This window comes from Heterodontus francisci, chromosome 43, assembly GCF_036365525.1.
Source record: "Heterodontus francisci isolate sHetFra1 chromosome 43, sHetFra1.hap1, whole genome shotgun sequence".
Taxonomy (NCBI): domain Eukaryota; kingdom Metazoa; phylum Chordata; class Chondrichthyes; order Heterodontiformes; family Heterodontidae; genus Heterodontus; species Heterodontus francisci.
In genome coordinates this window covers 8,957,677-9,101,855 of record NC_090413.1, presented here as the reverse complement: position 1 = coordinate 9,101,855, position 144,179 = coordinate 8,957,677, and the positions used below count along the sequence as shown (strand labels likewise).

General features: G+C 46.4%; 1 protein-coding gene across 1 annotated transcript; it reads right to left on the bottom strand.

Annotated features, from left to right (window-relative positions):
- Positions 1-60,887: 60,887 nt before the first annotated feature.
- On the bottom strand, positions 60,888-112,192 carry LOC137355538 (CD209 antigen-like protein C). Its single transcript, XM_068020782.1, has 9 exons — positions 112,048-112,192; positions 111,209-111,328; positions 107,600-107,674; positions 98,033-98,104; positions 92,211-92,285; positions 87,807-87,878; positions 71,966-72,117; positions 67,265-67,374; positions 60,888-62,049 (listed from the first exon to the last, which is right to left on the bottom strand). The coding sequence occupies exons 1-9, from the start codon at positions 112,136-112,138 to the stop codon at positions 61,920-61,922; spliced, it is 897 nt and encodes a 298-aa protein (XP_067876883.1). The 5' UTR covers positions 112,139-112,192; the 3' UTR covers positions 60,888-61,919.
- Between the last annotated feature and the right edge of the window lie 31,987 nt (positions 112,193-144,179).

Sequence of the window (144,179 nt, the reverse complement as noted above, 5' to 3'; positions counted from 1 at the left end):
TATCAAGGTTTGCATAAATTTCTCAACTTCTCCATTAGTTCTTGGCCAAAGGGGTGTGATTTTCCCATGAGTGAACCCGAGTCAGTTGACGAATTTACTGAACTCATGGCTGTTGAATGGGGACTTACTCTCTATGGACTGAAACATGACCTGCTGTACAAATCATTCTGGGATTGTAGGACTCAGGGTAAACTTTGGTGTGGCACAATGGCACAGTGGTTCGCACCGCAGCCTCACAGCTCCAGCGACCCGGGTTCAATTCTGGGTACTGCCTGTGTGGAGTTTGCAAGTTCTCCCTGTGTCCGCGTGGGTTTCGTCCGGGTGTACCGGTTTCCTCCCACATGCCAAAGACTTGCAGGTTGATAGGTTAATTGGCCATTATAAATTGCCCCTAGTATAGATAGGTGGTAGGGAAATATAGGGACAGGTGGAGATGTGGCAGGAATGTAGGATTAGTATAAATGGGTGGTTGATGGTCGGCACACTCTCGTTGGGCCGAAGGGCCTGTTTCAGTGCTGTATCTCTAAACTAAACTAAACTGAACAATGAACCCCTTGTACCAATCTGATGGACTACCGTGGCTACAAGAGGAGGTCAGAGGCTCGGAATCCTGCAGCCAGTAACTCACCTCCTGACTCCCCAAAGCCTGTCCGCCATCAACAAGGCACAAGTCAGGAGTGTGATGGAATACTCTCCACTCGCCTGCATGTGTGCAGCTCCAACAACACACAAGAACTTCAACACCATCCAGAACAAAGCAGCCCACTTGATTGGCACCCCAATCACATACATTTACTCCCTTCACCACCGACACACAGTGGCAGCTGTGTGTACCATCTGCAAGATGCACTGGAGCAACTCACCAAGGCTACTCTGCCAGCACCTTCCAAACTCACAACCTCTCCCACCTAGAAGGACAAGGCCAGCAGATACATGGGAACACCACCAACTGCACGTTCCCCTCCAAGCCACACAACATCCTGACTTGGAACTATTTCGCCGTTCCTTCACTGTCGCTGGGTCAAAATCCAGGAACTACCTTCCTAACCGCACTGTGGGTGTACCTACCCCACATGGACTGCAGTGGTTCAAGAAGGCAGCTTGAAAACAAATCCAGCTTCCTCATTAATGTTCAGTGTCCCTGATATTGTCCAGAATGTGCAACTGAAAAGAGAACTCACTTTACAGAGGAAGTATAATCTGTTCCATCCACCCAGCACCAGTCACCTTCAGAGATCGAATCACTGAGGCCAATCCAGGAACGTTTTGCAATCAATGTTCCAATAAATGCCTGTCATGTAAATAAAGTGTCACGACTGTATATGGAGCAATATAGATTTTCACAATATGAGTGACAAACCCTCCAGTTGACAATCTTCTGTCTGAGGCCTTTACCCATTTATTTCAAACCAGCTTCCCACCTAAATGAATATTGGACAGAGGAATGTGTGATGATTGCAGTTTCAGCTTGGCTCAGTTGCACTTTTGACTGAGTCAGAAGATCAAGAGTTCAAACCCCCGCCAGGACTTTAGTGCATGTTCTAAGATGAGACTTCAATTCGACAGTGAGAATGTGCTGCCTTTTGGATGAGACATTATTGTAGTTGTTACTGTATTCGTAATCCAGAGATTTTGAGATCAAATCCCACTATAGTAGTTTGAGAATTGGAATTCAGTTTAAAAGATCTTGAAATAAAACATTACCATCAGTAAAAGTGACTATGAAATTGTCGGATGTTATAGGTTTAGGGTTAGTTATCACATCCTTTAGCATAGATTTTCCCTACTATGATGTCAAATTAACAGTTCTGTAGTTGCCTGCTTTCTCTCTCCCTCCTTTCTTAAATGCTGGGGTTACATTTGCCACTTTCCAGTCAACAGAGATCATTCCAGAATCAATAGAATTTTGAAAGATAACCACCAATTTATCTGTTAATTGGTTATTTGAAAAAGACCATAGCAGAGAAGTATCAGAAAGTATCTAACTCATAAATTTATATAAAGTAATAAAGTAATTAACAAAGTAGTGATGGCTGGGCAGGTGATGTGCTGCAGCTGTATGATGTGGGAGCTGGCTGACCCCATTGTGAACGGCAGGGACCACATCTGCAGCAAGTGTTGGTTGCTGGAAGAACTCCGGCTCAGAGTTGATGATCTGGAATCTGAGCTTCAAACACTGCGGCACATCCGGGAGGGGGAGAGTTATCTGGACATTTTGTTTCAGGAGGCAGTCACACCTGGTAGATTAAGTAATTCAAATTCAGTTAGTGATCAGGGACAACATGGTGTGATTGCAAGTGAGGGAGGTAGGGGGATCCTGAGTTCAGGTGTGGAGGAGCCTCAGCCTTTGACCTCATCCAACAGGTACGAGATACTTGCTCCCTGTGTGGATGAGGAAAAGGGCTGCGGGGAGGATGAGCCAACTAACCATGGCACCATGGTGCAGAAGGCCATTCAAGAGGGGGGAGCAAAAAGACAAGAGGTAGTTATAGGAGATTCTATAATTAGGGGGATAGATAGTATCCTTTGCAAGCCGGATCGGGAGTCCCGCATGGTGTGTTGCCTGCCCAGTGCCAGGGTGCAGGACATCTCTGACCGGCTTGAAAGGATATTGTAGCGGGAGGGGGAAGGATCCAGTTGTTGTGGTCCACGCTGGGACTAACAACATAGGCAAGGCTAGGATGGAGGACCTGTTTGGGGATTATAAAGCACTAGGAGCGAAATTAAGGAACAGGTCCTCGAGGGTCATAATCTCTGGATTACTGCCCGAGCCACGTGCAAATTGGCTTAGGGATAAGAATATTAGGGAATATTAGGCTAAGGGAGTGGTGTGGGAAAGAGGGGTTCCATTTCATGGGGCATTGGCATCAGTTTTGGAACCGGGGGGATCTGTACCGATGGGACGGTCTCCACCTGAACCGATCTGGAACCAGTGTTCTAGCGAAACGGATAAATAGGGTGGTCTCTAGGACTTTAAACTAGTGACTCGGGGGGGAGGGAAAGGGAAAACGACAGGGAGTATGATGATAAATAAAAAGGTAAGCAGCAGGCTAACATGTGTGCAGGAGGGTTTAAGTTCAAGGCAGACTCTGAAAGAAGCAGAAAGGAAGGTTAACTCAGGAGTTATTATTCGAGATGTTGGGAATCATGAGGGTAAGAAAGCTAGCATAAAGGCACTTTACCTGAATGCTCGTAGCATTCGTAACAAGGTTGATGAGTTAACGGCACAAATCATCGCGAATAAATATGATTTGGTAGCCATTACGGAGACATGGTTACAGGTTGGTCACGACTGGGAGCTAAATATCCAGGGGTACCAGACTATTCGGAAGGACAGACAGGAAGGTACGGGAGGTGGTGTAGCTCTGATACTCAAGGACGACATCAGGGCGGTGCTGAAAGATGATATAGGTTCTATGGAGAATGAGGTTGAATCCATTTGGGTGGAAATTAGAAACTCTAAGAAGAAAAAGTCATTGATAGGCGTAGTCTATAGGCCACCAAATAATATCACATTGGGGCGGGCCATAAACAAAGAAATAACTAATGCCTGTAAAAATGGTACGGCAATTATCATGGGGGATTTTAATCTACATGTAGATTGGTCGAACCAGCTCAGTCAGGGTAGCCTTGAGGAGGAAATCGTTGAGTGTATTCGTGATAGTTTTCTTGAACAGTATGTAATGGAACCGACGAGGGAGCAAGCTATCCTAGATCTAGTCCTGTGTAATGAGACAGGAATAATTAATGACCTCATAGTTAGGGATCCTCTTGGAAGGAGTGATCACAGTATGGTTGAATTTAGAATACAGATGGAGAGTGTGAAGATAAAATCCAATACCAGGGTCCTGTGCTTGAACAAGGGGGACTACAATAGAATGAGGGAGGACTTGGCTAAAGTGGACTGGAAACAAGATTTTACGGTGGGACAGTTGACGAGCAGTGGAGGACTTTCAAAGCAATTTTTCAAAGTGCTCAGCAAAAGTATATTCCAGTGAAAAGGAAGGACTGGAAGAAAAGGGGTAATCTGCCATGGTGTCTAAGGAAATAAGGGAGGCTATCAAATTGAAAGAGAAGGCATACAAAGTGGCCAAAAGCAGCATGAAACTAGAAGATTGGGAAAACTTTAAAGGTCAACAGAAAGCTACAAAAAGAGCTATAAAGAAAAGTAAGATAGAACATGAGAAAAAACTAGCACAGAATAGAGAGACAGATAGCAAAAGTTTCTATAAATATATAAAACGAGAAAGAGTGGCTAAAGTAAACGTTGGTCCTTTAGAGGATGAGAAGGGGAAATTAGTTATGGGATATGATGAAATGGCCGAGGCATTGAACAGGTATTTTGTCTCGGTCTTCACAGTGGAGGACATTAATAACATGCCAGTAATTGACAAAGAGACGAACGTCGGTGAGGACCTGGGAACAATCATTATTACGGAAGAGGTAGTGTTGGGCAAGCTAATGGAGCTAAGGATTGATAAGTCTCCTGGCCCTGATGGATTGCATCCCAGGGTACTAAAAGAGATGGCGGGAGAAATAGCAGGTGCACTGACGGTAATTTTCCAAAATTCGCTGGACTCTGGGGTATTCCCAGCTGATTGGAAAACAGCAGATGTGACGCCACTGTTTAAAAAGGGAGGTAGGCAAAAGATGGGGAATTATAGACCGGTTAGCTTAACCTCTGTAGTGGGGAAGATGCTTGAGTCTATTATCAAGGAAGAAATAGCAGGGCATCTCGATAGAAATTGTCCCGTTGGGCAGATGCAGCATGGGCTCATGAAGGGCAGGTCGTGCTTGACAAATCTTTTGGAATTCTATGATGACATTACGAGCAAGGTGGGCAATGGAGACCCAGTGGATGTGGTGTACCTAGATTTGCAAAAGGCCTTCGACAAGGTGCCGCACAAGAGGCTGCTGCATAAGATAAGGATGCATGGCGTTAGGGGTAAAGTATTAGCAGGGATAGAGGATTGGTTGACTAACTGGAAGCAGAAAGTGGGGATAAATGAGTGCTATTCTGGGTGGCAATCAGTCACTAGTGGTGTGCCTCAGGGATCGGTGTTGGGACCGCAATTATTTACAATTTGTATAGATGATTTGGAGTTGGGGATCACATGTAGGGTGTCAAAATTTGCAGATGACACTAAGATGAGTGGCAGAGCAAAGTGTGCAGATGACTGTGAAACTTTGCAGAGGAACATAGATACATTGAGTGAGTGGGCAAAGGCCTGGCAGATGGAATACAATGTGAATAAATGTGAAGTCATTCATTTCGGTAGGAGTAACAGGAAAAAGGATTATTACTTGAATGGTAAAAAGTTGCAGCATGCTGCTATGCAGAGGGACCTAGGTGTCCTTGTGCATGAATCGCAGAAGGTTGGTCTGCAGGTACAGCAAGTAATTAGGAAGGCAAATGGAATTTTGTCCTTCATTGCTAAAGGGATTGAGTTTAAAAGCATAGAGGTTATGTTGCAGCTCTATAAGGTACTGGTGAGGCCGCACCTGGAGTACTGTGTGCAGTTTTGGTCTCCTTACTTGAGAAAGGATATACTGGCACTGGAGAGGGTGCAGAGGAGGTTCACTAGGTTGATGAGGGGGTTGGCTTATGAGGAGAGACTGAGTAGATTGGGATTATTTTCATTGGAGTTCAGAAGAATGAGGGGGGATCTTATAGAAACATATAAAATCATGAAGGGAATAGATAAGATACAAGTAGAGAGGTTGTTTCCACTGGCAGGTGAAGCGAGGACAAGAGGGCATAGCCTCAAGATTAGAGGGAGCAGATTTAGGACTGAATTACGAAGGAACTTCTTCACCCAGAGGGTTGTTAATCTATGGAATTTCTTGCCCAGTGAAGTAGTTGACGCTTCTTCAGTAAACGTCTTTAAAGCTAAGGTAGATATATTTTTGAACAATAAAGGAATTAAGGGATACGGTGGGAGCGCGCGTAAGTGGATCTGAGACCACGAAAAGATCAGCCATGATCTTATTGAATGGCGGAGCAGGCTTGAGGGGCCGGACGGCCTACTCCTGCTTCTAGTTCTTCTGAGCAACGCATCCACTATCTCTATAGCCACCTCTTTCAACACTCTAGGATGCAGCTCATCTGGTCCAGGGCATTTGTCAACCTTCAACCCAGTTAACTTTTCGAGTACTACCTCTTTATTAATACTAATTTCGTTCAGTTCCTCATTTTCACGAGTTCCTTGGTTCACTCGTATTTCTGGGACATTTTCTGTATCTTCCTCCGTAAAGAGAGACACAAAGTAATTTTTAGTTTCTCTGCCATTTCCCTGTTCTCCATTATAAATTCTCCTGTCTCCGCCAGTAATGGAGCCATATTTGTCCTTGCTAATCTTTTCTTTTTCACATACCTAAAGAAGCTTTTACCGTCCGCCTTTATGTTTCTTGCTAGCTTGCATTCATATTCTCTTTTCCCTTTATTCGTTTCTTCATTATCTGTTGCTGGATTCTAAATTGCTCCCAATCCTCGGACTTACTACTTTTCCTGACAATCATGTAACCCACTTCCTTTGATCAAATGCAATGTTTAACTACTTTAGCCATGGTTGATTCATATTGGGTTTTTCTGTCTTACAGGAATGCATATTTGTTGCAGACCATGTAATATTTCTTTAAATACTAGCCATTGCCTGTCTACTGTCAAATCTTTTCGTGTATTTTCCAAATCCACCATAGCCAACTTGCCCCTCGTACCTTTATAGTTTCCTTTCTTCAGATTTAAGACACTAGTTTCAGAATGAACGATATCATTTTCAAACTTAATGTAAAATACTATCATATTATGGTCACTATTTCCCAAAGGCTCCTTGACAGAAAGGTTATTAATTAGCCTTTTCTCATTACATAATACTAAATCAAAAATAGCCCGATTCCTAGTGGGTTCTTAAATGTACTGCGCCCGAAACCTATCTCGTCCGCATTCCAGGAATTCATCCTCCACGCACATTACTGCTGATTAGATTTACCCAGTCTATAGATAAATTTAAGTTACCCATTATTACTGTATTACCCATGTTAAATGCACCTCTAATTTCCTGATTTATACCATTTGGTGGTCTATAAACAACTCCCACCAATGTTTGCTGCCCATTGCAGTTTCTTAGCTCCACCCAAATTGATTGTACATCTTGATCCTTTGATCTAAGATCCTCTCTCACTAATGAACTGATCTTGTCCCTTATTAAGAGTGCTAACCCACCTCCTTTTCCTTTTTGATGATCATTCCTAAATGATGAATATCATTGAATATTCAGTCCCAGTCTTGGTCACCCTGCAACCACATCTCTGTAATGGCAGTTCAATCATCCCCATTTATCTCTATTTATGCCTTCAAATCAACTACCTTCTTGCAAATGCTTTTTAACATCATTCCTTATTCTGGTCCAGCACGGTGCAGGTGAAGACCATCCCAACGGTACAGCTCCCATTTTCCCCAGTGCTGGTACCAGTGCCCCATGAAACCCATTTCTCCCACATCAATCTTTGAGGCATGCATTTAACTGTCTAATCTTATTTACCCTATGTCAATTTGCTCGTGGCTCAGGTAATAATCCAGAGATTCTACTTTTTAATTTAGCCTCCAGCTGCTCATATGCAGAACCTCTTTCCTAGTCCTATCTATGTCGGGGATCAGAGGGGATCGAGCAGCTGAGTGTCTGCTGTCAGGGAAATAGAACATAGAGCATAGAACAGTACAGCACAGTACAGGCCCTTCAGCCCACAATGTTGTGCCGACCCTTTAACCTACTCTAAGATCAAACTACCTCCATACCCTTCATTCTACTATCATCCATGTGCCTATCCAAGAGTCGCTTAAATGTCCCTAATGTATCTGCTTCTGCTACCACCGCTGGCAGTGCATTCCACGCACCCACCACTCTCTGTGTAAAGAACCTACCTCTGACATCTCCCCGAAACCTTCCTCCAATCACCTTAAAATTATGCCCCCTGGTGATAGCCCTTTCCGCCCTGGGAAAAAGTCTCTGGCTACCCACCCTATCTATGCCTCTCATCATCTTGTACCCCTCTATCAAGTCACCTCTCATGCTTCTTCGCTCCAATGAGAAAAGCCCTAGCTCCCTCAACCTTTCTTCATAAGACATGCCCTCCAGTCCAGGCATTAACCTGGTAAATCTCCTCTGCACCCTCTCTAAAGCTTCCACATCCTTCCTATAATGAGGCGACCAGAACTGAACACAATATTCCAAGTGTGGTCTAACCAGGGCTCTACAGAGCTGCAGCATAACCTCGCGGCTCTTAAACTCAATCCCCCTGTTAATGAAAGCAAACACACAGGGCGGCACAGTGGCGCAGTGGTTAGCACTGCAGCCTCACAGCTCCAGGGACCCGGGTTCGATTCTGGGCACTGCCTGTGTGGAGTTTGCAAGTTCTCCCTGTGTCTGCGTGGGTTTTCTCCGGGTGCTCCGGTTTCCTCCCACAAGCCAAAAGACTTGCAGGTTGGTAGGTAAATTGGCCATTATAAATTGTCACTAGTATAGGTAGGTGGTAGGGAAATATAGGGACAGATGGGGATGTTTGGTAGGAATATGGGATTAGTGTAGGATTAGTATAAATGGGTCGTTGCTGGTCGGCACAGACTCGGTGGGCCGAAGGGCCTGTTTCAGTGCTGTATCTCTAATCTAATCTAATCTACACCATACGCCTTCTTAACAACCCTATCAACTTGGGTGGCAACTTTGAGGGATCTATGGACGTGGACCCCAAGATCCCTCTGTTCCTCCACACTGCCAAGAATCCTGTCTTTAAGCCTGTATTCTGCATTCAAATTCGACCTTCCAAAATGAATCACTTCACACTTTTCCAGGTTGAACTCCATCTGCCACTTCTCAGCCCGGCTCTGCATCCTGTCAATGTCCCGTTGCAACCTACAACAGCCCTCCACACTATCCACAACTCCAGCAAGCTTTGTGTCATCGGCAAACTTACTAACCCAGCCTTCCACTTCCTCATCCAAGTCATTTATAAAAATCACAAAGAGCAGAAGTCCCAGAACAGATCCCTGCGGAACACCACCGGTCACCGAGCTCCAGGCTAGATACTTTCCATCTACTACAACCCTCTGTCTTCTATGAGCCAGCCAATTCTGTACCCAGGCAACCAAATTTCCCTGTATCCCATGCCTCCTTACTTTCTGAATGAGCCTACCATGGGGAACCTTATCAAATGCCTTGCTAAAATCCATATACACCACATCCAATGTTTTCATTCTAATGCAGTAGATTCATGGTTTGGAACCCCAGAGATATTGTGTGTTCAGAGATCATAACAACAATTAAAAAGCAATTAGAAAAATATTTGAACAGGAATAGAAAAGCATTTGATGAAAGGGCAATGTATTTGTTTGGAGTAGATCGAGTTGAAGGGCTAGTATCAGCACAGGACCGAGAGCTGAATGGCCTTTGTCTCTGTCCTTCAGCTTTTATATCACCACTGAACATGCTGACAAATGATCAGCCATTGGTGAATTTGAAATTGGAATAATCTCCTACCTGTTCCACAGCACTGTTGATGACAACAAGATTGGTGTCCATTGATGCACAAGATTTCTGGGCATTTGCCCAGTCGTTTTTGTTTGGTGAAAAGTAATAACAGTTTTGCCGGAACCATATCCATTGGGCAGGACACTGGAAATTAAACAGATCTGTGAAGGCATTTGAATAAATGTTAGAGGCAGCTGGGACACTCACAAACTTCCTTATTCACCAAGTTTTTATCCAGCATTGTAAAGCTTTTGGTTATAGATCATCATGTGTCTGACCCCAGGAGTGATCCAACTCAGAATATCACACTCCAGGGTCTAGTAATTGGATCTGGCCTGAACCAGACATAATTCCAATGGGCGGCACAGTGGTGAGCACTGCAGCCTCACAGCTCCAGTAGCCCAGGTTCGGTTCCAGCTACTGCCTGTGCGGAGTGTGCAAGTTCTCCCTGTGACTACATGGGTTTCCTCCCACAGTCAAAGACTTGCAGGTTGAAAGGTAAAATTGGCCATTGTAAATTGCCCCTAGTGTAGGTAGGTGGTAGGAGAATGGTAGGGAATTTGGGATTACTGTAGGATGGTTGTTCGTCTGCACAGACTCAGTGGACCAAAGGGCCTGTTTCAGTGCTGTATCACTATGACTACTAGAATTCTTCAAGTCTGTAACTAGTAGAGTTGATGAGGGGGAGCCAGTGGATGTGGTTTATTTCGACTTTCAGAAGGCTTTCGACAAAGTCCCACTCCTTTCTGGAGATCTGGGTTCTGGTCATTAACAAGGCCCTGAACCTAACACAGGCCTGGCCCCAGGCAGCAGTGGGGACGCAGCAGTGGAGTCAGAGAGCTGATGGTGGCAAACAGCACAGTTCTGTATCTGGCTGTGAGGCCTTGTGTCCACTGTCCAAAAATCTATCTCAGCCTGAAGCATTCTCAAAGGTGGAGCTTCCACAACCCTCTGGGATAGGCAATACCAAAGATTCACAACTCTTTGTGAAGAAATTTCTCCTCATCTCAGTCCTAAAAGATCAGCCCCTTATCCTGAGACTGTGCCCCCATGTTCAAGATTCCCCAGCCAGGGGAAACAAACTCTGACAGTCTGCCCTTCCATGCCCTTTCAGAAACTTGTATGTTTTAATGAGATGATATCACATTCTTCTAAACTCCAGAGATTATAGGTCCAATTTACTCAGCCTATCATCATGGGACAACCTCTCATCCCAGGAACCAATCAAGTAAACCTGATCTGCACTACCTCCAATGCATGGAACTTATTTGTTGATGCACTATTTTGACGGAACTGATTTTTTTCTCTGTTGTTTAAAACTGTATGCCTTTAAGACACTGTTTAAAAACAGTGTGCCTTTAAGGATGAGCACAGTGTGCCAGCAGCTGCACCTGTTTCCTAAGCCACAGCAGGAGAAAGGTCACATGGTGTACTGTAACTTTTATTTGTGTGGAAAAAAAGGCTAAACCGGTTTGAACTGGAAGATCGGCGAAGTGTGCTTGCCTGGAACGAAGAGAATTCTCACAGCAGAAATTCTACAATGAGCTACAGTCTGTGTAGCTTGCCCAAGGAGAAAAAAAAACCCTTGGAAGAGAGGATTTGTATTGTTGGAGGGAGCAAAATTCCTTTTCTTTACTTCCAATTCAAGAAGTCTTTGCTTCAAGATTGACCCTCTCTCGACTCATTGTGTTTTCTGGAATTTACAGTAAAGCTAAAAGACTACCAATTTTAAAATCCAAATATAGACCTGTCATTATACTCCATGTTGAAAGAACTGTGTGACACCTGCTTCAACCGAAGTGCTTTGAATGCCTATCCGGTACAGACTGTCAAATTCACCTGGAGACTTAGAGTGGCATTTGATTGTTCTAATCTGGGATACCTCATCAACCAGGAACATAACTTACCAGGACTTAAAACCCAGCTACTTATTTTATTTCTAAGGAACACTTTTTTAAAAACCGGTTAACCATTGTAAGTTTTTGAATGTATGTATGTGTGTGAATGGGGAGGCTTAGGTTAAATAAGTTATAAGATCTTTAGACATAGCTTTATCTTAATAGTGTTTAAGATTTAGTTTATAAATAAATAGGGGAGGTGGTGGAGTAGTGGTATTAGGGCGGCACAGTGGCGCAGTGGTAAGCACCGCAGCCTCACAGCTCCAGCGACCCGGGTTCAATTCTGGGTACTGCCTGTGTGGAGTTTGCAAGTTCTCCCTGTGTGAGCGTCGGTTTCCTCCGGGTGCACCAGTTTCCTCCCACATGCCAAATGACTTGCAGGTTGATAGGCAAGTTGGCCATTATAAATTGTCCCTAGTATAGGTAGGTGGTAGGGAAATATAGGGACAGGTGGGGATGTGGTAGGAAAATGGGATTAGTGTAGGATTAGTATAAATGGGTGGTTGATGGTCGGCACAGAGTCGGTGGGCCGAAGGGCCTGTTTCAGTGCTGTATCTCTAACTAACTAAGTAAATATCACTGGACTAATAACTCAGAGACCCAGGGTATTTCTCTGGAGACATGTGTTCGAATCACACCACAGCAGAAGGTGGAATTTGAATTTAATTACTAAATCTGGAATTTAAAAAAAAGCTAGTCTAATGATGGCCATGAAACCATTGTCGATTGTTGTAAAAACCCATTTGGTTCACTAATGTCCTTTAGGGAAGGAAATCTGCTGTCCTTACCTGGTCTGGCCTACATGTGACTCCAGACCCACAGCAATGTGGTTAACTCTTACATGCCTTCTGAAATGGCCCAGCAAGCCACTCAGTTGTACCTAACAGCTACAAAGTCAATAAAAAGGAATGAAACCGGACGGACCACCCGGCATCGACCTAGGCACCGGAAACAACAATGGCAAACCCAGCCCTGTTGACCCTGCAAAGTCCTCCTTACTAACATCTGGGGGCTTGTGCCAAAGTTGGGAGAGTTGTCCCACAGACGAGTCAAGCAACAGCCTGACATAGTCATACTCACGGAATCATACCTTACAGACAATGTCCCAGACACTGCAATCACGATCCCTGCAGAGGTGGTGGGACAGTGGTCTACAGTAGGGAAGGAGTCCTCAACATCGACTTCGGACCCCATGAAGTCTCATGGCATCAGGTCAAACATAGGCAAGGTAACCTCCTACTGATTACCACCTACCGCCCTCCCTCAGCTGATGACTCAGTACTCCTCCATGTTGAACACCACTTGGAGGAAGCACTGAGGGTGGCAAGGGCACAAAATGTACTCTGGGGGTGGACTTCAATGTACATCACCAAGAGTGGTTCGGTAGCACCACTACTGACCGAACTGGCCGAGTCCTAAATGACAGAGCTGCTAGAGTGGGTCTGCGACAGGTGGTGGGAGAATCAACACGAGGGAAAAACATACTTGACCTCGACCTCACCAATCTGCCTGTTGCAGCGGCTTCTGTCCATGACTGTATTGGTAGGAGTGACCACCGCACAGTCGTTGTAGAGATGAAGTCCTGCCTTCACATTGAGGATACCGTCCATCTTGTTGTGTGGCACTATCACCGTGCTAAATGGGATAGATTTCAAACAGATCTAGCATTACAAAACTGGGCATCCCTGAGTCGCTGTGGGCCATCAGCAGCAGCAGAATTGTACTCAACCACAATCTGTAACCTCATGGCCTGGCATAGTCCCCACTCTACCATTACCATCAAGCCAGGAGACCAACCCTGGTTCAATGAAGAGTGCAGGAGGGCATGCCAGGAGCAGCACCAGGCATACCTCAAAATGAGGTGTCAACCTGGTGAAGCTACAACCCAGGACTACTTACATGCCAAACTGCAGAAGTAGCATGCAATAGACAGAGCTAAGTGATCCCATAACCAACGCATCAGATCTAAGCTCTGCAGTCCTGCCAATCCAGATGTGAATGGTGGTGGACAATTAAACAACTAACTGGAGGAGGTGGCTCCACAAATATCCCCATCCTCAATGATGGGGGAGCCCAGCACATCAGTGCAAAAGATAAGGCTGAAGCATTTGCAAAAATCTGCTGCCTGAAGTACCGAGTTGATGGTCCGTCTTGGCTCCCTCCTGAAGTCCCCAGCATCACAGATGCCAGACTTCAGCCAATTCGATTCAGTCCCCGTGATATCAAGAAACGACTGAAGGCACTGGATACTGCAAAAGCTATGAGTCCTGACAATATTCTGGCAATAGTACTGAAAACCTGTGCTCCAGAACTTGCCGCACCCCTAGCCAAGCTGTTCCAGTACAGCTACAACACTGGCATCTACCCTGCAATGTGGAAAATTGCCCAGGTATGTCCTGTACACAAAAAGCAGGACAAGTCCAACCCGAACAATTACCACCCCATCAGCCTACTTGCAATCATCAGTAAAGTGATGGAAGGTTTCATCAACAATTAAGCAGCACTTGCTTAGCAATAACCTGCTCAGTGAAGCTCAGTTTGCATTCCGCCAGGGCCACTCAGCTCCTGACCTCATTACAGCCTTGGTTCAAACATGGACAAAAGAGCTGAACTCAAGAGGTCAGATGAGAGTGACTGCCCTTGACATCAAGGCAGCATTTGACCGAGTATGGCATCAAGGAGCCCTCGCAAAACTGGAGTCAATGGGAATCATAGCGGTGCAGTGGCGCAGTGGTTAGCAACGCAGCCTCACAGCTCCAGGAACCTGGGTTCGATTCCGGGTACTGCCTGTGAGCAGTTTGCAAGTTCTCCCTGTGTCTGCGTGGGTTTTCTCCGGGTGCTCCAGTTTCCTCCCACAAGCCAAAAGACTTGCAGGTTGATAGGTAAATTGGCCATTATAAATTGTCACTAGTATAGGTAGGTGGTAGGGAAATATAGGGAAAGGTGGGGATGTTTGGTAGGAATATGGGATTAGTGTAGGATTGGTATAAATGGGTGGTTGATGTTCGGCACAGACTCAGTGGGCCGAAGGGCCTGTTTCAGTGCTGTATCTCTAATCTAATCTAATAACTCTCTGCTGGTTGGAGTCATACTTCACACAAAGGAAGATGGCTGTAGTTGTTGGAGGTCAATCATCTGAGCTCCAGGACATCACTGCAGGAGTTCCTCAGGGTAGTGTCCTAGGCCCACCCATCTTCAGCTGCTTCATCAATGGCCTTCCTTCAATCATAAGGTCAGAAGTGGGGATGTTCGCTGATGATGGCACAATGTTCAGCCCCATTCGTGACTCCTCAAATACTGAAGCAGTCCGGATAGAAATGCAGCAAGAACTGGACAATATCCAGGCTTGGGCGGATAAGTGGCAAGTAACATTCCCGCCACACAAGTGCCAGGCAATGACCATCTCCAACAAGAGAAAATCTAACCATCGCCCCTTGACATTCAACAGCATTACCATCGCTGAGTCCCCCACTATCAGCATCCTAGGGGCTACCATTGACCAGAAACTGAACTGGAGTAGTCATATAAATACCGTGGGTACAAGAGCAGGTCAGAGGTTAGGAATCCTGAGGCGAGTAACTCACCTCCTGACTCCCCAAAGCCTGTCCACCATCTACAAGGCAGGAGTGTGATGGAACACTCTCCACTTGCCTGGATGGATGCAGCTCCAACATCACTCAAGAAGCTCGACACCATCCAGAACAAAGCAGCCCGCTTGATTGGCACCGAATACACAAACATTCACTCCCTCCAGCACCGATGCACAGTGGCAGGAGTGTGCACCATCTACAATATGCACTGCAGCAATGCACCAAGGCTCCTGAGATAGCACCTTCCAAACCCGCGACCTCTACCACCTCGAAGGGCAAGAGCAGCAGATTCATGGGAACACCGCCACCTGCAAGTTCCCGTCCAAGTCACACACCACCCTGACTTGGAACAATATCGCCGTTCCTTCACTGTCGCTGGGTCAAAATCCTGCAACTCCCTTCCGAACAGCACTGTGGGTGTACCTACCTCACATGGACTGCAGTGGTTCAAGAAGGCATCTCACCACCACCTTCTCAAGGACAATTAGGGATGGGCAATAGATGCTGGCCTCCCATGAATGAATTTTAAAAAATAGTTAATTTGTTGTTGTCTAAAGATACTTGGTTTGGTGTATTTTATTCTGGGAGTTAATAACTTGTTTAATTTGATTGTTTTCTGGTTAGATCGGAAAACTTTAATAATATGCTGTGACCTGTGGAGTGATGGGACATGAATTGACAGTGCATTACTCCCACCTGGGTCGTAACACAATTACCATGAAACTTTCTGAACCTTCCTTTCCCATTCCGATTGTCTTTACCCAAATCACTGCACTGCTCTGTTGCCTCGACTTTTCTCTTAGATTCTAAATCTCCCTTCACCTGATCCCTCACCCCCTTTTAGTTTATTGACATGGTTAGGAAATTGGTCAGATGGTAGAACACAAAGAATAAAGATAGTGGGCATGTACTCAAATTGGAAGGAAGATACTTTTGGGGGGACTTTGATCTTGGTGGTGGGAATCTCGGCGTCCAGGAAGAATGACGCCATGATCCGCACGTTCCCATTTCTCCAAAAGGCTAACGAAATCTGGTGCTAATCAGGCACTTAAGTAGACAGCAGTGGGCCTTCCACGGGATCAAGGACCTCATCAGCAGAAATCTCACCCTTGGAGAGCTGCCAGCCAATCAGAGGTCGGCAGCAGTAGTGCCATCATGGAGGCGGTGGTTGCTGTTGGAGAAGCACTGACCAGAGGCCGAGGAGCATCACTGGAACCAGGTCTCACGTAGGTCTGGGCGAGAGGGGTCTCACGGGGTGGGGGTCAGGGAAGGGGTGGGGTCGGCAGCAAGGGAAGGAGATTGGCTCTCAGTGGGATCCATTCGTACTCATTAATGAATTAGACAGAAAGCCATATATGCAAATCTGGTTATGGCACAAAAACTGGTGGCATTGTCCGTATTGTCGGCAGCAGCAGAAATTTAAAAGGAAACATTGATAGATTAAAACTGTGGCAGATGGATTTCAATGCAGGTCAGCTTAAGATCAACCATTTTGGACAAAAAAGGATAGATTTGAGTATTTTCTAAATGGTGAAAAGGTCGGAACAGTGGAATTCCAATGTGATTTAGGGGTCCACTTACACAGATCACCAATAAATAATAGTCAGGGACAAAAATTAATCAAAGGGCAGGGGAGTGGAATGGAACATTAGCCTTTATAGCTAGAGGGCTAGAATATAAAGGGCAGAAAGTTCTCCTGCAGCAATACAAAGCATTGGCAAGACCACACGTGCAATACTGTGCATGGTTCTGAGCATCACACCTTAATTACCTTTGGAAGGAGTGCAGTGCAGATTCATCACAATGTAACCAGGGCTTCAATAATGAAGAGAGATGATAAACATCAACCCATCCCCCACCAGTGCCCCGTGGCTGCTGTCTGCATTATCTAGAAGATGCACTGCAGCAATTCACCAAGTCTTCTTCGGGTTTACCTCCCATATCCACAAGCTCCACCAATCAAACAAGGTCAAGGACAAGGGCTGCAGGTACATGGGAACATCATCACCTTGAAATTCCTCTCCAAGTTACACATCATCCCAACTTGGACATATATCACCATTCCTTCATTGTTGCTAAATTTAAATCATGGGAATCGCTACCTAACAGCACTGTGGGAGCACCTTCACCACACACCACAGCAGTTTAAGAATATGGCCATCACCACCTTCTCAAGACCTTCTAGGGATGGACAATACATGAGAGCGATGCTCACATTCTGAGAATGAATTTGTAAAAATCTGGTTGCTTATGGAAACACCTGGGGCTCCTTTTTGATCTCTCTCAATATCTACGCTATTTAAAGGAAGAGGAACTGGATGAACAGAACGGCCTCTTGGATGCAATGGCAGTGAGGCATCACCAAAGGTGTCGGGTATCTTTATTCCGTAACCCTATTGTCAGAATATATAAGTTATGATAATGTTTTTTACACCTTACAGAGGAGCTGTCTGTTCACAGGCTTTGGTTCAGCAGGAAGATAGCCCAGATCTTTGTGATGTCTAACTGCACTGTCGAACTGATATAGTGCTACCAGTGTCAGCAAAGCTCACCATATCTTGAATTTTTATTCCTCAAGGATCCACAATCAACACAGACAGTCAGCAATATGTCATAAATTAAAATTAATTTAATTATAATTGAATTTGATATGAGGTTTGAAAGGGAGAGTCACAAACCTGCGTTTGAAATGTAAGTGAAGCAAATTTCAAAGGGATGAGAATTGAATTCGCCACAGTAAATTGGCCTGAACAGTTAATGTTAAAACCTACAGACAGCCAATAGGAAACACAGCTCTAAAAGACAGATTCCACTCGGGTATTAAAGCAACTGTTGTCAATTAATTGAGATAAGGGACAGTATTGAGCTAAATGAAATCATTTATACAAATGGAAAGAAAAATGGAAATCCAGCAGACTGGGAGAACTAGAAAGAGCAAGAAGTGAATACAAAGAAAGTAATAAGAAGTGCAAAAAGAAAATATGAAATAAGATCTTGAAAACAATATCAGAGCAAGCAGGGAAAGGTTTCACTGCCCTACGATTTGTTGACAAATTTCAAGATAGGGACCTTCAACATGGTCCAGCCTTTAATTTCCATATTTAATATGTACACCACTCAGGTCACAATACAGAACCTCCCCAATTCCCAATCTCCCGATCTCCCCAATCCCAAATCCCCATCTCCCACCCAGCCTCACCCTGGAATCCCAGTCTGCCATCTAGACTCTCTGTTCACCCTTTCCCAGTCCAATCCATTCCAATCCCGCAAATCCCGCACTCCATCTTTCTCTCACAGACTCCAGCTGTTCCCATTTCCTCCGACACCTTGAGCCGCATTCGTCTCCCTGTGACGGCAGGAGTGTGACATCATGCAGCCAGGATTGTGATGTCATATTGCGGGGATGTGATGTCAACAATGACAACAACTTGTATTTCTGTATCGCCTTTAATGTGGTAAAATGTCTCAAGGCACATCACAGGAACGTTATCAAACAAGAGGCCGGGATTGGAAGGTTGTCGGCCGGACGAGATTACAGGCATAATAAAGGGCGGGGCTGTAGAGGAATTTGAAAATAAAGATTAGAATTATTAAATCGAGGCATTGCTTAACCGAGGGAGGATGTGCGGGAGTGATGTCATACAGTGGGGGATGTCTCCTCACGTTCAGGGAGGGCGGCACTATCTCTCAAAGATGAACTGGTGGAGACATTAACCTCATGTACTGGGAGTGGTTACAATCTCCTCATGCAGAGGGAGTGGAGACAATCTCCCCCTGTTCTCGGAGTGGTGACCATCCCATCATATTCAGGAAATGGTGACAGTGCCTCATGTACAGAGACTGGAGACAATCTCCTCATGGTCAGTGAGTGGAGACAATCTCCTCATGGTCAGTGAGTGGAGACAATCTCCTCATCTACAGCGAATGGAGACAATCTCCTCATGTACAGGGAGTGGAGAAAATCTCCTCATGGACAGGGAGTGGAGACAATCTCCTCATGTTCAGGGAGTGGAGACAATCTCTTCATGTACAGTGAGTGGAGACAAGCTCCTCATGCGCATAGAGTGGAGAAAATCTCCTCATGTTCAGGGAGTGGAGACAATCTCCTCATGTACAGGGAGTGGAGACAATCTCCTCATGTTCAGAGAGTGGAGACAATCTCTTCATGTACAGTGAGTGGAGACAATCTCCTCATGTACAGGGAATGGAGACAATCCCTTCATGTCCAGGGAGTGGAGACAATCTCTTCATGAACAGTGAGTGGAGACAATCTCCTCATGTCCAGAAAGTGGAGACAACACCTCAGGTCCAGAGAGTGGAGACCATCACCTCATGTCCACAGAGTGGAGACCATCTCCTCATGTCCACAGAGTGGAGACAATCTCCTCATGTCCAGGGAGTTGAGACAATCTCCTCACATACAGGGAGTGGATACAATCTCCTCACGTCCAGGCAGTGGGGATAATCCCCTCCTGTACAGGGAGTGGAGACAATGTCCTCATGTACAGGGATTGGAGACAATCTCCTCTCGTCCAGGCAGTGGAGAAAATCTCCTCCTGTATAGGGAGTGGAGACAATCTCCTCATGTCCAGAGAGTGGAGACAGTATCCTCATGTCCTGAAAGTGGAGACAGTATCCTCACGTCCAGAGAGTGGAGACAGTCTCCTCATGTCCAGAGAGTGGAGACAACCTCCTGCTTTCCAGAGAGTGGAGACAATCTCCTCATGTCCAGAAAGTGGAGAAAATCTCCTCCTGTATAGGGAGTGGAGACAATCTCCTCATGTCCAGAGATTGGAGACAATCTCCGAATGTCCAGGGGGTGGAGACAATCTCGTCATGTCCTGAGAGTGGTGACAATCTCCTCCTGGACAGGGAGTGGAGACAATCTCCTCATGTCCAGAAAGTGGAGACAGTCTCTTCATGTCCAGAGAGTGGAGACAATCTCCGAATTTCCAGGGGATGGAGACAATCTCCTCATGTCCAGAGAGTATTGACAATCTCCTCCTGTACAGTTAGTGGAGACAATCTCCTCATCTCCAGAGAGTGGAGACAATCTCCTCTTGTCCAGAGAGTGGAGACAATCTCCTCATGTCTAGAGATTGGAGACAATCTCCTCATGTCCAGAGAGTGGAGACACTCTCCTCCTGTTCAGGCAGTGGAGACAACCTCCTCCTTCCCAGAGAGTGGAGACAATCTCCTCATGTCCAGAAAGTGGAGACAGTCCACTCATGTCCAGAGAGTGGAGACAATCTCCTAATGTCCAGGGGGTGGAGACAATCTCATCATGTCCAGAGAGTGGTGACAATCTCCTCCTGTACAGGGAGTGGAGACAATTTCCTCATGTCCAGAGAGTGGAGACAATCTCCTCATGTCCAGAGATTGGAGTCAATCTCCTCATGTCCAGAGATTGGAGTCAATCTCCTCATGTCCAGAGATTGGAGTCAATCTCCTCCTGTCCACAGAGTGGAGACAACCTCCTCCTGTCCAGGCAGTGGAGACTATCTCATCACGTCGAGGGAGCGGAGACAAACCCCTCATGTACAGGGAGTGGAGACAATCTCCTAACGTCCAGGCATTGGAGACAATCTCCTCCTGTGCAGGGAGTGGAGACAATCTCCTCATGTACAGAGAGTGGAGACAATCTCCTACTGTACAGGGTGTGGAGACAATCTCCTCATGGACAGAGAGTTGTGACAATCTCCTCCAGTGTACGTAGTTGAGACAATCTCCTCCTGTACAGGGAGTGGAGACAATCTCCTCACGTAAAGGGAGTGGAGACAGTCTCCTCATGTCCAGAGAGAGGAGACAATCTCCTCCTGTTCAGGCAGTGGAGACAATTTCCTCATATCGAGGGAGTGGACACAATCTCCTCATGTCCAGAGAGTAGAGGCAATCTCCTCCTGTTCAGGCAGTGGAGACAATCTCCTCATGTCCAGAGAGTGGAGACAATCTCCTCCTGTTCAGGGAGTGGAGACAATCTCCTCACATACAGGGAGAGGATACAAGCTCCTCATGTACAGCGAGTGGAGACAATCTCCGCATGTCCAGGGAGTTGAGACAATCTCCTCATGTCCAGAGAGTGGAGACAATCTCCTCATGTCCAGAGAGTGGAGACAATCTCCTCACGTCCCGAAAGTGGAGACAATCTCCTCATGTACAGGGAGTGGAGACAATCTCCTCCTCTACAGGGAGTGGAGACCATCACCTCATGTCCACAGAGTGGAGACCATCTCCTCGTGTCCACAGAGTGGAGACAATCTCCTCATGTCCAGGGAGTTGAGACAATCTCCTCCTGTACAGGGAGTGGAGACAATCTCCACATGTCCAGAGATTTGAGCCAACCACCTCATGTTAAGGGAGTGGAGACAATCACCTCATGTCCAGAGAATTGAGACAATCTCCTCCTGTACGGGGAGGGGAGACAATCTCCACATGCCCAGAGATTTGAGCCAACCTCATGTCCAGGGAGTCGAGAGAATCTCCTCCTGTTCAGGCAGTGGAGACAACCACCTCCTGTCCAGGGAGTGGAGACAATCTCCTCCTGTCCAGGGAGTGGAGACAATCTCCTCACGTCCAGGCAGTGGGGATAATCCCCTCCTGTGCAGGGAGTGGAGACAATCTCCTCATGTACAGAGAGTGGAGACAATCTCCTTCTGTACAGGGTGTGGAGACAATCTCCTCATGGACAGAGAGTGGTGACAATCTCCTTCTGTACAGCGAGTGGAGACAATCACCTCCTGTGCAGGGAGTGGAGACAATCTACTTCTGCACAGGGTGTGGAGACAATCACGTCCTGTACAGGAAGTGGAGACAATCTCCTTCTGTGCAGGGAGTTGTGACAATCTCCTCCAGTGTACGTAGTGGATACAATCTCCTCATGTCCAGGGAGAGGAGACAATCGCCACATGTCCAGGTAGTTGAGACAATCTCCTCCTGTACAGGGAGTGGAGACAATCTCCTCACGTAAAGGGAGTGGAGACAGTCTCCTCATGTCCAGAGAGTGGAGACAATCTCCTCATGTCCAGGGAGTTGAGACAATCTCCTCCTGTACAGGGAGTGGAGACAATTTCCTCATGTCGAGGGAGTGGAGACAATCTCCTCATGTCCAGAGAGTAGAGGCAATCTCCTCCTGTTCAGGCAGTGGAGACAATTTCCTCATGTCGAGGGAGTGGAGACAATCTCCTCATGTCCAGAGAGTAGAGGCAATCTCCTCCTGTTCAGGCAGTGAAGACAATCTCCTCATGTCCAGAGAGTGGAGACAATCTCCTCCTGTTCAGGGAGTGGAGACAATCTCCTCACATACAGGGAGTGGATACAATCTCCTCATGTACAGCGAGTGGAGACAATCTCCGCATGTCCAGGGAGTTGAGACAATGTCCTCATGTCCAGAGAGTGGAGACAATCTCCTCATGTCCAGAGAGTGGAGACAATCTCCTCACGTCCCGAAAGTGGAGACAATCTCCTCATGTACAGGGAGTGGAGACAATCTCCTCCTCTACAGGGAGTGGAGACCATCACCTCATGTCCACAGAGTGGAGACCATCTCCTCATGTCCACAGAGTGGAGACAATCTCCTCATGTCCAGGGAGTTGAGACAATCTCCTCCTGTACAGGGAGTGGAGACAATCTCCACATGTCCAGAGATTTGAGCCAACCTCCTCATGTTAAGGGAGTGGAGACAATCACCTCACGTCCAGAGAATTGAGACAATCTCCTCCTGTACGGGGAGGGGAGACAATCTCCACATGCCCAGAGATTTGAGCCAACCTCCTCATGTCCAGGGAGTCGAGAGAATCTCCTGCTGTTCAGGCAGTGGAGACAACCTCCTCCTGTCCAGGGAGTGGAGACAATCTCCTCCTGTCCAGGGAGTGGAGACAATCTCCTCACGTCCAGGCAGTGGGGATAATCCCCTCCTGTACAGGGAGTGGAGACAATGTCCTCATGTACAGGGATTGGAGACAATCTCCTCACGTCCAGGCAGTGGAGAAAATCTCCTCCTGTATAGGGAGTGGAGACAATCTCCTCATGTCCAGAATGTGGAGTCACTCTCCTCATGTCCAGAGAGTGGAGACAATCTCCTCATGTCCAGAGAGTGGAGACAATCTCCTCCTGTTCAGGCAGTGGAGACAACCTCCTCCATTCCAGAGAGTGGAGATAATCTCCTCATGTCCAGAAAGTGGAGACAGTATCCTCATGTCCAGAGAGTGGAGACAATCTCATAATGTCCAGGGGGTAGAGACAATCTCCTCCTTTACAGGGAGTGGAGACAATCTCCTCATGTCCAGAGAGTGGAGAGAATCTCCAGATGTCCAGAGAGTGGAGACAATCTCCTCATGTCCAGAGATTGGAGACAATCGCCTGCTGTTCAGGGAGTGGAGACAATCTCCTCATGTCCACAGAGTGGAGACAACCTCCTCCTGTCCAGGGAGTGGAGACTATCTCATCACGTCAAGGGAGTGGAGACAAACCCCTCATGTACAGGGAGTGGAGCCAATCTCCTAACGTCCAGGCAGTGGAGACAATCTCCTCCTGTACAGGGAGTGCAGACAATCTCCACACGTCCAGAGAGTGCTACCAATCACCTCATGTCCAGAGAGTGAGACAATCTCCTCATGTCCAGAGAGCGACTGCAATTTCCTTATGTCCTTGGAGTGGAGACAATCTCCTCATGTCCAGAGAGTTGAGACAATCTCCTCCTGTATAGGGAGTGGAGACAATCTCCTCATGTCCAGAGATTGGAGACATTCTCCTCCTCCACAGGGAGTGGAGACAATCTCATGTCCAGCAAGTGGATACAATCTCCTCCTGTGCAGAGAGTGGAGACAATCCCATGTCCAGGGAGGGGAGACAATCTCCTCATGTACAGAGTGGAGACCATCACCTCCTGTATAGGGAGTGGAGAAAATCTCATCCTGTGCAGTGAGTGGAGACAATCTCCTCATGTGCAGATAGTGGAGACAATCTCCTCATGTTCAGAAAGTGGAGACAATCTGCTCATGTACAGGGAGTGGAGACAAACTCCTCATCTTCAGGGATTGGAGCCAATCTCCATCTGTTCAGAGAGTGGAGACAATCTCCTCATGTACAGAGATTGGAGACAATCACCTCCTGTACAGGGAGTGGAGACAATCACTTCCTGTGCAGGGAGTGGAGACAATCCCCTCATGGACAGACAGTGGAGACAATCTCCTTCTGTACAGGATGTGGAGACAATCACCTCCTGTACAGGGAGTGGAGACAATCTACTTCTGCACAGGGTGTGGAGACAATCACCTCCTGTACAGGGAGTGGAGACAATCACCTTTGCACAGGGAGTTGAGACAATCTCCACCTATGCAGGGAGTGGAGACAATCTCCTCATGTCCAGCGAGTGTAGACAATCTCCTCATGTCCAGAGAGTTGAGACAATCTCCTCATGTCCAGGGATTTGAAACAATCTCCTCATGTCCAGGGAGTGGAGACAATCCCCTCATGTTCAGGGAGTTGAGCCAATCTCCTCATGTGCAGAGAGTGGAGACAATCTCCTCATGTCCAGAGAGTGGAGACAATCTCCTCATGTCCAGAGAGTTGAGCCAATCGCCTCATGTCCAGAGAGTTGAGACAAGCTCCTCCTGTACAGGGAGTGGAGACAATCTCCTCATGTCCAGAGAGTTGAGCCAATCTCCTCATGTCCAGAGAGTTGAGACAATCTCCTCATGTCCAGAGAGTTGAGACAATCTCCTCCTGTACAGGGAGTGGAGACAATCTCCTCATGTCCAGAGAGTTGAGCCAATCTCCTCATGTCCAGAGAGTTGAGAAAATCTCCTCATGTCCAGAGAGTTGAGACAATCTCCTCCTGTACAGGGAGTGGAGACAATCTCCTCATGTCCAGAGAGTTGAGCCAATCTCCTCATGTCCAGAGAGTTGAGCCAATCTCCTCATGTCCAGAGAGTTTGAGACAATCTCCTGATGTTCAGAGAGTGGTGACAATCTCCTCCTGTCCAGGGAGTGGAGACAATCTCATGTCCAGGGACTGGAGACAATCTCCTCATGTTCAGAGAGTGGTGACAATCTCCCCCTGTACAGGGAGTTGAGACAATCTCCTCATGTGCAGAGAGTTGAGACAATCTCCTCCTGTTCAGGGAGTGGAGACAATCTCCTCCTGTTCAGGGAGTGGAGACAATCTCCTCATGTCCAGAGAGTTGAGCCAATCTCCTCATGTCCAGAGAGTTGAGACAATCTCCTCATGTTCAGAAAGTGGAGACAATCTGCTCATGTACAGGAAGTGGAGACAATCTCCTCATCTTCAGGGATTGGAGCCAATCTCCATCTGTTCAGAGAGTGGAGACAATCTCCTCATGTACAGACAGTGGAGACAATCTCCTTCTGTACAGGATGTCGAGATAATCACCTCCTGCACAGGGAGTGGAGACAATCTACTTCTGCACAGGGTGTGGAGACTATCACCTCCTGTACAGGGAGTGGGGACAATCACCTTTGCACAGGGAGTTGAGACAATCTCCTCCTGTGCAGGAAGTGGAGACAATCTCCTCATGTCCAGGGAGTGTAGACAATCTCCTCATGTCCAGAGAGTTGAGACAATCTCCTCCAGTTCAGGCAGTGGAGACAATCTCTTCATGTCCACAGAGTGGAGACAATCCCCTCATGTCCAGGGATTTGAAACAATCTCCTCATGTCCAGGGAGTGGAGACAATCCCCTCATGTTCAGAGAGATGAGCCAATCTCCTCATGTGCAGAGAGTGGAGACAATCTCCTCATGTCCAGAGAGTGGAGACAATCTCCTCATGTCCACAGAGTGGAGACAATCGCCTCATGTCCAGGGATTTGAAACAATCTCCTCATGTCCAGCGAGTGGAGACAATCCCCTCATGTTCAGAGAGTTGAGCCAATCTCCTCATGTGCAGAGAGTGGAGACAATCTCCTCATGTCCAGGGAGTGGAGACAATCTCCTCATGTCCACAGAGTGGAGACAATCCCCTCATGTCCAGGGATTTGAAAGAATCTCCTCATGTCCAGGGAGTGGAGACAATCCCCTCATGTTCAGAGAGTTGAGCCAATCTCCTCATGTGCAGAGAGTGGAGACAATCTCCTCATGTCCAGAGAGTGGAGACAATCTCCTCATGTCCAGAGAGTTGAGACAATCTCCTCCTGTACAGGGAGTGGAGACAACCTCCTCATGTCCAGAGAGTTGGGCCAATCTCCTCATGTCTAGAGAGTTGAGACAACCTCCTCATGTGCAGAGAGTTGAACCAATCGCCTCATGTCCAGAGAGTTGAGACAATCTCCTCCTGTACAGGGAGTGGAGACAATCTCCTCATGTCCAGAGAGTTGAGCCAATCTCCTCATGTCCAGAGAGTTGAGAAAATCTCCTCATGTCCAGAGAGTTGAGACAATCTCCTTCAGTACAGGATGTGGAGACAATCACCTTCTGTGCAGGGGGTGGAGACAGTCTCTTCCTGTCCGGAGAGTGGAGACATTCTCATGGACAGGGAGTGGAGACAATCTCCTCCTGGACAGGGAGTGGAGACAATCACCTGCTGTACAGCGAGTGGAGACAATCTCCTCATGTACTGAGAGTGGAGACAGTCTCCTCATGTACCGAGAGTGGAGACAATCTCCTCTGGTACCGAGAGTGGAGACAATCTCTTCATGTACCGAGAGTGGAGACAATCTCCTCATGTCCAGAGAGCGACGGCAATTGCCTTATGTCCTTGGAGTGGAGACAATCTCCTCATGTCCAGAGAGTTGAGACAATCTCCTCCTGTATAGGGAGTGGAGACAATCTCCTCACGTGCAGGGAGTGGATACAATCTCCTCATGTACAGGGAGTGAAGACAATCTCCTCACGTCCAGGGAGTGGAGACAATCTCCTCATGTCCAGAGATTGGAGGCAATCTCCTCCTCCACAGGGAGTGGAGACAATCTCATGTCCAGGGAGTGGAGACAATCTCCTCCTGTACAGAGAGTGGAGACAATCCCATGTCCAGGGAGGGGAGACAATCTCCTCCTGTACAGAGAGTGGAGACAATCACCTGCTGTACAGGGAGTGGAGACAATCACCTCCTGTGCAGGGAGTGGAGACTATCTCCTCATGTTCAGAGAGTGGAGACAATCTCCTCATGTACAGAGATTGGAGACAATCACCTCCTGTACAGGGAGTGGAGACAATCTACCTCTGCACAGGGTGTGGAGACAATCATCTCCTGTACAGGGAGTGGAGACAATCACCATCTGTACAGGGAGTTGAGACAATCTCCTCCTGTGCAGGGAGTGGAGACAATCTCCTCATGTCCAGGGAGTGGAGACAATCTCCTCATGTCCAGCGAGTGGAGACAATCTCCTCATGTCCAGAGAATTGAGACAATCTCCTCCTGTTCAGGCAGTGGAGACAATCTCCTCATGTCCAGGGAGTGGAGACAATCTCCTCATGTCCAGAGAGTGGAGACAAAATCCTCATGTTCAGAGAGTGGTTGCAATCTCCTCCTGTGCAGGGAGTGGAGACAATCTCCTCCTGCACAGGGAGTGGAGACAATCTCCTCATGTTCAGAGAGTCGTGACAATCTCCTTCTGTACAGGGAGTGGAGACAATCTCCTCATGTCCAGAGAGTTGAGCCAATCACCTCATGTCCAGGGAGTGGTGACAATCTCCTCCTGTCCAGAGAGTTGAGACAATCTCCTCCTGAACAGGGAGTGGAGACAATCTCCTCATGTACCGTGAGTGGAGGCAATCTCCTCATGTACCGAGACTGGAGACAATCTCCTCATGTCCAGAGAGTGGAGACATTCTCATGGACAGGGAGTTGAGACAATCAGCTCCTGCACAGGGAGTGGAGACAATCACCTCCTGTGCAGGGAGTGGAGACAGTCTCCTCCTGTCCAGAGAGTGGAGACATTCTCATGGACATGGAGTGGAGACAATCTCCTCCTATACAGGGAGTGGAGACAATCACCTCCTGTGCAGGGAGTGGAGACAGTCTCCTTCTGTACAGGGTATGGAGACAATCTCCTCCAGTGCAGGGAGTGGAGACAATCTCCTCATGTCCAGAGAGTGGAGACAATCTCCTCATGTCCAGAGAGTTGAGCCAATCGCCTCATGTCCAGAGAGTTGAGACAATCTCCTCCTGTACAGGGAGTGGAGACAATCTCCTCATGTCCAGAGAGTGGAGACAATCTCCTCATGTCCAGAGAGTTGAGCCAATCGCCTCATGTCCAGAGAGTTGAGACAATCTCCTCCTGTACAGGGAGTGGAGACAATCTCCTCATGTCCAGAGAGTTGAGCCAATCTCCTCATGTCCAGAGAGTTGAGACAATCTCCTCATGTCCAGAGAGTTGAGACAATCTCCTCCTGTACAGGGAGTGGAGACAACCTCCTCATGTGCAGAGAGTTGCCCCAATCGCCTCATGTCCAGAGAGTTGAGACAATCTCCTGATGTACAGGGAGTGGAAACAATCTCCTCATGTCCAGAGAGTTGAGCCAATCTCCTCATGTCCAGAGAGTTGAGAAAATCTCCTCATGTCCAGAGAGTTGAGACAATCTCCTCCTGTACAGGGAGTGGAGACAATCTCCTCATGTCCAGAGAGTTGAGCCAATCTCCTCATGTCCAGAGAGTTGAGCCAATCTCCTCATGTCCAGAGAGTTTGAGACAATCTCCTGATGTTCAGAGAGTGGTGACAATCTCCTCCTGTCCAGGGAGTGGAGACAATCTCATGTCCAGGGACTGGAGACAATCTCCTCATGTTCAGAGAGTGGTGACAATCTCCCCCTGTACAGGGAGTTGAGACAATCTCCTCATGTGCAGAGAGTTGAGACAATCTCTTCCTGTTCAGGGAGTGGAGACAATCTCCTCCTGTTCAGGGAGTGGAGACAATCTCCTCATGTCTTGAGAGTTGAGCCAATCTCCTCATGTCCAGAGAGTTGAGACAATCTCCTCATGTTCAGAAAGTGGAGACAATCTGCTCATGTACAGGGAGTGGAGACAATCTCCTCATCTTCAGGGATTGGAGCCAATCTCCATCTGTTCAGAGAGTGGAGACAATCTCCTCATGTACAGACAGTGGAGACAATCTCCTTCTGTACAGGATGTCGAGATAATCACCTCCTGCACAGGGAGTGGAGACAATCTACTTCTGCACAGGGTGTGGAGACAATCACCTCCTGTACAGGGAGTGGAGACAATCACCTTTGCACAGGGAGTTGAGACAATCTCCTCCTGTGCAGGAAGTGGAGACAATCTCCTCATGTCCAGGGAGTGTAGACAATCTCCTCATGTCCAGAGAGTTGAGACAATCTCCTCCAGTTCAGGCAGTGGAGACAATCTCTTCATGTCCACAGAGTGGAGACAATCCCCTCATGTCCAGGGATTTGAAACAATCTCCTCATGTCCAGGGAGTGGAGACAATCCCCTCATGTTCAGAGAGATGAGCCAATCTCCTCATGTGCAGAGAGTGGAGACAATCTCCTCATGTCCAGAGAGTGGAGACAATCTCCTCATGTCCACAGAGTGGAGACAATCCCCTCATGTCCAGGGATTTGAAACAATCTCCTCATGTCCAGGGAGTGGAGACAATCCCCTCATGTTCAGAGAGTTGAGCCAATCTCCTCATATGCAGAGAGTGGAGACAATCTCCTCATGTCCAGAGAGTGGAGACAATCTCCTCATGTCCAGAGAGTTGAGACAATCTCCTCCTGTACAGGGAGTGGAGACAACCTCCTCATGTCCAGAGAGTTGGGCCAATCTCCTCATGTCCAGAGAGTTGAGACAACCTCCTCATGTGCAGAGAGTTGAGCCAATCGCCTCATGTCCAGAGAGTTGAGAAAATCTCCTCATGTCCAGAGAGTTGAGACAATCTCCTTCAGTACAGGATGTGGAGACAATCACCTCCTGTGCAGGAAGTGGAGACAATCTCCTCATGTCCAGGGAGTGTAGACAATCTCCTCATGTCCAGAGAGTTGAGACAATCTCCTCCAGTTCAGGCAGTGGAGACAATCTCTTCATGTCCACAGAGTGGAGACAATCCCCTCATGTCCAGGGATTTGAAACAATCTCCTCATGTCCAGGGAGTGGAGACAATCCCCTCATGTTCAGAGAGATGAGCCAATCTCCTCATGTGCAGAGAGTGGAGACAATCTCCTCATGTCCAGAGAGTGGAGACAATCTCCTCATGTCCACAGAGTGGAGACAATCCCCTCATGTCCAGGGATTTGAAACAATCTCCTCATGTCCAGCGAGTGGAGACAATCCCCTCATGTTCAGAGAGTTGAGCCAATCTCCTCATGTGCAGAGAGTGGAGACAATCTCCTCATGTCCAGGGAGTGGAGACAATCACCTCATGTCCACAGAGTGGAGACAATCCCCTCATGTCCAGGGATTTGAAACAATCTCCTCATGTCCAGGGAGTGGAGACAATCCCCTCATGTTCAGAGAGTTGAGCCAATCTCCTCATGTGCAGAGAGTGGAGACAATCTCCTCATGTCCAGAGAGTGGAGACAATCTCCTCATGTCCAGAGAGTTGAGACAATCTCCTCCTGTACAGGGAGTGGAGACAACCTCCTCATGTCCAGAGAGTTGGGCCAATCTCCTCATGTCCAGAGAGTTGAGACAATCTCCTCCTGTACAGGGAGTGGAGACAATCTCCTCATGTCCAGAGAGTTGAGCCAATCTCCTCATGTCCAGAGAGTTGAGAAAATCTCCTCATGTCCAGAGAGTTGAGACAATCTCCTTCAGTACAGGATGTGGAGACAATCACCTTCTGTGCAGGGAGTGGAGACAGTCTCTTCCTGTCCGGAGAGTGGAGACATTCTCATGGACAGGGAGTGGAGACAATCTCCTCCTGGACAGGGAGTGGAGACAATCACCTGCTGTACAGCGAGTGGAGACAATCTCCTCATGTACTGAGAGTGGAGACAGTCTCCTCATGTACCGAGAGTGGAGACAATCTCCTCTGGTACCGAGAGTGGAGACAATCTCTTCATGTACCGAGAGTGGAGACAATCTCCTCATGTCCAGAGAGCGACGGCAATTGCCTTATGTCCTTGGAGTGGAGACAATCTCCTCATGTCCAGAGAGTTGAGACAATCTCCTCCTGTATAGGGAGTGGAGACAATCTCCTCACGTGCAGGGAGTGGATACAATGTCCTCATGTACAGGGAGTGAAGACAATCTCCTCACGTCCAGGGAGTGGAGACAATCTCCTCATGTCCAGAGATTGGAGGCAATCTCCTCCTCCACAGGGAGTGGAGACAATCTCATGTCCAGGGAGTGGAGACAATCTCCTCCTGTACAGAGAGTGGAGACAACCCCATGTCCAGGGAGGGGAGACAATCTCCTCCTATACAGAGAGTGGAGACCAGCACCTCCTTTACAGGGAGTGGAGACAATCTGCTCATGTACAGTGATTGGAGACAATCACCTGCTGTACAGGGAGTGGAGACAATCACCTCCTGTGCAGGGAGTGGAGACTATCTCCTCATGTTCAGAGAGTGGAGACAATCTCCTCATGTACAGAGATTGGAGACAATCACCTCCTGCACAGGGAGTGGAGACAATCTACCTCTGCACAGGGTGTGGAGACAATCATCTCCTGTACAGGGAGTGGAGACAATCACCATCTGTACAGGGAGTTGAGACAAGCTCCTCCTGTGCAGGGAGTGGAGACAATCTCCTCATGTCCAGCGAGTGGAGAAAATCTCCTCATGTCCAGAGAGTTGAGACAATCTCCTCCTGTTCAGGCAGTGGAGACAATCTCCTCATGTCCAGGGAGTGGAGACAATCTCCTCATGTCCAGAGAGTGGAGACAATCTCCTCATGTTCAGAGAGTGGTGGCAATCTCCTCCTGTGCAGGGAGTGGAGACAATCTCCTCCTGCACAGGGAGTGGAGACAATCTCCTCATGTTCAGAGAGTCGTGACAATCTCCTTCTGTACAGGGAGTGGAGACAATCTCCTCATGTCCAGAGAGTTGAGCCAATCACCTCATGTCCAGGGAGTGGGGACAATCTCCTCCTGTCCAGAGAGTTGAGACAATCTCCTCCTGAACAGGGAGTGGAGACAATCTCCTCATGTACCGTGAGTGGAGGCAATCTCCTCATGTACCGAGACTGGAGACAATCTCCTCATGTCCAGAGAGTGGAGACATTCTCATGGACAGGGAGTTGAGACAATCAGCTCCTGCACAGGGAGTGGAGACAATCACCTCCTGTGCAGGGAGTGGAGACAGTCTCCTCCTGTCCAGAGAGTGGAGACATTCTCATGGACAGGGAGTGGAGACAATCTCCTCCTGTACAGGGAGTGGAGACAATCACCTCCTGTGCAGGGAGTGGAGACAGTCTCCTTCTGTACAGGGTATGGAGACAATCTCCTCCAGTGCAGGGAGTGGAGGTAATCTCCTCATGTACAGGGTGTGGATTCAATCTCCTCACATACAGGGAGTGGAGACAATCAACTCATGTCCAGAGACTGGAGGCAATTTCCTTATGTCCTTTGAGTGGAGACAATCTCCTCATGTCCACAGAGTTGAGAGAACCTCCTCCTGTACAGGGAGTGGAGACAATTTCCTCATGTCCAGAGAGTCTATACAATCTCCTCACGTGCAGGGAGTGGAGACAATCTCCTCATTTACAGGGTGTGGATACAATCACCTCCAGTCCAGGGAGTGGGGACAATCTCCTCATGTACAGAGAGCGGAGACAATCTCCTCCTGTGCAGGGAGTGGAGACAATCTCCTCATGTACAGGGAGTGAAGACAATCTCCTCACCTCCAGGGAGTGGAAACAGTCTCCTCATGTCCAGAGATTGGAGACAATCTCCTCCTCTGCAGGGAGTGGAGACAATCTCCTTATGTCCAGGGAGTGTTGATAATCTCCTCATGTCCAGGGAGTGGAGACAATCCTCTCCTGTACAGAGAGTGGAGACAATCTCCTCCTGTACAGGGAGTGGAGACAATCTCCTCATGTCCAGGGAGTGGAGACAATCTCCTCATGGACAGAGAGTGGAGACAATCTCCTCCTGTTCAGGGCGTGGAGACAATCTCCTCATGTCCAGGGAGTGGAGACAATCTCCATATGTCCAGGGAGTGGAGACAATCTCCTCATGGACAGAGAGTGGAGACAATCTTCTCCTGTACAGGAAGTGGATACAATGTCCTCATGTCCAGGGAGTGGAGACAATCTCCTCATGTCCACAGAGTGGAGACAATCCCCTCATCTCCAGGGATTTGAAACAATCTCCTCACGTCCAGGGAGTGGAGACAATCCCCTCATGTTCAGAGAGTTGAGCCAATCTCCTCATGTGCAGAGAGTGGAGACAATCTCCTCATGTCCAGAGAGTTGAGACAATCTCCTCCTGTACAGGGAGTGGAGACAACCTCCTCATGTCCAGAGAGTTGAGCCAATCTCCTCATGTCCAGAGAGTTGAAACAATCTCCTCCTGTACAGGGAGTGGAGACAATCTCCTCATGGCCAGAGAGTTGAACCAATCCCCTCATGTCCAGAGAGTTGAGACAATCTCCTCATGTCCAGAGAGTTGAGACAATCTCCTCCTGTACAGGGAGTGGAGACAATCTCCTCATGTCCAGAGCGTTGAGCCAATCTCCTCATGTCCAGAGAGTTGAGACAATCTCCTGATGTTCAGAGAGTGGTGACAATCTGCTCCTGTCCAGGGAGTGGAGACAATCTCATGTCCAGGGACTGGAGACAATCTCCTCATGTCCAGAGAGTTGAGCCAGTCTCCTCATGTCCAGAGAGTTGATACAATCTCCTGATGTTCAGAGAGTGGTGACAATCTCCTCCTGTCCAGGGAGTGGAGACAATCTCATGTCCAGGGACTGGAGACAATCTCCTCATGTTCAGAGAGTGGGGACAATCTCCCCCTGTACAGGGAGTTGAGACAATCTCCTCATGTGCTGAGAGTTGGGACAATCTCCTCCTGTTCAGGGAGTGGAGACAATCTCCTCATGTCCAGAGAGTTGAGCCAATCTCCTCATGTCCACAGAGTGGAGACAATCCCCTCATCTCCAGGGATTTGAAACAATCTCCTCACGTCCAGGGAGTGGAGACAATCCCCTCATGTTCAGAGAGTTGAGCCAATCTCCTCATGTGCAGAGAGTGGAGACAATCTCCTCATGTCCAGAGAGTTGAGACAATCTCCTCCTGTACAGGGAGTGGAGACAACCTCCTCATGTCCAGAGAGTTGAGCCAATCTCCTCATGTCCAGAGAGTTGAAACAATCTCCTCCTGTACAGGGAGTGGAGACAATCTCCTCATGTCCAGAGAGTTGAACCAATCCCCTCATGTCCAGAGAGTTGAGACAATCTCCTCATGTCCAGAGAGTTGAGACAATCTCCTCCTGTACAGGGAGTGGAGACAATCTCCTCATGTCCAGAGCGTTGAGCCAATCTCCTCATGTCCAGAGAGTTGAGACAATCTCCTGATGTTCAGAGAGTGGTGACAATCTCCTCCTGTCCAGGGAGTGGAGACAATCTCATGTCCAGGGACTGGAGACAATCTCCTCATGTCCAGAGAGTTGAGCCAATCTCCTCATGTCCAGAGAGTTGAGACAATCTCCTGATGTTCAGAGAGTGGTGACAATCTCCTCCTGTCCAGGGAGTGGAGACAATCTCATGTCCAGGGACTGGAGACAATCTCCTCATGTTCAGAGAGTGGTGACAATCTCCCCCTGTACAGGGAGTTGAGACAATCTCCTCATGTGCTGAGAGTTGGGACAATCTCCTCCTGTTCAGGGAGTGGAGACAATCTCCTCATGTCCAGAGAGTTGAGCCAATCTCCTCATGTCCAGAGAGTTGAGACAATCTCCTCCTGTCCAGGGAGTGGAGACAATCTCATGTCCACGGACTGGAGACAATCTCCTCATGTTCTGAGAGTGGTGACAATCTCTCCCTGCACAGGGAGTTGAGACAATCTCCTCATGTGCAGAGAGATGAGACAATCTCCTCCTGTTCAGGCAGTGGAGACAATCTCCTCATGTCCAGGGATTGAGACAAACTCCTCATGTCCACAGAGTGGAGACAATCCCCTCATGTCCTGGGAGTTGAAACAATCTCCTCATTTCCAGGGAGTGGAGACAATCTCCTCAGGTCCACAGCGTGGAGACAATCCCACATGTTCAGAGAGTGGTGACAATCTCCTTCAGTACAGGATGTGGAGACAATCACCTTCTGTGCAGGGAGTGGAGACAGTCTCCTCCTGTCCGGAGAGTGGAGACATTCTCATGGACAGGGAGTGGAGACAATCTCCTCCTGGACAGGGAGTGGAGACAATCATCTGCTGTACAGCGAGTGGAGACAATCTCCTCATGTACTGAGAGTGGAGACAGTCTCCTCTGGTACCGAGAGTGGAGACAATCTCCTTTGGTACCGAGAGTGGAGACAATCTCTTCATGTACCGAGAGTGGAGACAATCTCCTCATGTCCACATAACGACGGCAATTGCCTTATGTCCTTGGAGTGGAGACAATCTCCTCATGTCCAGAGAGTTGAGACAATCTCCTCCTGTATAGGGAGTGGAGACAATATTCTCACGTCCAGGGAGTGGAGACAATCTCCTCATGTCCAGAGATTGGAGACAATCTCCTCCTCCACAGGGAGTGGAGACAATCTCATGTCCAGGGAGTGGAGGCAATCTCCTCCTGTACAGAGAGTGGAGACAATCCCATGTCCAGGGAGGGGAGACAATCTCCTTGTGTACAGAGAGTGGAGACCATCACCTCCTGTACAGTGATTGGAGACAATCACCTTCTGTACAGGGAGTGGAGACAATCACCTCCTTTGCAGGGAGTGCAGACTATCTCCTCATGTTCAGAGAGTGGAGACAATCTCCTCATGTACAGATATTGGAGACAATCACCTCCTGTACAGGGAGTGGAGACAATCTACCTCTGCACAGGGAGTGGAGACAATCACCATCTGTACAGGGATTTGAGACAATCTCCTCCTGTGCAGGGAGTGGAGACAATCTCCTCATGTCCAGGGAGTGGAGACAATCTCCTCATGTCCAGCGAGTGGAGACAATCTCCTCAGGTCCAGAGAGTTGAGACAATCTCCTCCTGTTCAGGCAGTGGAGACAATCTCCTTATGTCCAGGGAGTGGAGACAATCTCCTCATGTCCAGAGAGTGGAGACAATGTCCTCATGTTCAGAGAGTGGTGGCAATCTCCTCCTTTACAGGGAGTGGAGACAATCTCCTCCTGCACAGGGAGTGGAGACAATCTCCTCATGTTCAGAGTGGTGACAATCTCCTTCTGTACAGGGAGTGGAGACAATCTCCTCATGTCCAGAGAGTTGAGCCAATCTCCTCATGTCCAGGGAGTGGGGTCAATCTCCTCCTGTCCAGAGAGTTGAGACAATCTCCTCCTGAACAGGGAGTGGAGACAATCTCCTCATGTACCGTGAGTGGAGGCAATCTCCTCATGTACCGAGACTGGAGACAATCTCCTCATGTCCAGAGAGTGGAGACATTCTCATGGACAGGGAGTGGAGACAATCAGCTCCTGTACAGGGAGTGGAGACAATCACCTCCTGTGCAGGGAGTGGAGACAGTCTCCTCCTGTCCAGAGAGTGGAGACATTCTCATGGACAGGGTATGGAGACAATCTCCTCCAGTGCAGGGAAAGGAGACAATCTCCTCATGGACAGGGTGTGGATTCAATCTCCTCACATACAGGGAGTGGAGACAATCAACTCATGTCCAGAGACTGGAGGTAATTTCCTTATGTCCTTTGAGTGGAGACAATCTCCTCATGTCCACAGAGTTGAGAGAACCTCCTCCTGTACAGGGAGTGGAGACAATTTCCTCATGTCCAGAGAGTCTATACAATCTCCTCACGTACAGGGAGTGGAGACAATTTCCTCATGTACAGGGTGTGGATACAATCACCTCCAGTCCAGGGAGTGAGGACAATCTCCTCATGTACAGAGAGCAGAGACAATCTCCTCCTGTGCAGGGAGTGGAGACAATCTCCTTATGTCCAGGGAGTGTTGATAATCTCCTCATGTCCAGGGAGTGGAGACAATCCTCTCCTGTACAGAGAGTGGAGACAATCTCCTCCTGTACAGGGAGTGAAGACAATCTCCTCACGTATAGGGAGTGAAGACAATCTCCTCACGTCCAGGGAGTGGAGACAATCTCCTCATGTCCAGAGATTGGATACAATCTCCTCCTCTGCAGGGAGTGGAGACAATCTCCTTATGTCCAGGGAGTGTTGATAATCTCCTCATGTCCAGAGAGTGGAGACAATCCTCTCCTGTACAGAGAGTGGAGACAATCTCCTCCTGTACAGGGAGTGGAGACAATCTCCTCATGTCCAGGGAGTGGAGACAATCTCCTCCTGTTCAGGGAGTGGAGACAATCTCCTTCTGTTCAGGGAGTGGAGACAATCACCTCATGTCCAGGGAGTGGAGACAATCTCCATATGTCCAGGCAGTGGAGACAATCTCCTCATGGACAGAGAGTGGAGACAATCTCCTCATGTACAGGGAGTGGATACAATGTCCTCATGTCCAGGGAGTGGAGACAATCTCCTCATGTCCACAGAGTGGAGACAATTCCCTCATCTCCAGGGATTTGAAACAATCTCCTCATGTCCAGGGAGTGGAGACAATCCCCTCATGTTCAGAGAGTTGAGCCAATCTCCTCATGTGCAGAGAGTGGAGACAATCTCCTCATGTCCAGAGAGTGGAGACAATCTCCTCATGTCCAGAGAGTTGAGACAATCTCCTCCTGTACAGGGAGTGGAGACAACCTCCTCATGTCCAGAGAGTTGAGCCAATCTCCTCATGTCCAGAGAGTTGAGACAATCTCCTCCTGTACAGGGAGTGGAGACAATCTCCTCATGTCCAGAGAGTTGAGCCAATCTCCTCATGTCCAGAGATTTGAGACAATCTCCTCCTGTACAGGGAGTGGAGACAATCTCCTCATGTCCAGAGAGTTGAGCCAATCTCCTCATGTTCAGAGAGTTGAGACAATCTCCTGATGTTCAGAGAGTGGTGACAATCTCCTCCTGTCCAGGGAGTGGAGACAATCTCATGTCCAGGGACTGGAGACAATCTCCTCATGTCCAGAGAGTTGAGCCAATCTCCTCATGTCCAGAGAGTTGAGACAATCTCCTGATGTTCAGAGAGTGGTGACAATCTCCTCCTGTCCAGGGAGTGGAGACAAGCTCATGTCCTGGGACTGGAGACAATCTCCTCATGTTCAGAGAGTGGTGACAATCTCCCCCTGTAAAGGGAGTTGAGACAATCTCCTCATGTCCAGGGAGTGGAGACAATCTCCATTTGTCCAGGCAGTGGAGACAATCTCCTCATGGACAGAGAGTGGAGACAATCTCCTCCTGTACAGGGAGTGGATACAATGTCCTCATGTCCAGGGAGTGGAGACAATCTCCTCATGTCCACAGAGTTGAGAGAACCTCCTCCTGTACAGGGAGTGGAGACAATTTCCTCATGTCCAGAGAGTCTATACAATCTCCTCACGTACAGGGAGTGGAGACAATCTCCTCATGTACAGGGTGTGGATACAATCACCTCCAGTCCAGGGAGTGAGGACAATCTCCTCATGTACAGAGAGCAGAGACAATCTCTTCCTGTGCAGGGAGTGGAGACAATCTCCTTATGTCCAGGGAGTGTTGATAATCTCCTCATGTCCAGGGAGTGGAGACAATCCTCTCCTGTACAGAGAGTGGAGACAATCTCCTCCTGTACAGGGAGTGAAGACAATCTCCTCACGTACAGGGAGTGAAGACAATCTCCTCACGTCCAGGGAGTGGAGACAATCTCCTCATGTCCAGAGATTGGATACAATCTCCTCCTCTGCAGGGAGTGGAGACAATCTCCTTATGTCCAGGGAGTGTTGATAATCTCCTCATGTCCAGAGAGTGGAGACAATCCTCTCCTGTACAGAGAGTGGAGACAATCTCCTCCTGTACAGGGAGTGGAGAAAATCTCCTCATGTCCAGGGAGTGGAGACAATCTCCTCCTGTTCAGGGAGTGGAGACAATCTCCTTCTGTTCAGGGAGTGGAGACAATCTCCTCATGTCCAGGGAGTGGAGACAATCTCCATATGTCCAGGCAGTGGAGACAATCTCCTCATGGACAGAGAGTGGAGACAATCTCCTCATGTCCAGAGAGTTGAGACAATCTCCTCCTGTACAGGGAGTGGAGACAACCTCCTCATGTCCAGAGAGTTGAGCCAATCTCCTCATGTCCAGAGAGTTGAGACAATCTCCTCCTGTACAGGGAGTGGAGACAATCTCCTCATGACCAGAGAGTTGAGCCAATCTCCTCATGTCCAGAGAGTGGAGACAATCTCCTCATGTCCAGAGAGTTGAGACAATCTCCTCCTGTACAGGGAGTGGAGACAACCTCCTCATGTCCAGAGAGTTGAGCCAATCTCCTCATGTCCAGAGAGTTGAGACAATCTCCTCCTGTACAGGGAGTGGAGACAATCTCCTCATGACCAGAGAGTTGAGCCAATCTCCTCATGTCCAGAGAGTTGAGACAATCTCCTCCTGTACAGGGAGTGGAGACAATCTCCTCATGTCCAGAGAGTTGAGCCAATCTCCTCATGTTCAGAGAGTTGAGAAAATCTCCTGATGTTCAGAGAGTGGTGACAATCTCCTCCTGTCCAGGGAGTGGAGACAATCTCATGTCCAGGGACTGGAGACAAGCTCCTCATGTCCAGAGAGTTGAGCCAATCTCCTCATGTCCAGAGAGTTGAGACAATCTCCTGATGTTCAGAGAGTGGTGACAATCTCCTCCTGTCCAGGGAGTGGAGACAAGCTCATGTCCTGGGACTGGAGACAATCTCCTCATGTTCAGAGAGTGGTGACAATCTCCCCCTGTACAGGGAGTTGAGACAATCTCCTCATGTCCAGGGAGTGGAGACAATCTCCATTTGTCCAGGCAGTGGAGACAATCTCCTCATGGACAGAGAGTGGAGACAATCTCCTCCTGTACAGGGAGTGGATACAATGTCCTCATGTCCAGGGAGTGGAGACAATCTCCTCATGTCCACAGAGTGGAGACAATCCCCTCATCTCCAAGGATTTGAAACAATCTCCTCATGTCCAGGGAGTGGAGACAATCTCCTCATGTCCAGAGAGTGGAGACAATCTCCTCATGTCCAGAGAGTGGAGACATTCTCCTCATGTCCAGAGAGTTGAGACAATCTCCTCCTGTACAGGGAGTGGAGACAACCTCCTCATGTCCAGGGAGTTGAGCCAATTTCCTCATGTCCAGGGAGTTGAGACAATCTCCTCCTGTACAGGGAGTGGAGACAATCTCCTCATGTCCAGAGAGTTGAGCCAATCTCCTCATGTCCAGAGAGTTGAGACAATCTCCTCCTGTACAGGGAGTGGAGACAATCTCCTCATGTCCAGAGAGTTGAGCCAATCTCCTCATGTTCAGAGAGTTGAGACAATCTCCTGATGTTCAGAGAGTGGTGACAATCTCCTCCTGTCCAGGGAGTGGAGACAATCTCATGTCCAGGGACTGGAGACAATCTCCTCATGTCCAGAGAGTTGAGCCAATCTCCTCATGTCCAGAGAGTTGAGACAATCTCCTGATGTTCAGAGAGTGGTGACAATCTCCTCCTGTCCAGGGAGTGGAGACAATCTCATGTCCAGGGACTGGAGACAATCTCCTCATGTTCAGAGAGTGGTGACAATCTCCCCCTGTACAGGGAGTTGAGACAATCTCCTCATGTGCTGAGAGTTGGGACAATCTCCTCCTGTTCAGGGAGTGGAGACAATCTCCTCATGTCCAGAGAGTTGAGCCAATCTCCTCATGTCCAGAGAGTTGAGACAATCTCCTCATGTCCAGAGAGTTGAGACAATCTCCTCCTGTACAGGGAGTGGAGACAATCTCCTCATGTCCAGTGAGTTGAGCCAATCTCCTCATGTCCAGGGATTTGAGACAATCTCCTGATGTTCGGAGAGTGGTGACAATCTCCCCCTGTAAAGGGAGTTGAGACAATCTCCTCATGTGCAGCGAGTTGAGACAATCTCCTCCTGTTCAGGCACTGGAGACAATCTCCTCATGTCCAGGGATTGAGACAAACTCCTCATGTCCACAGAGTGGTGACAATCCCCTCATGTCCTGGGAGTTGAAACAATCTCCTCATGTCCAGGGAGTGGAGACAATCTCCTCAGGTCCACAGAGTGGAGACAATCCCACATGTTCAGAGAGTGGTGACAATCTCCTTCAGTACAGGATGTGGAGACAATCACCTTCTGTGCAGGGAGTGGAGACAGTCTCCTCCTATCCGGAGAGTGGAGACAATCTCATGGACAGGGAGTGGAGACAATCACCTGCTGTACAGCGAGTGGAGACAATCTCCTCATGTACTGAGAGTGGAGACAGTCTCCTCATGTACCGAGAGTGGAGACAATCTCCTCATGTACCGAGTGGAGACAATCTCCTCTGGTACCGAGAGTGGAGACAATCTCTTCATGTACCGAGAGTGGAGACAATCTCCTCATGTCCAGAGAGCGACGGCAATTTCCTTATGTCCTTGGAGTGGAGACAATCTCCTCATGTCCAGAGAGTTGAGACAATCTCCTCCTGTATAGGGAGTGGAGACAATCTCCTCACGTCCAGAGATTGGAGAAAATCTCCTCCTCTGCAGGGAGTGGAGACAATCTCCTTATGTCCAGGGAGTGTTGATAATCTCCTCATGTCCAGGGAGTGGAGACAATCCTCTCCTGTACAGAGAGTGGAGACAATCTCCTCCTGTACAGGGAGTGGAGACAATCTCCTCATGGACAGTGAGTGGAGACAATCTCCTCCTGTTCAGGGAGTGGAGACAATCTCCTCATGTCCAGAGAGTGGAGACAATCTCCTCATGTCCAGAGAGTTGAGACAATCTCCTCCTGTACAGGGTGTGGAGACAACCTCCTCATGTCCAGAGAGTTGAGCCAATCTCCTCATGTCCAGTGAGTTGAGACAATCTCCTCCTGGACAGGGGGTGGAGACAATCTCCTCATGTCCAGAGAGTTGAGCCAATCTCCTCATGTCCAGAGAGTTGAGACAATCTCCTCCTGTACAGGGAGTGGAGACAATCTCCTCATGTCCAGAGAGTTGAGCCAATCTCCTCATGTCCAGAGAGTTGAGACAATCTCCTGATGTTCAGAGAGTGGTGACAATCTCCTCCTGTCCAGGGAGTGGAGACAATCTCATGTCCAGGGACTGGAGACAATCTCCTCATGTCCAGAGAGTTGAGCCAATCTCCTCATGTCCAGAGAGTTGAGACAATCTCCTGATGTTCAGAGAGTGGTGACAATCTCTCTCCTGTCCAGGGAGTGGAGACAATCTCATGTCCAGGGACTGGAGACAATCTCCTCATGTTCAGAGAGTGGTGACAATCTCCCCCTGTGCAAGGAGTTGAGACAATCTCCTCATGTGCTGAGAGTTGGGACAATCTCCTCCTGTTCAGGGAGTGGAGACAATCTCCTCATGTCCAGAGAGTTGAGCCAATCTCCTCATGTCCAGAGAGTTGAGACAATCTCCTCATGTCCAGAGAGTTGAGACAATCTCCTCCTGTACAGGGAGTGGAGACAATCTCATGTCCAGGGACTGGAGACAATCTCCTCATGTTCAGAGAGTGGTGACAAACTCCCCCTGTACATGGAGTTGAGACAATCTCCTCATGTGCTGAGAGTTGGGACAATCTCCTCCTGTTCAGGGAGTGGAGACAATCTCCTCATGTCCAGAGAGTTGAGCCAATCTCCTCATGTCCAGAGAGTTGAGCCAATCTCCTCATGTCCAGAGATTTGAGACAATCTCCTGATGTTTGGAGAGTGGTGACAATCTCCCCCTGTAAAGGGAGTTGAGACAATCTCCTCATGTGCAGCGAGTTGAGACAATCTCCTCCTGTTCAGGCAGTGGAGACAATCTCCTCATGTCCAGGGATTGAGACAAACTGCTCATGTCCACAGAGTGGAGACAATCCCCTCATGTCCTGCGAGTTGAAACAATCTCCTCATGTCCAGGGAGTGGAGACAATCTCCTCAGGTCCACAGAGTGGAGACAATCCCACATGTTCAGAGAGTGGTGACAATCTCCTTCAGTACAGGATGTGGAGACAATCACCTTCTGTGCAGGGAGTGGAGACAGTCTCCTCCTGTCCGGAGAGTGGAGACATTCTCATGGAAAGGGAGTGGAGACAATCACCTGCTGTACAGCGGGTGGAGACAATCTCCTCATGTACTGAGAGTGGAGACAGTCTCCTCATGTACCGAGAGTGGAGACAATCTCCTCATGTACCGAGTGGAGACAATCTCCTCTGGTACCGAGAGTGGAGACAATCTCTTCATGTACCTGGAGTGGAGACAATCTCCTCATGTCCAGAGAGCGATAGCAATTTCCTTATGTCCTTGGAGTGGAGACAATCTCCTCATGTCCAGAGAGTTGAGACAATCTCCTCCTGTATAGGGAGTGGAGACAATCTCCTCACGTCCAGAGATTGGAGACAATCTCCTCCTCTGCAGGGAGTGGAGACATTCTCCTTATGTCCAGGGAGTGTTGATAATCTCCTCATGTCCAGGGAGTGGAGACAATCCTCTCCTGTACAGAGAGTGGAGACAATCTCCTCCTGTACAGGGAGTGGAGACAATCTCCTCATGTCCAGGGAGTGGAGACAATCTCCTCATGGACAGAGAGTGGAGACAATCTCCTCCTGTTCAGGGCTTGGAGACAATCTCCTCATGTCCAGGGAGTGGAGACAATCTCCATATGTCCAGGGAGTGGAGACAATCTCCTCATGGACAGAGAGTGGAGACAATCTCCTCCTGTACAGAGAGTGGATACAATGTCCTCATGTCCAGGGAGTGGAGACAATCTCTTCATGTCCACAGAGTGGAGACAATCTCCTCATGTGCAGAGAGTGGAGACAATCTCCTCATGTCCATAGAGTGGAGACAATCTCCTCATGTCCAGAGAGTTGAGACAATCTTCTCCTGTACGGGGAGTGGAGACAACCTCCTCATGTCCAGAGAGTTGAGACAATCACCTCCTGTACAGGGAGTGGAGACAACCTCCTCATGTCCAGAGAGTTGAGCCAATCTCCTCATGTCCAGAGAGTTGAGACAATCACCTCCTGTACAGGGAGTGGAGACAATCTCCTCATGTCCAGAGAGCTGAGCCAATCTCCTCATGTCCAGAGTGTTGAGACAATCTCATGATGTTCAGAGAGTGGTGACAATCTCCTTATGTCCAGGGAGTGTTGATAATCTCCTCATGTCCAGGGAGTGGAGACAATCCTCTCCTGTACAGAGAGTGGAGACAATCTCCTCCTGTACAGGGAGTGGAGACAATCTCCTCATGTCCAGGGAGTGGAGACAATCTCCTCATGGACAGAGAGTGGAGACAATCTCCTCCTGTTCAGGGCTTGGAGACAATCTCCTCATGTCCAGGGAGTGGAGACAATCTCCATATGTCCAGGGAGTGGAGACAATCTCCTCATGGACAGAGAGTGGAGACAATCTCCTCCTGTACAGAGAGTGGATACAATGTCCTCATGTCCAGGGAGTGGAGACAATCTCTTCATGTCCACAGAGTGGAGACAATCTCCTCATGTGCAGAGAGTGGAGACAATCTCCTCATGTCCATAGAGTGGAGACAATCTCCTCATGTCCAGAGAGTTGAGACAATCTTCTCCTGTACGGGGAGTGGAGACAACCTCCTCATGTCCAGAGAGTTGAGACAATCACCTCCTGTACAGGGAGTGGAGACAACCTCCTCATGTCCAGAGAGTTGAGCCAATCTCCTCATGTCCAGAGAGTTGAGACAATCACCTCCTGTACAGGGAGTGGAGACAATCTCCTCATGTCCAGAGAGCTGAGCCAATCTCCTCATGTCCAGAGTGTTGAGACAATCTCATGATGTTCAGAGAGTGGTGACAATCTCCTCCTGTCTAGGGAGTGGAGCCAATCTCATGTCCAGGGACTGGAGACAATCTCCTCATGTTCAGAGAGTGGTGACAATCTCCCACTGTACAGGGAGTTGAGACAATCTCCTCATGTGCTGAGAGTTGGGACAATCTCCTCCTGTTCAGGGAGTGGAGACAATCTCCTCATGTCCAGAGAGTTGAGCCAATCTCCTCATGTCCAGAGAGTTGAGACAATCTCCACATGTGCAGAGAGTTGAGACAATCTCCTCCTGTACAGGGAGTGGAGACAATCTCCTCATGTCCAGAGAGTTGAGCCAATCGCCTCATGTCCAGAGATTTGAGACAATCTCCTGATGTTCATAGAGTGGTGACAATCCCCCCCTGTAAAGGGAGTTGAGATAATCTCCTCCTGTTCAGGCACTGGAGACAATCTCCTCATGTCCAGGGATTGAGACAAACTCCTCATGTCCACAGAGTGGTGACAATCCCCTCATGTCCTGGGAGTTGAAACAATCTCCTCATGTCCAGGGAGTGGAGACAATCTCCTCAGGTCCACAGAGTGGAGACAATCCCACATGTTCAGAGAGTGGTGGCAATCTCCTTCAGTACAGGATGTGGAGACAATCACCTTCTGTGCAGGGAGTGGAGACAGTCTCCTCCTGTCCGGAGAGTGGAGACATTCTCATGGACAGGGAGTGGAGACAATCACCTGCAGAACAGCGAGTGGAGACAATCTCCTCATGTACTGAGAGTGGAGACAGTCTCCTCATGTACCGAGAGTGGAGACAATCTCCTCATGTACCGAGTGGAGACAATGTCCTCTGGTACCGAGAGTGGAGACAATCTCTTCATGTACCGAGAGTGGAGACAATCTCCTCATGTCCAGAGAGCGACGGCAATTTCCTTATGTCCTTGGAGTGGAGACAATCTCCTCATGTCCAGAGAGTTGAGACAATCTCCTCCTGTATAGGGAGTGGAGACAATCTCCTCACGTCCAGAGATTGGAGACAATCTCCTCTTCTGCAGGGAGTGGAGACAATCTCCTTATGTCCAGGGAGTGTTGATAATCTCCTCATGTCCAGGGAGTGGAGACAATCCTCTCCTGTACAGAGAGTGGAGACAATCTCCTCATGGACAGAGAGTGGAGACAATCTCCTCCTGTTCAGGGAGTGGAGACAATCTCCTCATGTCCAGAGAGTGGAGACAATCTCCTCATGTCCAGAGAGTTGAGACAATCTCCTCCTGTACAGGGAGTGGAGACAATCTCCTCATGTCCAGAGAGTTGAGCCAATCTCCTCATGTCCAGAGAGTTGAGACAATCTCCTGATGTTCAGAGAGTGCTGACAATCTCCTCCTGTCCAGGGAGTGGAGACAATCTCATGTCCAGGGACTGGAGACAATCTCCTCATGTCCAGAGAGTTGAGACAATCTCCTCATGTCCAGAGAGTTGAGACAATCTCCTGATGTTCAGAGAGTGGTGACAATCTCCTCCTGTCCAGGGAGTGGAGACAATCTCATGTCCAGGGACTGGAGACAATCTCCTCATTTTCAGAGAGTGGTGACTATCTCCCCCTGTACAGGGTGTTGAGACAATCTCCTCATGTGCTGAGAGTTGGGACAATCTCCTCCTATTCAGGGAGTGGAGACAATCTCCTCATGTCCAGAGAGTGGAGACAATCTCCTCATGTGCAGTGAGTTGAGACAATCTCCTCCTGTTCAGGCAGTGGAGACAATCTCCTCATGTCCAGGGATTGAGACAAACTCCTCATGTCCACAGAGTGGAGACAATCCCCTCATGTCCTGGGAGTTGAAACAATCTCCTCATGTCCAGGGAGTGGAGACAATCTCCTCAGGTCCACAGAGTGGAGACAATCCCACATGTTCAGAGAGTGGTGACAATCTCCTTCAGTACAGGATGTGGAGACAATCACCTTCTGTGCAGGGAGTGGAGACAGTCTCCTCCTGTCCGGAGAGTGGAGACATTCTCATGGACAGGGAGTGGAGACAATCACCTGCTGTACAGCGAGTGGAGACAATCTCCTCATGTACTGAGAGTGGAGACAGTCTCCTCATGTACCGAGAGTGGAGACAATCTCCTCATGTCCAGAGAGTTGAGACAATCTCCTCCTGTACAGGGAGTGGAGACAACCTCATGTCCAGAGAGTTGAGCCAATCTCCTCATGTCCAGAGAGTTGAGACAATCACCTCCTGTACAGGGAGTGGAGACAATCTCCTCATGTCCAGAGAGTTGAGCCAATCTCCTCATGTCCAGAGAGTTGAGACAATCTCCTGATGTTCAGAGAGTGGTGACAATCTCCTCCTGTCCAGGGAGTGGAGCCAATCTCATGTCCAGGGACTGGAGACAATCTCCTCATGTTCAGAGAGTGGTGACAATCTCCCACTGTACAGGGAGTTGAGACAATCTCCTCATGTGCTGAGATTTGGAACAATCTCCTCCTGTTCAGGGAGTGGAGACAATCTCCTCATGTCCAGAGAGATGAGCCAATCTCCTCATGTCCAGAGAGTTGAGCCAATCTCCTCATGTCCAGAGATTTGAGACAATCTCCTGACGTTCGGAGAGTGGTGACAATCTCCCCCTGTACAGGGAGTTGAGACAATCTCCTCATGTGCAGCGAGTTGAGACAATCTCCTCCTGTTCAGGCAGTGGAGACAATCTCCTCATGTCCAGGGATTGAGACAAACTCCTCATGTCCACAGAGTGGAGACAATCCCCTCATGTCCTGCGAGTTGAAACAATCTCCTCATGTCCAGGGAGTGGAGACAATCTGCTCAGGTCCACAGAGTGGAGACAATCCCACATGTTCAGAGAGTGGTGACAATCTCCTTCAGTACAGGATGTGGAGACAATCACCTTCTGTGCAGGGAGTGGAGACAGTCTCCTCCTGTCCGGAGAGTGGAGACATTCTCATGGACAGGGAGTGGAGACAATCACCTGCTGTACAGCGAGTGGAGACAATCTCCTCATGTACCGAGAGTGGAGACAATCTCCTCATGTACCGAGTGGAGACAATCTCCTCTGGTACCGAGAGTGGAGACAATCTCTTCATGTACCTAGAGTGGAGACAATCTCCTCATGTCCAGAGAGCGACGGCAATTTCCTTATGTCCTTGGAGTGGAGACAATCTCCTCATGTCCAGAGAGTTGAGACAATCTCCTCCTGTATAGGGAGTGGAGACAATCTCCTCACGTCCAGAGATTGGAGACAATCTCCTGCTCTGCAGGGAGTGGAGACATTCTCCTTATGTCCAGGGAGTGTTGATAATCTCCTCATGTCCAGGGAGTGGAGACAATCCTCTCCTGTACAGAGAGTGGAGACAATCTCCTCCTGTTCAGGCAGTGGAGACAATCTCCTCATGTCCAGGGAGTGGAGACAATCTCCTCATGGACAGAGAGTGGAGACAATCTCCTCCTGTTCAGGGAGTGGAGACAATCTCCTCATGTCCAGGGAGTGGAGACAATCTCCATATGTCCAGGGAGTGGAGACAATCTCCTCATGGACAGAGAGTGGAGACAATCTCCTCCTGTACAGGGAGTGGATACAATGTCCTCATGTCCAGGGAGTGGAGACAATCTCCTCATGTCCATAGAGTGGAGACAATCTCCTCATGTCCAGAGAGTTGAGACAATCTCCTCCTGTACGGGGAGTGGAGACAACCTCCTCATGTCCAGAGAGTTGAGCCAATCTCCTCATGTCCAGAGAGTTGAGACAATCTCCTCCTGTACAGGGAGTGTAGACAACCTCCTCATGTCCAGAGAGTTGAGCCAATCTCCTCATGTCCAGAGAGTTGAGACAATCACCTCCTGTACAGGGAGTGGAGACAATCTCCTCATGTCCAGAGAGTTGAGCCAATCTCCTCATGTCCAGAGAGTTGAGACAATCTCCTCCTGTATAGGGAGTGGAGACAATCTCCTCACGTCCAGAGATTGGAGACAATCTCCTGCTCTGCAGGGAGTGGAGACATTCTCCTTATGTCCAGGAAGTGTTGATAATCTCCTCATGTCCAGGGAGTGGAGACAATCCTCTCCTGTACAGAGAGTGGAGACAATCTCCTCCTGCACAGGGAGTGGAGACAATCTCCTCATGTCCAGGGAGTAGAGACAATCTCCTCATGGACAGAGAGTGGAGACAATCTCCTCCTGTTCAGGGAGTGGAGACAATCTCCTCATGTCCAGGGAGTGGAGACAATCTCCATATGTCCAGGGAGTGGAGACAATCTCCTCATGGACAGAGAGTGGAGACAATCTCCTCCTGTACAGGGAGTGGATACAATGTCCTCATGTCCAGGGAGTGGAGACAATCTCCTCATGTCCATAGAGTGGAGACAATCTCCTCATGTCCAGAGAGTTGAGACAATCACCTCCTGTAAAGGGAGTGGAGACAATCTCCTCATGTCCAGAGAGTTGAGCCAATCTCCTCATGTCCAGAGAGTTGAGACAATCTCCTCCTGTATAGGGAGTGGAGACAATCTCCTCACGTCCAGAGATTGGAGACAATCAACTGCTCTGCAGGGAGTGGAGACATTCTCCTTATGTCCAGGGAGTGTTGATAATCTCCTCATGTCCAGGGAGTGGAGACAATCCTCTCCTGTACAGAGAGTGGGAAACAATCTCCACCTGTACAGGGAGTGGAGACAATCTCCTCATGTCCAGGGAGTGGAGACAATCTCCTCATGGACAGAGAGTGGAGACAATCTCCTCCTGTTCAGGGAGTGGAGACAATCTCCTCATGTCCAGGGAGTGGAGACAATCTCCATATGTCCAGGGAGTGGAGACAATCTCCTCATGGACAGAGAGTGGAGACAATCTCCTCCTGTACAGGGAGTGGATACAATGTCCTCATGTCCAGGGAGTGGAGACAATCTCCTCATGTCCATAGAGTGGAGACAATCTCCTCATGTCCAGAGAGTTGAGACAATCTCCTCCTGTACGGGGAGTGGAGACAACCTCCTCATGTCCAGAGAGTTGAGCCAATCTCCTCATGTCCAGAGAGTTGAGACAATCTCCTCCTGTACAGGGAGTGGAGACAACCTCCTCATGTCCAGAGAGTTGAGCCAATCTCCTCATGTCCAGAGAGTTGAGACAATCACCTCCTGTACAGGGAGTGGAGACAATCTCCTCATGTCCAGAGAGTTGAGCCAATCTCCTCATGTCCAGAGAGTTGAGACAATCTCCTGATGTTCAGAGAGTGGTGACAATCTCCTCCTGTCCAGGGAGTGGAGCCAATCTCATGTCCTGGGACTGGAGACAATCTCCTCATGTTCAGAGAGTGGTGACAATCTCCCACTGTACAGGGAGTTGAGACAATCTCCTCATGTGCTGAGAGTTGGGACAATCTCCTCCTGTTCAGGGAGTGGAGACAATCTCCTCATGTCCAGAGAGTTGAGCCAATCTCCTCATGTCCAGAGAGTTGAGACAATCTCCACATGTGCAGAGAGTTGAGACAATCTCCTCCTGTACAGGGAGTGGAGACAATCTCCTCATGTCCAGAGAGTTGAGCCAATCGCCTCATGTCCAGAGATTTGAGACAATCTCCTGATGTTCAGAGAGTGGTGACAATCTCCCCCTGTAAAGGGAGTTGAGACAATCTCCTCATGTGCAGCGAGTTGAGACAATCTCCTCCAGCTCAGGCACTGGAGACAATCTCCTCATGTCCAGGGATTGAGACAAACTCCTCATGTCCACAGAGTGGTGACAATCCCCTCATGTCCTGGGAGTTGAAACAATCTCCTCATGTCCAGGGAGTGGAGACAATCTCCTCAGGTCCACAGAGTGGAGACAATCCCACATGTTCAGAGAGTGGTGACAATCTCCTTCAGTACAGGATGTGGAGACAATCACCTTCTGTGCAGGGAGTGGAGACAGTCTCCTCCTGTCCGGAGAGTGGAGACATTCTCATGGACAGGGAGTGGAGACAATCACCTGCTGTACAGCGAGTGGAGACAATCTCCTCATGTACTGAGAGTGGAGACAGTCTCCTCATGTACCGAGAGTGGAGACAATCTCCTCATGTCCAGAGAGTTGAGCCAATCTCCTCATGTCCGGAGAGTTGAGACAATCTCCTGATGTTCAGAGAGTGGTGACAATCTCCTCCTGTCCAGGGAGTGGAGCCAATCTCATGTCCTGGGACTGGAGACAATCTCCTCATGTTCAGAGAGTGGTGACAATCTCCCACTGTACAGGGAGTGGAGACAATCTCCTCATGTCCAGAGAGTTCAGCCAATCTCCTCATGTCCAGAGAGTTGAGACAATCTCCACATGTGCGGAGAGTTGAGACAATCTCCTCCTGTACAGGGAGTGGAGACAATCTCCTCATGTCCAGAGAGTTGAGCCAATCGCCTCATGTCCAGAGATTTGAGACAATCTCCTGATGTTCAGAGAGTGGTGACAATCTCCCCCTGTAAAGGGAGTTGAGACAATCTCCTCATGTGCAGCGAGTTGAGACAATCTCCTCCTGCTCAGGCACTGGAGACAATCTCCTCATGTCCAGGGATTGAGACAAACTCCTCATGTCCACAGAGTGGTGACAATCCCCTCATGTCCTGGGAGTTGAAACAATCTCCTCATGTCCAGGGAGTGGAGACAATCTCCTCAGGTCCACAGAGTGGAGACAATCCCACATGTTCAGAGAGTGGTGACAATCTCCTTCAGTACAGGATGTGGAGACAATCACCTTCTGTGCAGGGAGTGGAGACAGTCTCCTCCTGTCCGGAGAGTGGAGACATTCTCATGGACAGGGAGTGGAGACAATCACCTGCTGTACAGCGAGTGGAGACAACCTCCTCATGTACTGAGAGTGGAGACAGTCTCCTCATGTACCGAGAGTGGAGACAATCTCCTCATGTACCGAGTGGAGACAATCTCCTCTGGTACCGAGAGTGGAGACAATCTCTTCATGTACCGAGAGTGGAGACAATCTCCTCATGTCCAGAGAGCGACGGCAATTTCCTTATGTCCTTGGAGTGGAGACAATCTCCTCATGTCCAGAGAGTTGAGCCAATATCCTCATGTCCGGAGAGTTGAGACAATCTCCTGATGTTCAGAGAGTGGTGACAATCTCCTCCTGTCCAGGGAGTGGAGCCAATCTCATGTCCTGGGACTGGAGACAATCTCCTCATGTTCAGAGAGTGGTGACAATCTCCCACTGTACAGGGAGTTGAGGCAATCTCCTCATGTGCTGAGAGTTGGGACAATCTCCTCCTGTTCAGGGAGTGGAGACAATCTCCTCATGTCCAGAGAGTTGAGCCAATCTCCTCATGTCCAGAGAGTTGAGACAATCTCCACATGTGCAGAGAGTTGAGACAATCTCCTCCTGTACAGGGAGTGGAGACAATCTCCTCATGTCCAGAGAGTTGAGCCAATCGCCTCATGTCCAGAGATTTGAGACAATCTCCTGATGTTCAGAGAGTGGTGACAATCTCCCCCTGTAAAGGGAGTTGAGACAATCTCCTCATGTGCAGCGAGTTGAGACAATCTCCTCCTGTTCAGGCACTGGAGACAATCTCCTCATGTCCAGGGATTGAGACAAACTCCTCATGTCCACAGAGTGGTGACAATCCCCTCATGTCCTGGGAGTTGAAACAATCTCCTCATGTCCAGGGAGTGGAGACAATCTCCTCAGGTCCACAGAGTGGAGACAATCCCACATGTTCAGAGAGTGGTGACAATCTCCTTCAGTACAGGATGTGGAGACAATCACCTTCTGTGCAGGGAGTGGAGACAGTCTCCTCCTGTCCGGAGAGTGGAGACATTCTCATGGACAGGGAGTGGAGACAATCACCTGCTGTACAGCGAGTGGAGACAATCTCCTCATGTACTGAGAGTGGAGACAGTCTCCTCATGTACCGAGAGTGGAGACAATCTCCTCATGTACCGAGTGGAGACAATCTCCTCTGGTACCGAGAGTGGAGACAATCTCTTCATGTACCGAGAGTGGAGACAATCTCCTCATGTCCAGAGAGCGACGGCAATTTCCTTATGTCCTTGGAGTGGAGACAATCTCCTCATGTCCAGAGAGTTGAGCCAATCTCCTCATGTCCGGAGAGTTGAGACAATCTCCTGATGTTCAGAGAGTGGTGACAATCTCCTCCTGTCCAGGGAGTGGAGCCAATCTCATGTCCTGGGACTGGAGACAATCTCCTCATGTTCAGAGAGTGGTGACAATCTCCCACTGTACAGGGAGTTGAGACAATCTCCTCATGTGCTGAGAGTTGGGACAATCTCCTCCTGTTCAGGGAGTGGAGACAATCTCCTCATGTCCAGAGAGTTGAGCCAATCTCCTCATGTCCAGAGAGTTGAGACAATCTCCTCATGTGCAGAGAGTTGAGACAATCTCCTCCTGTACAGGGAGTGGAGACAATCTCCTCATGTCCAGAGAGTTGAGCCAATCGCCTCATGTCCAGAGATTTGAGACAATCTCCTAATGTTCAGAGAGTGGTGACAATCTCCCCCTGTAAAGGGAGTTGAGACAATCTCCTCATGTGCAGCGAGTTGAGACAATCTCCTCCTGTTCAGGCACTGGAGACAATCTCCTCATGTCCAGGGATTGAGACAAACTCCTCATGTCCACAGAGTGGTGACAATCCCCTCATGTCCTGGGAGTTGAAACAATCTCCTCATGTCCAGGGAGTGGAGACAATCTCCTCAGGTCCACAGAGTGGAGACAATCCCACATGTTCAGAGAGTGGTGACAATCTCCTTCAGTACAGGATGTGGAGACAATCACCTTCTGTGCAGGGAGTGGAGACAGTCTCCTCCTGTCCGGAGAGTGGAGACATTCTCATGGACAGGGAGTGGAGACAATCACCTGCTGTACAGCGAGTGGAGACAATCTCCTCATGTACTGAGAGTGGAGACAGTCTCCTCATGTACCGAGAGTGGAGACAATCTCCTCATGTTCCGAGTGGAGACAATCTCCTCTGGTACCGAGAGTGGAGACAATCTCTTCATGTACCGAGAGTGGAGACAATCTCCTCATGTCCAGAGAGCGACGGCAATTTCCTTATGTCCTTGGAGTGGAGACAATCTCCTCATGTCCAGAGAGTTGAGACAATCTCCTCCTGTATAGGGAGTGGAGACAATCTCCTCACGTCCAGAGATTGGAGACAATCTCCTCCTCTGCAGGGAGTGGAGACAATCTCCTTATGTCCAGGGAGTGTTGATAATCTCCTCATGTCCAGGGAGTGGAGACAATCCTCTCCTGTACAGAGAGTGGAGACAATCTCCTCCTGTACAGGGAGTGGAGACAATCTCCTCATGGACAGAGAGTGGTGACAATCTCCTCCTGTTCAGGGAGTGGAGACAATCTCCTCATGTCCAGAGAGTGGAGACAATCTCCTCATGTCCAGAGAGTTGAGACAATCTCCTCCTGTACAGGGTGTGGAGACAACCTCCTCATGTCCAGAGAGTTGAGCCAATCTCCTCATGTCCAGAGAGTTGAGACAATCTCCTCCTGTACAGGGAGTGGAGACAATCTCCTCATGTCCAGAGAGTTGAGCCAATCTCCTCATGTCCAGAGAGTTGAGACAATCTCCTCCTGTACAGGGAGTGGAGACAATCTCCTCATGTCCAGACGGTTGAGCCAATCTCCTCATGTCCAGAGAGTTGAGACAATCTCCTGATGTTCAGAGAGTGCTGACAATCTCCTCCTGTCCAGGGAGTGGAGACAATCTCATGTCCAGGGACTGGAGACAATCTCCTCATGTTCAGAGAGTGGTAACAATCTCCCCCTGTACAGGGAGTTGAGACAATCTCCTCATGTGCTGAGAGTTGGGACAATCTCCTCCTGTTCAGGGAGTGGAGACAATCTCCTCATGTCCAGAGACTTGAGACAATCTCCTCATGTCCAGAGAGTTGAGACAATCTCCTCCTGTCCAGGGAGTGGAGACAATCTCATGTCCAGGGACTGGAGATAATCTCCTCATGTTCAGAGAGTGGTGACAATCTCCCCCTGTACATGGAGTTGAGACAATCTCCTCATGTGCTGAGAGTTGGGACAATCTCCTCCTGTTCAGGGAGTGGAGACAATCTCCTCATGTCCAGAGAGTTGAGCCAATCTCCTCATGTCCAGAGAGTTGAGCCAATCTCCTCATGTCCAGAGATTTGAGACAATCTCCTGATGTTCGGAGAGTGGTGACAATCTCCCCCTGTACAGGGAGTTGAGACAATCTCCTCATGTGCAGCGAGTTGAGACAATCTCCTCCTGTTCAGGCAGTGGAGACAATCTCCTCATGTCCAGGGATTGAGACAAACTCCTCATGTCCACAGAGTGGAGACAATCCCCTCATGTCCTGGGAGTTGAAACAATCTCCTCATGTCCAGGGAGTGGAGACAATCTCCTCAGGTCCACAGAGTGGAGACAATCCCACATGTTCAGAGAGTGGTGACAATCTCCTTCAGTACAGGATGTGGAGACAATCACCTTCTGTGCAGGGAGTGGAGACAGTCTCCTCCTGTCCGGAGAGTGGAGACATTCTCATGGACAGGGAGTGGAGACAATCTCCTCCTGTACAGGGAGTGGAGACAATCACCTGCTGTACAGCGAGTGGAGACAATCTCCTCATGTACTGAGAGTGGATACAGTCTCCTCATGTACCGAGAGTGGAGACAATCTCCTCATGTACCGAGTGGAGACGCACTCCTCTGGTACTGAGAGTGGAGACAGTCTCTTCATGTACCGAGAGTGGAGACAATCTCCTCATGTCCAGAGAGCGACGGAAATTTCCTTATGTCCTTGGAGTGGAGACAATCTCCTCATGTCCAGAGAGTTGAGACAATCTCCTCCTGTATAGGGAGTGAAGACAATCTCCTCATGTCCAGGGAGTGGAGACAATCTCCTCATGTCCATAGAGTGGAGACAATCTCCTCATGTCCAGAGAGTTGAGACAATCTCCTCCTGTACGGGGAGTGGAGACAACCTCCTCATGTCCAGAGAGTTGAGCCAATCTCCTCATGTCCAGAGAGTTGAGACAATCTCCTCCTGTACAGGGAGTGGAGACAACCTCCTCATGTCCAGAGAGTTGAGCCAATCTCCTCATGTCCAGAGAGTTGAGACAATCACCTCCTGTACAGGGAGTGGAGACAATCTCCTCATGTCCAGGGATTGAGACAAACTCCTCATGTCCACAGAGTGGTGACAATCCCCTCATGTCCTGGGAGTTGAAACAATCTCCTCATGTCCAGGGAGTGGAGACAATCTCCTCAGGTCCACAGAGTGGAGACAATCCCACATGTTCAGAGAGTGGTGACAATCTCCTTCAGTACAGGATGTGGAGACAATCACCTTCTGTGCAGGGAGTGGAGACAGTCTCCTCCTGTCCGGAGAGTGGAGACATTCTCATGGACAGGGAGTGGAGACAATCACCTGCTGTACAGCGAGTGGAGACAATCTCCTCATGTACTGAGAGTGGAGACAGTCTCCTCATGTACCGAGAGTGGAGACAATCTCCTCATGTTCCGAGTGGAGACAATCTCCTCTGGTACCGAGAGTGGAGACAATCTCTTCATGTACCGAGAGTGGAGACAATCTCCTCATGTCCAGAGAGCGACGGCAATTTCCTTATGTCCTTGGAGTGGAGACAATCTCCTCATGTCCAGAGAGTTGAGACAATCTCCTCCTGTATAGGGAGTGGAGACAATCTCCTCACGTCCAGAGATTGGAGACAATCTCCTCCTCTGCAGGGAGTGGAGACAATCTCCTTATGTCCAGGGAGTGTTGATAATCTCCTCATGTCCAGGGAGTGGAGACAATCCTCTCCTGTACAGAGAGTGGAGACAATCTCCTCCTGTACAGGGAGTGGAGACAATCTCCTCATGGACAGAGAGTGGTGACAATCTCCTCCTGTTCAGGGAGTGGAGACAATCTCCTCATGTCCAGAGAGTGGAGACAATCTCCTCATGTACAGGGAGTGGTGACAATGTCCTCATGTGCAGAGAGTGGAGACAATCTCCTCCTGTACAGGGTGTGGAGACAACCTCCTCATGTCCAGAGAGTTGAGCCAATCTCCTCATGTCCAGAGAGTTGAGACAATCTCCTCCTGTACAGGGAGTGGAGACAATCTCCTCATGTCCAGAGAGTTGAGCCAATCTCCTCATGTCCAGAGAGTTGAGACAATCTCCTCCTGTACAGGGAGTGGAGACAATCTCCTCATGTCCAGAGGGTTGAGCCAATCTCCTCATGTCCAGAGAGTTGAGACAATCTCCTGATGTTCAGAGAGTGCTGACAATCTCCTCCTGTCCAGGGAGTGGAGACAATCTCATGTCCAGGGACTGGAGACAATCTCCTCATGTTCAGAGAGTGGTAACAATCTCCCCCTGTACAGGGAGTTGAGACAATCTCCTCATGTGCTGAGAGTTGGGACAATCTCCTCCTGTTCAGGGAGTGGAGACAATCTCCTCATGTCCATAGACTTGAGACAATCTCCTCATGTCCAGAGAGTTGAGACAATCTCCTCCTGTCCAGGGAGTGGAGACAATCTCATGTCCAGGGACTGGAGATAATCTCCTCATGTTCAGAGAGTGGTGACAATCTCCCCCTGTACATGGAGTTGAGACAATCTCCTCATGTGCTGAGAGTTGGGACAATCTCCTCCTGTTCAGGGAGTGGAGACAATCTCCTCATGTCCATAGAGTTGAGCCAATCTCCTCATGTCCAGAGAGTTGAGCCAATCTCCTCATGTCCAGAGATTTGAGACAATCTCCTGATGTTCGGAGAGTGGTGACAATCTCCCCCTGTACAGGGAGTTGAGACAATCTCCTCATGTGCAGCGAGTTGAGACAATCTCCTCCTGTTCAGGCAGTGGAGACAATCTCCTCATGTCCAGGGATTGAGACAAACTCCTCATGTCCACAGAGTGGAGACAATCCCCTCATGTCCTGGGAGTTGAAACAATCTCCTCATGTCCAGGGAGTGGAGACAATCTCCTCAGGTCCACAGAGTGGAGACAATCCCACATGTTCAGAGAGTGGTGACAATCTCCTTCAGTACAGGATGTGGAGACAATCACCTTCTGTGCAGGGAGTGGAGACAGTCTCCTCCTGTCCGGAGAGTGGAGACATTCTCATGGACAGGGAGTGGAGACAATCTCCTCCTGTACAGGGAGTGGAGACAATCACCTGCTGTACAGCGAGTGGAGACAATCTCCTCATGTACTGAGAGTGGATACAGTCTCCTCATGTACCGAGAGTGGAGACAATCTCCTCATGTACCGAGTGGAGACGCACTCCTCTGGTACTGAGAGTGGAGACAGTCTCTTCATGTACCGAGAGTGGAGACAATCTCCTCATGTCCAGAGAGCGACGGAAATTTCCTTATGTCCTTGGAGTGGAGACAATCTCCTCATGTCCAGAGAGTTGAGACAATCTCCTCCTGTATAGGGAGTGAAGACAATCTCCTCATGTCCAGGGAGTGGAGACAATCTCCTCATGTCCAGAGAGTGGAGACAATCTCCTCATGTTCAGAGAGTGGTGGCAATCTCCTCCTGTACAGGGAGTGGAGACAATCTCCTCCTGCACAGGGAGTGGAGACAATCTCCTCATGTTCAGAGAGTGGTGACAATCTCCTCCTGTACAGGGAGTGGAGACAATCACCATCTGTACAGGGAGTTGAGACAATCTCCTCCTGTGCAGGGAGTGGAGACAATCTCCTCATGTCCAGGGAGTGGAGACAATCTCCTCATGTCCACAGAGTTGAGAGAATCTCCTCCTGCACAGGGAGTGGAGACAATTTCCTCATGTCCAGAGAGTCAAAACAATCTCCTCATGTACAGGGTGTGGAGACAATCACCTCCAGTCCAGGGAGTGGGGACAATCTTCTCATGTACAGAGAGCGGAGACAATCTCCTCCTGTACAGGGAGTGGAGACAATCTCCTCACGTACAGGGAGTGAAGACAATCTCCTCACGTCCAGGGAGTGGAGACAATCTCCTCATGTCCAGAGATTGGAGACAATCTCCTCCTCTGCAGGGAGTGGAGACAATCTCCTTATGTCCAGGGAGTGTTGATAATCTCCTCATGTCCAGGGAGTGGAGACAATCCTCTCCTGTACAGGGAGTGGAGACAATCTCCTCATGGACAGAGAGTGGAGACAATCTCCTCCTGTTCAGGGAGTGGAGACAATCTCCATATGTCCAGGAAGTGGAGACAATCTCCTCATGGACAGAGAGTGGAGACAATCTCCTCCTGTCCAGGGAGTGGATACAATGTCCTCACGTCCAGGGAGTGGAGACAATCTCCTCACGTGCAGGGAGTGAAGACAATCTCCTCACGTCCAGGGAGTGGAGACAATCCCCTCCTCTGCAGAGAGTGGACACAATCTCCTCCTGTTCAGAGATTGGAGACAATCTACTCATGTCCAGAGAGTGGTGACAATCTCCTCCTGTACAGGGAGTGGAGACAATCTCATGTCCAGGGATTGGAGACAATCTCCTCATGTCCAGAGAGTAGAGAGAATCTCCTCCTGTACAGGGAGTGGAGACAATCTCCTCATGTACAGGGTGTGGAGACAATCACCTCCTGTACAGGGAGTGGAGACTGTCTCCTCCTGTGCAGGGAGAGGAGACAATCTCCTCATGTACAGGGTGTGGAGACAATCACCTCCTGTACAGGGAGTGGAGACTGTCTCCTCCTGTGCAGGGAGAGGAGACAATCTCCTCCTGTCCAGAGAGTGGAGATAATCTCATAGACAGGGTGTGGAGAGAATCTCCTCACGTCCAGGGAGTGGAGACAATCACCACCTGTACAGTGAGTGGAGACAATCTCCTCCAGTGCAGGAAGTGGAGACAATCTCCTCATGTACAAGGAGTGGAGACAATCTCCTCACATACGGGGAGTGGAGACAAACACCTCATGTCCAGAGAGTTGAGACAATCTCCTCCTCGACAGGGATTGGAGACATTCTCATGTTCAGGGAGTGGAGACAATCTCCTCATGCATGGCAAATAAGTGGGAAACAGACTTAGGTGTCCACATACATAGATCATTAAACTGTCATGGATGTGCAAAATATTACCGAAAGGGTGACTGGAATGCTGGTCTTGATGTCTCAGGATGAGAATACAAGGGTTTAGATGGCAGACTATGGCTCTGCAAAGCCCTGGTTAGACCACACCTGAAGCACTGTATTCAGTTCTGGGCACCACACATTAGAAAGAATATATTGACCTTGGAGGGAGGACAGTTTAGATTTACTAGAATGATATCTGGACTTCAAGGGTTAATTTGTGAGGTGAGATTAAACAAACTAGCATTGTATTCACTGAAATAAAGAAGATTGAGGGTTGATTTGTCCAAAACTTTCACGATATTAAGGGGAACTAATAGAGTAGATAGAGAGAAACTACTTTCACTGATTGAGGAATCTCAGAGTGGGGGCCATTGTCTGAAAATTAAAGCCAGACCAGTCAGGACTGAGGTTACGAACCAGTTCTTTATGCGAAGGGTGGCAGAAGATTGGAATTCTCTTCTACAAATGGCCGTTGGTGCTAGATCAGTTGTTAATGTTAAATCTGAGATCGATAAATGTTTATTAACCAAAGTTTACAAGGGATATGGGGCAAAGGTGAGTGTATGGCGTTCGGACACAGATCAGCCACGATCTCACTGAATGGTTTAACAGACTCAAGTGGCTGAATGGCCTCATCCTGTTCTTATTTTCCTACTTTCAGAATTCCCTTGATGCACCTTAAAAGAAACATGATCTCAAACGTCTACAGGAAGTGATTTCTGTTCTGAATCAATCATGCTCCAGATAATTTCTCATACCCATTTCAAAATCTATTCTCATAGTGAGTGCTTACCCCCTGTGGACTGAGACATGACCTGCTGTACAAATTATTCTGGGATTGCAGGACACAGGGTAAACAATGAACCCCTTGTACCATTCAGATGGACTTTAGAAATAGCAAAAATCACACTATACCCTCCCAATATCTCGAACTGCTGATAAACAACACACTAACAGACCATGAGAAATCAGAAATTCATACCATCTTTATTAAGAAATATGTTCACAAGAAACAAGATTAAAGCAAACAGCAGATTTCACTAGATTAGAATATTTAAAGTTCTGGAAAATAATCTTGGAGTTTTGGAGTTACAGACCCAGCAATCTAATTACATGGTCCAGGTACCAGAAAGCAGGAGGGCAGGAGAGGTGGGGCAAGGGGGAGGTGGGCAGGAGAGGTGGGGCAAGGAGGATGTGGGGCAAGGGGGAGGTGGGAGGCAGGTGGAGAGGTGGGTGGTGGAGGCCTGGGGGGAATGAAGAGTATTTGGGGGCAGAAAGTGGGGGGGAAGGGTGGTCATGGAGGGGGGGGTGGTGGGTGGGGCTGGGGCAGAGGGCCTGGTGAGAGGTGGAGAATGATGGGAGTGGATGGGATAGGCGTGAGGTGGAGGATGAGGTGGGGGAGGGAGGTGGACAGGGCAGGTTGGTGGGCAACAGGTGGATGGAAACGGGAATGAGGATGAGCCTGGACTCCAGCTGGGATAAGATTGAGTGAATCCAAGGCCATAGGCCTTTCTGTCTACACTCAGTGCTGAAGGGAGCAGGAATTGTTGAAAGCCCATTACATCCCTCGAAAGAAGAGGACACGTGTCACTGTTTCCAAACAGCAATACCAGTTCGAAATTCCCAAAGCAGCTTTGTTCCAATGGGCTTGGGCTGGAGGGATATGAGGAAGCAGGACATGCTGGTGTACAAACACTGCACTGACACTTCAACATTCTGGAAAATTGGATCTGGTTCAATACAGTAAAGGACAATAGGGATATTCTACCTTGCGGGTCTTCACATTACTGGCTAACATAAAATGGCAGAACAAAGTGTGTTGAGTTGGCTTTCAGACAGTTGCAGACAGGAGAGAGAGGGTGGGAGGGAGAGCCCCAGCCACACACCCACCATACCAATATCAGCTCAGGGCTGATTGCCCAGTGTACATGGACTGAATGTTGAAAAATAGTTTCACTTTCTACTTTGCACTGACTGTAACATTCAGGAAAATAATCATTGTGCTGACATTTCACAGATCCAGTGTCGCTGATCACCACACGGTACATCATTCCACTTTCCAAAAATATACATCTCTACACAGTCATCATTGTTGGAATTATTGGGCTCCCCCTGATTCCAAAACCTAAACACAAAAACATGATGAAAATAAAATTCTTTATAAGAATTCCAACTTCAAGTTGAAACTCAACAATTAACCATGTCATGATATCCCAGTGAGAGTCAGGTGGAGCTGTTTAACTGCAGTGTAGTAATGTAACCAGAGATCATTCAGCATCTGTTTGAGAGAAACCTGTTAGAATTGACAGATCCATGGTCGTTCAGTAAACTTGTATTTTTCTCGAGAATAAAGGGTTCATTTTACAATTGCACGTTTTGCTGGCAGTGTTTGCTGGAAGCTGAGCACATCAGAAAATGGGCACAGAGTCTGTAATGTCCCATTAATGTGCTGATAAGCAGCACTGATAACAAAGAATCTCAGCAATAACATGCTCCTGTAAACTGCTCCTTAAATCCTACTCCACTGTTAAATATCAAGCAGTGGTTCTTAATTTGAAATATTGCTTTGCTCGATGTGTAGAAGCTGAAGAATTGACTGACAGAGGGTGAGTTCTTTTCTTCCACATGCAACATGCTGGAATGGGACAGACTGGCACTGATTCAGGGGCAAGACATTAGATTGGCCTCTGATTGAGACATTTTGTGACTTTGTCAGCTTGACGGAGTGTCCCATGTGACCAACCACAGACTCAGCCGACAGAAAAAGACACAGCCTACCCAGGGCAGCATTATGCTTTCCCAGAACTGGTACAATACATGGAATAGTCACCACACTCTGTGAGGGGGAGGGAAGGTGATGGTGGAGGAGAGTGTGAGAGTGGGAGGGGGCAATGGAGAAGGGGAAATTGAGGAGCAGCAGTAATGGGAGAAGTGGTGATGGAGAGGGAGGGGCGATGGAGCAGGAGGAGATGATGGAGAAGAGAAGGCGATGAAATGGGAGGGGCAATGGAGAGGGAAAAGGATGATGAAGAGTGAGGGGCGATGGAGAAGCAGGGGCCAAAATAGATTAAGCGGGATGGAGAGGGAAGAGGTGATCACAAGGGAGGACTGACCGAGAGGTAGCAATATGAAGCGGGTGACGGAGAAGGACAGTTGATTGAGAGGGAGGTGCAAGCGACAGCAAGGTGGAGCAATGGTGAGGGAGGGAGAACGTGTCTCAATATTGAGTCTCCTTAGAGGTGGGTGTGATTGAACAGTGAAGGGGAGCTTACAACTCACATGATATTTCTTTACAGCAACTGTGGCATCAATTTGACACACGTAAACTGCCAGCATCATTAAACTTTGTCAGTTATACTGACATCACCCTTTGAATTCACAATATTTTGAGATTTTCGGTCATTTGAAAGAGTTTATGGGGAGACAGCAGGATGTGCAGAAGGTTTTAGTTTAGACAGGCATCATGATCGGCACAGGCTTGGAGGGCCGAATGGCCTGTTCCTGTGCTGTACTGTTCTTTGTTCTTTTGTTCTTTTGACAGTGGAATTGCTCGAACACAGCTGACACGAGCATAATGGTGATAGTGCAAAATGGACAATCGTGCAAATGGGTGTGAGCAAATCTGGAGCCCAATTTACGCCCTGTCTGATTGTCTTCACCACTGAAGGCAGTGAGAGAGAAAGTCAGGTGGCCTGTAAAAGGGAATCTGATTTTTGTGTTTGATCTGAGTTTTTACCTGAAATCAGTTTCACTCCCAATATGGGAGTGGCCCTTTTCTATTCTGTAAACTTCGAAACTTTATTTTTCTTTGAAGACGACTCATTGTAATTTCAATTTTTTCAAATTTTGGGAAGCTATGTGACCCACCCATGCTTGCTTTTGGATTACTGATCATATTAGAGGTCGTCCTTAGCCTATATCTGTATTTGTGAACAATCTCTGTCTGTTGAGGCAATAACTGTTTGCTTAGATCTATATTTAGTCACAGGGTAGTTGATAGTGATTGGGAGTTGAAAGGTTTCAGTCATTTAGCTCACTGGCGATGGGTTGACATATGAATATCTATTGAGGGGAATTAGGTCAACAAAGCTGGTGGAATTACATTTACCGCAGGTTATACAAGATTCACGATATTGGGTTTTATTGAAGTCACTGGAACTGAACATCAGGCTGGTGTATAATGGAAAACTGATACGATTTCACCTGTTTCACCCTTAGGGAATCCTGGAAACCCTGTTTATTCAGCGACACACACCAACATTGAAAAACATCAAATGTTAAATGGTGGATTGCTCCTCTACTCAACATCAACGTCTTAGGACAATAACAATAGCCCTCTGAAGGCAAAAAGGAAACTTCAGAGCGTTCTGGAGTGAATTTGTTACCTGCATAAACAGATAATGGCTAATGTTATTGAACAATCAGAAATATCTCACAGACTTTCCAAATCACAATTCTTCAAGTTTGAGTTTTCCAGTTTGATATTTCAGAATATATTAAACTTTGCCTAGTTTACTGCAGCTCCACCATTGTGCTGTATCTTCCTCATTGTGCAGGACATGCTCTAGGGGTGAAATTGGTTAGCCTCTGAAAATGGGTGTGGGGATTGTGATGCATGATTAAGCCATGCCCATTGAGTAGAATGCAGGCAACATCTCAACTTCATGCTGCCTGCTAATTATAATGGTTAGTGAGTACAGCCAGTGCTAACCAGGCTGTCTGTTGGCTGCACATATCCACAGCAGGCCCATAAACATTTGTAACTTATACTACATAAAGCTAAACTTTATCTTTTAAATGGAAGGTTCACTGTGGCTGGAGCAGGTGCTGGGAGTCATTCTACAAGTGAATCTAACTTGGGAAAGAGTAAGGAATGGCTGACCATGGGAGACAGTTTTTTGTGATGTTGCACTGGAGGTCATAGTGGAGGAGGTGGAAAGGAGGAGAGACGTTCTGTATCTTCAGCAGGAGTACAGGAAACCCCCCAGACACAGGATGAGAAGGCAGTAGGAAAAGATAGCTGTGGAGGTCAATGCCAGGAGGACCGCCCCAAAAAACCTGGACGCAGTGCCACAAAAAGTTTCATGATATTGCACAAGTGGTCAAGGTCAATGATTGTATCCAAATGCCATAGCCGACTAACTGCATCACTGCCCTCAGCTATTGTTTAATTATTCACACCTCCATCACTCACCTACCAACAATTTCTATCAATCAGGACCCACGCCCAATGTTCATATGCTTCACCTCACCCTCACACACTGAGCACTGTTGCAAAGCTCACACCCATGTCTTACAACTTGCACACATTGCCTGCTATTCAACCATGACTGTCGGATCACCAGTAACATGACACTGACACATTTTACTCTCTCATAGGAGAAGGTTGCGAACAACCAGAGGCAAAAGGAATTAACAAAGGAGCAGAGGGACGCCTGCATGTTCGAACCCCCAGGGAGGAGGCGGTGATGGCTATTATGGGAAAGGCCATCACTGAGGCTGTGGCCAGTGGTGGGTTTGAAGCCATTGAAGATGAAGATATCTACAAATCTAATCCTCCTTCTCATATCACATCGTCTCTTCTGATTGTAAAGTTGCTGATGGTGTAAGCATCCACTTCTTACTTTCTCCTCTCCCCTCACCACAGCCCTACCCTTGTCCCTTTTCATTTCATTTCAGATACACAAGAACTGCAACTGCCCAGGCAGTAGTGGAAAAGCAGGAAGCCAGTGAAAATGAAGATACACCCATCACTCATTGGGTGGTGCAGTGGTTAGCACTGCAGCCTCACAGCTCCAGCGACCCGGGTTCAATTCTGGGTACTGCCTGTGTGGAGTTTGCAAGTTCTCCCTGTGACCGCGTGGGTTTCTGCCGGGTGCTCCGGTTTCCTCCCACAGCCAAAGACTTGTAGATTGATGCGTGGAATGCACTGCCAGCGGTGGTAGTGGAAGCAGATACATTAGGGACATTTAAGCGACTCTTGGATAGGTACATGGATGATAGTAGAATGAAGGGTATGTAGGTAGTTTGATCTTAGAGTAGGTTAAAGGGTCGGCACAACATCGTGGGCCGAAGGGCCTGTACTGTGCTGTACTGTTCTATGTTCTATGGTGAGGAACCAGGCAAAAGTCCAGACCAGTCCGGTCAGGGAGAATGAGAGCACAGGTGCCAGCTCACCAGAGGGTGAGGTCACACACTAGTTCTGTTGAAGACTTTGATGAGCCAAGCCACAGAAGAAGACTGATGAGTATACACACTAAAATTCCTGGTGCATTTGGAAGCCTGTGAGAGTGTCTGTGTTCAATGTCAAGGAACATTGAGGAATCCAGCATCAACTTGGCACAGGGCTTTGTGCAGAGACTGATGCGCATTTGTTCCATCAAGGAAAGGGTGACCACTTCCTCCAACACACCTGTGGTGCCCACAATGATGCAGCCTCTGATGCCAATATCTCAGCTTCCATTTCATTTCACAAGACCCACCATCTGAGTGCTGCAGTGGAACTCAGTCTACTGTCATCATGGTTCTGAATATCAGTGTACAATGGGGCTTCCAGGGTGTTGCAGGGCACCTAAAACCATTTTGGCAACAGATCTGCTCCCTAAAGGTCCTCTGGGAGCCCTCTTCCTGCCCCTCCTCCTCTTCCAGCAGCTTGTCCTGCTCTGTGTTGCCTCTGCTCATTCTCCCAGACATGCTCAATACTCAGAGGAAGCTCTACTAGGCCACCCATGTTTGAAAGCAATTGGTTTATGCAGAAGCTTTTAAATCACAAAAAATGTACTTGAGCACCAGCCAGACCAATCCCTGCAGACTAAACATTTAATAAGTATGGAAAAGCACTCACAATGCATAGAATTGCAGCAACATCCAGAATAAATAATTCATGAACCAACCTGTAAATAGTGTTTTATAGCTCTCGTAAAGGGTCCTTTATACCACTGAATGTGTGTTCAGCTCTGGAAGGTTAAGAGAGGGTGTAGGCTGGAGTGTGAAGCTGCAAACTGGCAGCACTGGCATCAAATCAGCATTGAACACGGATTGATGTACTGATCTGCCAGCTCTGCATGCTTCCGGCAGACATTAAGTGTGTGCGCTTGAAACCCTTTACCAATATGGCGTTCGTCAGACTTCACATCAGAAATGTGCGCGCACCATAAACACCATTTTGCCACCTGAAGGGGTCACGTTGAGCCAATATTACAGTCACTGCTGACCCCAGATTCACCCCCTCTGTCTCTAAATTGCTTCTCAAGTTGAAGTTTGAAAACAAATCCAGCTTCCTCATTAATGTTCAGTGTCCCTGATATTGTCCAGAATGTGCAACTGAAAAGAGAACTCACTTTACAGAGGAAGTATAATCTGTTCCATCCACCCAGCGCCAGTCACCTTCAGAGATCGAATCACTGAGGCCAATCCAGTAATCATTTGCAATCAATGTTTCAATAAATGCCTGTCATGTAAATAAAGTGTCACGACTGTATATGGAGCAATATAGATTTTCACAATATTAGTGACAAACCCTCCAGTTGACAATCTTCTGTCTGAGGCCTTTACCCATTTATTTTAAACCAGCTTCCCTCCCAAATGAATATGGGACAGAGGAATGTGTGATGATTGCAGTTTCAGCTTGACTCAGTTGCACTTTTGACTGAGTCAGAAGATCAAGAGTTCAAACCCCCGCCAGGACTTTAGTGCATGTTCTAAGATGAGACTTCAATTCGACAGTGAGAACGTGCTGCCTTTTGGATGAGACATTATTGTCGTTGTTCCTGTATTCGTAATCCAGAGATTTTGAGTTCAAATCCCTCGATAGTAGTTTGAGAATATTAATTCAATTTAAAAGGTCTGGAAATAAAATTTCAGCATCAGCAAGGGTGACCCTGAAGCTGTTGGATGTTATAAAAACTCATAACTGCTTCAATATTTTAGGGGATGAATAAATATGGTGATCAGAGAAGCTTGTTACAAAAGCAGAGTGGTTCTATAGGGACACTTTAATTTTCACCTAGACTGGGAGAAGCAAAGCAGCTCGACTCCCAAATGCCACAAACTTCTTTAGTGTTTGTGAGACAGTTTTCTAGAATCATATGTTCTTGAACCAACAAGAGGGCAATTTAATAATGAGTAATGAGCCAGAATTAGTCAACAATCTAATGGTAAAGGAACATTGAGCTATCAATAGCCACAATTTAATGTCTCAGGAAGCTGGTCAGATTCTGTCTCTCATTGGAGGTGTTCATGCTTGGCACTTATGCCCTTTCGACCATCTACAAGACCCAGGAGTGTGATGGAACACTCAAGAAGCTCAAATATCCAGGACAAAGCAGCCCGCTTGATTGGTACCCCATCCACTACCATAAACATTCACTCCCTCCACCACTGGTTGCTTTGTGTGCCATCTACAAGATGCATTGTAGCAACTCACTAAGGCTTCTTTGACAGTTCTTCCCAAATCCATAACCCCTACCACTCATCAGCCCAAGCCTGCATGTTGTCCAGGCCTTGCTGTATGTGGGCGTGGGTTGCTTCAGTATTGAGGAATTATAATTGGAACTGAACATTGTGCAATCATCAGTGAACATCTCCACTTCTGACATTACGATGGAGGGAGGTCATTGATGAAGCAGCTGAAGATGGTTGGGCCGAGGACACTGCTCTGCAGTGATGTCCTGGGGCTGAGATCATTAGTCTCCAACAATCACAAGCATCTTTCTTTGTGCTAGGCATGACTCCAACCTCTGGAGAGTTTTTCTGTTCTGTTCCATTGACCTCAATTTTACTATGGCTCCTTGGTGCTGCACTTGGTCAAATGCTGCCTTGATGTAAAAGGCAGTCACTCTACCTCGCTGGAACACAGTGTTAATTGTGTGATTGTATGTGTTAATTGTGTGATTGTATGCAGATGAAGGGAGTTAATTGGGGTTTTAGTTGAGCACATAAAAGTATACACTCACTGGGACTGGGAGGGGGATTTGTGTGAAGAGCTACATGTTTGTAATCCTTTAACCATGCACAATAAATGTGAAACTGAGTAAATATAGGCTCCAGCCTTATCCTTCTACAATAAACTTTCTGGAATTTAACATGGTAGCAGAGGACGGTTGCCTAAAGCTGAAGGTTGGAAAATAGGAATTTATTTTTTTGGATAGAAAACCAAAGTGTCAAGGGCTATTGTGAAAAATATGGCAGGAAGCAAATGCAACCTGTCAGGGTATGATTACCCTCTGGTGTTCTCGGAGTCTGAACCATATGCCCAATGGAAGAACGAAGTGGGTACGTGGACTCAGGTTACATTTCGACCAAAAAGGAAACAAGGTATGGCCTTGGCGTTGTCACTTCCTATTGAAAGTAAAATCAGAAGTAAAGTGTTTTCTGAACTGGATGCTCGCCAGCTGAATACTGATGAAGGGTTGGATATTCCGTTAGAATTCTTGGATGAAATTTACAAGAAAGATGACCTATTGAATGTGTATGAGGCTTGGTCAGACTTTGATAGAATTTGGAAAACAGATGGTTATTCAATGGAGGAATATATCATGGACATTAACAGACTGTATAGAAGATTAAGGAAATTCAATTTGGAGATCCCTGGTTCAGTGCTAGCTTTTAAATTGTTAGATTGTGCGAGGGTGTCTCATATGGGCAGGCTCCTTGTTCTAACTGGGGTTTAGTCCTTGAACAAAGATTCCCTGTTGGACCAAATGTCTGTTGCCTTAAAATAATTCCTGGGGAAACAGTCATTTCTCGCAGTCCTGGTAGAACAAGCGGGACACTCTGCAGTGACACAAAGAATGGAGGACTCAATGTTTACTAGATTTAGAAATAATCCAGGTACTGGAAGCAGGCCTAAGTACAATGGAGGAGTTAAAGACAGGAGGAATGAGGATGAAAGCACCTTTAGCAGGTCTAAATATTACAGTGAAAGACAGGGCTGGAACAGCAATCAAAGACGAATGAATCCCGGGAATGCCCAAGGAACAGTTAATAGTGCTTCAGATGTGACTCAAAGTATCATTATGCTCTGAACTACCCTAAGCGGAGGGGCAAAGACTTTGAAATAACACATGACGCAGAGAATTCTGAGGCAGAGGAGGAAGATACTGATGGATCTGAAGAAATTGCAACAGTTGTATAAAGTTCTGGTTAGACCCCATCCGGAATGCAGCGTACAATTCTGGGCATCACGTCTCAGGAAAGATATGTTCGCTTTGGAGGGGATGCAGTGCAGATTTACCAGAATGATACTGGATTAAAAGGATTAAATTATGAGAAAAGGTTGCATAGACTAGGCTAAAATTTCCTTGGGTGTAAAAAGTTAAAGGATGATTTAACTGAGGGATTTAAGATTGATTTTTGTTAGGCATGGGGATTAACGTTTACGAAACCAAGGAGGTGAATGGAGTTAAGATACTGATCAGCCATGATCTAATTGAATAACGGAACAGGCTTGAGGGGCTGAATGGCCTATTCCTGCTCCTATGTTTCTAATGTTCTTTAGGGGAGGAAACTTGCCTTCCTTACCCAATCTGACCGATATGTGACTCCAGTCCCATGCCAATCTGGTTGACCATTAACCACCCTCTGAAATGGCTTAGCAAACTACTTACTTGCATCAAACTGCTACAGTTCAAGAATATTTTCCACCATCTCCGTTTCAGACCAACTAAGGATGGGCAGTAATGGGTCAATAATGCCCATATGCCAACAACGATTAATTATAAAAACATCTGAATCTACCTGTCTGCTCTTTAGGTGGGTGTAACAGAAAAGCAGGGAATCCTCCGGATGTCATGGCTGACATTACCAAAAACAAAGAGAGACTTGCATTTATATAGCACCTTTCATGATGTCAGAACTTTACAGCCAATGATGTACTTCAGAAGTGGAACCACTTCTGTGATGCCAGGATATAGGGGAGAACCCGTCTGCTTTTCTTTGAAATAGTGCAATGGAATCTTTTACATCTACCTGAGAGGGCAGGCGGGGCCCCAGTTTAATGTCTCAACCAAAAGATAACACCTCCGACAGTGCAGCACTCCCTCAGTACTGCACTCCCTCAGTACAGCACTCCCTCAGTACTGCACTGGAGTATCAGCCTGCAGTTTGTGCTCAAGTCTCTGGAGTGAGGCTTAAACTGATAATCTCCGACTCAGGTGAGAGCGTTACCACCAAGTCACAACTGACAGCCTAAAGACATAGTCAAAGATAAAGGAAAGATCACGACGTGATTTAAATACAAGTATTAGACTTTCATCTCATAATAAGACCAATTATTAATAATTAGATTTCCACTCCAGAGACTTAGGACAGTGAGACTTGGATCACACACACTGCACTACTGGGACAGCGAGTCTCTCACGCGCTGCACTACGAGGGCAGTGAAGAGCACATCAGCCCTTAATATTTACACCCTCGGTTCCAGGTAACCACAGGAATATCTGATGAATCAGCAGCTTTGGCCTGCACTGTCAATTCGGAATATAACTGAGGCCCATTATTGTCACAAAAACGGTTACAGGTCCTTCAGCAGTCGGCTATGGCTGTTGTTGGAGCTGGTCTTCTCCAAATTGATGTCATCCCCCAGCACAAGGAATCAATGTCTGCCCACATGGATCCACTCGTGTTTATCAATAATCCCTGGGATACTCACACGTGAAGATTATTGTTTCATTAATGTGAAAATGGTGTGTGACTCCAATCAGAGGGGATTGAGCAGCTGAATGTATGCTGTCAGGGGAATGAAGCCCAATGTTTTCATTCTAAGGCAGCAGAAGGAAGAATCATGGTTTGGAACCCCACAGATGCTGTGTGTTCAGAGAATTATACAATAAATTAAAAAGCAATTAGAAAAGTATTTGAACAGGAATATAAAAGTATATGGGGAAAGGGCAGGGCATTTGTTTGGAGTAGGTCGAGTTGAAGAGCTAGTATCAGCACAGGTGTGAGGACTGAATGACCTGTGTCTCTGTCCTGCTTTTATATCACCACTGAACATACTGACAAATGATCAGCATGAGTTTGAAATTATAATAATTTCCTACCTGTTCCTCAGCTTTGTTAATGACAACAAGATTGGCATCCATTGATGCACAGGATCTCTGGGCACCTGCCCAGTTATTGGTGTTTGACGAAAGGTAATAACAGTTTTTCTGAAACAGCTTCCATTGGTCAGGACATTGGGTACGAGGCAGATCTGTGAAGACATTTAAATAAATGTTAGAGGCAGCTGGGACATTCACAAATCTCCTTATTCACCGAGTTTTTACCCAGCATTGTAAAGCTGCTGGTTACAGACCATCAAGTGTCTGACCCCAGGAGTGATCCAACTCAGAATCTCACACTCCAGGGTCTAGTAATTGGATCTGGCCTGAACCAGATGCCGCAATCCCAATGCCACAAACACTGCACACGGCTAAAAGACCCACAGCTGGACCACGAGAAATTGGTGTGCCAGACCCGATGGTTTATTACTGGTGGACTGCAGACCCCAGTCACGGTTCCAGAGGGACCTCACTGGACCCAGGTCCCAGGTCCCAAAGGCAGATAAATGGAATCGGGAAGCACCAAGATCAGCCAACCCAGCAGAGGCCTTTCGGAGAATCCAGGGAGGGGAGAAAGTTGGGGAAGTGGACATGGCGATGGGAGGCAATGAAGAGGGAGGGGAGGCAGTTGGCAAGGAGAGTAGTCAGTGGACAAAGTAGAGACGTTGGGGGAATCTAGAAGGGATGCAGTCAGGGAAGGGGAGGTAGTTGGATGGAAGAAGTGGGGTGGATTGTGCAAAGTCGCCAGACTCATATTTGCGTAAAGAAAATGTCAAATCCTCGTTTCAGGTGCACGTCCTTTCACAATCTGGGGAGCAGCGCCCTTCGAGCACAGAATTAATGATGTTACAGTCAAGTGAGGCGGGATCAAAGGGCTTCCCTCTTTTCCCTCTCCTTGTTTGGCCACAGCAGGTTTAATTCTTTTTTAAAGTGGATGTACTGACCAATTCAGTAGATTACTTACTTGCTATGATCATATCAAGAACCACTCGGACAGGTTTTCTTGAGGTAACAAAGAAAGAGGTTAACTTTTTATTGTACCAAAACCAAACTAATAAAATAATAAACAAAGTGCCAACTTTCACTCTCTCTCACACACACACACTCTAGAGGTTTACACACCGACAAATAGGTTACAGAGTGGGGAAAGGTGGATTGGTCGAGTTAGAGCCCAGAAAAAAAGTATACAGTCTGTGGAGTTTGGTGATTCAGCTGAATTCAGGAATCCTGAGACTTTTAGTTTGAAGAGGTATATGACTGGTTCTGTGGGTCTCTTGGAGACAGCAATGTGGATGGTTTCCTCCAACCGGGTTTCTGATTGTAGCCAGAGTATGCAAAGGTGGTCAGTCAACAAACAGGATTTGAAAATTTTCAAGCTGGAATGGAGAGACAAAGAGAGGGACCCTCACTTAGGGTCTGCTCATGTCAGAATCCAGTTGCTTCTCCTCTGCTGCAGAAAAAACACCAGTTTAAAACCACAGATTTGATTTTGATTTAGAGATACAGCACTGAAACAGGCCCTTCGGCCCACCGAGTCTGTGCCGACCATCAGCCACCCATTTATACTAATCCTACATAAATTCCATATTCCTACCACATCCCCACCTGTCCCTATATTCCCCTACCACCTACCTATACTAGTGGCAATTTATAAGGGCCAATTTACCTATCAACCTGCAAGTCTTTGGCATGTGGGAGGAAACCGGAGCACCCGGAGGAAACCCACGCAGACACAGGGAGAACTTGCAAACTCCACACAGGCAGCACCCAGAATTGAACCCGGGTTGCTGGAGCTGTGAGGCTGTGGTGCTAACCACTGTGCCACTTCTGGGATGGAGAGGAACTTGGAGTGGGAGGGGAAGGATCCAGTTGTCGTGATCCATGTAGTCCAACAACATAGGTAGGACTAAGAAAGAAGTTCTGCTGAGGGACTATGAGCAGCTCAAGGCTAAATTAAAAAGCAGAACCACAAAGGTAATAATCTCCGGATTACAACCTGAGCCACGGACAAATTGGCATAGGGTAAATAAGATTAGAGAGGTAAATGCATGGCTCAAAGATTGGTGTGGGAGAAATGGGTTCCGATTCATGGGGCACTGGCACCAGTACTGGGGAAAGAGAGAGCTGTTCCGTTGGTACGGGCTTCATTTGAACCATGCTGGGATTAGTGTCCTGATGAATCGTATAACTAGGGTTGTAGTTAGGACTTTAAACTAATTAATGGGGGGGAGAGTTCAATAGAAGGGAAGTTTAAAAAATCAAAAAGAAACGAGAGAACAGAGGTGCAGGGTAGTGAAGAGGCAAACGGTAATCTAAGTGTGACAGGAAGGGGCAGAAAATATAAGCAGAAGAGTGCGGCAGAAATTAGAACCAGAATGAGTAATAATGGGAAAAAGTCAATGCTTAAGGCTCTTTATCTGAATGTACGCAGCATTTGTAACAAGATAGATGAGTTGACGGCACAAATAGAAATAAATGAATATGACTTGATAGCTATTACAGAGACGTGGTTGCAGGGTGACCAAGACTGACAACTCAAATTCAAGCGTATTCAAAGATAGGCAAAAAGGAAAAAGAGGTGGGGCTCTGTTAATAAAGGAAGCTATCAGTGCAGTGGTGAGTAATGATATCGGTGCAATAGATTGTGATGTGGAATCAGTTTGTGTGGAAATAAGGAATAGCAAGGGGAAGAAGTCACGGGTGGGAGTCGTCTATAGGTCCCCGAAGTATTTTGACCAATGCCTCCACTATCTCTGCAGCCACTTGGATGTAGGTCATCAGGTCCGGACGACTTGTCTGCCTTTAGTCCAATTAGTTTCTCATCGTGTAATAGGACTGCACCGACGCCACCCCCCACCCCCCACCCAGGTCAATAGCATCAATCACTACCTTGAAGGGTTTAATTTGGAGCAGCCAACACTGGTTCATTAGTCAAAATTGCCTTTACCTTTTCAAAAGATGCCTGGCATTCACCTGACCACACTACCCTGGTTTTCTTTTTCTGAAGCAAATTGGTTCATGGAGCAGCTACAGCACTAGGATTTCTGTAGAAATCATGCATCCTCAAAAACCTCATGATTTCACGTTTAGTCTTAGGGATAGGGAATCCCACTAAGGCTTGCACTTTTGCCATTCTTGGCAACACTTGTCCTTGCCTCAATATATGCTTGAGGTAGGTCACTCTTGCTTTTGCGAATTCGCTTTTTGCCAGATTTACCATGAAATCATCAGCTTGCAAATTTTTTAACAGAATTTCTAGCTGTTTTAAGTGTTCCTTCCAAATGTTACTGTATATTAGTACATCATCAAGATACACTACACACTTGGGAACTCTGGCTACCACCTGATTCATTAGTCGCTGAAAATGCTGGGGCATTTTTTCGCCTGCATGGCATCACCCGACACTGATAAAGATGGTCTGGTGTGACAAAAGCTGATCTTTAGCTCGATGTGTCAAAGGAACTTGTCAGTATCCCTTTAACAAGTCGATCTTGGTAAGAAACCTAGCACTGCTCACTCTGTCAATACAGTCTTCTAAGCGAGGAAGTGGGAAGTCTGCCTTCGTTACTGCATTGACTTTTCTGTAGTCTAAGTCGAGTTTATCCGTCAGGTTTAGGCGCTAATACTATTGGTGAACTCCAGCTGCTTTGACTAGGTTCAATTAAGTTGTTTTCCAGCATGTATTGGATTTCTGCTTTTACTTGGGCCTGTTTGTCTGGACTTAAGCCATAAGGATGCTGTTTTATAGGAATGGATTTCCCTGCATCCACATCATGTGTACACATCCTGGCTTATCCCTACAGACTTTTTGAAATTCTGTGAGTCGTGTTGTTAGGTCTTCTTGTTGTTTTGTATCTAAGTACGAAAGCATGTTGTCCAAATATCCAAGCCATTCTTTTTAGCTAACCAGATAGTAGCAGGTTCAATTTGAGAATTGTCCAGGCCTCCTTCTTCTTCATCCTCACTATCCCTTTCATTCTTATCTGTCCTTATTACCAGACATACCTGTACTGGCTTATCCTCCTCCCTGCGATAATATTGCTTTAACATATTGATATGACACAGCCAATTTGTTTTCCGGCGAAAGGGGGTGTCAATCAAGTAATTTACCTTACCTACTCTTTTGACCACTTTATACGGACCATTGAACCGTGCTTTTAATGGTTCATCCTATAAAGTCAATAATACTAATACTTCATCCTCTGGTTGAAAAGTTCGGGTCTTTGCACTTCTGTCTGCCCATTTTTTCATAGTGGTTTGGTATGCTTTAAGGTGTTTCTGAGCCACATTGCACCTTTCGTGAGCCTTTCCCAGAACAAGATTATATAGTCCAGGACCGAAGATTCATTCTTTTGTTCTAAGAACCTGTCTTTGAGTTTTGGAGGGCCTCTTATCTCATGTCTGTAATCCAATTCGAAAGGACTAAAACCTGTTGACTCATTCAACGAATCTCGAGTAGCCAATAAAAGAAAGTTTAGCCCTTTATCCCAATCATAGGGATATTCATGACAGTGTGTTCTAATCATTGTTTTGAGAGTTTGATAGTGCCTTTCTAAAGCTCCCTGTGTCTGTGGATGATATACTGAAGATTTTAACTGTTTGATACCCAAATTCCCCATGACTTCTTGAAATATCTTAGACATAAAATTGGAATAAAAACAAAAAGTGCTGGAAATACTCAGCAGGTCTAGCAGCAGCTGTGGAGAGAGCAGCAGAGTTTTGTGGGATATGTCAAACATTCCTTGTTCCAGTCCTACTCAGGCCCCTCCCCCAACTCGTTTTCAGGTACATTGATGATTGTATCGGTGCCGTTTCCTGCTCCCGCCCCGAACTGGAAAACTTTATCAACTTTGCTTCCAACTTCCACCCTTCTCTCACCTTTACATGGTCCATCTCTGAGACTTCCCTTCCCCTCCTCGACTTCTGTGTCTCCATCTCTGGGTATAGGCTGTCTACTAATATTCCTTATAAGTCCACCAACTCCCACAGCTACCTCGACTACACTTCTTCACACCCTGCCTCCTGGAAGGACTCCATTTCATTCTCACAGCTTCTCCGTCTCCGATGCATCTGCTCTGATGATGCTACCTTCCACAACAACACCTCTGATACGTCTTCCTTTTTCCTCAACCGAGAATTCCCCCCCACCCCCCCCACACTGTGGTTGACAGGGCCCTCAACCGTGTCCATCCCATTTCCCGCACATGTGGCCTCACCCCTTTCTCTCCCTCCCAGAACTGCGACAGGGTTCCCCTTGTCCTCACTTGCCACCCACCAACCTCCATATTCAAAGGATCATCGTCCGCCATTTCCCCCACGTCCAGAATGATACCACTACCAAACGCATCTTCCCCTCCCCTCCCCTGTCAACATTCCGAAGGGATCATTGCCTCTGCAACACCCTGGTCCGCTCCTCCACTACCCCTGACACCTTGTCCCCTTCCCAAGGCACACTCCCATGCAATCACAGGAGTTGTAATACTTGCACTTCTACCTCCTCTCTCCTCACTATCCAAGGCCCCAAACACTCCTTTCAGGTGAAGTAGTAATTTACTTGTACTTCTTTTATTTTAGTATACTGTATTCACTGCTCACAATGTGGTCTCCTCTACATCAGAGAGACCAAACGCAGATTGGGTGATCGCTTTGTGGAACACCTCCACTCAGTCCGAAAGCATGACCCCGAGCTTCCTGATGCTTGCCATTTCAACACTTCCCCCCTTCCTCCCATGCCCACACATCTGTCCTGGGCTTGCTGCAGTGTTCCAGTGAACATCAACCTGCCAGACTGAACATTGAGTTCAATAATTTCAAAGCATGACTGGCCCCCTTTTTTATTTTTATTTTATTTTAATTTGTTTCATCGTTCAATTTTTTTCACCATGTGCCTGCCCACTTCTTTTTTTCATGTTTGTGCTTTTGCCTAGGGCTTTCATTATTCTATCATTTCACACCCTCTCTGCATTAACACTTTGTCTTTCACGACACCGTTAACACACTCTCTCTGCCTTTGCCTTTGCCCCAGGACGTCCTTGTCAGTTATTCTCTGTGACCATCTGTCCTATCAACACCTTCCCTTTTGTTCTCTTTTGCCCCACCCCTGCTTTATTTGTTTGAAACCTATTACATGTCTAACCTTTGCCAGTTCTCATGAAAGGTCACTGACCCGAAACGTTAACTCTGCTTCTCTCTCCACAGATGCTGCCAGACCTGCTGAGTATTTCCAGAATTTTTTTGTTTTTATTTCAGATTTCCAGCATCTGCAGTATTTTGCTTTTACATAAAATTGGAACCTTGATCCAATTGAACTTCAAGTGATAATCTATATCTCGTAAAGAATTGGGTTAACTTCTCTGCTACTATTTTATCAGTAGTTTTCCTCAAGGGAGTGGCTTCTGGAAATTGAGTAGCCATATCCATGATAGTGAGTATATGTTAATGTCCTGCTTTTTGATTTTGCAAGGGTCCTACACAGTCTACCAATACCCTACGAAACGATTCCTCAATAACTGGTTAGTTTTATGGTAGGTCGCAGTTTTCCCACCATTTGGCACATGTGGCATGTCCTACAAAACTGTACCACGTCCTTTGTAAGGCCTGGCCAGTAATAATGTTGTGATCTGGTCTTCTGCATCCCCTTGTGTCCTGCTAGACTAATGTCACACGCTAACCTTAAGAATTCCCAGCAATATTTAAGTGGTACAACTACCTGTTGATCAACCATCCAGTCTTAGACCGTAGGTGTATTAGGCAGTCTATATTTCCTTATCAGAGCCCTATCTTCAATATAATAGCATTCTGGAACTCCTTTTGCCTCAGCTTCTGTCAGAGCCGACTGTGCTATTCTATGTAACTCTAGATCAGCTTGCTGTGCTGCAATTAAAGAAGATTTGTTCAACATCTCATTTGGATTATCTAAATCTCCAAGGTAAGTTTCAGATACTCGGCTATCTGTCCGTGGTGCCAGTTTTATCACCAATAATGGAACTTGTTTAGCCATTGCACAGTTACTACACATGAAGGAAACATGTCTCAAACTTCTTCCTGTAATTGTTCTGTTTCTTTAACTTCACTTGGTTTCTCTTGCTCTGGCCAAATGATTCCCTCGGATTAGGTCAATTCGCTGTACTGGCAAACTATGGACAACTTCTACAGTTACCATCCCAGACATTAGGTCACACTCTGCATGCACTCGATACAAAATTACGGATATATACTCCCCGCTAATACCATTAACTAAAACTTTAGCATTCAGTGCGCTCTCTGGTAGAAATGTTATACCTATCCCCAATAAAAAAAATTTGAGTTGCTCCTGTATCCCTAAGTATAATGATAGGTTTTCCTGCTTCACTTGAGGGATATGGAGTTACTTTTCCTTTTGACAAGAATTCCTTATAATTTTCAGGTATCTTATTCTCAACTCACTTTGGTTTTTGTATCTGGATTTACAGCTGCCATCAACACTACAGCCTGGTCTCCTATACTGTCAGTCAGAGCCCCTTTCTCTGCATTAGCTTTGTGTACCCCAACAAGTCCCATGGGTTTACCTCGCAACGTCCAACATTCTGAACAAAAATGTTCCACCTTGCGGCAATGGTAACGCTTCGGCTTGCGAACATCACTTTTATCCTCAGCACCTTCCTTTCTGGCCTGAGGAGGGGATCCTGAAGGGTTCCTAGCTGTTCCTTCTTGTCCCCTTGCCTTCTTTTCACTCTCCCACCTTCTATCCTTCTCAGGTTTGTGGGGATGACAGGCAAAGGGCTTTTTCACTGGCTTTCAAAACTTTTTGTTTTTTTACGTGAGTTCTCACTACTGGAGAGATTGAATTTTAAACTTCTCCAAGTTCTCTAAGGTACTCATAGGTGGCTTCCAGCTTTACTGCCCATATCCAATGATCAAAATGAATTTGCTTTACCCTCTCAAATTCTGCATACGTCAGTCCAGTCAAGCTCTGCAGATTCTGAAACGTTTGTCGGTAAACTTCAGGGATTAACTCATATGCAGCAAGAATAGCCTTTTTTGCCATCTAATAATCTGCTGAAGCCGCTTCAGAAAGCATGGCATAAACGTCATGAGCTCTGCCCATCAACCTGCTTTGCGTAAGCAGTGTCCAGCTTACCTTTGGCCATTTCATTTGGTTGGCTATTTTTTCAAAAGAAATGAAAAATGCCTCTATGTCCCTTTCTTCAAACTTGGTGAGAGCTTGTATAAATTTAAACAGCTTTTCGCTGGATCCTGGGCTGGATTCAGATTCTCCCTGACCGCAATTTCCCCTGGAGTCAAGATTAACCTTTTGTCTTAGTTCCATCTCTTTTAATTTGAATTCCCTTGCTTCTTTTTCACTTTCTCTCTGAAATGCTCCCTCTTTCACCTTTTACCTCATTTTCAAATTCATGTTTTTCTCATTGTCAATTCTTTCTCAGCCTCAGTTTTTTTTAAATTTTGTTGTTTTTTTTTCTTTTGTCTGTTGAAGCCTAAGTTTTTCCATCTCTAACTGAATTTTAGCCAATTCAACTGTGTCACTCACTGACTTATTGGGCTGAATTTTACTAGCCCTCCAATGTTGGCAGTTCTGGTGGAGGGGCCTGGAAAATTCTTCCAGGAGAGGCCTGCCATGACCCCCAACGCCGGGAAAGCCCCGCCGCATTTTACCGGTGACAGCAAGGCTTCGGTCCGGCCCCCTCACCACAAGGCGGAGGGGCCTTCATTTTAATATTACAATTAATCAACACATATGCAAATTAACTTACCTTGTCCTGGCGGCCATTCTACACCAATATTCTGGCCGCTGGCCAGAACTCCCATGCTTTCGGAACTCCGTTCTAGTGGGGAGTGGGGAGGAGTGAAATTCTCAGGGTGTGAGGGTGGGGGGGGGGGGGACCAGGGAAAAACCCTTCCATTGGCTGAGGGGATGGTGGGAAGGGGTTGAAGGGCAACGTTACAAGGTTCTGGGGACAAAGTCGATGATTAGGCAGAAGAGGTTTTCCAGTGTGTAAATAACATGAAATGGCCAGTAGTGGGGCGCGGAGGGGGGGAGGCGTTGTTGGTTGGAGAGGAGCATCGATCAGTTAATAAAGTTTTCAATTTCACTTTCCACAAAACGTGACTTTAAAATTTAAAGGGCTTGAAGTGCTTTAAAAATAGCACCAGCACCTGCGTGGTAGCATGGGATACTGTTGCCTTGGGATGGAGCAGCCACCCCTTTACGCCATCGGTGGTGGCTGCTCCACCCCTCCATTTGAATGAGTGGTGGAATATCGAGGGGTCTCAATGTCGCACAGCCCGCACCTGCGCGGTGCCTTCTTCCAAGCTCGCCACTGCTCTCAGCAGTGAGCTCGCAAAATTCAATCCACTATCTTCCTCTTCTTCCTCTTGCAATTTCAGATGTTGGGTTATTATGTCAATTATCTCTGCTTTTTAAGCACATGATTTCAATTCTAACTCCAATCATGCTGCCAACTATTAGTTTAACCTTGGTTCAAATTGTCAAGTCACTGAGGGACACATTCTCCTTTCCCAGAAAAACTGCAGCAGCTGCTAATGCTATTCTGGTGATGTAGACCTTACCCTATTACACAAGAAACCTGGTTCCTTTATTATTACTCCCCTCACAATTAACATAATTAGCATTGGATTTTAATCCCACAAGAGCCCCTAATTACTATGTTATGAGCAAGGCGGGAGTAATGCACTGTTAATTCAGTCCCACTACTACACTGGTCCTAGCATATCAAGAAAGTTTTTCATCTACCAAATATTAGCCAAATTTTACACTCTATTTGCTCCCCCAGAATAAAGCACACCAAACCAGGTTTCTTTAAAAAAAACATTAACTATTTATTTAGAAAAGAAATAATAAGTCTTAACTACTAATGAGATAAATCAATATACATTAACAACTCCTTATTTCTTTCACCCTCATGCGCACACACACATACATTCAAACAAAACAGTTAACCGCGGAAAAGTATTTTCGGTTTACAGCTGCTTCTTCGGAATAGACGGAATAACAAAAATAATTGAGTTTATCGCATTCTGGTAGAATGTTTTCGGTATGGTGAGTTGTCCCAGAGTCGAATAGTCAGATGCCAGTCTCTCCAAGCGAGGCTAATGAACAATCTGTGATGGGTAGGTGTTCACAGCAATTTACCTCCAGCAGGCATCACATAGGTCTTCCATCAGGGGTGTAGCAACAGGTCTACATAGGTCAGCAGCATTCTATCAGTAGAAGAATTCTTCAGATTTCAGGATTTCTCAGAGCACAGGAGGCAGCAGGAATCACTCTGGATGCAGGGTTTCTTCTCAAGAGCTGTAGGATTGCTTGACAGAGAGAGGTAACACTTTTCTGTGTCTTCCTCTCTTGCTCCAGGCAGGCTAAAGCAAAGATTTCAAATGCCTGCGCTTTGTCCAACTCACTGGCTTTTTCAGGCTCCAAAGTAAAAAAAAAACTTGCTGAACATGGCCACATGTCCAGACACAGTGTCTCCTGTCCTTCAAAAAAAACTGCTCTAAGGAAGGCCAGACTCCTGTGGTTTCCTTTAAATTGTTGGCTTTCCTGTCCTTGTACAAGTTCAATTTCCTTCCAAAGCACCCGTAATATTCAACTTTTCTTATGAACTTCCTTTCAAAACATGGCAGGAATTCCAACTATTTGTAGCTGTCTTCCACTGAGCAAAAATCCTTTTCTCAGTTTTTAAAAGACACAGAATTCTAAATTCTGAGTTTAAAAGAAAACCTTTGTAACACTAGTCCTATGGGGAGGGTTTAAACTAGTTTGTCAGGGGAATGGAGACCTGAGGGTAGACTCAGTTGGGACAAAATCAGAAATGAAAATGGAAGGCAGAAAATTAGTGGATGAGACTGGAAGACAGAGGAAACAAAGGTTAGAAAATCAAAAAGAGAGTTTGGCAGTGCTCAAGGGTATCTCCTTCAATGCAAGTAGTATAGCAAATAAAGCAGATGAGCTAAGGGCACAGTTAGACCCTAAAATAAAAGCAAAATACTGCAGATGCTGGAAATCTGAAATAAAAACAAAGTGCTGGAAATACTCAGCAGGTCAGGCAGCATCTGTGGAGAGAGATGAACGGTCACAGACCTGAAACATTAACTCTGCTTTTTTCTCCACAGATGCTGGCTGACCTCTGAGTATTTCCAGAACTTTCTGTTTTTATTTATGGCACAGATAGACACACAGCTGTTTGTTATCATAGCTATTACAGAAACATGGCGGAAGGAGGGACAGGAATGGCAGCTCAATGTTCCTGGTTACAGGGTTTTCAGGTGCATTAAGGAGGGGGATAAGAAAGGAGGGGAAGTGGCATTTTTGGTCAATGAAACAATTATAGCTGTGATAAGGGATGATATGTTGGAAGGTTCATCAAATGAGGCCATATGGATCGATCTAAGGAACAAAAAGGACAATCACACTGCTGGGAGTGTAAGATAGACCCCCAAACAGTCAGAGGGTGATAGAAGAGCAGATATGTATGCAAATCTCTGAGAAGTGCAAAAACAATCAGGCAGTAATAGTAGGGGATTTTAAATACTCCAATATTAACTGGCAGGTGAACGTCTGCATGACATTACTGAGAGTTGCAGAGGAAGTGAGGGACCTTGGAGTGAATGTCTACAGATCCCTGAAGGTAGCAGGACAGGTTGATAATGTAGTTAAGAAACCATATGGAATCCTTTCCTTTATTAGTCAAGGTATAGAATATAAGAGCAGGGAGATTATGCTGGAACTGGATAAATCATTGGTTCGGCCACAACTGTGTGCAGTTCTGGTCACCTCATTACAGAAAGGATGATTCTGCTCTTCCTTAATGCCCATTCAACCAGGACTGGTCTCCTGGCTTGATGATTTTGGATGAACAGGGGGATGTTCTGGGCCATGAGTTTACAGATTGTGGTGGTCTACAATTCTGCTGCTGCTGGTGGCCCAAAACATGTCATGGAATCCTTATTTTTACTGCCAGGTCTGCCCCTTGGTCTGTCCCATTTAATACGGTGATTGTGCCACACTATGCAATGGAGGGTGTCCTCACAGTGGAGACGGGACATTGTTTTCTCAAAGACTGTATAGCGTTCACTCCTACCAATGTTATGGATGACAGACAAGTCTGTGACAAGCAGGCTGCTGAGGACGAGGTCAAATAAGTTCCTTCTTCATGATGGTTGCCTCAGCTGTTGTAGGTCCAGTCTGGCAGCTATTTCACTCAGAATGTGGCAAGGCCACATTGGCCATACAGTTGAGCCATGCTGGGTGGTGGACATTGAAATCCCCACCCAGGTATATTCTGTACACTTGATTTCCTCAGACCTTCCTCCATGTACTGTCCAATATGTAAGAGTGCTGAATCATCAGTTGAGGGGGGAATGGTATGTGTGACAGTGTGTGATACTTTTTCTCCTGTTTGACCTAAAATCATGAGACATTGAGGGGTCTGGAGCCAATGTTGAGGATTTCCATGGCCATTCTCACCTGACTGTAAAACCCTTGTCCCACCTCTGTTTGGTCAGACCTGTCAGTTGAGTGAAGATGATCGGGAGTCTGAATCCCACATATTGAAGAAGATGTTGCAGGTTTAATTCAGCTGATCCATGCCTGATAGCAAAGCTCCATTCAATATTCTCCTTGTTGAGTCTAAAGTGTTATTTTATAACTGAGTGTCTTGCTAATCCACTTCAGAAGCCAATAAGAATGATTGTGGACTGAAGCCAGACTGGGTACGGGGTGGCAGATTCAGTTTGCCTCAGGGACATTGGTGAACCAGTTTGGTTTTCTGTGGTGCCAGCCTCTCCTTATAAATTAATGCTTTAATTCTGTTCACCCTTTTCCTGGTTGCAACCTGACCCCAAATAAAGAGGGCAGTTTTAACAAGGGTGTGTTCGCAGTGGGTGGGGGCACAGAGTGAGGGATGAGAAGGAATCTCCTATTGGAAGCCAAGATATCTCCTTGAACTAATAGAGGGCAGTCCCTCGTCCAAAACCACTGGAAAAATTCTAATTTCCATATTACACAAAGAGGATATAGAGGCACTGGAAAATATGTGAGAATGATTCATCGGGATGATACCAGAAAGGAGAGGTTATTCTATCATAACCAGACCAGACTGGAGGCCATTTACCGACAAAAGGGAAATCTGAGGAGTGACCCATAGAGATCTACATAATTATGTAAGGATAGACTTAGAGAAGATATCTCCACTTATGAGGGAGTCCAACACTATCAGCCCTGAGCATGAAATAATCATTCATAAAACCAATAGGAAATTTAGGAGAAGTTCCATCCCTCTCCCTGGCAACTGTCTGAGACTGAACCAGACTGTTCACTACTTTGATTTCATATTTGACCCCAAGATGAGCTGCTGACCACATATCCACAGGATCACCAAGACTACCTATTTCTACATCTGTAACATCACCTGACTCCACCCCTGCCTCAGCTCATCTGCTGCTGAATCCCTCATCCTTGTCTTTGTTAGCTGTAGACTTGGCTCTTCCCACACTCTCCTGATCGGCCTCTCACCTTCCGCCCTCCATAAACAACTGCTCGTCTGGAACTCTGCTCCCTGTATTCTTAGCCGCACCAGGTCCTGTTCACCTATCACCCCAGTCCTTGCTGACTGAGATTGGCTCCCAGTCAAGTAACTCCATTTAAAAATTCTCATCCGCATTTTGAAATCTCTCCATGGTCTCACCAATCCCTATCTCTGTAACCTCCTCTCGCCCTACAACCCACCGAGTCTCTGTGCTCCTCCAATTCTGGTCTCTTGCACATCCCCTATTTTAGATGCTCCACCATTGGTGGCCATGCTTTCAGCTGCCTGGAATCTTAGCTCTCCAATTCACTTCCTAAATGCTGCAAATCTTCCTCTTTGACCAAGCTTTTGATCATCTCTTCTATAACCTTATTTACACGGCTTGGTGTCAAATGATGCTTGATAACCCTCCTATGAAATGCCTTGGGACACTTTATTATCTTAAAGGTGCTACATAAATGCAAGTGTTGCTGCTGTTCTTCACTCAGAGAGAGGTTAGAATGTGGCGATCGTTACCACAGGGAGTAGTTGAGGTGAATACAATAGATGCATTTCATGTGAAGCTGGATAAGCAGATGAGGCAGAAATGAATTGAAGGATATGTTGATGGGGGAGATGAAGTAGGATTGGAGGAGGCTCGAGTAGAGCAGAAATATCAGCATGAACCAGTTGTCCAAAAGAAAATCCAAATAGCACAATTTGGTTAATATCACCTCTGATTTTTCTCGAGGTTTATTTACAATGGTGTCCTGTTGAGTAACCTTCAATTGCTGGAGACTCCAGGGAAATCTGGGAGAGTTGGCAACTCTATGTGGAATAATAGGGGACGGTGGGGGGTGGGGAACAGACCGACAACCCTCGAGTTAGGTACAAGGCACCTAAAAGTGTGCATCTCCTGACCAGATCCTGTCTGGAGTTCTGGGTTCTGGCTAGTAACAAGGCCCTGACCCTAACACAGGCCTGGCCCCAGGCAGCGTTGGGCACCCAGCAGTGGGGCCAGAAAGGCCACTCTCTGCTGCAGGCAAATAGCACAGTCATGTATCTGGCTGTGAGGTCTTGTGCTGGATTTGTCCAATAGGTCACAATCCTGACATCGTGCTCAATTCCGGAGTGGGAAACGGGAAGTGGCCATGGGAGGATGTTGGTTGCCAACTTCCTGGAGGTGGCCAATTATGAACCACGTCCCGGAGCCCCTTCCAATTAAGAACCGTGGTTGGCCCAGGGAACCGGGAGGCCCAATTGGAGGGCTGGCAGTGATGATAGACAGGCTGCCCCATTGGGAAAGGTGTCTGCCGTGTGTTAGGTAGGAGAACATGAGGATGCAGCAGGATGGAGGCAGCCTATGAAAACGCATACAATTGCAAAAGATAATGTGGCCACAACTGCCAGGCCATCATTGATGAAGGGGAACCCCTCCACGGGATGGGCTGCAGCAGCAGCAGTGACCCTCTGATCCCCATGGCTCTGGGATGGGGGGATTTCGAGGAGGTGTCGATGGTCCACCACCTGCAACTGAGTGGCCGGCTCCAGGCAGCTGCTCGGCTTTAGCCTCAGTGTGCGGCACATCCGCCATTTGGCAGATTCCAGCGACTGCACCAAATTGCCATATGTGGGCACTTAATTATCTACCCTTCCTTGCTCGGCAGGTATCCGGGGTCACATCTGCCTCTGGCAAGATTGTTCGGAGGTGGGATTGTGTCAAGGTCCTCCCCAATGTTATATTGCCCAACCTTTCTCCTGTTGCCAACTCCAAACCCATCTTGCAAGACAGTGAAATTACAGACCTTTGTGTCTGTTGTTCAAAAAGAGCCAAAGGATCTGCTGGGTCCTTGTGGAGGTTGAAATCCACTGACCACAGGGCACTGTGGCCTGTCCTCTGAGAGCCCCAGGCCCAAGGACAGGCCACATTATCTTTAAACACCCCGCACGCAACTTGTATTCACAGAGAAAACTCAGACTCCAGGTGCTGGTGACCCCTCCCTTCAGATCCACGCGATTGCAATGCCTGCACTTGTTATGGACACAGGAGCTCTGCCCCACCCCCTCCCGGGGTAGCTGGAAGCCCTGGGGTAACCTTTCCCCTCCTGTCAGTTGGGGAATTGAGCATCTCCAGGAGCAGAGAGAGGAGGGAAATTGCTTGCTGATGTGATCACACCAGATACAAATGTATATAGTAACTGGAGTCAGTGATGAGTAGCTGTACAGTATTATCAATCAGCTGATTCCAGTGTCAACATTCAGATAGTTTCCAGTATGAATAATTGGAGATTAAAGGTCTCTCTGATGATTATTTAACTTACTCTCCTGAAGCTGTGAAAGTTTAGTCCCGAGTTCAGTGAGTGAGCTTCTTGTCTCCTCAGACATTCCTGTAACTGAAAGAGGAAAACACTTTAGATCATGTGATACTGTTTCCCCAGAGATCATTATCACCTTCTCTCTAGATTTACTTTGAAAGCACAGTGGTACTCCTCAACACATTATCAATCATTATATAAAATTATAAAAACCTTCAGTTTAGCACACTTCAAACAATCAGAACAGGCAAAGAGAGAAAGACAGTCACTTTATGCGAATCTTTTCTAACCTAGAAGCAGAAATTTACAAGCATCTGCCAATCTACATGTTTTCTTCACCAGGTGCAATGATCTGCTGATGGATCTCAGGATATCCCTATGGTCAGTAACTAGACTGCAGCCTTAAAGGGACAGACCATTGAAACACAGAGCCATCTTTGCAGCAGAATACTACATTCTGCATTCTCAGTTACAGTGTTCCTGTAGTTATATCCAGAGTATGATCCGGCCTACCATAAACAATGTTACAGGTGGGGTGGGGGGGTGGGAGGGAGGGACGTCTCGCGACATATGAAGTGTCTCATGTGAAGCACATCACATTCTATGCGACCCTAGCACTAAAATCTGATTGGCTTTTGGGAAATTTGAGCCAATCAAAAATGCTTTCCCACTATCCACTTACTTCACTGTTTCATGACATCTCAGCCCCAGGACATCGCTGCAGGAGTTCCTCACGGGAACATCCATCTTCAGTCATTTCATCAAACTGACCTGACTTGGACATGCGTCATTATTTCCCTTGTTGGGAGTCAATATCCTGGAATTCCCTAATGAACCCCATAGTGGGAAAACCATTGCCACGGGAATTGCACAGTTCAAGGAGGAAGTCCACTCTCACCATCTCAGGACAGCTAGTCATGGTCAATAAGAGTGCTTGCTCAGCCACTGAGAGGGAAGTTCAGACTCAACCATGTTGTTATGGGACTTGACTCACATTTCGACCAGACTGGGTAAAGACAACAGGTTTCTATTTTTAAAGGACACTGGAGAATCAGTTTGGATTTTATGACAGTTTAACAGATTCATCAACACTTTTACTGATTCCAGATTTTAATTTCCAGATTGTTTTTGAACTGAGTTCAAATTCTCAAACTGTCACACTGGGATTTCAACTCACACTCTCTGGATTATTAATCAAGGCCTGTAGATTACTAGGTCAATCAGATAACCAATACACTCATGCATCTACTTGACCCAATCCTCAACCTGCATCTGTCCATAACAGAAAGTGCTGGAAATACCCAACTGGTCTGGCAGCATCTGTGCAGTTTGAAAGAGAGTTAACGTTTCAGGTTAGTGTTGGGATTTGAACCCATGTCCTCGGGGCATTAGCCTGGGCCTCTAGATTTCTCACTCAGTGACATTACCACTATGCCACCATCTCCCCTGTGACATGTGGCTCACCTCCTGACTGGCAAAGCCTCGACAGTACGTACAAGGCACAAATTGGGGGCATGAGAAAATATCAATGAAGAAGTTCAACACCATTTAGGGCAAAACTACAAAGCAGTTTAAACCATTTGGGCATCACCGCAGAAACATTGATCTCACCCCTACCGGTCAGAGAGTCATAGAGTTTTACAGCACAGAAACAGGCCCTTCAGCCCAACGCATCTGCACTGACCATCAATCACCCGACCAATCTGATCATACTTTCCAGCACTTGGCCTGTAGCCTTGTATGCTATGGCATTTCAAGTGCTCATCAAAATACTACTTAAATGTTGTGAGGGTTCCTGCTTCTACCTTGACAGAAATCTTTGTATCCTCATTGACTACAGGTGAGGTCCCAGAGGACTGGAGAATAGCCAATGTTGTTCCTTTGTTTAAGAAGGGTAGCAAGGATAATCCAGGAAATTATAGGCCAGCGAGCCTTACGTCAGTGGTAGGGAAATTATGAGAGAGGGCTCTTTGGGACATGATTTACTCCCATTTGGAAACAAATGAACTTATTAGCGAGAGGCAGCATGGTTTTGTGAAGGGGAGGTCATGTCTCACTAACTTGATTGAGTTTTTTGAGGAAGTGACAAAGGTGATTGATGAAGGAAGGGCAGTGGATGTTGTCTATATGGACTGCAGTAAAGCCTTTGACAAGGTCCCTCATGGCAGACTGGTACAAAAGGTGAAGTCACACGGGATCAGAGGTGAGCTGGCAAGATGGATACAGAACTGGCTCAGTCATAGAAGACAGAGGGTAGCAGTGGAAGGGTGCTTTTCTGAATGGAGGGCTGTGACTAGTGGTGTTCCGCAGGGATCAGTACCTTTGCTCTTTGTAGTATATATAAATGATTTGGAGGAAAATGTAGCTACTCTGATAAGTAAGTTTGCGGACGACACAAAGGTTGGTGGAGTTGCGGATAGTGATGAGGATTGTCAGAGGATACAGCAGGATATAGATCAGTTGGAGACTTGGGCGGAGAAATGGCAGATGGAGTTTAATCCGGACAAATGTGAGGTAATGCATTTAGGAAGATCTAATGCAGGTGGGAAGTATACAGTAAATGGCAGAACCCTTCGGAGTATTGACTGGCAGAGAGATCTGGGAGTACAGGTCCACAGGTCACTTGAAGTGGCAACGCAGGTAGATAAGGTAGTCAAAAAGGCATATGGCATGCTTGGCTTCATCGGTCGGGGCATAGAGTATAAAAATAGGCAAGTCATGCTGCAGCTGTACAGAACTTTAGTTAGGCCACACTTAGAATATTGCGTGCAATTCTGGTCGCCACACTACCATAAGGACGTTGAGGCTTTGGAGAGGGTACGGAAGAAGATTACCAGGATGTTGCCTGGTCTGGAGGGCATTAGCTATGAGGAGAGGTTGGATAAACTCATATTGTTTTCACTGAAACGATGGAGGTGGAGGGATGACATGATAGAGGTTTACAAAGTCATGAGTGGCATGGACAGAGTGGATAGTCAGAAGCTTTTTCCCAGGGTTGAAGAGTCAGTCACTCGGGGACATGGGTTTAAGGTGTGAGGGGTAAACTTTAGAGGGGATGTGTGAGGCAAATTTTTTACACAGAGGGTGGTGAGTACCTGGAACTTGCTGCCGGGGGAGGTGGTGGAAGCAGGTACGATAGCGAGGTATCTTGACAAATACATGAATAGGATGGGAATAGAGGGATTCGGTCGCCGGAAGTGCAGAAGGTTTTAGTTTAGGCAGGCATCAAGATCGGCGCAGGCTTGGAGGGCCGAATGGCCTGTTCCTGTGCTGTACTGTTCTTTGTTCCACCCCGTCAGGCAGTGTGTTCCAGATTCCAACCACGTTCTCAGTGAAAAAATCTTTCCACAAATCCCCTCTAAACCTCCTGCCTGTTACCTTAAATCTATGCTCCCTGGTTATTGACGCCCTCTGCTAAGGGAAAAAGTTACTTCCTATCTATCCTATCAATGCCCCTCACAATTTTGTATACCTCAGTCAGATCCTCCCTCAGCTTTCTCCCCTCCAAGGAAAACAACCCCAGCCTATCCAATCTCCCTTTATAGCTGAAATGCTCCAGCCCTGGCAACACCCTGGTGAATCTCCTTTGGACCCTCTCCAGTGCAATCACATCTTTCCTATAGTGTGGTGACCAGAACTGTACACAGTACGCCAGCTATACATAACCAGTGTTTTATACAGATCTAACATAACCTCCCTGCTCTTATATTCTATGCCTCGGCTAATAAAGGTAAGAATCCCATATGCCTTCCTGACCATCTTATCTCCCTGTGCTGCTGCCTTCAGTAATCTATGGACAAGCACTCCCAGGTCCCTCAGTACACTCGAGGGTCCTACCATCCATTGTATATTCCCTTGCCTTGTTAGTCCTCCCAAAATGCATCACCTCGCACTTCTCAGGATTAAATTCCATCTGCCACTTCTCCGCCCATCTTACCACCCATCTATTGTTCCATTACTGTTCCATTGCTGCAGTGTGTGCAGGGAGGGAGGGTGGGGGTGGTTGATGTCACAGAGCAGGGTAATGATGTCACACTGCAGGGAGGTGATGACACACAGTGGGGGTGATGATGTAACACAGCAAGACAGGTGGTATGAAATTGAAAAGGTCCAGCTCTGCTGGATTGCAGAAGCAGGGTCCGGGGGATTTATATTCCGTTCCAGGAGACGTGCCAAATTCTAAGCATAGGACACTGTGGGCTGGATGTAACTGTTCCACCTGCTATACATATGAGTCCCTTGAGATAGATTATAACAGCAAACTACACAGCATCGTATCAGTGCAGGATGGGTATTAGATATTAGTTCCAGCCACAAACCAAAACCCAGATTAGAATACAAAAGTTTTATTCAAGCACTTTTCAGCCAAACAGGATCATCTCCTTTATCAGATTAGGATTTCACACTCACCATTACTCTTCAACTGGGAAAGTTCCACTTTGAAGTCAGCCTCTGATGTCTTCATTTCACTGACGATCTGTGCAACTGAAAAAGATTCTCACACGTTAGCATAGACTGGATTTTCCTCCCCTGTCCCGAATGGAGAAAATCACATGATAAGGCTTTCCCACCCCAAAGTCAATTACCCCTCCCTTCCCAGCCCTGTAAGGATTCTGTGAGCCACTCCTTCCATGCCCATCACATGGAAATTAGAGAAGGTTTGGATGTGATATTTCAGCGACCAGAGCGAGTTCCAGTTCCCTATTGTTCATGGTTTAGTTGAGTTGGAATCTGGCAGAGAGCAGAATCACATAACGACTGAGGACTGAAAAGTAATGGTTTTACAAAGAGTGAAGTAGAATGTAAAAGATGTCAGCTAGACATAGAGAGGATGAATTCCTGGAGTGTATATGAGATGGATTTCTGCAGCAGTATGTTGAAGAACCAACTCGGGATCAGGCTATTTTAGATTTAGTATTATGTAATGAGAAAGGGCTAATTAATAACCCAGCTGTAAAGGAGCCATTAGGAAATAGTAACCATAATATGATTGAATTCTACATCAAGTTTGAAAGAGATATACTTCATTCTGAAACTAGGGTCTTAAATCTGAACTAAGGAAACAAAAACGGTATGAAGGGCAAGTTGGCTATGGTGGATTGGGAAAATACATTAAAAGATTTGATGCTAGACAGGCAATGGTTAGTATTTAAAGAAGTATTACACAGTTTACAACAAATATACATTTCTCGAAGATACAAACACACAGCAGGAAAGGTGAATTAATTGTGGCCATCAAAAGAAGTTAAAGATTGTATTAGGTCCAAGGAATTGGCATATAAGTTTGCCAGAAAATGTGATGAGCCCCCGAAGATTAGGAGCAATTTAGATTCTAACAAAGGAGGACCAAGAAACTGACAAAGAGAGAGAAAAGAGCTTATGAATGCAAGCTAGCTAGAAAATAAAGGTGTCTGTAAAGTTGTAAAGGAACTGAAAGTAATTAGTATTAATGAAGAGGTAGTATTTGAAAAATGTAATTGGATGGCAAGTCCCCGCTTCAGTTGCCTGGCTTCGCACGCTCCCACCCGCTGCTCCACAATGCCCGCCTCTCCCGACTGCTTGCTGCTCCATCCCAACATTCTCTCCTGCGCTCGACTGTTCGCCGTTCCCTCCCGCTGCTCACTCCCCACCTCGCCGCCCAGAGAAGCACAGGGGAGGGGGAGCGAGTGGGGTGCTAGCGGTGAAGTGGGAAATGAGTGGCGGGATGGAGCGGTGACCAGTCAAGAGCGGCGGAATGGAGCAGTCTCAAGCAGGTGGGCATGGGAGAGAACGGAGGGAGCGGGGAAGAGAAGCAGAGATTGAGGCGTCTTTCCAAAACTCACCCTGGAGGCTGACGTCCCTTTGCGTGATAACGTATTCACACGCATGCCCGCATTAGTACTGGCAAGCTGTCAAAGCTCAGGTGCATTCTGTATGTGTGCAAGGATGAATGCGTTCCACGCTGGTGTACAGTTCATAACACAGTGATGATGTTAGCACATGGTTGTGTTGTCAGAAGGCACTCAGAGATATATATACAATATAAATGAGAGGCATACAGGAGAAAATCAAGAAACAATACATTCATACAAGTCAATGATTAGACTCTCGTTGCTGACCTGTTTGCTGTTTTCAGCATCCTTTCACTGAAAGGACATTAAAATCAGAGAGAACTTTCAGTGGAGATTCACCAGGATGATGCCAGGGTTGGAAAGCTAATTAAGTGTAGAAACTTGAGATATTATTACTAATTCCACTGGAACAGGGAAAGCAAAGAAGAGATTTAATAGAGGTCTTTAAAATTATGAAGTGTCCTGATAAGGTGAATAAGGGAAAAGAAAATTTCTTTTCTTCAGGCTGGAGAGTCAGTGATGAGGTTTCGTCAATTTAAAATTGTCACTAAGACTGTGGGGAGTGAGGATAGAGTGAGGAGAGAATGAGGAGAAAGGGTAGGAGTGAGGGTAGGAGTGAGGGTAGGAGAGGTTTCTTTATGTTGTCGCAGAGGATGATTTGGCAAAGGGATTATTTCAGGCAGAGGCCACTGCTTCTTTTAAGAAAAAAATTGATACTCATTTTAAGCAGAGGAATATACAGGGATACAGAGGAAAAGGAGAACAGTGGATTAGTTCTGAATTGCTCTGGTAAAGATCCAACATGAGCGAAATGACCTCCATCCATTGCTTTGGTCTTTCCATTGAGTGTACACACTCCCTATCTCTGTCATCTCCTCCAGCCCTGCAGCCCTCTGAGATGCCTGCTCTCCTCCGATTCTGACATCTAGAGCATCCTCAATTTTAATTACTGCATCATTAGCAGCAGTGCCTTCAGCTGCCAAGGCCCGAAGCTCTGGAATTCTCTCCTAAAACCATTCCATCTCTCTACCTTTCTTTCGCCCTTTAAGTCATTCCTTTAGACCTATCTCTTTGACCAAGCTTTTTGTCATCTCCCCAAATATCACCTTATGTGGCTTGGTGTCCAATTTTCATTGATTACACTCCTGCAAAGTGCCCTGGAATGTTTCACGACATTAAAGGCACTCCACAAATGCAAGGTCTTGTTGTTGTTGTATATTCCCATGCCTTGTTTCTTCCTCTGAAAATGCAGTTCCCCAAACTTCTTTGCATCAAATCCCATTTGCCCGCATTGGTGAACCAGTTTGGTTTTCTGTGGTGCCATCCCATCCTTGAAAATTAATGCTTTCATCCTATTAACACTCATCCATGTTGCGACCTGACCTCAAATACAGAGGCCAATTTTAACTGGAGATTTGTCTGGGCTGGATGGGGGCACAGGATGAGAGGTGAGAGGGAAAATCCTGTGGGGAGCTCAGTGTAAGGCCCAGACATCTCAATTAAATAATTGAGGGCAGTCTCTGGTCCAAAACCGGCAGAACCGTTCTGATCTCCATATGACAAAAAGGATATCGAGGTACTGGAGAATGTGTGAGAAAGATTCATCGGGATTATACCGGAACTGGGAGGTTATTCCTTTCATGAAAGACTTAACAGGCTGGGGACCTTTGTTCCAGTAAAGAGAAATCTGAGGAATGACTCAGTAAAGAGCTTTAAAATAATGCAAGGGGAGGATAGGATAGACTTGGAGAAGATGCTTTCACTTGTGGGAGTCCAAAACTAGGAGCTATGAATAAGATTATCACTCATAAATCCAATAGGGAGTTTAGGAGAAAGTTCCATCCCTCTCCCTGGCAACTGTCTGAGACTGAACCAGACTGTTCACTACTTTGATGTCATATTTGACCCCAAGATGAGCTGCTGACCACATATCCACAGGATCACCAAGACCACCTATTTCTACATCTGTAACATCACCTGACTCCACCCCTGCCTCAGCTCATCTGCTGCTGAATCCCTCATCCTTGTCTTTGTTAGCTGTAGACTTGGCTCTTTCCACACTCTCCTGATCGGCCTCTCACCTTCCGCCCTCCATAAACAACTGCTCGTCTGGAACTCTGCTGCCTGTATTCTTACCCGCACCAGGTCCTGTTCACCTATCACCCCAGTCCTTGCTGACTGAGATTGGCTCCCAGTCAAGTAACTCCATTTAAAAATTCTCATCCGCATTTTGAAATCCCTGCATGGTCTCACCAATCCCTATCTCTGTAACCTCCTCTCTCCCTACAACCCTCCGAGTCTCTGCACCCCTCCAATTCTGGCCTCTGGTGCATCTCCTATTTCAGTTGCTCCACCATTGGCAGCTGTGCTTTCTGCTGTCTGGACCGTCAACTCTGGAATTCCCTCCCTAAATCTCTGTCTGTTTTCCTGTCTCTCCTCTGTTAAGATGCTCCTGAAAACCTTACACTTTCACCAAGATTTTGGTAATCATTCTATCATTTTACGTGGCTTGGTGTCAATTATGATTGATGATGCTCCTATGAAATGCCTTCAGACATGTTACTTTGTTCAAGGTGCTACAGAAATGCAAGTGTTGCTGCTGTTCTTTACTCAGAGAGAGGTTAGAATGTGGAGATCGTTACCACAGGGAGTAGTTGAGGTGAATACAATAGATGCATTTCATGTGAAGCTGGATAAGCAGATGCGGCAGAAATGAATTGAAGGATATGTTGATCGGGGGAGATGAAGTAGGATTGGAGGAGGCTCGAGTAGAGCAGAAATATCAGCATGAACCAGTTGTCCAAAAGAAAATTAAAATAGCACAATTTTGTTCATACCAGCTCTGATTTTTCTTGAGTGTTGTTTACAATGGTGTCCTGCTGATTAATATTCAATTGCTGGAGACTCCCGGGAAATCTGTGTGGGATAGTGGGGGAGGCAGGGGCACCCCGATATTGCTCGAGTGAGATAAAGCACATCTAAAGTGTGCATCTCCTGACCTGACCCTGTCTGGAGTTCTGGTTTCTGGTGATTAACAAGGCCCTGACCCCGACAAAGGCCTGGCCCCAGGCAGCGGTTGGCACCCAGCAGTGGGGTCAGAAAGGCCAGTCGCTGCTGCAGGCAGATAACTCAATCATGTATTTGGCTGTGAGGCCTTGTGCTGGATTTTTTCAATGGATCGCGATCCCAACATTGGGCACAATTCCGATTCAGGAACCGAGAAGTGGCCATGGTGGGATGTCAGGTGCAATCTTCCCGGGGAGGCCAATTAAGAAGCCACATCCCAGAGCCCCGTCCAATTAAGGGCAAAGAGTGGACCAGGAACCTAGTGACCCAGTCAGACGGCCAACTGTGATGTTAGGCTGGCAGCCCCACTGGGAGAGATGGGCAATATGGGTTAGGTAGAAGAACAAGAGGACGCAGCAAGATGGGAGCGTCCTGTGAAGAAATATACAGTTGTAAAAAAGAAATGTGGCCACAGCTGCCAAGCCATCATTGATGAAGGGGAACCCCTCCACAGGATGGCCTGCAGAAGCAGTAGCCCTCTGATCCCCGTGGCTCTGAGATCAGGGGATCTAGAGGAGGCGTCGATGGTACCCGGCCTGCAACCCGGTGGCTGCCTCTAGGCAGCTGCGCAGCTTCGGCCTCAGTGGGTGACCCAGATGCCATCAGGCAGACTGCACCAAACTGGCCCTTAGAGAGCAGTTATTTGAGTCTAATTAGTTCCCCACAGCTGCTGAGCAGGTAACCAGTCCCAGTCACATGCTGCCGAGCAAGATTGCTCGGAGGTTGGATCGCATCAAGGACTTCTCCTAACATTACATTCTTTAATTTTGCTCCAATCCCGAAACCTCGCCAGAGGACAGTGAAATTACAGACCCTTGTATCTGTTACCCACAAAGAGCCAAAGGATCTGCTGGGTCCTTGTGGAGGATGAAATCCACTGACCACAGGGCACTGTGGCCTGTCCTCTGAGAGCCCCAGGCCCAAGGACAGGCCACATTATCTTTAAACACCCCGCACACAACTTGTATTCACAGAGAAAACTCAGACTCCAGGTGCTGGTGACCCCTCCCTTCAGATCCACACGATTGCAATGCCTGCACTTGTTATAGACACCGGAGCTCTGCCCCACCCCCTCCCCCTCCTGGGGTAGCTGGAAACCCTGGGGTAACCTTTCCCCTCCTGTCAGTTGGGGAATTGAGCATCTCCAGGAGCAGAGAGAGGAGGGAAATTGCTTGCTGATGTGATCACACCAGATACAAATGTATATAGTAACTGGAGTCAGTGATGAGTAGCTGTACAGTATTATCAATCAGCTGATTCCAGTGTCAACATTCAGATAGTTTCCAGTATGAATAATTGGAGATTAAAGGTCTCTCTGATGATTATTTAACTTACTCTGCGGAAGTTGTGAAATTTTAGTCCCGAGTTCAGTGAGTGAGCTTCTTGTCTCCTCAGACATTCCTGTAACTGAAAGAGGAAAACACTTTAGATCATGTGATACTGTTTCTCCAGAGATCATTATCACCTCTCCAGGCTTACTTTGAAAGGGCAGTGATACTCCTCAACACATTATCAATCTTTATATAAAAGTATAAAAACCTTGTGTTCAGCACATGTATATCACACTTCAAACAATCAGAATAGGCAAAGAGAGAAAGACAGTTACTTTATGCTGATCTTTTCTATCCAGGAAGCAGACATTTACAAGCATCTGCCAATCTACATGTTCTCTTGACCAAGAGCAATGATCTGCTGATGGATCTCAGGATATCCCGATGGTCAGTAACTAGACTACAGCCTTAAAGGGACAGACCATTGAAACACAGAGCCACTTTTGCAGCAGAATATTACATGCCACATTATAAAGTTACAGTGTTCCTGTGGTTATATGATTTGATTTTTTTTTTGATTTAGAGCTACAGCACTGAAACAGGCCCTTCGGCCCACCGAGTCTGTGCCGACCATTAACCACCCATTTATACTAATGCTGCACCAATCCCATATTCCTACCATATCCTCACCTGTCCCTATATTCCCTTACCACCTACCTATACTAGGCGCAATTTATAATGGCCAATTTACCTATCAACCTGCAAGTCTTTTGGCTGTGGGAGGAAACCGGAGTACCCGGAGGAAACCCATGCAGACACAGGGAGAACGTGCAAACTCCGCACAGGCAGTACCCAGAACCGAACCCAGGTTGCTGGAGCTGTGAGGCTGTGGTGCTAACCACTGCGCCACTGTGCCACAGAGTATAGTCCATCCAACTGTGAGAAATGCTACAGGAGGCCAGCTAGTGACATGTTAAATGTCTCACATGAAGCCCATGACACTAAATGTGCCCCCATCATAAACTTCTGATTGGCTTTTGGAAAATTTGAGCCAATCAAAAATGTTTTCCCATTATCCACTTACTTCATTGTTTCATGACATCTCAGCCCCAGGATATCACTGCAGGAGTTCCTCACAGGAACATCCATCTTCAGTCAATTCATCAAACTGACCTGACTTGGACATACGTCATTGTTGCCTTGTTGGGAGTCAATATCCTGGAATTCCCAAATGAACCCCATAGTGGGAAAACAATTGCCACGGGAATTGCACAGTTCAAGGAGGAAGTCCACTCTCACCATCTCAGGACAGCTCGTCATGGTCAATAAGAGTGCTTGCTCAGCCACTGAGAGGGAAGTTCAGAGTCAACCATGTTGTTATGGGACTCGACTCACATATGGACCAGACTGGGTAAAGACAACAGGTTTCTATTTTTAAAGGACACTGGAGAACTAGTTTGGATTTTATGACAATTTAACTGATTCATCAACACTTTTACTGATTTTAGATTTCTATTTCCAGATTTTTTTTGAACTGAGTTCAAATTCTTAAACTATCACACTGGGATTTGAACTCACACTTCCTGGATTTTTAGTCAAGGTCGGTGGATTACTAGGTCAGTCAGATAACCACGACCCTCGTGAATTAGCTTGACCATTTTGGCAACTTGCATCGGATTTTATTTAGAGAAACAGCACTGAAACAGGCCCTTCGGCCCACCGAGTCTATGCCGACCAACAACCACCCATTTATATTAACCCGACAGTAATCCCATATTTCCTACCACCTACCTACACTGGGGGCAATTTACAATGGCCAATTTACCTATCGCCTGCAAGTCTTTGGCTGTGGGAGGAAACCGGAGCATCCGACGAAAACCCACGCGGTCACAGGGAGAACTTGCAAACTCCGCACAGGCAGTACCCAGAATTGAACCCAGGTCCCTGGAGCTGTGAGGCTGCGGTGCTTGCCACTGTGCCACTGTGCCGCCCTGTTGTTGTGTACTGCCTCTGTTTTGTTAAAAATATTTTTTGAGGATTCATTTTTGAAAGATTGAAGAAATGTTAAACTTTGGGGCTTTCAAAGAGGGTCATGTAAAGGCCATTTGACTTTGAGAAATAATGAGGAAAACAAGCCTTTCTGGGAAACCACCTGACTTCCAGCTCAATAAACGACAGAGAACTTTGGATATCTGGAGAAGCTGTTTACGATGAAGTGACAGGTCAAGATTGATGGAGATCAAATGTTTGACCTCCTGGTGTCAGTTTTGCTTTTAAATTGTTTTGAGTTAGGGTTGAACTGTAGAAAAAGGGAGAGAACTTCCAAGGAGAGAAGAGAATTCCCAAGGAAAGAGAGAAAACCACGATCCCTCTCAACTTTCCAGCACCTCTCACCTCTCACTTCTCACCTGAGAAGTCCACTGTGTCAATTAATATCGTCTCCTGTCTTTGAAGAAAAACTACAAATTAATTCACAATGCCACCTGAAAAGAACTGTTCTAAAAGATCGCAGTACTCGGAAGCCAGACTGTATGCCAGTTTTGGAACACAACATATATCATCTGCTGAATCTTCAACAATGAGCAAGTATTCAACCCAAGTGTTTTTTTTGTCCGTAATAGAGCTCAAAAAACAAAAATCCCTTCATTTTTCTCCTGTTAACTGATAAATGTGTATGTGTGAGTGTAAGGGGCTAAGGTAAAAAGGGAATTTTAATATTTTAATCTGTGTTTATGCATTACTTCATTACTGGTTGACTTGTGTCATGCAGGCCCCACCTGCCAAGAATGAGGCACATTAATTTTACAATAGGGACATTAAATTTCAAATTGTTGCTAGGGAGAAGAGAAGGCCTGTGACAAAGGGGTTGCCAGGCCCCCGGCTGGAAAGACATTTTTGCATATTAACAGACAGTGCACAGAACAAAGGAGCTACTCCCTGCTCAATACAGCCCACAAACAGAAAAGGCCAAACCAGTTAGTCACATGACTAACCTGCTTGGCAGCCTGGGGTTTTTTTCTGAATTGTACAGTTTTGAACTGAGCGTCAGTAGAAAGCTGTTTGCTCCTGGATTGGAAAGACCTCTCCTGGATGGCTCACCATAGCCTCTCCTGCTGTTCCCATCTCTTTCTCACAGAACTCCAAAACCCACTGAAGACACATGAACCCCAAGAGAGAAAAGTCTCCTACAGTGAACAAGGTTTAAGAAGAATACTGGGCTACAACGAAAAGAAACAACTACCTACAATCAAGGACTCCACAATGAACTCAAAGAACCGCAACTACAATGCTTCAGATATTGCCTCAAACCTTTCCACTTTACTTTCTCTTCCACTCTTCTCTGTCTCTATTTGCACTTGTGTGTATTGCATATGCATGCTAGCGTGGGCACATCGTGTATCCGTAGGCATTTACCGAATTAGAGTTTAAGTGTATTTTTTTTTATATTTAGAGATACAGCACTGAAACAGGCCCTTCAGCCAACTGAGTCTGTGCTGACCAACAACCACCCATTTTATACTAATCCTACATTAATCCCTACCATTCTCCTACCACCTACCTACACTAGGGGCAATTTACAATGGCCAATTTACCTATCAACCTGCAAGTCTTTGGCTGTGGGAGGAAACCAGTGCACCCGACAGAAACCCACGCGGTCACAGGGAGAACGTGCAAACTCCGCACAGGCAGTACCCAGAACCGAACCCAGGTTGCTGGAGCTGTGAGGCTGTGGTGCTAACCACTGCGCCTCTGTGCCACCAATTTTTAATAAATTTTAATAAATTTCAGTCTTTCTTCTTTAAACCTAAGAAAGCCTGTTTGTGCTGGTTTCTTTGCTTTATAATTGGAAAGCAGTGAACAAGGATTCACCACGGGGGAACTAAAAGCATGGTGTGTTAAAAACAAAACCCTGTAACAGTAAGACCAGGTGAAGGCTGAAAGGGAACCCTCTTCCTCTTTCTCACCTGTTCGTAACACTTGTGTTAGAATAAACAGATAATTTTGTTGTTTATTAAAGAAACCTGGTTGGTGTATTTTATTCTGGGATAAAAATAGAGTATATGATTGACCGTATCGGTAAGTGGTAAAAATGTAAATATATTGTGAACTGTGGAGAAGTGGAACTAGAATAAACAATGCACTCCTCCCGCCTCGGTTGTAACACTGTCCACAGCAGTATTGGTAGGAGTGACCATAGCACAGAACTTGTGGAGATCAATTCCTGTCTTCACACTGAAGGCACCCTCCATTTTGTCTTATGCACTATCACCGTGCTACGTGGGATCCAGTAGCTCAAAGCTGGCTATCCATGAGACGCTGTGGGCCATTAGCAGTTGTACATGTATCATAATCCAGCATAATCTGTAACCTCATGGCCCATCATATCCCTCATTCCTCTGTCACCAACCAGTCAGATGACCAACCTTCTTTCAGTGAGGAGTGTAGGACAGCATGTCAGGAGCAGTTTATGAGTAATGAAATGAGTAGCTGAATTTTATGGGCCCCTTAGGGATGGGAATAGAGGAGGGGGGTGCATAAAATTGCGTGAGACAGTGGGGGTTGGAGTGTCCGTCACCTTCCCATGGCTTCCAATTTAGTCCAGGGAGGGGAAGGCCAAGCACAGCCCCAGGATAATTAAGGCCTTTAAGTGACCAATTAATGTCCACGGCCTCTTTCTAGTCTCCACCTCAATTTAATAGAAAGTGGAAGTGCCCACTGCCATGGAGAGTTGGTGGTCTCATATTGGGGCTGGGGCATCCCTCCTTTGGGGCAACCTTTCCAGAGAGCCTGCCCGGCAACGATTGTCACCCCAATGAGAGACACATTCCCGACCTCCACATCCCATGTCGTCACTGGTGCATGCCTACATGACCCTAATGACCCTGACCCCACATATCTCTCTCGGGGGTCTCTGATGTCCTTGTTACTGCAGGAGGTCCTGCAATATAGGAAGTGGCCACTGCTCCCAGTGGTGTTACAGGTACTGCAGAGCTGCCAGTCATCCGATTGGCTGGCAGCTCTGGAGGCAGGGGCTCGTCCCTTAAAGGGATGGCGCCCCAGATGGTGGGCAGTTAACTGCCTGTCCACCGTGGAATTGCAATGGGGGCCCACCCAACTTTCAACACCCCCACTATGACCCTATCGCCACAACAACATTAAGCCTGAGGTGACAACCTGGTGAAGTTCAACACAGGACTACATGCATGCTAAACAGCAGAAACGCCATGCAAAAGACAGAGCTAAGCGATCCCACAACTAACGGATCAGGTCAAAGGTCTGCGGTTCCTTCATATTTAGTCATGAATGCTGGTGGACAATTCCCAAAGTAACTGAGTCGAGAGTCTCCAGAAATTGTGGTGGAACCCAACACATGATTACAAAATGCATGCCTGAAGCACTGACAATCATCTTTATCCTGAAGTAACAAATGGATGACCCCCTGAGGTCCCCCACTGTAATAGAAACATAGAAAATAGGAGCAGGAGTAGGCCATTTGGCCCTTCGAGCCTGCTCCACCATTCATTATGATCATGGCTGATCATCCAACTTAGTAGCCTGTTCCCGCTTTCACCCCATATCCTTTGATCCCTTTAGACCCAAGAGCTATTTCTAACTCCTTCTTGAAAACATTCAATGTTTTGGCCTTGACTGCTTTCTGTGGTAGCAAATTCCACAGGCTCACCACTCTCTGGGTGAAGTAATTTCTCCTCATCCCACTCCTGAAAGGTTTACCCCGTATCCTTAGACTATGACCCCTGGTTCTGGACTCCACCACCATCGGGAACATCCTTCCTGCATCTACCCTGTCCAGTCCTGTTAGAATTTTATAGGTTTCTATGAGATCCCCTCTCACTCTTCTGAACTCCAGCGAATATTATCCTAACCGAGTCAATCTCTCCTCATACGTCAGTCCCGCCATCTCAGGAATCAGTCTGGTAAACCTTCGTTGCACTCCCTCTGTAGCAAGAACATTTTTCCTCAGATACGGAGACCAAAACTGCACACAATATTCCAGGTGTGGCCTCACCAAGGCCCTGTATAATTGCAGCAAGACATCCCTGCTTCTGTACTCAAATCTTCTCACTATGAAGGCCAACATACCATTTGCCTTTTTTACCACCTGTTGCACCTGCATGCACCATCAGCAACTGGTGTACGAGAACACCCAGGCCTCGCTGCACATTCTCCTCTCTCAGTTTATAGCCGTTCAGATAATAATCTGCCTTCCTGTTTTTGCTACCAAAGTAGATAACCTCACATTTATCCACATTATACTGTATCTGCTATGCATTTGCCCTCTCACTCAACTTGTCCAAATCAACCTGAAGCCTCTCTGTATCCTCCTCACAACTAATCTTTCCACCCAGTTTGTGTCATCTGCAAATTTGGAAATATTACATTATTTTCCCTCATCTAAATCATTAATATATATTGTGAATAGCTGGGGTCCTCGCACCGATCCCTGCGGTACCACATTAGTCACTGCCTGTCATTCAGAAAATGATCTGTTTATTCCTACTCTTTGTTTCCTGTCTGCTAACCAATTTTCTATCCATCGCAATACACTAGCCCCAATCCCATGCGCTTGAATTTTACATGCTAATCTCTTATGTGGGACTTTGTCGAAAGCCTTCTGAAAGTTCAAATAAACCACATCCGCTGGCTCCCACTCTCATCAACTCTACTGTTACATCCTCGAAGAATTCTAGTAGATTTGTCAAGCATGATATCCGTTTCATAAATCCATGTTGACTCTATTCGATTCTACCACTTTTCTCCAAGTGCTCTGCTATAAAATCTTTGATAATGGACTCTAGAATTTTCCCCACTACCAACGTCAGGCTTTCTCTCTACCTCCCTTTTTAAATAGTGGGGTTACATTTGCTAACCTCCAATCTATAGGAACTGTTCCAGAGTCTATAGAATCTAGAAAGATGACCACCAATGCATCCACTATTTCGAGGGCCACTTCCTTACGTACTCTAGGATGTAGACTATCAGGCCCTGGGGATTTATCAGCCTTCAATCCAATCAATTTCCCCTACACCATTTCTCTACTAATACAGATTTCCTTCAGTTACTCCCTCTGACTAAACCCTGTTCCCCAACATTTCTGGTATGATATTTTTGTCCTCCTTTGTGAAGACATAACCAAAGTATGCATTTAGTTGGTCAGCCATTTCTTTGTTCCCCATAATAAATTCCCCTGTTTCTGACTGTAAGGGACCTACATTTGTCTTCACCAATCTTTTTCTCTTCACATACCTCTCGAAACCTTTACAGTCAGTTTTTATGTTTCCCACAAGCTTACTCTCGTACTCTATTCTCCCCTCCTTAATCAATCCCTTGGTCCTCCTTTGCTGAATTCTAAACTGCTCCCAATCCTCAGTTCTGTTGTTTTCTCTGGTGGATTTGTATGCCTCTTTCCTGGATCTCTAATTTCCCTTGTAATCCATAGTTTGGCTACTTTTCCCGTTTTACTTTTGCGCCAGACAGGAATAAACCATTGTTGCAGTTCATCCATGCACTCTTTGAATCTTTGCCATTGCCTATCTACCATCATCCCTTTAAGTAACGTTTCCTAATCCATCATAGCCAACTCGCACCTCAAACCTTCGTAGTTTCCTTTATGAAGTTTCAGGACCCTAGTCTTAGAATCAACTATGTCACTCTCCATCTTGATGAAGAATTCTATCATATTATGATCGCTCATCCCCAAGGGGTCACCCCCAAGGGATAATAGATGCCAGTCTTCACTAATTCGAAACTCTCCACCTGATATCAAGAAACAGCTAGAAAAGCAAAGGCTACAGGCCCTGACAATGTATCAGCTGTAGTGTGTTGTGGTTCTTTCTATGTTTCAAACACAAACTTGCCAATCACTCAAGTAGGTGAGCGATACTTTTTATTCAAAGATTAGAGTAGTATATACACATTGCTGGAGAGCTCTTTCTAGTATGTCTTTCTTGGTCAACTAACATATTCCAACTACTGTGCCTATGACAGACGACATCATATCCTGTCTGATGATGTCTACAGATTATGGACGTACCCACTTAAAGTCATGATACAACATAGTGCTGGAGACCTGCTCTCCTACCTGTGCCCCTAGCCAAGCTTTGCCTGTACAGCTACAACACTGGTATCAACCTGACAATGTGAAAAATTGTCCAGGTATGTCAGAAGTGGGGATGTTTGCTGATGATTGCAGTGCTCAGGTCCATTCACATTCCTCATCACAAAATGATGCCATGTCTGCATGCAGCAAGACTTCAATAACATCCAGGCTTGAACTGACAAGTGGCAAGTAATATTTGTGTCACACAAATGCCAGTTACTGACCGAGAGAGAGAATGTAATCACCTCCATTTGAAATTCAATGGGATTGCTCTTGCCAAATCCTTCACCATCAACATCCTGGGGGTCACCATTGATCAGAAACTTAACTGAACCATCCACATAAAGGCTGTGGCTACTTGAGCAGGTCAGAGGCTGCATATTCTGTGGCACGTGCCTCACCTCCTCACTAGTCAAAGCCTCTGCACTACCTACAAGGCACAAGTCTGGAGTGTGACACAACAACAACAAAGAAGCTCAACACCAACACTAGGGGCGGCACAGTGGCGCAGTGGTTAGCACCGCAGCCTCACAGCTCCAGCGACCCGGGTTCAATTCTGAGTACTGCCTGTGTGGAGTTTGCAAGTTCTTCCTGTGTCTGCGTGGGTTTTCTCCGGGTGCTCCGGTTTCCTCCCACAAGCCAAAGACTTGCAGGTTGCTAGGTAAATTGGCCATTATAAATTGCCCCTAGTATAGGTAGGTGGTAGGGAAATATAGGGACAGGTGGGGATGTGGTAGGGAACATGGGATTAGTGTAGGATTAGTACAAATGGGTGGTTGATGGTCAGCACAGACTCGATGGGCCGAAGGGCCTGTTTCAGTGCTGTATGTCTAAACTAAACTAAACCATTTAGGGCAAAACTTCAAAGCGGTTCAACCACTTGGGCATCACCGCAGAAACATCGATCTCACCCCAACCAGTGTTCCATTGCTGTAGTGTGTGCAGGGAGGGAGGGTAGGGGTGGTGATGTCACCGAGCAGGGTAATGATGTCACACTGCAGGGAGGTGATGACACACAGTGGGGGGTGATGCTGTAACACAGCAAGACAGGTGGTATGAAACTTAAAAGGCCCAGCTCTCCTGGATTGCTGAAGCAGGGTCCGGGGGATTTATAATAAAAACAGAAAGCGCGGGAAATAGCAGGTCTGGCAGTATCTGTGGAGAGAGAAAAGGAGTTAACGTTTCTGGTTGATGACCTTCCATCAGACCTTTCATTTCAGATTTCCAGCATCTGCTTTTATTCCAGGAGCTGATGTTCCGTTCCAGGAGACTTGCCAAATTCTAAGCAGAGGACACTGTGGGCTGGATGAAACTGTTCCACCTGCCATAGGTTTGACTCCTCTGAGATAGATTATAACAACAAACTACTTAACATTGTATCAGTACAGGATGGGTATTAGAATTTAGCTCCAATCACAAACCAAACCCCAAATCAAAATACAGAAGTTTTATTCAAGTGACTTTCACCCAAACAGGACCGTCTCCTTTATCAGATTGGGATTTCACACTCACCATTACTCTTCAACTGGGAAAGTTCCACCTTGAAATCTGTGACTGTCGTTTTCATTTCACTGAGCATCTGAGCAACTGAAAAGGAAACAAGGATTTGACTCTCGCACATTAGCATAGACTGGATTTGCCTCCCCTGTCTCGAATGGACAATATCACATGTTAAGGTAACCTTTGTTTTCCCAGCCAAAGTGAAGTTCCCCTTCCCTCCCCTCCCACCCCTGCAAGGATTGTTGTGAGCCCCCCCTCCCACACCCATCGCATGGAAATTAGAGAAGGATTGGACGTGTTATTTCAGGGACCAGAGCTGGGTCCAGGAACCCTTTTGTTCTTTGTTTAGTTGAGTTGGAATCTGGCAGAGAAGAGAATCACATAACGACTGAAAACTGAAAAGTAGTGGCTTTACAACGAGTGAAGTAGAATGTAAAAGATGTCAGGTCGACATGGAGAGGTTAGTGAAATGGGCAGACAGGAGGCAGATGCAATTTTATGTGGAGAGGTGTGAGATGAGAGGTGAGGGAGAGAAATCATGAAATTATAAACCAGTTAGTCTAACATCTGTTGAAGGGAAGTTATTGGAATTTAGAATTAAGGACAGCATGACAGAGAAATTACAGAAATTTGAGCTGATTACAGTGAGCCAACATCAATTTGAAAAGAGTAGATCATATCCGATAAACTGAAGTGAATTTTTTGAGGAAGAAAGTGGAGTAGTCGTCAGGAGAATATCTATGAATGTAATTTATATGGAATTACAGAAGGCATTCAATAAGGTTTCACATAAGAGACTGCTAGCTAAATTTAAAGCTAATGGAATTTAAAGCTAATTATTGACCTGGTTCAAAGATTGGTTGGGTGTTACAAGACAGAGAGAAAGGATGATGGACATGAACACAAATTGGATGGAAGTGACCAGTGTTGTCTTATAAAGATCTGTCCTGGAGTCTCAATTAGTCAATTATTTAAAATGAATTAGATGGAGAGCCATATATCCAAGTTTGCTGATCATACTAAGATTGGTGGTACAGTAAGTGGTGTAGGTGGGAGCATAAAATTTCAAAGGTACATTGATCGATTAAGTGAGTGGGCAAAACTGTGCAGATGGATTTCAATGCAGGTAAGTATGAGGTCATCAATTTTGGACCAAAGTGTGGAACTCTCTCCCACATCAAGTAGCAAATGCTAGCTCATTTTTCTTTTATTTCTTACATTGGAGTTTGATAGATTTTTGCTAGCTGGGGTATTAATGGATCAAGGGAGGTGGTGGCACAGTGATAACATCCTTTAACTAGTAATCTAGAGGCCTAGGATGATGCTTTGGGGACACGGGTTCAAATTCCACCATGGCAGCTGGTGACATTCAAATTCAGTCAATTACTAAAAATCTGGAATTGAAAGCTGGTCTCAGTAATGGTGCCGTGAAGCTATCATTGATTGACATAAAAACCCGTCTAGTTCATTAATGCCCTTAGGGAAGGAAAGCTACAATCCCTTAATGGCCATGAGACATATAATGAAAGGCATACATGAGAAAAATCAAAAAGCTATGCATTCATACAAGTCAATGGCTATAATTTGCTGTTTTCAGCATCCTATTATTGAAAGGACATTAAAGCCAGAGAGAGCTTTCAATGTAGATTCACCAGGATGATGCCAGGGTGTTGGGAAGTTACATGGGAAGTGTAGGAGCTTGAGTTACTAGGACTATTTCCACTGGAACAGAAAAAGCAAAGAGGAGATTTAATAGAGGTCTTCAAAATCATGAAGAGTCCTGATCAGGTGAATAGGGAAAGAACGTTTCTTCAGGCTGGAGAGTCAGTGATGAGGTATCATCAATTTAAAATTGTCACTAAAACAGTGGGGAGTGCGAATTGAGTGAGGAGGGAGTGAGGAGCAAGTTAGGTAAGTGCGGAGGGAGAGTAGGAGAGGTTTCTTTATGCAGAGTGCTACAGCAGGGGATGATTTGGCACAGTTCAGGCAGAGGCCACTGCATCTTTTAACAGAAAAATTGATACTCATTTTAAGCAGAGTGATATACAGGGCTATAGAGGAAGTGGAGAACAGTGGATTAGTTCTGAATTGCTCTGGCAAAGAACCAACATGAGCGAAATGACCTGCTTCTGTTGCTTTGGTCTTTCCCTATCTCTCCCTATCTCTGTCATTTTCTCCAGCCCTGCAGCCCTCTAAGATATCTGCTCTCTTCCAATTCTTACCTCAGAACATCCTCAATTTTAATTACTCCACCATTGGTGGCAGTGCCTTCAGCTGCTAAGGTCCTAAGCGCTGGGATTCCCTCCCAAAACCATTCCACCTCTCTACCTTTCTTTCTTCCTTTGTCATTCCTTTAAGCAGGCATTAAAGAACTGAAAATCACCCCCTCCAAAGTGTAATTCCAATTCGATGTTAGATTAGCGAGTTTATCCTCATAATGTGGGATTGCTAACTGACCTGCTCTGATAATCTCAGCTAGATTCACCGAAAGAGTTATCCGGAGGTGTTTAACATGAAGGAGTACATACATGGCTTTGGGGGTGGATGGGTGGGTGGGACTGGTAAAAAGTGGGAAATTGATAGTGAGTTGGGAATCCAGCCCCAACCTGCCAACTTCCACATTTCACTCCAATGTGTTCGGCTACATCTTCACAACCCCTTCAGTTAGAGCTATAGTTACTCAGACTTTTGACTTTAAAATTGGGTCAATGGCCTTCGTGAAACTTTCCAGTAAAAGCGAGGCGAGAACCCAGCAGCAACTGTCAATCCATTTCAGGGATATATAGTGATAAATATTCAGCATTCAAAGCTGTTTTCTTCCCTGCTCATGCAATGTCAGGGACGTCATTATTAATGCAAGGTTGCACCAGTCAACTAATGTCACAAGCACAAGCAATGGTTGCTATACCTAACAACACTACCGCCCCTACCAATGCCACTGACGCAAAGCAGTACTGCCAACAACTATCAGCTCTTGAACAACCTGCCACTGGACCCCATCAGTTCATGTCATCAAACATGTTAAAAAGAAACTTGTCGCCAGCACACAAGAATGGGCAAAATGGGAAATTGATGCAACAGAATAATGTTTATGTGATCTAAGAAACTTAACATAACATTTTCTCATACACCTATGTACACCCTTGTTAAATTACAAAGCCTTACGCATCCTTTTCCTACTACTCCATGGTACAACCCATGTGGCTTGAGTAAAGTTAATGCCAGGCTGCTCAGATACCTACTCTGACTGTTGAGATGCTCTACATCGATGTCTTCTGTCTTTTGGAGCCCTTGAGGACTGCACCAAAGGCTGCTCCACCTGTACCTCTGAAGGGGAAACTTGGCCATTAGGAGACGAGGCAGCATGTGGACTGCTGACTGAGGTGGGGTCGAGGGGGTGGGGGAGGGGTGGCACGGTAACGGGTGAGAAGTGGAAGCGCGTTGAGCGGAGTCCAACTTCCATGTCCCCTTTCACCATCATCCCTTATATAGCCCAGCCGCATTTCACTGCTACATTATTAATACATGCTAATTTCTGCATATCTCTGAATTAAATTTGTTAACTATCATTGTAGAATTCAGGACAATAAGTTTAATAGTTTAAAATATTACAAAACTTACAGGATGCAATTGTAGTGGCAAGAATCACGATTGTCAGCAGGATGGAGAAACCCAGGACAATGTAAATGACCAGAGGTGACCATTTTCCTCGGACAGGTTCTGCTGATCGGACAGCACGTTCTGTAAGGCGCAAGAGAAAGTCATCAATGAAAAGATTAGAGGGAACCGTCTGGTGAAAAAGACTCCAAACCCTTTCTCATTCGGTCCTGGAGAAGAGGCAAAGGAGCCGAGTGTTGTTGTCAACACAGGAATATTTTCAACTTTGCACAGTTGTGCCAATCGAAGACACATTTCTTCAATTCAAGAACATTCATGAACAGCAGGTTAAATATATAAACTCAGCAGGAAATTGAAATGAAGCAAGTTTTGGACAGTTACAAATTTACAAATATCATTTACTCAGGCAATCTGCAAGGTACAAGGAATAAAGACCATTTGTCCATTTCACAGCTCTGTCCTCATCATTTCTTCAGCATTTCACCAACCCTCATCCAGCATCTTTACTACAAAATCTTCCTCTCAGATTCCAGTGTGAGCCAGTAACACCGTCAGTTGAAAGGAGAGTCACGGCATTCTTCTGACCCCACTGTTTTATTTCACTGTTTGTTAACAATGCCATCAATTAAAGGGATGGTCACAAGGGCTTCTGACCCCAATGTTCAGCTTTAAAATCCATCAGTTCTTCTGAAGAAATTGAATTTCCTAACAACATGTTCTCTCAACTAATAGGAAAGGACCTATTTGCTGTTGTGAATTGATTTGATGGTAAATAAATACTAGTTAATTAACTCAAACTGAATAACCTGTACAGTAATGATCAGATAATGAGTGTTATCTACCCGGCTTCGACTCTTTCTTTTTTCCTCTCTCTTTTCTGAATTGATCACGATGAAATTCATTGACATTTTGATAAATGTCAGCTAGCTCCATGTTATCAGCTGGAAAAACTTCTTGTCTTGAATGAGAGAAATGTGACTTTTTTCTCAGTTCCTCTTCCTGCAATTCTAGTGTTTCTCTGAAAAGCCACAATTATAGATTGTGTGTGATGGACACCAAGATGTTTTCGCACTGCTGAATTTGCGATATACTCTCAATGACCTGAATGTCCCTTGGATAATCGGTTGCAGCCTTTTTTTGAATAGCTTAATTTACCTGCACTCACATTTTCACAGAATTCTGTATTTGAATCTCCAGGTCTTTCTGTTCATCCACAACATTTCAGCATCTTTCCATTGAGTGTTTACTGCCATTCTGTTGATTGTGTACTCCCATTCCATTAAATGCTTACTTGAATTCCATTGAGTGTGTACTCCCATTCCATGAAGTGTGTGCTGCCATTCCATTCAGTGTGTTCCTCCACTCCATTGAGTGTGTACAGAAATTCCAATGAGTGTGTCCTCGCATTCCATTGAGTGTGTACACCCACTTCATTGCCTGTGTGCTTCTATTTCACTGTGTGCATTCCTGCTCCATTGAGTGTGCACTGTAGGTTTTAAACAAATGTTAATATAAAATGGTGAAATACATTGACATAAAATGGCTGATATTATATGTCTTATGGGAAGTAGAAACAAGCCTGAGTTAGACAGACAGGAACTTCAGTGCAGATAGTTCATCGGGGTAACACTGATTAAACACCCATTGTGGTCAGTAAACAGGAAAAATTTAATGGGATAAAGAAGTAACAGGACCTTGTCCATTATTAGGCACAAAACAATCTTCAGCCAGAGTGACTAATCAGATAGATTAAATTATAAAGTGGGATGTTTATGAAACTAAAATAAATAATATATTTATCAGTTGGCAAGTTGATTTAGGAATAATGAGAAAATCACTGAAGGAAATTAATGAAAGGCCGTTCAATACCAAGGAATGTGTCCTCATAAAGCACAGATAAGAAATGGGACTATTTCCAGCTACAGTTTTGCTCTGTAACAAAGCATGTGGTCTGGGATCTGTCGGGTGATGTGGATTGTTCATTAAAGCATATAAATAGTGACAGACCTGGTGTTAGGGTTTGGATTAAATGTGTGACACCAAGGTTCCATATTAATAAAGTATTAATTTTGCTGACACTAGACTTTCAGACCTTTTAATTAGTCAGAAGTGTCATCAACTGGAACGTTACACTGAATTTTACAGCGATGAGTGAAGCCAGGAGTCGAAAGTGTTTTTTTTAAGTGCTCTTTATGTGTATCAGGAAGGACCGTCCCTAGCTGACAGTAGATCATAATTAATTATAGCTGGTAAAGTTTGCCAAGTTTGGGGGCTATTTCTGGCACTGCAGAGGCCAAGCCATGAAAAATCACCTGACCAAGGACAATAGCAAACGTCTGACTCAGTCTGGACGGAACAGAAGGACCAGGTCCTGTTTTCTGTCTTTGAGACTTGAGATCCAAAGTTTTTTTTTAATCCAGCAAAGTTTCTTTAAATTTGCTCAAACTCTGGTGGAGTTTGCAGTTGCTCGACTGGAGCTGGCCCCACCACTTCCCTGTTAGAACTGTAATGATGTTAAACCCTTTACTTCTAAACTTAGTGAGGTTTGAAGTTTCTTTTCTTCTAGTATCAGATTATCTTTGCTGTATGTTCACAAGGAAACAACTTTTGCTATGTTGCAGTACTGCGTGGAAAGATTCTATGCTTCATTAAATTTTAAGTATCAGGACTTAATTTGAATGAATATTTACCCGGGACAAAATCCTGCAATTCTGGAATTCTCCAAACTCAGCTTACTCTGGATTTTCCTCGTGCATTTACAATGCTTCCTGTGAATTTATAAAATCTGTTGAAATCAATTTAATATAAAACTTGTACACAGATCATAATGCAATTACAATCACAGATATGATTTCCCCAATCAAATTGATGCATTTTCAAAGGAAAAATAAGGACGAGCGATATAACCTAAATGGGACAATTTTAGTAGGAGGGCAGGAGTGGCAAGAAGGACGTGTGTATACAAAACTTTGAAGGTGGCAAGATGTTAATGATGTTGTTAAAAAAAATGGGATCATTGACTTTCAAATATAGGGAAAGGTACACAGACAAGGACGGTAAACCTTTATAAATCACTGGTTAGACTTCATCTCGAGTATTGTGTTCACTGCTGGACACACTTTCAGAAGAAAGTGAAATCTTTGGAGTGGGTACAAAGGAAATCTTCTTGAATTTACATGAAGGAATTCAGAAATGTGGAGATAATAATGCAGCTGAGATTAATTTCCTGAGCACATTTAAGGTTAACAGGGGAATTATTAGAGTCTTTTCAACATTATGAGGGGTTTTGATAGGGCCGATGGGGAGAATAGCGGTTTGGGTAAAATCAAGGAAGGGACAGAGAGTTTAATAACAGTAATAGGACTTTACCGAGTAAGGCCAGATCAGGAAAAATAGGAAAAAGCTAAAATGAAAGACGCTATATCTGAAAGGGTGGAACTTTCATAACAAACTGGATGAATTAATGGCACAAATAGAGATAAATGGGGTTGATTTGGTAACAACTACTGAGACATGACTTCAGGGTGACCAAGGCTGGGAACTAAATCTTCCAAGGTACATGATTTTTAGAAAGGATATGAAAATGGAAAGTAGGGGTTGGGTGGGGAGGAAGGGGTAGCCCTGATAATAAAGAATGAGATTAAGGTTGTCAGGAGATAGATTTGTAGCCAGGAAAATCAGGATATAAAATTTGTACGGGTGGAATGGGTGGAGCTAAGAAATTGCAAATGGCAGAAAACACTGGTGGGAGTAGTTTATAGAACCCAAACAGTAATCATAATGGACAGAATTTAAATCAGAAAATTAGAGATGCATGAAACACACATAATGCAATATTTTTAATTCTCAAATAGACTGGGCAAACCAAATTGGCAAAAGTTCTTTGGAGGATGAAGAACTAACTATGGAACAGTTTATTTTAGATCTAGTATTGTGCAACGAGATAGAGTTAATTAATAATCTCATAGCAAATGTTTCTCTAGGGAAGAGTGATCATAATATGTTAGAACCTCATATGAAGTTTGAGAGTGATGTAGTTACATGCAAAACTAGAGTAATAAATTTAAATATAGCCACTTACAGAGGTATATCAGTGAGTTGGCAGAGGTAGATTGGAAATTTGAATCAAAAGATATGATGCAAATAAGCAATGGCAAACATTTAAAGAAATAATTCATAACTCTCAACAAATATATATTCCCTTGAGGAATAAAAGCTCCACTTGAAAAGTGGCATAGCCATGACTACCTGGAGAAGTTAAGCATAACGCTTGGTTAAAAGAAAAGGCTTACAATGTTGTCAAAAAGAGTAGTAAGCCAGAGGATTGGGGGCTTTAAAAATCAGCCAGGGATGACCAAGAAATTGATAAAGAGGGAGAAAATAGAATAGGAGAGTAAACTATCCAGAAATATAAAAAAGAGTTTGTAAGAGCTTCCGCAAATATGTAAAAAAAGAGAGTAGCGAAAGTAACAGTCATGAAAGTAAACTTGGGCCCCTTAGAGGCTGAGATAGAAGAAAGTATAATGGAGAATAAGGAAAAGGAAGAGACAGTAATCAAATATTGTATGTCTTTCATCACAATAGAAGACACAAAGAACATACTGAAAATTGTGGGGACCTAAGGGTTTCATGAGAGTGAGGAAGTAAAGTAAATAATATTAGTAAATAAAAAGTACTGGAGAAATTAATGGGGCTGAAATTTGACAGTTCCCTAGGACTTGATTGCCTACACCCTAGGGTTTTAAAAGAGGTCTCTGAAGAGATAATAGCTCCATTGGTTTGATCGTCCAGAATTCCCTCAATTGCAGAATGGTCCCCATGCATTAAGAGGTAGTAAAAGTAACCCCACTGTTTATGAAAGGAAAGAAGGAGAAAACACAGAACTATAGCCTTACATCAGTAGTAGGGAAGGATGTGATAACAGGGCATTTGTAAAATTACAGGATAATTAGGCAGAATCAACATAGTTTTATGAATGGGAAATGGTGTCTGACAAATTTGTTAGAGATTTTTGAGGTTGCAACTAGTAGGGTCAATAAGGGAGAAGCAGTGAATGTAGTACATTTGGATTTTCAGAAGGCACTCGAAAAGAGCCACACAAGAAATTGTTGTACGAGATTAGGGCTCATGGTATTGGGGGTTTCATTTTTACCACTATTGATCACCCATTTCAAAAGAACTTATTCAACCAGTACTTTCCCAGTCACTAGAACAGTACAGTGAGGATACAGCTTAGAGCAAAGCAGTGAAAGAATCAACAATTATAATTGGATGATACTTATTTGGTTTTGCAGTCTGAGGTAGCTTGGCTATGTAGTCAATCTCCAATCATTCCTGAGGTCCCTTAATGGGTTGATGATGGAACGAGGAGGCTTCTTTGTAGAGGGAGGATTGTCATGGGCGAGGGGAGACAATTATCAAGGTGACATCTTGACATTTTCATTCTACTGCGGTCACAGTCATTGACATGGTCCTGAATCAGATGTCTGTCTGTAATAAAGAACAGAAAATTCATTGTGACTCTTTTGGGGAGCCCTGGAATGAGCTAAAGAGATCCACCTGTCAATCTTCAGATTGTTTTCTGACACAATGGGGAGTCCAGTTGGGAAACATCCAAACTAAACCCCTACACCAAGAAAATCAAATATAGCATTAATGTCTTCACATCCAGCAATTCTACCGATTAAGATGTTAAAAACATACTGGCTCTTCAGACTTTGAAAGGCTCTTGCAGATGGGATGGAGGAGGAAAACAGCTTTTTACGGACTATGGGGGCAGAGTTTCTGCTTCGCGCTAAAAATTATGCTGGTTAGGTTAATTTCCTATAAAATTCATTTGCACTATCGCAAACTGTAAAATCTTCCATGAACTAACACAACTGGGCTGTGCAATAAACTGGAATTGTTTCTTTTTATTCTTTCCATTAAAATGTATTCTTTGATGCATTTAAGAGCAGTAACTTGCTGCAGTTTTAGTCACACAGCTGAAAATGGGTTTATCAACAAAAGTAAATATTTTTAATAAGGTTGTGAGTAACCTGATTTAAAAATCACTGAAAATAACTTTACAAAACTATATTGAACCATTTACTACTTTAATTGATGTATATTAATCAATTTCTTGGTAAATTACATATTTTTGATATGAAAAAGCCTTTGAAATGTGCCAACATCGCTGTGTACCTGAGAAAATGAATGCATTTTGATGAATCTTCCCCAACCAGCAACTTCTGCCGTCCACACATATGCTGTGTAGAAATCCAGTGATCAGTGATTCCCTGTTCCTCTACAGGGTGTAGTGCTGAAGTCCAGGCAGATGGAAATCTTCAGAAATCACGAGAATTAATGTGAATTTCCAGTTTTTACATGGTTAGTCTCTCTGTAATAACCCCGTATGAAGTTACACCTTGTTGAGTGAGGTGTAACTGGGTTTTTAATGATGCACTAAATCATAATTATTGCTGAACAACCTTCCTAGCCCTGAAAATCACATTTGTGGAATGTTAAATTTCTCCATTCTGATAAAAGAAAATCCACAGGTTTTAAATATAATAAAAATGTATTTTTTTTAAGTTTGTTTCTGATATTTCAGATTCTATCTTAATCACATGTGTGTGTCCCAATCTGTGTCTTGCTCTTTGTAAAACGATTAAAAAGTGAAGGGTGATCAGTGTATTTTATTTCCTGGTTTGTTGGGTGTGAGAATTCTTCAATGTGATTGGCTACTTTGCCTGCTTGATGATATCACTGCTGCTGGACATCCGAGATTCCTACAGCTGGGTCCAGAATCAAAGCAATGTCGGGAAAGGCGGAATTCACACCAAAGAGATTGCTAGATCTTTGTGGGCAACTTTCATAGAGGTTAGTGGTGAGCACTGTCACTTTGGTGCTGACTGCAATATTTGGGCCATAGTTTACCTGTGTATTTTTAAAACAAAAAAGACCTTACACTCTTAAGAAATGTAAATCAATCAGCAGTTGATAATGTAATGTGTTCTTTGTCTCATGCAAAGCAGTGAGGTACGTGGATTCCAGTTCTGTGAAGATCTCTTCATGGGCCAGAAATGTACTGATCCTGAACACACTTCAGAAATTCTTCCCCCTCTCTGCCCTTTATATTATTACTATCCCAGCCTACATTACAATAATCGATCATTAAGGAGGCTATAGCTGGGCACTTAGAAAAACTCAAGATAATTGGGAATAGCCAGCATGGTTTTGTGAAAGGGAAATCATGTTTAACCAATTTATCAGAGTTCTTTGAAGGAGTGATATGTGCTGTGGATTAAGGGGAGCCCATTGACATACAGTACTTGGATTTCCAGAAGGCATTTGACGAGGTGTCACATAAAAGGTTATTGCACAAAGTAGGAGTTCATGGTGTAGAGGGTAACATATTAGCATGGATAGAATATTGGCTGGCTGGCAGAAAACAGAATGTACGCGTAAATGGGTCCTTTTCTGATTGGCAGGATGTGATGAGTGGAGTCCCACAGGGGTCTGTGCTGGGGCCTCAACTTTTTACAATTTAGATCAATGACTTAGATGAGGGGAGCGATGGTTTGGTAGCTAAATTTTCAGATGACACAAAGATAGGTAGGAAAGTATGTTGTGAAGAGGACATAAAGAGCTTGCTGACCCATATAGATAGGATGAGTAAATGGGTAAAAATCTGGCAGATGGAGTATAATGTGGGAAAATGTGAAGTTGTTCACTTTGGCAAGAAGAATAAAAAAGCAAAGTATTTCTTAAACGGAGAAAGACTGCAGAATTCCAAGGTACAGAGGGATCTAGGTGTTCTAGTGCTGGAGTCACAAAGTTAGTATACAGGTACAGCAACTAATAAAGAAGGCTAATGGATTGCTATCCTTTATTATGAGAGGAATTGAAAATCAAAGTAAGGATGTTATGCTTCAGTTATACAGGGCATTGGTGAGACCACATCTGGAATACTGTGTGCAGTTTTGGTCTCTTTATTTAAGCAAGGATGTAAATGCATTGGAGGCGGTTCAGAGGAGGTTTACTAGATTGATACCTGGAATGAGTGGGTTGTCTTATGAGGAAAGGTTGGACAGACTAGGCTTATTTTCACTGGAGTTTAGAAGAGTGAGGGGAGACTTGATTGAAATATATAAGATCCTGAAAGGTCTTGACAAGGTGAATGTGGAAAGGATGTTTCCTCTTGTGGGGGAGTCCAGAAGTAGGGGGCACTGTTTCAAAATTAGGGGTCACCCATTTAGGACAGAGATGAGGAGAATTTTTTTCTCTGAGGGTTCTGAGACTTTGGAACTCTCTGCCTCAGAAGGTGTTGGAGGCGGGGTCATTGAATATTTTTAAGGTGGAGGCAGATAGATTCTTGTTAGGTAAGGGAATCAAAGATTATCAAGGGTAGATGGGAGTGTGGGGTTCGAGACACAAACAGATCAGCTATGATCTTATTGAATGGCAGAGCAGGCTTGAGGGGTCGAATGGCCTAATTCTGCTCCTAATTCGTATGTTCGTATAATTTAAGTTGCCCATTATCACTACTCCATAGTTCCGCCACCTCTCTGCGATTTCGCTGAAAATTTGCTCCTCTATATCTTTCCCACTAGTCAGTGGCCTATAGAATATGCTCAGTGGTGTAATGACACCTCTATTGTTTCTTAACTCTAACCAAGGATTCTGTCCTTGACTCCTCCAGTACATTCCCTCTTCAGCACTGCAATATTCTCCATAATGTGTAATGCCACCCCTCCTCCTTTCTTTCCTTCTCTATCTTTCCTGTATTCAGGAATATTTAGCACCCTTTTTTGAGCTACGTCTCCGTTATCACCATGACTCATCATTAGTCCCATGTGACTATTTGTGCTGCAGCTCACCAACCTCATTTACCACTCTTTGTGTGTTGACATATATAAGAAAGAAGTCAAAAGTCCACAAGTAACTATGAGACATTTCAATTATTGTGACAACAGAAAAAAGAATAAATGACAAGGTTTTCCACAGATGCTGCCTGAGCTGAGTATTTCCAGCTTTTTCTGTTTTTATTTTAAAAGGCTGCCGGATTTCTGCTTGTTTGACAGATTCTCTGAATGAGTGTTTGTGAGATCTGAATGTTCTATTCTTTCTCGACTCCCTTTTACAGCCTGTTTTAGTGCTGAAATCTCTGTGAGGCTTATGTGAAAGGAAACATTCTCCACACTTGTATTCAGTGAAGAAGCAGTGATATCTAGGAAAGCCTAGTTAAATAAAAGGAAGAATGAAATTCAGTTTAACATTGATTTACAGTCCTCCTCATTTGTCTCAAACTGATAGTAACTCTTTGAACTTGAAAATCAAGAGTGATGTTGTCTGTTGTATGATCATCTTAAGAGTGATGTCCCTTTAAGAACTCTATGTCAATGAGCGAAGTATCAGGATGTAGTCATGTGACTAGAGGCCATAGTCACTCTGCAACTGTAATACCTTAGACAAAGGTTCGGTAAATAGTTTGCTCTGTATTGTATATACTAGTTTAGCTATTAATAAACCTGTTAGAGATCATCAACAAACTGGAATCGTTGGTTTGTTGGGTGTGAGAATTCCTCAGTGTGATTGGCTGCTTCACCTGTTTGATGATATCACTGCTGCTGGACGTCAGAGATTCCTACAGCTGGGGCCAGAAGCAAATTAATGTTGGGAAAGATAGAATTCACACAAAAGAGGTGGCTAGATCTTTGTGAGCAACTTTCATTGAGCTTAGTGTCACTTAGGTACTGACTGCAATATTTGGGCCAATGAAGACAGAGGCATTGCTGGATGTGGTTCTGGGGAATGGGATGGATCAAGTGGATGAAGTGTAAGTAGGGGAACATTTAGGGAATAGTGATCATAGTATCATAAGGTTTAGATTAGCTATAGAAAAGGACAAGGAGCAATCTAGAATAAAAATACTTAATTGGAGGAGGGCCAATTTCAGTGGGGTTGAGAACAAATCTGTTCTCGGTAAATTGAAGTCAAAGATTGACAGGCAAAACTGTAATCGGAAAATGGGATGCCTTTAAAAAGCAGGCGGATCGGGTACAATAAAGGTATATTCCCACAGTGGGGAAAGATAGGGCAACCGAAGCCAGCGATTCCTGAAAGATGGAAAAGAAAGAGATTAAAGATGAAGCAAAAGAAGGGTGCATATGAAAGATGTCAGGTTGTTAATACAGATGAGAACCTGGCTGAATATAAAAAGTTCAGATAGTAAGTAAAAATAGAAATAATAGCAGCAAAGAGAGAGTATGAGAAGAGACTGTCAGCTAACATAACAGGGAATCCAGAAGTCTTCCATAGGCATTTAAATAGTAAATGAGTAATAAAGAGGAGGGGTGGGGCTGATTAGGGACCAAAAAGAAGACCTGTGCATGGAGACAGAGGGCATGGTTGAGGTACTAAGTGAGTACTTTGCATCTGTCATTAGCAAGGAAGAAGATACTGCCAAAGTCAGAGTGAAAGAGGAGATAGTTGTGATACTGGAAGGCTATAAATTGATAAAGGGGTGGCAGAAAGACTGGATATACTTAAAGTTGATAAGTCACCAGGATTGGATGGGATGCATTCAAGGATACTGAGAGAAGTAGGGTTGAAATTGCAGAGATACTGGCCATAATCTTCCAATCCTCCTTATAAATGGGGATGGTGCCAGAGGACTGGAGAATTGTAAATGTTACATCCTTGTTCAAAAAAAAGTTAAACCCAGCAATTACAGGCCAGTCAGTTTAACCTCTGTGGCAGGAAAGCTTTTAGAATTGATAATTCAAGACAGAATGAACAGCCACTTGGACAAGTGTGGATTAATTAAGGAAAGGAGCACAGATTTGTAAAAGGCAAATCATGTTTAACTAACTTCATTGAGTCTTTTGATGAGGTAACAGAAAAGGTTGATGTGGTGTACATGGACTTCCAAAAGGTACTGAATAAAGTACCACATGATAGGTTTGTCAGCAAAGTTGAAGCCCATGGAACAAAAGGGACATTGGCAGTACAGTTATGTAGTTGGCTGATTGACAGGAAACAGAATAGTAGTGAACAATTGTTTTTCAGAAAGGAGAGGGGTTCTCCAGGGGTCGGTGTCAGTGCCACTGCTTTTCATGGGTGTACAGAGCACAACTTCAAACGTACAATTGCAGATGATACAAAACACGGAAGCTTTGAGGAGAATAGTGATAAACTTCAAGAGGACATAGACATGCTGGTGGAATAGGACATGTGGCAGATGAAATTTAATGCAGAGAAGTGTGAGGTGATGTATTTTTGTAGGAAGAACAAGGGGAGACAATATAAATAAAGGATACAATTCTGAAGGGGGCACAGGAACAGAGAGACTTGGGGGTATGTTATATATGTATATATTGTTATACTATCTGATCCTTGGCATCAGGTGGCAGGACCGTATCTCCAACACAGAAGTCCTCGAAGCGGCCAACATCCCCAGCATATACACCCTACTAAGCCAGCGGCGCCTGAGATGGCTTGGCCATGTGAGCCGCATGGAAGATGACAGGATCCCCAAAGACACATTGTACAGCGAGCTCGTCACTGGTACCAGATCCACCGGCTGTCCATGTCTCCGCTTTAAAGACGTCTGCAAACGTGACATGAAGTCCTGTGACATTGATCACAAGTCGTGGGAGTCAGTTGCCAGCGATCGCCAGAGCTGGCGGGCAACTATAAAGGCGGGGCTAAAGCGTGGCGAGTCGAAGAGACTTAGCAGTTGGCAGGAAAAAAGACAGAAGCGCAAGCAGAGACCCAACTGTGTAACAGCCCCGACAACCAATTGTATCTACAGCACCTGTGGAAGTGTCTGTCACTCTAGAATTGGCCTTTATAGCCACTCTAGGCACTGCTGCACAAACCACTGACCACCTCCAGGTGCTTACCCATTGTCTCTCGAGACAAGGAGGCCAAAGAAGTTATACTATCTGTAAAGTGTTAGGAACTAAATAGCTAGGAACTAGTTGTTATGTGTAAGTGTTCCAGTGGGGGGGGGGGGGGGGAGGCGGGCCTCATTCACAGCAGCACTGATAAGTCATGTTATATGTAACACAAGAACCATTTGGATCAGGTTCTACAGCACAGAGCCTGGTGCTGAAATAAACAAGACTGACTCCAACCTTTTCCAAGTTTAAAGTGTGATTCTTTCCAACATCTGGAAACCATGGGGAGCTGAACTTGTGGTGGAGGCATTTGAGAAGTTTAAACAAAAGTGCAATTTGGCATTCAGTAGTTTTCTAAAAGGCACTAGTGAAGAGGAAAGGGTCAGCTATATCCTTCTGTGGGCTGGAGATAAAGGATTAAATTTATTTAACAGCTAGGACCTAAGCGAAGAGGACAGCAGAAACCCAGACAAAACTTTTGAAAGATTCAGCACCCACCTCCAGACAAAATTAAATGATCGGGTATACTGTTATGAATTTCAAGGCCACAGACAGGAACTAGGTGAGCCTATTGACAATTTTGTCGCAAGATTGAAAAATGAAGCCAGAAAATGTAAATTTAAGGACACAGATGTACAGCTGATACAAAAACAAGAAATGCTGGATTCACTCAGCAGGTCTGGCAGCATCTGTGGAAAGAGAAGCAGAGTTAACGTTTCGGGTCAGTGACCCTTCTTCGGAACTGATAGATCAGCTCATTTGGGGTTCTGCACGTCCTGAAGTAAAGAAAGCTCTAATCAGACAGGACAAGCTCACAAAATCACAGGCTGTAGACACTGCCAGAGCACATGAAGCCCCAAGCAGACAGATGAAGACTCTGACTTCCCAAATGGCTAGCCTTCAGTTAAGCCAAGAGACAGGCAGCAGGGTCGATGCAGTGAAACAACAACTAAAGAATGTACACCAAACAGAAAGAAACACATGCAGGAGCTGTGGACGACCACAAGAATTGACAGATAGAAGGAGATGTTCTGTATATGTATCAATCTGCAGAGCTTGCAGAAAGACCAATCACTGGGAAAAGATGTGCAGAACAAGACAAGAAGGTGGTCGACGAGTTATCAGAGCCAGGGTAACAGGGTGACGGAATAGTGAAAGAAACCGAAATATCCATACCCTGGAAGATGGCGATGGGTTTGAGAACATAATAGACATAGGAACCATAGAATTACATGAAATGTCTGGATGTGACAGTTCCCAGAGAAAAGAAATTCACACAACATTCAGATCAGGAAGAGGCTGAGAAATAAGCCCAAAATGATAAATCTAAAGGTGTAGATCGATACTGGAGCTCAGAGTAACATCATCCGGCTCGAACTATACCAGAAGATCTTTCCTGAAAATTTGGAGTAAAATGGTTATCCAAGGAAAGGTGCTCTGAAACCAAACAACATCATGCTAACAGCATACGGGGGAACTGAGATTCGACAGCTAGGAACAACCCAAATTAGAGGGACACACAAAGGAAAAGATGTTAACTGTATGTTCTACATCACAGAAACAGATGGTCCGGCTATCCTGGGGTTGAGCAGTTGTGAAGAGCTGCAGATTATCTCAGTAAACCATGAGGTGAAGGAGGCGACACTGAGGGTTGAAGATAATACACCCATTGAAAAGTGCCCTCCGATAAGAAGCAAAGAAGATCTGGTACCAGAATGTACCGAATGTTTTGATGAGATGGTTGGATGCTTTGAAGATTTTGAGTCTCACATCACTATTGACCCAGTGATGAAACCAGTGATTCATCCCCCACATAAAGTACCAGTCGAACTAAAAGGAAAGCTTGAAAGAGAGCTCCAAAATGGAAGAAAAGAAGGTGATCGCCAGAGTCACAGAGCCTACAGATCGGGTAAATTCCATCCTGGTGAGAGAGAAGCCAAATGGATGGCTACGAATTTGCCTAGATCCCAAAGATCTTAACCAAGCAATAAAGAGGGATCACTACCCTATTCCAACATTGAAGAAATCACACCAACACTGGCAGGAGCAAAAGTTTTCAGCAAGTTTGATGCCAGAAATGGCTACTGGAATGTGAAGCTAGACGCAGAATTTTCACTGTTGACAACATTTGGACGGTACAAATTCCTGCATCTACCCTTTGGCCTCAAAATCAGCCAGGATGTGTTCCAACAGAAAGTAGATGAGACATACAGGGGATGCAAAGGAGCAGTCGGCATAGTTGATGACATCCAGATATATGGTGGAGCTGGAAAAGATTATGACAATCATCTACATGAAGCCATGGAGAGAACCAGGAAAGCTGGGATTAAGCTAAACACAGGCAAATGCATTGTGAAAGTGACAGAATGGCAGTTCTTCGGAATGGTGTACACACCTGACGGAGTTAAGCCGAGCCCTGAAAGAATCTCAGCCATATCGGGGATGGAAGGCCCAAGAGATAAGAGAGAATTGAGAAGTTTCCTTGGTTTGATACACTACATGAGCTCCTTTATTCTGCACATGTCGGAACACAAGGCAAACCTGCAGGAGCTGATGAGAAAAGATGTAGAATAGCAGCGGTCAGAGTCACATGACAGGAGTTACAACAAACTCAGAAAGGTGGCATGCAAGGAGACAAGTCTGTCATATTATGACAGAAAGAAACCTGTCACTCTACAAGTAGATGCTTCCACAAAAGGATTGGGAGCAGCCCTGGGACAAGAGGGAAAGCCAATAGCATCTGTGTCCAAAGCTCTGACATCAGCTGAGACAAGCTATGCCAACATAGAGAGAGAGCTTTTGGCAGTCGTGTATGGATGTGAGAAGTTCCACACACATCTCTATGGGAGGAAGGTCACAGTGGAGAGTGATCATCATCCACTGGAGCTGATCTACAAGAAAAATCTATGTAAAGCACCCGCAGAGGTTACTCTTGAGGCTTCAGAGTTATGATTTCACTCTGAAATATAAGTCAGGAAGAGAAATGGTGCTGGCAGACATACTATCCCAGTTGTCACCACAGGAGAAACATGAGATCGAAGATCTAGGCATAAAGATTCATTACCGAGTGAACGTAACACCACCGAAACTGAGTCAAATTAGAGATGAGACCAGCAAAGACGAGGAGCTCCAGATGCTATCTCAGCAAGTGATCCAGGAATGGCCTGATAGGATACAGCACACACAGCCAGCAATACAACAGTCCTGGTCTATCAGAGATGACATCTCACTAGAAGATGGTGTTCTGCTGGCCGGATCCAGAATAATCAAACCCAAAACAATGCAGGAAGAACTTCTCCAAAAGATACACGAAGGCCATATGGGAATGGAGAAGTGTTAGCTCAGAGCAAGAGCAGCTGTGTACTGGATAGGCATATACAAAGATATTGAAAATATGGTGTCTACATGCAATGTATGTCAAAAGTACAGAAACACACAACAGAAAGGGGAGATGATAGCTACTGACCGTGGCATACTGTAGGAGTCGATTTATTCACACATAATCAAGAACTGTGTCTCATAGTCACAGGCTACTACTCAAAATTCCCTTTTATCTGGAAGATGAAAGACTTACCATGGGGACACGGATTTATAGAAAGACACATCCAGACGGTCAAAAGAACACTTGTGAAATGCCAAGAGACAAAGGAAGACCCAAACCTGACCTTATTGTCACTCCGATCCATGCCTCTCAAAGCTGACATGAAATCACCTGCAGAGCTGTTCAATGGAAGAAAATATAAGACAACTCTGCCAAGCAAAATACACCCTTCAAGTGACCAGGAGGAAACGAGACAACAACTCACTGAAGCACAGGTAAGAGGAGAGCAACACTTCAACAAATATGCTAAATTCCTACCCGAGCTGTTGAAAGGACAAACTGTACACATACAGGGTCCAATCATGAAAATCTGGAGCCCAGCAAACGTTGTTAGTGAAGCTGAGACTCCAAGGTCATATATCATTGAGACCAAAACCGGTAACCAAATGAGAAGGAACAGAATCTGTATTCGACCTACACCTGAGCTGGAACAACAGGAAAGACCATCAACAACACCGGAAATATCACTATCCAGTGAGACAACATTAACAACATCACCAGTAAGTGACACAACATCGCCTGGACAGTGTGTCAGCTCACCACGAAGAGCAAAGAATGCCAAATCTGCAAGATGGAGGCACAACATCCTGCCACCCAAGCGATACCATGAATAATATTTTAAAAAATACACAATAAAAACTCTAAAAAGGGGTTCCAATTATTTCCACAAGTCAGATGATAATTCTCTTTATTTATATTAACAATTATATTGAAATAGGGGCATTATGCTTTAAAGAAAGAGGGATGTTATATATATATATGCATTGTTATACTATCTGTAAAGTCTTAGGAATGAATTAGCTAGGAACTAGTTGTTATGTGTAAGTGTTCAGTGGGGGGGGGGGGCCTCATTCATTGCTGCACTGGGGAGTCATGTTATATGGAACACAACAACCATTTGAATGAGGCTCTACAGCACAGAGCATGGTGCTGTAATAAACAAGACTGACTCCAGCCTTTTCCAAGTTTAAAGTGCGATTCTTTCCAACATCTGGGAACCAGAAAACAACATAAAGAAGAAACAGGGTATATGTGCATAAATCGTTGAATGTGGCAGTGCAGGTTGCGAAAGTGGTTAAAATGGTATACAGAATCCTGGGCTATATAATTAGAGGTATAAGCACGGAGGTTATGATAAACATTTATAAAACACTGGTTCAGCCTCAACTAGTGCATTGGGAGTGGGGGAGGGGGAATATTAACAGAACAAAATGGGTGGGTTTCGATCAGGTGGGAGATTAAAGTCAGAAAAATCTGCTTCCAGGGCATAACCCAGCTCCAACCTGCAGATTTCTGACTTTAATTGAAGCAGTAATTTTTTTTTAATGTGTACCTGGGATGTGGGCATTGCTAGCTTGACCAGCATTAATTGCCCTTTCCTAATTGCCCTTGAGAAGGTGGTGGAGAACTGCCTTCTTGAACTGCTGCAGACCATGTTGGGTAGGTACACCCACAGTGCTGTTCTGAAGGGAATTCCAGGATTTTGACCCAGCAACAGTGAAGGAACGGCGATATAGTTCCAAGCCAGGATGGTGTGTGGCTTGGAGGGGAACTTGCACGTGGGGGTGTTCCCATGCATCTACTGTCCTTGTACTTCCAGGTGGCAGAGGTCACGGGTTTGGAAAGTGCTATCTAAAAAGCCTTGGTGAGCGGACAGCCAACACGACACAAGGAGGTGGGTTGCTGTTTTAAATCTGATAAGAAGGCTGCAAACCCCATTTCAGATGCAACCTTTGACTTTCAACTGTTGCCAGGTGGATTTCCAAGTGTCAGACAATTGGGCAATTACACGAAGGCAAGGCTGGATTCAGGAATCAAATTTCTTCATGTTCCTGCTTGTCTCAGGAGGCTCCACCTTTGAAACCCACTTAAGGACCTTTGCGAAAGGTCTCTGAACTCAAGTAGGCCTTGATCCACCCACATTCAGTACATGAGGTGATTGTTTCCACGCAATGTCCAAGAGGAGATTGTCTCCAGTCGCAGCACATGAGGAGATTGTCTCCACTCACTGTCTATGAGGAGATTGTCTCCACACGATGCACACGAGGTGATTGTCTCCAATCCCTGGATAAGAGGAGATTGTCTCCACTCCCGGTGCAAGAGGAGATTGTCTCCACTCACAGTACACGAGGAGATTGTCTCCACTCCCGGTACACGAGGAGATTGTCTGCAATCCCGGAACATGAGGAGATTGTCTCCACTCCCGGTACACGAAAAGATTGTCTCCACTCCCGGTACACGAGGAGATTGTCTCCACTCCCGGTACACGAGGAGATTGTCTCCACTCCCGGTACACGAGGAGATTGTCTCCACTCTCGGTACACGAGGAGATTGTCTCCACTCTCGGTACATGAGGAGCATGCCTCCTCTCTCTGTACACAAGGAGATTGTCTGCACTCCCTCTCCGTGAGGAGATTGTCTCCACTCTCTGCACATGAGGAGATTGTCTCCACTCCCTGTACATGAGGAGATTGTCTCCACTCTCTGCACATGAGGACATTGCCTCAACTCCCTGTAAATGAGGAGATTGTCTCCACTCTCTGAACATGAGATTGTCTCCACTCCCTGTAAATGAGCAGATTGTCTCCACTCTCTGAACATGAGGAGATTGTCTCCACTCTCTGAACATGAGGAGATTGTCTCCACTCTCTGAAAACGAGGAGATTGTCTCCACTCCCGGTACACGAGGAGATTGTCTCCACTCCCGGTACACGAGGAGATTGTCTCCACTCCCGGTACACTAGGAGATTGTCTCCAGTCACGGTACACGAAAAGATTGTCTCCACTCCCGGTACACGAGGAGATTGTCTCCACTCTCGGTACACGACGAGATTGTCTCCACTATCGGTACACGAGGAGATTGTCTCCACTCTCGGTACATGAGGAGCATGTCTCCTCTCTCTGTACACAAGGAGATTGTCTGCACTCCCTGTCCGTGAGGAGATTGTCTCCACTCCCTGTACATGAGGAGATTGTCTCCACTCTCTGCACATGAGGAGATTGCCCCAACTCCCTGTAAATGAGGAGATTGTATCCACTCTCTGAACATGAGATTGTCTCCACTCCCTGTAAATGAGGAGATTGTCTCCACTCTCTGAACATGAGGAGATTGTCTCCACTCTATGAACATGAGGAGATTGTCTCCACTCCCTGTAAATGAGGAGATTGTCTCCACTCTCTGAACATGAGGAGATTGTCTCCACTCCCTGAACATGAGGAGATTGTCTCCACTCCCTGAACATGAGGAGATTGTCTCCACTCTCTGCACATGAGGAGATTGTCTCCACTCCCTGTACATGAGGAGATTGTCTCCACTCCCTGTACATGAGGAGATTGTATCCACTCCCTGTACATGAGGAGATTGTCTCCACTCCCTGTACATGAGGAGATTGTCTCCACTCTCTGCACATGAGGAGATTGTCTCCACTCCCTGTACATGAGGAGATTGTCTCCACTCCCTGTACATGAGGAGATTGTCTCCACTCTCTGCACATGAGGAGATTGTCTCCACTCCCTGTACATGAGGAGATTGTCTCCACTATCTGCACATGAGGAGATTGTCTCCACCCCCTGTACATGAGGAGATTGTCTCCACTCTCTGCACATGAGGAGATTGTCTCCACTCTCTGCACATGAGGAGATTGTCTCCACTCCCTGTACATGAGGAGATTGTCTCCACTCTCTGCACATGAGGAGATTGTCTCCACTCTCTGCACATGAGGAGATTGTCTCCACTCCCTGTACATGAGGAGATTGTCTGCACTCTCTGCACATGAGGAGATTGTCTCCACTCCCTGTACATGAGGAGATTGTCTCCACTCCCTGTACATGAGGAGATTGTCTCCACTCCCTGTACATGAGGAGATTGTCTCCACTCTCTGCACATGAGGAGATTGTCTCCACTCCCTGTACATGAGGAGATTGTCTCCACTCGCTGTACATGAGGACATTGTCTCCACTCTCTGCACATGAGGAGATTGTCTCCACTCCCTGTACATGAGGAGATTGTCTCCACTCTCTGCACATGAGGAGATTGTCTCCACTCCCTGTACATGAGGAGATTGTCTCCACTCCCTGTACATGAGGACATTGTCTCCACTATCTGCACATGAGGAGATTGTATCCACTCCCTGTACATGAGGAGATTGTCTCCACTCTCTGCACATGAGGAGATTGTCTCCACTCTCTGCACATGAGGAGATTGTCTCCACTCCCTGTACATGAGGAGATTGTCTCCACTCTCTGCACATGAGGAGATTGTCTCCACTCTCTGCACATGAGGAGATTGTCTCCACTCCCTGTACATGAGGAGATTGTCTCCACTCTCTGCACATGAGGAGATTGTCTCCACTCCCTGTACAAGAGGAGATTGTCTCCACTCCCTGTACATGAGGAGATTGTCTCCACTCCCTGTACATGAGGAGATTGTCTCCACTCTCTGCACATGAGGAGATTGTCTCCACTCCCTGTACATGAGGAGATTGTCTCCACTCCCTGTACATGAGGACATTGTCTCCACTCTCTGCACATGAGGAGATTGTCTCCACTCTCTGTACATGAGGAGATTGTCTCCACTCTCTGCACATGAGGAGATTATCTCCACTCCCTGTACATGAGGAGATTGTCTCCACTCCCTGTACATGAGGACATTGTCTCCAGTCTCTGCACATGAGGAGATTGTCTCCACTCCCTGTACATGAGGAGATTGTCTCCGCTCTCTGCACATGAGGAGATTGTCTCCACTCCCTGTACATGAGGAGATTGTCTCCACTCTCTGCACATGAGGAGATTGTCTCCACTCCCTGTACATGAGGAGATTGTCTCCACTCCCTGTACATGAGGAGATTGTCTCCACTCCCTGTACATGAGGAGATTGTCTCCACTCTCTGCACATGAGGAGATTGTCTCCACTCTCTGCACATGAGGAGATTGTCTCCACTCCCTGTACATGAGGAGATTGTCTCCACTCTCTGCACATGAGGAGATTGTCTCCACTCCTTGTACATGAGGAGATTGTCTCCACTCGCTGCACATGAGGAGATTGTCTCCACTCCCTGTACATGAGGAGATTGTCTCCACTCTCTGCACATGAGGAGATTGTCTCCACTCTCTGCACATGAGGAGATTGTCTCCACTCCCTGTACATGAGGAGATTGTCTCCACTCTCTGCACATGAGGAGATTGTCTCCACTCTCTGCACATGAGGAGATTGTCTCCACTCCCTGAACATGAGGAGATTGTCTCCACTCTCTGCACATGAGGAGATTGTCTCCACTCCCTGTACATGAGGAGATTGTCTCCACTCTCTGCACATGAGGAGATAGTCTCCACTCTCTGCACATGAGGAGATTGTCTCCACTCTCTGCACATGAGGAGATTGTCTTCACTCTTTGCACATGAGGAGATTGTCTGCACTCTCTGCACATGAGGAGATTGCTCCACTCTCTGCACATGAGGAATTGTCTCCACTCTCTGCACATGAGGAGATTGTCTCCAATCTCTGCACATGAGGAGATTGTCTCCACTCTCTGCACATGAGGAGATTGTCTCCACTCTCTGCACATGAGGAGATTGTCTCCAATCTCTGCACATGAGGAGATTGTCTCCACTCTCTGCACATGAGGAGATTGTCTCCACTCCCTGTACATGAGGAGATTGTCTCCACTCCCTGTACATGAGGAGATTGTTTCCACTCTCTGTACATGGGGAGATTGTCTCCAATCTCTGCACATGAGGAGATTGTCTCCACTCCCTGTACATGAGGAGATTGTCTCCACACCCTGTACATGAGGAGATTGTCTCCACTTCCTGTACATGAGGAGATAGTCTACACTCTCTGGACATGAGGAGATTGTCTCCACTCTCTGCACATGAGGAGATTGTCTCCTCTCTCTGCACATGAGGAGATTGTCTCCACTCCCTGTACATGAGGAGATTGTCACCACTCTCTGCACATGAGTAGATTGTCTCCACTCCCTGTACATGAGGAGATTGTCTCCAATGTGTGCACATGAGGAGATTGTCTCCCATCTCTGCACATGAGGAGATTGTCTCCACTCCCTGTACATGAGGAGATTGTCTCCACTCTCTGTACATGAGGAGATTGTCTCCACTCTCTGCTCATGAGGAGATTGTCTCCACTCCCTGTACATGAGGAGATTGTTTCTACTCTCTGTACATGGGGAGATTGTCTCCAATCTCTGCACATGAGGAGATTGTCTCCACTCCCTGTACATGAGGAGATTGTCTCCACTCTCTGCACATGAGGACATTGTCTCCACTCTCTGCACATGAGGAGATTGTCTCCACTCTCTGCACATGAGGAGATTGTCTCCACTCTCTGCACATGAGGAGATTGTCTCCACTCCCTGTACATGAGGAGATTGTCTCCACTCCCTGTACATGAGGAGATTGTTTCCACTCTCTGTACATGGGGAGATTGTCTCCAATCTCTGCACATGAGGAGATTGTCTCCACTCCCTGTACATGAGGAGATTGTCTCCACTCTCTGCACATGAGGACATTGTCTCCACTCCCTGTACATGAGGAGATTGTCTCCACTCCCTGTACATGAGGAGATTGTTTCCACTCTGTGCACTTGAGGAAATTGTCTCCACTCCCTGTACATGATGAGATTGTCTCCAATCTCTGCACATGAGGAGATTGCCCCAACTCCCTGTAAATGAGGAGATTGTCTCCACTCTATGAACATGAGGAGATTGTCTCCACTCCCTGTAAATGAGGAGATTGTCTCCACTCTCTGAACATGAGGAGATTGTCTCCACTCCCTGAACATGAGGAGATTGTCTCCACTCCCTGAACATGAGGAGATTGTCTCCAGCCTCTGCACATGAGGAGATTGTCTCCACTCCCTGTACATGAGGAGATTGTCTCCACTCCCTGTACATGAGGAGATTGACTCCACTCTCTGCACATGAGGAGATTGTCTCCACTTCCTGTACATGAGGAGATTGTCTCCACTCCCTGTACATGAGGAGATTGTCTCCACTCTCTGCACATGAGGAGATTGTCTCCACTCTCTGCACATGAGGAGATTGTCTCCACTCCCTGTACATGAGGAGATTGTCTCCACTCTCTGCACATGAGGAGATTGTCTCCACTCTCTGCACATGAGGAGATTGTCTCCACTCCCTGTACATGAGGAGATTGTCTCCACTCTCTGCACATGAGGAGATTGTCTCCACTCCCTGTACATGAGGAGATTGTCTCCACTCCCTGTACATGAGGAGATTGTCTCCACTCCCTGTACATGAGGAGATTGTCTCCACTCTCTGCACATGAGGAGATTGTCTCCACTCCCTGTCCATGAGGAGATTGTCTCCACTCCCTGAACATGAGGAGATTGTCTCCACTCCCTGAACATGAGGAGATTGTCTCCAGCCTCTGCACATGAGGAGATTGTCTCCACTCCCTGTACATGAGGAGATTGTCTCCACTCCCTGTACATGAGGAGATTGTCTCCACTCTCTGCACATGAGGAGATTGTCTCCACTTCCTGTACATGAGGAGATTGTCTCCACTCCCTGTACATGAGGAGATTGTCTCCACTCTCTGCACATGAGGAGATTGTCTCCACTCTCTGCACATGAGGAGATTGTCTCCACTCCCTGTACATGAGGAGATTGTCTCCACTCTCTGCACATGAGGAGATTGTCTCCACTCTCTGCACATGAGGAGATTGTCTCCACTCCCTGTACATGAGGAGATTGTCTCCACTCTCTGCACATGAGGAGATTGTCTCCACTCCCTGTACATGAGGAGATTGTCTCCACTCCCTGTACATGAGGAGATTGTCTCCACTCCCTGTACATGAGGAGATTGTCTCCACTCTCTGCACATGAGGAGATTGTCTCCACTCCCTGTACATGAGGAGATTGTCTCCACTCCCTGTACATGAGGACATTGTCTCCACTCTCTGCACATGAGGAGATTGTCTCCACTCCCTGTACATGAGGAGATTGTCTCCACTCTCTGCACATGAGGAGATTGTCTCCACTCCCTGTACATGAGGAGATTGTCTCCACTCTCTGCACATGAGGAGATTGTCTCCACTTCCTGTACATGAGGAGATTGTCTCCACTCCCTGTACATGAGGAGATTGTCAACACTCGCTGCACATGAGGAGATTGTCTCCACTCCCAGTACATGAGGAGATTGTCTCCACTCTCTGCACATGAGGAGATTGTCTCCACTCTCTGCACATGAGGAGATTGTCTCCACTCCCTGTACATGAGGAGATTGTCTCCACTCTCTGCACATGAGGAGATTGTCTCCACTCCTTGTACATGAGGAGATTGTCTCCACTCGCTGCACGTGAGGAGATTGTCTCCACTCCCTGTACATGAGGAGATTGTCTCCACTCTCTGCACATGAGGAGATTGTCTCCACTCTCTGCACATGAGGAGATTGTCTCCACTCCCTGTACATGAGGAGATTGTCTCCACTCTCTGCACATGAGGAGATTGTCTCCACTCTCTGCACATGAGGAGATTGTCTCCACGCCCTGAACATGAGGAGATTGTCTCCACTCTCTGCACATGAGGAGATTGTCTCCACTCCCTGTACATGAGGAGATTGTCTCCACTCTATGCACATGAGGAGATTGTCTCCACTCTCTGCACATGAGGAGATTGTCTCCACTCTCTGCACATGAGGAGATTGTCTCCACTCTCTGCACATGAGGAGATTGTCTCCACTCTCTGCACATGAGGAGATTGTCTCCACTCTCTGCACATGAGGAATTGTCTCCACTCTCTGCACATGAGGAGATTGTCTCCAATCTCTGCACATGAGGAGATTGTCTCCACTCTCTGCACATGAGGAGATTGTCTCCACTCTCTGCACATGAGGAGATTGTCTCCAATCTCTGCACATGAGGAGATTGTCTCCACTCTCTGCACATGAGGAGATTGTCTCCACTCCCTGTACATGAGGAGATTGTCTTCACTCCCTGTACATGAGGAGATTGTTTCCACTCTCTGTACATGGGGAGATTGTCTCCAATCTCTGCACATGAGGAGATTGTCTCCACTCCCTGTACATGAGGAGATTGTCTCCACTCTCTGCACATGAGGACATTGTCTCCACTCCCTGTACATGAGGAGAATGTCTCCACTCCCTGTACATGAGGAGATTGTTTCCACTCTGTGCACATGAGGAGATTGTCTCCACTCCCTGTACATGAGGAGATTATCTCCCATCTCTGCACATGAGGAGATTGTCTCCACTTCCTGTACATGAGGAGATTGTCTACACTCTCTGTACATTAGCAGATGGTCCCCAGTCTCTGTACATGAGCAGATTGTCCCCACTCTCTGCACATGAGGAGATTGTCTCCACTCCCTGTACATGAGGTGATTGTCTCCACTCTCTGCACATGAGGACATTGTCACCACTCCCTGTACATGAGGAGATTGTCTCCACTCTCTGTACATGGGGAGATTGTCTCCACTCTGTGCACATGAGGCGATTGTCTCCACTCCCTGTACATGAGGAGAATGTCTCCACTCTCTGCACATGAGGACATTGTCACCACTCCCTGTACATGAGGAGATTGTCTCCACTCTCTGCACATGAGGAGATTGTCTCCACTCTCTGTACATGGGGAGATTATGTCCACTCTGTGCACTTGAGGCGATTGTCTCCACTCCCTGTCCATGAGGAGATTGTCTCCACTCTCTGCACATGAGGACATTGTCTCCACTCCCAGTACATGAGGAGATTGTCGCCACTCTCTGCACATGAGGAGATTGTCACCACTCCCTGTACATGAGGAGTTTGTCTCCACTCCCTGTACATGAGGAGATTGTTTCCACTCTCTGTACATGGGGAGATTGTCTCCACTCTGTGCACATGAGGAGATTGTCTCCACTCCCTGTACATGAGGAGATTGTCTCCCATCTCTGCACATGAGGCGATTGTCTCCACTCCCTGTACATGAGGAGATTGTCTCCACTCTCTGCACATGAGGTGATTGTCACGACTCCCTGTACATGAGGAGATTGTCTCCACTCTCTGCACATGAGGAGATTGTCGCCACTCCCTGTACGTGAGGAGTTTGTCTCCACTCCCTGTACATGAGGAGATTGTTTCCACTCTCTGTACATGGGGAGATTGTCTCCACTCTGTGCACATGAGGAGATTGTCTCCACTCCCTGTACATGAGGAGATTGTCTCCCATCTCTGCACATGAGGCGATTGACTCCACTCCCTGTACATGAGGAGATTGTCTCCACTCTCGGCACACGAGGACATTGTCACCACTTCCTGTACATGAGGAGATTGTCTCCACTCCCTGTACATGAGGAGATTGTCTCCACTCTCTGCACATGAGGAGATTGTCTCCACTCTCTGCACATGAGGAGATTGTCTCCACTCCCTGTACATGAGGAGATTGTCTCCACTCTCTGCACATGAGGAGATTGTCTCCACTCTCTGCACATGAGGAGATTGTCTCCACTCCCTGTACATGAGGAGATTGTCTCCACTCTCTGCACATGAGGAGATTGTCTCCACTCCCTGTACATGAGGAGATTGTCTCCACTCCCTGTACATGAGGAGATTGTCTCCACTCCCTGTACATGAGGAGATTGTCTCCACTCTCTGCACATGAGGAGATTGTCTCCACTCCCTGTACATGAGGAGATTGTCTCCACTCCCTGTACATGAGGACATTGTCTCCACTCTCTGCACATGAGGAGATTGTCTCCACTCCCTGTACATGAGGAGATTGTCTCCACTCTCTGCACATGAGGAGATTGTCTCCACTCCCTGTACATGGGGAGATTGTCTCCACTCTGTGCACATGAGGAGATTGTCTCCACTCCCTGTACATGAGGAGATTGTCTCCCATCTCTGCACATGAGGCGATTGTCTCCACTCCCTGTACATGAGGAGATTGTCTCCACTCTCGGCACACGAGGACATTGTCACCACTTCCTGTACATGAGGAGATTGTCTCCACTCCCTGTACATGAGGAGATTGTCTCCACTCTCTGCACATGAGGAGATTGTCTCCACTCTCTGCACATGAGGAGATTGTCTCCACTCCCTGTACATGAGGAGATTGTCTCCACTCTCTGCACATGAGGAGATTGTCTCCACTCTCTGCACATGAGGAGATTGTCTCCACTCCCTGTACATGAGGAGATTGTCTTCACTCTCTGCACATGAGGAGATTGTCTCCACTCCCTGTACATGAGGAGATTGTCTCCACTCCCTGTACATGAGGAGATTGTCTCCACTCCCTGTACATGAGGAGATTGTCTCCACTCTCTGCACATGAGGAGATTGTCTCCACTCCCTGTACATGAGGAGATTGTCTCCACTCCCTGTACATGAGGACATTGTCTCCACTCTCTGCACATGAGGAGATTGTCTCCACTCCCTGTACATGAGGAGATTGTCTCCACTCTCTGCACATGAGGAGATTGTCTCCACTCCCTGTACATGAGGAGATTGTCTCCACTCTCTGCACATGAGGAGATTGTCTCCACTTCCTGTACATGAGGAGATTGTCTCCACTCCCTGTACATGAGGAGATTGTCAACACTCGCTGCACATGAGGAGATTGTCTCCACTCCCAGTACATGAGGAGATTGTCTCCACTCTCTGCACATGAGGAGATTGTCTCCACTCTCTGCACATGAGGAGATTGTCTCCACTCCCTGTACATGAGGAGATTGTCTCCACGCTCTGCACATGAGGAGATTGTCTCCACTCCTTGTACATGAGGAGATTGTCTCCACTCGCTGCACGTGAGGAGATTGTCTCCACTCCCTGTACATGAGGAGATTGTCTCCACTCTCTGCACATGAGGAGATTGTCTCCACTCTCTGCACATGAGGAGATTGTCTCCACTCCCTGTACATGAGGAGATTGTCTCCACTCTCTGCACATGAGGAGATTGTCTCCACTCTCTGCACATGAGGAGATTGTCTCCACGCCCTGAACATGAGGAGATTGTCTCCACTCTCTGCACATGAGGAGATTGTCTCCACTCCCTGTACATGAGGAGATTGTCTCCACTCTATGCACATGAGGAGATTGTCTCCACTCTCTGCACATGAGGAGATTGTCTCCACTCTCTGCACATGAGGAGATTGTCTCCACTCTCTGCACATGAGGAGATTGTCTCCACTCTCTGCACATGAGGAGATTGTCTCCACTCTCTGCACATGAGGAATTGTCTCCACTCTCTGCACATGAGGAGATTGTCTCCAATCTCTGCACATGAGGAGATTGTCTCCACTCTCTGCACATGAGGAGATTGTCTCCACTCTCTGCACATGAGGAGATTGTCTCCAATCTCTGCACATGAGGAGATTGTCTCCACTCTCTGCACATGAGGAGATTGTCTCCACTCCCTGTACATGAGGAGATTGTCTTCACTCCCTGTACATGAGGAGATTGTTTCCACTCTCTGTACATGGGGAGATTGTCTCCAATCTCTGCACATGAGGAGATTGTCTCCACTCCCTGTACATGAGGAGATTGTCTCCACTCTCTGCACATGAGGACATTGTCTCCACTCCCTGTACATGAGGAGAATGTCTCCACTCCCTGTACATGAGGAGATTGTTTCCACTCTGTGCACATGAGGAGATTGTCTCCACTCCCTGTACATGAGGAGATTATCTCCCATCTCTGCACATGAGGAGATTGTCTCCACTTCCTGTACATGAGGAGATTGTCTACACTCTCTGTACATTAGCAGATGGTCCCCAGTCTCTGTACATGAGCAGATTGTCCCCACTCTCTGCACATGAGGAGATTGTCTCCACTCCCTGTACATGAGGTGATTGTCTCCACTCTCTGCACATGAGGACATTGTCACCACTCCCTGTACATGAGGAGATTGTCTCCACTCTCTGTACATGGGGAGATTGTCTCCACTCTGTGCACATGAGGCGATTGTCTCCACTCCCTGTACATGAGGAGAATGTCTCCACTCTCTGCACATGAGGACATTGTCACCACTCCCTGTACATGAGGAGATTGTCTCCACTCTCTGCACATGAGGAGATTGTCTCCACTCTCTGTACATGGGGAGATTATGTCCACTCTGTGCACTTGAGGCGATTGTCTCCACTCCCTGTCCATGAGGAGATTGTCTCCACTCTCTGCACATGAGGACATTGTCTCCACTCCCAGTACATGAGGAGATTGTCGCCACTCTCTGCACATGAGGAGATTGTCACCACTCCCTGTACATGAGGAGTTTGTCTCCACTCCCTGTACATGAGGAGATTGTTTCCACTCTCTGTACATGGGGAGATTGTCTCCACTCTGTGCACATGAGGAGATTGTCTCCACTCCCTGTACATGAGGAGATTGTCTCCCATCTCTGCACATGAGGCGATTGTCTCCACTCCCTGTACATGAGGAGATTGTCTCCACTCTCTGCACATGAGGTGATTGTCACGACTCCCTGTACATGAGGAGATTGTCTCCACTCTCTGCACATGAGGAGATTGTCGCCACTCCCTGTACGTGAGGAGTTTGTCTCCACTCCCTGTACATGAGGAGATTGTTTCCACTCTCTGTACATGGGGAGATTGTCTCCACTCTGTGCACATGAGGAGATTGTCTCCACTCCCTGTACATGAGGAGATTGTCTCCCATCTCTGCACATGAGGCGATTGTCTCCACTCCCTGTACATGAGGAGATTGTCTCCACTCTCGGCACACGAGGACATTGTCACCACTCCCTGTACATGAGGAGATTGTCTCCACTCTCTGCACTTGAGGAAATTGTCTCCACTCCCTGTACATGAGGAGATTGTCTCCACTTCCTGTACATGAGGAGATTGTCTCCACTCCCTGTACATGAGGAGATTGTCTCCACTCCCTGTACATGAGGAGATTGTCTCCACTCTCTGCACATGAGGAGATTGTCTCCACTCCCTGTACATGAGGTGATTGTCTCCACTCTCTGCACATGAGGAGATTGTCTCCACTCCCTGTACATGAGGAGATTGTCTCCACTCCCTGTACATGAGGAGATTGTCTCCACTTCCTGTACATGAGGAGATAGTCTGCACTCTCTGGACATGAGGAGATTGTCTCCACTCTCTGCACATGAGGAGATTGTCTCCTCTCTCTGCACATGAGGAGATTGTCTCCACTCCCTGTACATGAGGAGATTGTCTCCACTCTCTGCACATGAGTAGATTGTCTCCACTCCCTGTACATGAGGAGATTGTCTCCACTCTGTGCACATGAGGAGATTGTCTCCCATCTCTGCACATGAGGAGATTGTCTCCACTCTCTGTACATGAGGTGATTGTCTCCACTCTCTGCACATGAGGACATTGTCACCACTCCCTGTACATGAGGAGATTGTCTCCACTCTCTGTACATGGGGAGATTGTTTCCACTCTGTGCACATGAGGCGATTGTCTCCACTCCCTGTACATGAGGAGATTGTCTCCACTCTCTGCACATGAGGACATTGTCACCACTCCCTGTACATGAGGAGATTGTCTCCACTCTCTGCACATGAGGAGATTGTCTACACTCTCTGTACATGAGCAGATTGTCCCCCTCTCTGTACATGAGCAGATTGTCCCCACTCTCTGCACATGAGGACATTGTCACCACTCCCTGTACATGAGGTGATTGTCTCCACTCTCTGTACATGGGGAGATTGTCTCCACTCTGTGCACATGAGGAGATTGTCTCCACTCCCTGTACATGAGGAGAGTGTCTCCACTCTCTGCACATGAGGAGATTGTCGCCACTCCTGTACATGAGGAGTTTGTCTCCACTCCCTGTACATGAGGAGATTGTTTCCACTCTCTGTACATGAGGAGATTGTCTCCACTCTGTGCACATGAGTAGATTGTCTCCACTCCCTGTACATGAGGTGATTGTCTCCCATCTGTGCACATGAGGAGATTGTCTCCACTCCCTGTACATGAGGAGATTGTCTCCACTCTCTGCACATGAGGAGATTGTCTCCACTCCCTGTACATGAGGAGATTGTCTCCACTCTCTGCACATGAGGAGATTGTCTCCACTCCCTGGACATGAGGAGATTGTCTACACTCTCTGCACATGAGGAGATTGTCTCCACTCCCTGTACATGAGGAGATTGTCTCCACTCCCTGCACATGAGGAGATTGTCTCCACTCTCTGCACATGATTAGATTGTCTCCACTCTCTGCAAATGAGGAGATTGTCTCCACTCTCTGCACATGAGGACATTGTCTCCACTCTCTGCACATGAGGAGATTGTCTCCACTCACTGCACATGAGGAGATTGTCTCCACTCTCTGCACATGAGGAGCTTGACTCCACTCTCTGCACATGAGGAGATTGTCTCCACTCTCTGCACATGAGGAGATTGTCTCCACTCTCTGCACATGAGGAGATTGTCTCCACTCTCTGCACATGAGGAGATTGTCTCCACTCTCTGCTCATGAGGTATTGCCTCCACTCTCTGCACATGAGGAGATTGTCTCCACTCCCTGTACATGAGGAGATTGTCTCCACTTCCTGTACATGAGGAGATTGTCTGCACTCTCTGTACATGAGGAGATTGTCTCCACTCTCTCCACATGAGGAGATTGTCTCCACTCTCTGCACATGAGGAGATTGTCTCCACTCTCTGCACAAGAGGAGATTGTCTCCACTCTCTGCACATGAGGAGATTGTCTCCACTCCCTGTACATGAGGAGATTGTCTCCACTCCCTGTACATGAGGAGATTGTCTCCACTCTCTGCACATGAGGAGCTTGACTCCACTCTCTGCACATGAGGAGATTGTCTCCACTCTCTGCACATGAGGAGATTGTCTCCACTCTCTGCACATGAGGAGATTGTCTCCACTCTCTGCACATGAGGAGATTGTCTCCACTCTCTGCACATGAGGAGATTGTCTCCACTCTCTGCACATGAGGAGATTGTCTCCACTCCCTGTACATGAGGAGATTGTCTCCACTTCCTGTACATGAGGAGATAGTCTGCACTCTCTGTTCATGAGGAGATTGTCTCCACTCTCTGCACATGAGGAGATTGTCTCCTCTCTCTGCACATGAGGAGATTGTCTCCACTCCCTGTACATGAGGAGATTGTCTCCACTCTCTGCACATGAGTAGATTGTCTCCACTCCCTGTACATGAGGAGATTGTCTCCACTCTGTGCACATGAGGAGATTGTCTCCCATCTCTGCACATGAGGAGATTGTCTCCACTCTCTGTACATGAGGTGATTGTCTCCACTCTCTGCACATGAGGACATTGTCACCACTCCCTGTACATGAGGAGATTGTCTCCACTCTCTGTACATGGGGAGATTGTTTCCACTCTGTGCACATGAGGCGATTGTCTCCACTCCCTGTACATGAGGAGATTGTCTCCACTCTCTGCACATGAGGACATTGTCACCACTCCCTGTACATGAGGAGATTGTCTCCACTCTCTGCACATGAGGAGATTGTCTACACTCTCTGTACATGAGCAGATTGTCCCCCTCTCTGTACATGAGCAGATTGTCCCCACTCTCTGCACATGAGGACATTGTCACCACTCCCTGTACATGAGGTGATTGTCTCCACTCTCTGTACATGGGGAGATTGTCTCCACTCTGTGCACCTGAGGAGATTGTCTCCACTCCCTGTACATGAGGAGAGTGTCTCCACTCTCTGCACATGAGGAGATTGTCGCCACTCCTGTACATGAGGAGTTTGTCTCCACTCCCTGTACATGAGGAGATTGTTTCCACTCTCTGTACATGAGGAGATTGTCTCCACTCTGTGCACATGAGTAGATTGTCTCCACTCCCTGTACATGAGGTGATTGTCTCCCATCTGTGCACATGAGGAGATTGTCTCCACTCCCTGTACATGAGGAGATTGTCTCCACTCTCTGCACATGAGGAGATTGTCTCCACTCCCTGTACATGAGGAGATAGTCTCCACTCCCTGTACATGAGGAGATTGTCTCCACTCTCTGCACATGAGGAGATTGTCTCCACTCCCTGTACATGAGGAGATTGTCTCCACTCTCTGCACATGAGGAGATTGTCTCCACTCCCTGGACATGAGGAGATTGTCTACACTCTCTGCACATGAGGAGATTGTCTCCACTCCCTGTACATGAGGAGATTGTCTCCACTCCCTGCACATGAGGAGATTGTCTCCACTCTCTGCACATGATTAGATTGTCTCCACTCTCTGCAAATGAGGAGATTGTCTCCACTCTCTGCACATGAGGACATTGTCTCCACTCTCTGCACATGAGGAGATTGTCTCCACTCACTGCACATGAGGAGATTGTCTCCACTCTCTGCACATGAGGAGCTTGACTCCACTCTCTGCACATGAGGAGATTGTCTCCACTCTCTGCACATGAGGAGATTGTCTCCACTCTCTGCACATGAGGAGATTGTCTCCACTCTCTGCACATGAGGAGATTGTCTCCACTCTCTGCTCATGAGGTATTGTCTCCACTCTCTGCACATGAGG

Excerpts from the sequence above, each read along its gene's own strand:
- LOC137355538 (XM_068020782.1), bottom strand. The coding sequence starts at position 112,138 with ATGGAGCTAGCTGACATTTATCAAAATGTCAATGAATTTCATCGTGAT. Across the intron at positions 98,105-107,599 it reads TTCCCAGTTGAAGAGTAATG|TTACAGGAATGTCTGAGGAG; the intron begins GTGAGTGTGAAA and ends TTCCTCTTTCAG. Across the intron at positions 72,118-87,806 it reads ACTTTCACAGCTTCAGGAGA|ATCTGCCTCGTACCCAATGT; the intron begins GTAAGTTAAATA and ends ATGTCTTCACAG.